This window comes from Mustelus asterias, chromosome 10 (genome assembly GCF_964213995.1).
Source record: "Mustelus asterias chromosome 10, sMusAst1.hap1.1, whole genome shotgun sequence".
Lineage (NCBI taxonomy): Eukaryota > Metazoa > Chordata > Chondrichthyes > Carcharhiniformes > Triakidae > Mustelus > Mustelus asterias.
In genome coordinates this window covers 33,228,429-33,372,607 of record NC_135810.1, presented here as the reverse complement: position 1 = coordinate 33,372,607, position 144,179 = coordinate 33,228,429, and the positions used below count along the sequence as shown (strand labels likewise).

Here is a 144,179-nt window from a genome sequence, read left to right as displayed (position 1 = left end):
CATTGGTGGTGGCGCAAACAAAATAGATATTAAAATACATTAAATATATCTCACCATAACTGTAATCCGACTTTGCTCCTTTGTAAGAAACTATTGATCATAAACTCTGATCATACCTCCCTCTCCTCCCATGGTAGAATAGTATAACAATATCTGAACATTTTATTTAGCACATTACATTCCATTATGACATTCCACCTATTTATTTTATTTGCCATTATCGTGCTGTTTTCTTCTGTTTTCAACAACCTTGTTAACCTGCAGTAGAATAAATACATACAAAAAAATGGTTCCGACATATTCAAGCACAAATCTACAACAGTGGATCCCACAGATGTAAAAAGATAAAAATTAAGAAATGGAATATTTCATTGATGTCAAGTATTATGAATAATTACAATCAATGTTCAAATTTGCTTTATTATACAATCTTCAATTTTGTCTTCCCATTGGCTTGAACAGAAAGTGATTGTTGGCATTATCTGGAAAATGTACTTGCAGCAATTCTTGAATTCAACATTGTAAGATAACTAAACTTATATTAGCAGGGAGGGTAACTTTGTCATTTCAGTAAAGAAAATAACTCTAGTCCCAACATAGAATCTAAATCAGTAACTCTTCTGAGCTAACTCCTATAATTATGTTTTCAATGCTCATTACTGAAATATTCCAAAACTGAAATATTCCAAAATTATTGAACAAAGTAGAATCATAAAATCATGCCATTCAGCCCATCAAGTCTGCACTGACTCACCATCTTACCCAGCACATTATTAGCTATTAAATATCACCAATATAAGTGTAAGAATTTTGCTGTCAAAATTTTGCGAGGTTAATGGTGCTTGCCTCTATTTCTGGGTAAACCATATGGCAACTTAAAGTTTGGAGTAGATGGAGGTTAAATGCCAAAAGTGGCTCTACTCTGCCAATAACCTCACAAAAATGGCATCTCACTCTTAGCCTTCCTTTTTTTTTAGGCACTTGCTGTATTTTCCCAGTCATTAAACTTCCCACAGGATGTTGAGTCTGTTCAGTATGAGTGCATTTTAAATCATGTGGTAAGTGTCAATGCCTGACAATCACCTCTCTGGCACTGAAAATTAATTATAAATATGGAGTCTTGTTGCTTCAGGTTCTGAGTTCTTGTGGGTGACTTTAAAAATGTAAAATTTTATGTTCTACACTTTATTCTAACTTTTATTTTTTCTGTCTTCATTCTCTCTCTCTTAATCCAATCTCTCTTTCCCTCTTTATTTTCCTTTCTGTATCTGATTTGACAAGAAATTCACTCCCTTTAATTAACCCTTCTTCTCAGTATTTCCTGTATTTATTTCCTCTTCCTAAACATGGTTAGTTGTTTTGTTCACTCAGGTGTTGTTTCCCTCACTCTGACATTACCAGCTTACAATTTCAGCAATGTTGTGGACAAGAACTTTTCAAACTGAAAGGTGCAATGGGCAAGTTTAACAAACAGCAGATACTGTTAGATGGGCAGTTACAGCAAAATTTGGCTCAAGAAAACAGTGATTAAAAATGTGTATTCACCTCATCTAGCCTAACCCTTTCACCAATCATATACAATCCACTCAACCCATTTAATCTCACAAAGGAAATTCTGTACAAATATACCCTGATCTCTAAAGGTTATAAAGCAAAACCCATTCCTCATATCTGCATAAATCAGCCTTGTCACTTTTCATAGACAACAAAGTCTCCTCTTCATTTCAGCAACATAAAAGCAAATATAGAATCATTGAAGGTTCACAGCACAGAAAGAGGCCACTTGGCCCATCAAATCTGTGCTGGCTGAGAAACAAGCCACACAGCTTAATCCCACTTTCCAGTATTTAGTCCATAGGCTTGCAGGTTTCAGCGCTTGAGGTGCAAATCCAGACATCTTTTAAATATGTTGAGGGTTTTGGCTTTACTACCCTTTCAGATAGTGAGTTCCAGATCACCACAACCCACTGGGTAAAAACATTTTTCCTCATCTCCTGACTAATCTTTCTACCAATCACTTTAAACCTATGCCTCCTCATCACTGACCTCTCTACTATAGTAAATAGGCTCTTCCCATCCACTCTATCCAGGCCCCTCACAATGTTGTACATCTCAATCAAATTCTCCAGCTTCAGCCTCCATTATTCCAAAGAGAACAACCCCAGCCTTTCCTCATAGTGGCAATTTTCCAGTTCTGGCAATATCATCATAAATCTCTTCTGTACCCTCTCCAATGCATTTACATTCTCTCTGTAATGACACAACCAGAACAGCACACTGTACTCAAGCTGAGGCCTAACTAACGTTTCATATAGTTCCAGCATAACCTCCCTGCTCTTATATTCCATGCCTCAGCTAACAAATGAAACATTCCTTATAACTTCTTAATCACCTTATCAGCCTGTCCTGTTACCTTCAGGATCTATGGACATTCACTCCAAAGTCCCTAACTTCCTCTACACCTCTCAGTATCCTCCTATTTATTATGTAATCCTCTGTCTTGTTTAACTTCCCCAAATGCAACACCTGCCACTTCTCTGGACTGAATTGTATTTGTCACTTTTCAGCCTACCTGACTAGTCCAGGCCATATGAACATGCAGTGGGGAAACTATTTCTTAAAAAAATGGGCCATCGACATCACAGTGTTGTAAATGTTACCACAATTTTAGGTGAGAAACAGTTGCACACTTTGATGAAAGGTCACAGATCTGAAACATTGTATTGAATTTTTCCAATTGCATCATGATCCCAAATTCTGCCTTAATTTCAGCTCAGGAACCCAGAAGGGAAGTGGCTATGGTAGAACATCAGTCACAGTCTTCCTCTCGGGGGCCAATTAAGAAGCCCAATCCAATAATGGATGAAGGGGGTGGGTGGACCAGGGAAACAGAAGGACCTGCAGTAATATCTGATAGTAGCTCAAAATGGAGAACCTCTTGACAGCATTGTGAAAAATTGAAATCATTCAGATGTGGGAATGTGTTGTGTGGTCAACCAATGCATTATTTTTCAACTGCGTTCCCAGTCCTGCCACCTCTATGGGACAAGTAAAAATCAGCCTGTTAAATCTGTTTATATCTCCACAGATGCTGCCAGACCTGCTGAGTATTATCAGCATTTTCTGTTTTCATTGCATGTTTCAATGTCAATATACAAAAATTGTTGTTTGATTTGTGTTTTGCCACGGTTAGATGGCACCTTGTCGTCTGTTTCACCATTAAAATTACATTGGTTGGCATGAAGTTGCTGGATTTACATGGTATTTCCAAACTAAACTCAACACAGAAAAGTAAGTCATGCCTTAAGAAAGTATTGTCTAATAACATGAAAATTGTTATTTACAATAATCAATCTTACCTTCACTGAAAATGAACTATTATAGCACAGAATCTAATTCCTTCAGGATATAATTGTAGATATTTTTAAAGAAAATCAAAAACATTTAAAACTTTCTTAACTCATCCTTTGCATCAGTATTTTCTCTCTCGCTAAATCCAATTTTTCTTTTCATCTCTTTATTTTTCTTCCACAGCTGACTTGATAGTGAATTCAGCAACTTTCATTTACACTTCCTTCTCAGCCATGCATTGTTAATTTTACAACCATTCAATCTGATTGGTTATGGACGTACACAGTTTGCACCTTATTCACTCAGCCTGTAAATGCCCTGTTTCCTTCAATGTTACGTTACCAGCTTGTACTTTCAGCAACTTGCTGCACAGTTTTCTTTCTAAAGCTAAAAGAGCATGAGCAAAGCCTAACGAAGGACAGGTACCGTTAGATGCCCCACTAGAGCAAATCCTGGACCATTATTCACATTGCAAGGTCATGAACTGTCCAATGACAAAATAAAATGTGGCTCTTTTATCGACAATAATTTCCTTTTGAAGATTATATTTGACCTTTTTCATAATTACAAGAAAAAGGTTATCTCTTTCTAAGAAATACAATGTTTAATGTTTTGATGTTCTATTCTTCAATAGAAGCTAGCACGTATAATGGAGCAATTGATCCGATGAATGTAGCAAAAATGTTAACTTTTGCAAATGCAGACTGACCTCCTATGTATTTTCAACATTTCAGATTTTCAATCATAGTATTTACTTTTTATATTGAAGTATTTGGATCATCTTGGTCTCTATTGTTCCTGATAATGTTTCAATCAGTTTCCAGTTAAATATTTAAACAGCTCATGTCTGAAGAGTTAATCAAATCAATCTCAGATGCATTTGGTAGGACAGGTCCTAATTTCCACTTGTCTTTAATTCTGCTTCTAATCTCTAGTCTTTAAACCTGTGTCATCTAGTTCTGTTTAATTCAAAGAATCTGTTTACAATTATATAACTCACATGCAGTTGTCAGGGTTGATCTATATGCACCTGTAAACAAAATCCACAAAAACATTTCTTGCATATTGGCTCAAAAGATAATGTTTCATTTTGTGTGTTATCAATCATCAGGGTCGATTTTAATCCGTTCGCTTGGCAGAAACCGTGCATGAAGACAGTTAAAAGTGAGCAGGTTATTTACCCATTTAAAATTCTACCTTTTATTGCCATTTATAATTTACTAAAGCAGGCAGAGGACTCATAAATTTATGTAAATCTGGAATGTATTGCAACAATAGAACCCTTATTGCATTTTAATGAAGCATAGGCATGAAAGCTGCCAGGGCTTTCCTGTTTTCTGCCAACAGAGCAGACTCTGTGAATGTTAGTATCAAACTTTCCTTTGAACTCCTTGAGTTCAGAAAGAAATTTACACATGCCCCTGCCCAACACTCCTTTCCTTTCCTCTCATAGGCCCTCCAATAGTCTTCCTCCCTACCAATAAACTGCTTGCAGGCAACTACCCACTTCCCAGCTAGGATGGACAGAAACTGGGTCAGCGACATTCAAGTGAGACCCAGGAATTAAAAAGACCAACGATGGACTTCTCCCATCTGGGGATTAAGTCCCATGGTGGTTTTGGGAAACCACTTCATATCTTCTGACTCTAACTTCATTAATTATGCAATGGGGGTTTTTGCACCATATTCTATGGCAGGGCAGGCCTGATAGCATGTAGTCTGCCATCGTATCTGACTCCATAATGAAACGGCACCCAACATCACTGACCCACTATTGAAGAAAGAAAATGGACCGCTTGAGAAAGAAGAAGGACCTTTGGGAAGATCTGAGGCTGGAAGATGAGCATCCTTGATGACAATGAATCTGGAAGATCACCTGCTTCCTTCCGCCCATTGCTGTGGTGTTCCAGTCCAGAGTTGTTGGCGCACAGCATTCCAAACTCTGGAGGTAGCCCCAGGCATTGTTCAGGTGAGTCCTGACATCTTCATACCACGTTGTTCCAGATGTGATTTGGGCCAGTGTGTTTTCCCTCTGGTGTCTCGGAGTATCAAACGTGAGTGAAAAATTCCAGTGAGGCCTCAATCTGAATCCCATTAGTGGGATGCAATTCATTTTCACATTGGCCCCTACCGGGTTTCCTGATCTGCCATTGTAGGCACCAGTGGAAGGTACCGTGGGAAACTCACGCCGGCGTGGAGCTGATTTTTTTGTACTACAGCCAAATTCTTCCCCTGCCTGCCATTGAACCCACGGTGGTGGCATGAGAGAATTCCATTCCACAGCTGGAAACGTAGGCCAACGGAAACTCATCGCACTCTATATAAGTTCAGTAAGTTTATAAAGTCTACCATGAGGCTACCAATGCTTTGTCAACATTAATTTGGCCAGGCTAAAATTGATGCCTAAAAATCTTTAAAAACTATTTCCTAAAATAACATTCTGGAAAGTTATTCTTATCTGCTAAGGTGAATTGTTATGATTTTGGTTATTAATTATAACATCATGAATAATTTGTGGAATTAATTATATTTTTGAAGCAGTTTTTCTCAATAACTTTAAAAGAATAGCAATGTTCCAAGATATGAGTCTTGGCTGAATGGTAACACTCTTGCCTTGGATTAGAAAGTCATGCCCCACTCTAATGGCTTCATGCAGAATCCAAGTTGCCTTTTAAGTGCAATATTGTAGAGTGGGTGGTGGCACGGTGGCACAGTGGTTAGCACTGCTGCCTCACAGCACCAGGGACTCAGGTGAGATTCCCAGCTTGGGTTACTGTCTGTGCGGAGTCTGCATGTTCTACCCATGTCTGTGTGGTTTCCTCCAGGTGCTCTGGTTTCCTTCCACAGTCCAAAAGATGTGCTGCTTATGTGCATTGGCCATGCTAAATTCTCCCTCAGTGTACCTGAACAGGCGCAGGAGTGTGGCGACTAAGGGATTTTCACAGTAACTTCATTGCAGTGTTAATGTAAGCCTACTTGTGACACTAATGAATAAACTTTAAAATGTTAGATAGAGGTGCGACCTTTCAGATAAGATATCACTTTTTGTGTTGATACAAATGATCCCATGGCAGTATTTGAAGAAGAGAGGAGTGTTGTTTTGGCCAACATTTATCCCTCAACCAACATCACCAAAACTATTATCTGGTCAATTACCTGATTGCTGTTTGTGTGATTTACTGCCACATGTCCATATATTATAACATGATTACCCTTCAAAAGTACCACATGGACTGAGAAGTGCTTTGAGATGTCTTGAGAATGTAAAAGGTACTATATAAATGCAAGTTCTTTCTTCCTTTAAGAAACATAGGAACAGGAGTAGTCATTTATTTAGTCCCTTGAACCTGTTCAGCAGTCAATTAGATCATGTTAATCTGTATTTCAATCCCACTTACTTCCTTTTATTCAATATCCCTTAATATCTTTGACTGACAGAAATCTTTTGTAATTTTTAGCCTGTGAAAATTGGTTATTCTTGTGACATTGTTAAACTGTCTTTTATTATGAACAATAGTTAACTCATGGAATGCTCGATTGATGAAATTATTTAAGTACCAGTTTGAGAAAATGCTGCAATTTTGTAAATGGTATTTGTATAGGGCTAACACTATTTTCTGCATATTACTGACAGTCTGTAGGTTAAATTATGTTTAAATTTAATAGTAAACCATAATGATATGTCCTGTAGTTTTTCCACAGATTTTGTAATAATGTATGAATATTAATAAGTATGGATGACTAAACAGTTCACAAAATATATTTTTAAAAATGAAGGTGGATTTGTATTTTGCAGAAGTTCACATTTGAGGGGCTGCCTGATTGAGGAGGTTTCATTGTTCAGCAGTCCACCAGTGTACCACTGGAATTAACTCACTTTGTTCATCAAGTGGAACAACAGGTAAGGATAAACAATAACTGCCTAGTGCCTTTGAGTCAAATCAACAGCAGAAGCCAGAGGAGCTAAACTACTAAAACACATTAATCATCCTCATCATGCTATATAGGCAAAGTTTAAGCATGCAGATTGTACGCACAAACAAAGCACACACAGTCTCCATTTAGATGCTCCACCCACAGTGAGTGAGGTCATGGCTATGTCTACTGGATCTCTGTTCAGCCTGGCAATAGTCCAGGTTGATTTTAATTAAAATAACTTGGAATCAGAATTTTTGCCTGCTAGGTAGAGATATCTCTTTACCATCCATTCTTTGACTAGAGTTGACACACTTATTCCTCTGGCTCTCATTCAATTATACATCATGACAAGAAATATCATTTAATGATTTAGTGGTTATGAAATATTCTGATTCAGGAAAAAACTGCAGCTGTTCAAAATGACTGAGTCCAGTTCAACCAACATTATGGGAGAGTCTTCAATGTTTCCCCCTTTGATGGAAATATAATCATGAACACACTCCACAACAAAAGCAGGAAAGGTTTACATTTTATTTGAAATTGCTATATTTAATTTCACAGGAAATGCTACCAGTTCATGATAATGATAAGTTTGGACTGTCGTGGCCAAAGAAACAGAAAGACTCCTTGAAAATGAAAATGAAGGAAGCAGGTAAACCATCAGATAGAACCAGGGACACTGATAATGTCACTATTTAGAAAGTACTCCCAGATAATTGACTATCATTATTCTTAGCCTAAGCTTATCATGATTTCCCATGTTTTGATGTGGTTCAGAAATGCATGTTGTTATTTAGAACTTTTGTCATTTCTTTTTAACTTTACGCTATAACAAAAGCCTGCAGAGAATTCCTCCAGTTTTTATTTCAGAGAAAGAAAAAGAGACACAGTTAAATATTTCCTTTTGTTGCAAGCAATTTCCTTTCAATGCTGATATTATCACTAAATTAGATGTATATGAAAGCTTATCACGCAATTTCCAAATGAAGTGCCAGCCTTTGAACTTTGTTCAGTTGGCACCATAACAATTCTTTTGCTACTGGACTGAACATGTGATAACCCTGATGTTGTCTTTCTTATTGGATTGAAGGACTGTCTCATTTATAGTACTGAGCTTGACATTCACAATATCGCTCCTGCAATATCTACCCCAACTGAGCACTATCCCATCCCCTCAGCGCCACCCCCACCTGCTTCTCCAAACCCTCTTATTTTACTATTTTTTAATGTATTCTTCATGGAAAGGTCAGGGTGAGAATTGCATCTAAGAATTCAAGATGGTTACAGAAGGGCAGTTGAGAATAACATTTTCTCTGAGGTACAGAAAGTACAGATGTGGAATGTGCAGAATTGTATACTGCCCAGGAATCCAAACTAGCCCACAGCTAAAAAAATCAGGTTTAGATCAGGTTAAACTTTGGAAGTTCATTGGGTTTTGTTTCAGAATGTACGGTCAACTAGTCTGAATTTTAATATGAATGCAGGGCACATTTTGTAAACTAAACATGGATTGCAAATGGTTCCAGAGGCCAGACCCATCTCCAAGTTACATGTCGCCTCTCCCTATCTAATAACAAACTTACATGAAGATATCATATTTCAACATGAAAAGTAGTATGAGTGCCGCAACAAAACATAAAGGTGATGTGTTACTGATCAATAGATATTCTGAAGATGCCAGGTTTAATCTTTAGTTTGGGTTGTGTTGAGTTAGCTGCTGGGACAGAAGTGAGGACACTGCAATTATTTTCGCTGTCCCTGGGCTAATCTGCTTCTAAATATTTCCAATTTCTATGCAGTGACCCCTGTTCAAACGTGTATGTGTGTGAACATAGGTAACGCTATGATTAAGCTATGTTGTATTACTGCCACGTTCAATAAATGGCTGACACTCACTGTAAAAGACAAGATATAAAAATGGTCACTTGAGCTGATGTTTCAAAAATAACCCTTGGAAAAGTAGGAAGAAATTTAGAAAATAACATTTTATTTTTAAAGAGAGCAACATTTATTTCCACTTGTCATTATTCTATGCCTATGAAAACAATGGACTTTATGGTTTTCTTGCCACAAACTGTACTTAATTTATATTCCTGGCTTCCGGAATAGGATCAATCTGAAAGAATAAGATTCAGCCTTTGGGTAAGTCTTTGTATTTTCTGGGCATGCTGGATAGTTAGTACAAAGTACTCCATTACTATCCAGCCAGGGGACATATTTCCACTAGTGATTCACAATGGGTTGTAACTAATACGCCAGGCTCTTAAATGTAAGGCTAATATTGCTAATATAGCAACTAGTTTGAACTAGTTGTAAGAGTGACAGACTGGAATACAAACCTTTGTTCTATAAAAGTTGGTGGTAAATTTATTGTGGTATTAGTAGCAAGCTTTACTTAGAACATTGGGGTAGACGATAAAGTAGTTATAGATACGTAAATTATTGTTAATATGGTATAATCAATATTTTTACCAGCTTTTTTTAATGGAAACTGCCTTTCAGCACAGTATGTTTACTTCTTGCAACAAAAAAAGAAAGCTTTATGTGTGGTTCCTTGAAGCTATGGACAGCTTCTCATAAATATTGTACCCATTTATCTCCCATACAGATATTAGGAAAGAGATTAATCATTTGAGATTTGACCCTGACAAATGTGGTGCAGCACAGATTCTTTTTTCAATACCTTAGACATATATCTCATTTTCGGCATTTAAAAGATTTGTGAAATGTTGCAGAACCATCAAACACATGCCTTGTGCAGGGCCCTGGATAAGCTCAAAGAAATCTGCATAACATTTTATCTGTAGCATTTTACTGTTGACATTTTCACAGCTCATAAAGATGATACCTCACACTAGAAAAAATACAAACAAGAGATCATATTATAGCCTTGAGGACATCCAGAAATCCACATTGTTACTATCTTCTACATTCCTTTTACCTTTTCATTCCATTACATCCAGCATTTAATTACACCCCAATGCTATGTTAAGTGTTTTTTAATGTTAGTTGTAACTTGGTTCTTTGTATCTCTTCCTTGTTATCATGATTCATGGTTTTTGAAAACAAAGTTCTCTGCAGAATTTATTTGGAAAAATAATTTAAATTTGAAAAAATACAGCAATATATTTACCCAAAATCAGAAGATTAGGATACAAGGGAGCATTTCAAGACAGCAGATTGATGTAGGGGAGCACAAAGTGGTATTGCTTTTTGATTGAACTAAGTAAATCCAATCAGAACTATTGGTCTGAATGACTTCTTGGACAGAATTTTCAATTTCGGGGAAGTCCTGTAGTAGGGGTGGGATGGGGGGAGTTTCCCACCGTGGTGACCAGTGAATTTGCGTGATATCGCGTGACCCTGGCCTCATTAATTATGTAATTGTGGATTTCCTGGCATTTTGCGTGGTGCAGCAGGATGCCGCCCCCCGCCCCCCACCCCCCGCACCCCCGCCCCCCCCCCCTCCCCCCCCGCACCCCCCCCCCTCCCCCCCCCACCCATCATATCTGGATGCCATATTTAAAAGACGTCCAACATAAACTTACGTATATGTGAGGGATAAAATGGCCCAAAGAGATGAGGGAGTTTCGATGCCCAAACTTTGAAATGTCTTACTGGGCGTGCTGCTTGACAAAGTGGAGGACAGGAGGCACGCCCTCTATCCACAGGATGGGAGGAGGAGGTCGAGCAGGGAGATGAGCTTGGCATGGGAGCAAGTCTCCAGGACAGTCAGTGCCCAAGGTGTGCAATGAAGGATTACCCTGCAGTGCAGCAAAAGGATGAATGATCTCATCCACTCCTCCTAGGTAAGTGAGCCTCAACTGTTCTCACTCACCTCTCTGAGAGGTACAGGGGACATGGCCCTCAATGGCAATGTGATAAGGTGATGCCTCATTGCCCCTCCTCAGTCCATCTACTCTATAGGTGAAGAGGCCACTGTGGCTCCCTGACACTTCCACACAGAGAGCTCACATGCTGTCTAAGAAGGGGATGTGGGGGGGGGGAGGGGTCAGGCAATGAGGGCACCAGCAAGCTCCACTAATGACATGTCTCTGTGAGACTGATCCTTCTATCTACATGGGCTCATCACTCTGGAGGGGTTGCCCAGAGCCCTTGTGGACAACCTGCAGTGTATCAATCACAGGGCATATAATCCTCTGTGTTTATAAAACTGGAAGCATGAGTAAGATACTTGAAAACCAATTGCTCTCAACTTCTCTCTTTGTGCAGACTAAGTTAAGCCATAACAGGAGAGAAAAGAAGAAGACAAGAGGAAGCTGGCCACATTTCAAAGACCGCACCAACTTCAAGGAGTAGGCAGCCCAGCTGGCAGTAGGGAAAAGAGATAGATCCCGCAGAGATGGAGATTTGGCTTGCGGACTCCATCCAGTACCATCCATGCATGTTATAGAAACCTAAGGGTCAAGCATTCCTCCATGTGGTAGGAAGTTCATACTGTCACTCACTCTCTCCTCCCAATTACAGGTGCCACTACAATGAGGGCAAGGACCAAGCCACAGGGAACCTTGTCCAGCTCCAACACACATCTAGAGAGGAACAAGGACATTGCTGATGTAGAAAGTACACTTGTGGAGACATCACAGCAGTCACCTGTACTCTCAACCAGCCCAGAGACACTCACCTTGGTAGTTATTAGTTCTAGTTTAGGAAGAGTCACTGCCCACAGCAGGAGGAGGCAGGGTCATAGAAATCATAGAAACCCTACAGCACAGAAAGAGGCCATTCGGCCCATCGGGTCTGCACCGACCACAATCCCGCCCAGGCCCTACCCCCAAAACCCTACATATTTACCCACTAATCCCTCTAGCCTACGCATCTCAGGACATTAAGGGAAATTTTAGCATGGCTAATCAACCTAACCCGCACATCTTTGGACTGTGGGAGGAAACCGGAGCATCCGGAGGAAACCCACGCAGACACGAGGAGAATGTGCAAACTCCACACAGACAGAGACCCAAGCCGGGAATCGAACCCAGGTCCCTGGAGCTGTGAAGCAGCAGTGCTAACCACTGTGCTATCGTGCCGCCCATTTCAGCCGAACTCACTGGCATTTGGAGGGTTACTGGGGAAATGAGGTTCGGGTCCGATGACAGGCCTCTGGAATCGGCCTCCCAAGAGCTGTTGGAGAGGCAGGAAGAGGTGGGGGAAAATCAAGCAGAGATGTCGGAGCCTTCAACAGAGTTAGGAAGACTGTACTTTTTGAAAACTATGGATGGCAATTTCGAGGTGTGGGGCATCAGTACTTGGACAGATCTGCTCCAGGCATTAAAAATGTGGAACAATTTTTGGGATCGCTTCTATCCGGACATTGGGGGACTCAAAGGAGAAGCTAGTCTAGCAAATTCTGTCAGATGTGTGCAGACCTGCACTCCATCATTGCTTACAAGAGAGAGATGAGGTACATAGTCCTCCTTCCAGGGGCTTTTTCCCCTCAACACTTCAGGCAGTTGCCTTCAGGCACCCAAAGGAAGTAGGAGCAGCAGTTAGATACCCTCAGTACTCTCTGAGGGTATCCGGCCTTTCCGAATCCTCCGTGCCTGTGAATATATCGGCCTCATCCTCAGTCATGGCAGCAGAGCAGTTGGCCCACACCAGGGCAGCCAAAGTAAGCCAGGGCCCCCCAGGGGTATCCAAAGGATGGCCACCAAGGTCATCCATAAACAACAAGACCAACTGGTCAGCAGGCTACCTCCACCCCTGCTTCAGATGTCAGGGAAGCACTGAGAAGAAATGTTAACAGAAAAAAAAAGATGTTCTTGCTGTGTATTTGGAGACATGACACTCAGAAGCCCTTTGGTACAAATGAACGTAACGTTATTTGTGGCGTGTGTTCATACTCATGTCTGTTGCTTCTCTCTGTTTTCCACTCTGCATCTCATGACATTGACCATGCACGCTAACGGGGGCAAACCTCGAGAGAATACTTCCTTGCATGCATTATTACAGCAGGGCTCTACAGTGAGGTGTTTGATACTCTTTCCAAGAGTCAATGCAGACTCAATGGGCTAATGGACCTGCTTCTGCATTGCATGGACTCTATGGTTCTATGGGACTTCCTCAATTTTTAATCTCAGTTTTTAAAAAGCACCATATGATAATTAAAAATGTCAGTTTTGAATACTCCGGAATAACACATTCCCTTACCAAGAAAAACAATTACATTTCTCAAAAAATGCAATCTTCAAATATTGAAAAAAGCTAAACTGGATATTTTTAGTATTGAGGCCTGTTCTATTGTATATAAAAACATAAAATATATATTTATTCAGACCTCTGGGAATAGATCAATGTAATGATCGGTACAAGTATGGACATGTTGATACTAGAGAGACAAGGACAAGTCACACAATTGAAGAGATGGATTCCTGATCTCAAGCAAGTGGTCAGGAGTAATTTTGAATTAAAGCAACACCACCTGAACACAAAAATATCTATAATTACTTTTTAATTTTAAAAAGATTTGAACTTAGACAGCACATTAACATGTTATTGAAATATATCCACCCGAACAGTCATTAATGACAACCAGCAGAGAGGAAACTTCAGAGTTTGCTCATGGGTAAAATGGATAAATTTGCCATCACAAATAAACCTTAACACTTTGCAGGTAAATTATTTTTTGTTACAAATCTATAGTTTTATTTCTTTTTCCCTTCCCCCATTTTCCCCTAATTTTCCACTATCCTCTCCTGAAGACAGCCGATTCTCCCATCCTGACGCGTTAATTTGTTAGCGTGTTGAGCTGGGAGAATCGTGTGTGGGCTGATTCGCGGGATTCGCGCATGCGTTCCCGATGCACGCATATCTCCCAGCGTTGGATGTCTGGCACGGTCGGGACCACGCTGGGAACCGGCGGAACCAGCAGGTAAGATGTTTTAATCTTATTTTAATGTCATTTAAATGACATTATCAGGCCCGGGATTGGATTCTCCAGGCCCGATAGCAGCTCCCACCCCACCAGTACAATTTCACTCTGGCGGCGTTTAGAGTAACTCCCCACTTTGGGGGAACTAGCGGGAGACCCCGCTGGAGGGAAGGGGGGCAATCAGGGCCCCCCACAGGGGATTGGGCAGCGGGGATGCCCCCTGGACATGGGCACTTGGGCAGTGCCAACCTGTGTCCCCTGGCACTGCCCAAGGGGCAAAGTGCCCATGCCCAGGGGATACCTGGTACTGCCCACTGGCCAAAGGGGCAATGCCTAGGGGCGGGGCCAGCTGGCACAGGGCTATGCGGCAATCGGTGGGGTGGGGGGTCACGCTGCCCCTCTGCATTGGGATCCAGTTGGGGCAGGAGGAAGGCCAGTGATAGGGGCGGGATAGAGGTGAGGTCTGCCGGGGGGGGGGGTCTGCCTCCCGTGCGGGGGTTCTGCTGGGGCGTGAAGTCTGTCTCCCGTGGGAGGGGGGTCTGCCAAGGTGGGGGATTGAGGGGGACCATCACTGCTGCGGGCGGGGGGTGGGGAGGGGCTGGAGATTGGGGCACGGTAGCAGTGGTTAACACTGTTGCTTCACAGCTCCAGGGACCTGGGTTCGATTCCCGGCTCGGGTCACTGTCTGTGTGGAGTTTGCACATTCTCCTCGTGTCTGCGTGGGGTTTCCTCTGGGTGCTGCGGTTTCTTCCCACAGTCCAAAGATGTGCGGGTTAGGTTGATTGGCCATGCTAAAATTGCCCTTAGTGTGCTGAGATGCGTAGGTTAGAAGGATTAGTGGGTAAATATGTGGGGATATGGGGGTAGGGCCTGGGTGGGATTGTGGTCGGTGCAGACTCGATGGGCCAAATGGCCTCTTTCTGTACTGTAGGGTTTCTATGATTTCTTTCTATGATTCCTGGATGGAGGGCGGGCTCGGGGCTGGCCTGGGAATGCTCGTCGGGGCAGCAATCGGGCCGTGGGTAGACGGGTGGTTGGAGGGGCAGCACTGTGAGGGTCCCGGGCTGGCCAGCGGTCGAGTTGGCCAGCAAACTGCAGGCTGACAGCTCGGGGCCACTGCTCACGCGCAGAGTCCCGGAACTGTCAGATTCCAGCGTGAATAGACCCCACTCCCCGAGCTTTTAATGATATTCACAATTGTGACCTCTGCATTGCTCAGAGTGTGGGAGATTCGAGTCTGAACTCCCACTGAAAAAACAATCATGATTTACACCAGTTTTCCCGTGAATTCAGCACTTAGAGCTTTTTTGGGAGAATCACCCACAATGATTCGTGTTGAGTAAAGTTTCCATATGTGTGTTGGCAAACAAATGGGATATTATATAAAAGCTGGAAGCTATACTCACCTGCAGCAGGAATCACTGACAGGAATCAGAAGTGAGAAAGCTTTGATAATTTCTACCTTCCTGAGCGCAGACTGTTGTTAATTGTATAGTCCTAGCCACACCCAAGGTGCACAGATAACAGGACTAACCTGGATCTCACTGCTCTGTATGGACCAGTTTCTCATTGGATAGTGCTAGTTCAGCAATCACAACCATTGCAGTTTTTTTAAGTGGTACTGATGGCAAATCTCACTCTGTAAGAAGAAAAATAAATATCAAATATATTGAACTATATGAAATAGAAACAGAAAATGCTGGAAAGAACTCAGCAGGTCTAGCAATATCCATGGAGAGAGAAAGGGGGTGATTTTGAGCTCCAGTTCTCCATCTGCGGGAATGCCGGCACACACTCAAAATCCAGAGAGACTCGGAAAGCACAATTCACACGGACGAGTTTCTGAGTTCCGATCTTCCAGCCCCCTCCCTGGCGGAGTAGCGTGAAACACGCTGTGGGACTCATTTTAATACATTAGCATATCATTAGCGAGCACTCGCTCTGGGACTTCCCCCCTCACCAGATATTCAGTGGGTGCCAGTGTGATATCACGTCAGTACCATTTACAACAGGTTCACCTAGACTGGAACCTGTTGTGTCCTCGGGGGAGAGGGACGTGGTCAGGCAGTAGCCTGGCAATGGCCCCTGGCGCTGCCAGGATGGCAGATCAGGATGATACAACACAAAGCCACCCCGACCCTGTCCTCAAAGATAGCTGCAGAGCCCCTTATTGAGTTGCACCCATGAAGGGATCTTCACATATGCGTGCCATTTTCTGGCCCCTCTGCTCGTGGGACTTTACAGTGCTGCCAAAATCGATGGGGATTTAACTGGATTGCTGCATCCACTGCAGGAAATCATGTATGACGGGGTCAGAAAGTCTCCCTGTAAATTCAGGGGATAAGGCAATTTAAGGTGGAGGGCCTGTCAGGTTAGCTCAAGCAACGCACCAAGCCCATGCCAACCTGGCAATGCCAATCTATGCATGCTGTGCATGGGAGCCTCGTGGAGTGGGGGGGGGGGGGGGGGTGGCAATTCATTCAGATATGTTTGTAGGCTGGGAGTGGACGGAGGAGTAGGAGATGCCAGCAGTGGCCTTTGGGGGTGGGGTGGGCTGTGGGGGAGAGAAGATGCCTAGAGTTAATGTCAAATCCATCTGACTCTTTTTTCAGAGTTCTGAACTCTGACTGAGCACTGATTACCAGTAAGAGTAAACCACGTTCACAATTCTACTTGTTGGATACAGAATATGCCTTTGACGGTCGGGTGTAATCTAATACGAATTCAGGGGGTGTGCCACATATCATTAATTCAATCAAACCTCAGTTGAGAATGAAAATATTATGATAGCTCGGTGTTGTTTGAACTGAAGGACAGTTAATGGAGGGAGATATACACATCAGAGTCAGCCTCATGCCATGGGAAATTACATAATAACATGCTATTCAGTTTAAAAGTACATGAACTATGAAATAAATTCTTTAAAGAATAGATGGATGGCAATAATTAATTTGGTGCTGCAATTGACTATGTACAGCTTTATTTAAGGACAATGACCCATCTCTCAGCCAATCTGCCTACCCTAAATGACTATCTGTTAGAATGCTGCTTGCTCATTATTGTCTAATTACATTGATTAAAACTCTGTTTAAAATGTCAACAATTCAAAATATAGGTTTTGTTTACAGGCGAATGAATAAGCTCTGCTGCTTGTCAGTATAGTGACTCATTATAATAGCAACTAGTCCTTCAGTCAAACTCCAGTGTGTGAACTCAAGAATCTGCCCAACTCATTCTCGTGTGCATGGTTCATGATTCAACAGGGTTGTCGAAGCTTACTGTTTTATTACAAACAATAGAAGTTAAGTGTAAAGCTTTGTCAGTCTCAGTCATTCTGGGCAATCTCAATAACTACAACTTACATTTATATAATGCCTTTAATAGTAAAATGTTCCACCATATTTCACAGGAGTGCTATCAAACAAAATTGGACCCTGAGGCACAAGTAGATATTAGGAGTGGATTTGTCCCATTCCGCCATCAGCAGGATTCATGGTGGGCAGGGACGTAAGTACGGCAGGGAGTGAAAAATCAGTTTCCCGACATTGGGAAAGCAGGTCAGGATTGACCCTCCTGATCTTATAACTGATGCACTATCAATTAGGCAAAAGACTACTTGTGGGGGGCGGCACGGTAGCACAGTGGTTAGCACTGCTGCTTCACAGCTCCAGGGTCCTGGGTTCCATTCTCGGCTCGGGTCACTGTCTGTGTGGAGTTTGCACATTCTCCTCGTGTCTGAGTGGGTTTCCTCCGGGTGCTCCGGTTTCCTCCCACAGTCCAAAGATGTGCAGGTTAGGTTGATTGGCCAGGTTAAAAAAAAAATTGCCCCTTAGAGTCCTGAGATGCGTAGGTTAGAGGGATTAGCGGGTAAAATATGTGGGGGTAGGGCCTGGGTGGGATTGTGGTCGGTGCAGACTCGATGGGCCGAATGGCCTCCTTCTGCACTGTAGGGTCTCTAGGTTCTAGGTGTGCCAATCCAACTGTAGGCTTTTATTCATTACAGAATCAGGAGCACATCCCAACAGGTAACCGACCCGGACTGAGCAAGGGGAAGGAGACAGCCACCTTTATACTAGGTGACAAGGGGAGGAGCCGAGCCGGCAGGGGATGTGCCCAGGCATAACAAACACACAACGGTGGTCCAAGTAGGACAAAGGCACAACTGAGGTCCACCACATTCACCCCTCCTTTAAAAAAAACACGGGGTGAAGCGGAAACAATATCACAAGTCCAGACGAACCGGTGGCTTGATCCGCCGTTGTGATCGTCGTAGTGCAGGTCGCAGGGTCGGCTGAGCAGGGAGCGCAGTCAGTCCAGGCTCCATGCAGTGAGCGTCGAGAGGAGTGTCAAATCTCAGGGCCTTGTAGGGTCCGGGAAAAGAAGGCCACCGGACGGCCCCTTTGGTTAAGGGTGGCGGCTAGGGCAAAGTCAGATGCATCACTTTCCACTTGGAATGGGATGGATTCATCCACAGCATGCATCGCGGCCTTCGCGATGTCCGCTTTGATGTCGTCGAAGGCCCGACAGGCCTCCTCCGCCAGGGGAAAAGAGGTCGATTTTAGGAGCGGACGGGCTTTATCCGCGTAACGGGGAACCCACTGGGCATAGTAGGAGAAGAAGCCCAGGCATCTCCTCAGTGCTTTGAGGGTAGTAGGGAGGGGAAGCTGCATAAGGGGATGCATACGGGCTGGGTCGGACCAAGGACCCCATTTTCTATCACGTACCCAAGGGTGGCGAGGCGGCGTGTCCGGAAAACACACTTCGCCTCATTATATGTCAGGGTCTGGAGAGTGGCCGTATGGAGGAATTTTTGTAGGTTGGCATCATGGTCCTGCAGGTCATGGCCGGGGATGGTGACGTTATCCAGATACGGGAAAGTGGCCCGTAGCCCGTGCTGGTCCACCATTTGCTCCATGGCCCGTTGGAAAACTGATTGGTGACACCAAATTGGTGACACCAAAGGGGACTCGGAGGAACTGGTAGAGGCGACCGTCCGCCTCAAAGGCAGTATATGGGCGATCCTCCGAGCGAATAGGGAGCTGGTGGTAAGCCGATTTTAAATCAATCGTAGAGAAAACCCTATAGTGCGCGATGCGGTTGACTATGTCCGCGATGCGGGGAAGAGGATACGCATCTAGTTGCGTATACCTGTTTATGGTCTGGCTGTAGTCAATCACCATGCGGTGTTTCTCCCCTGATTTAACTACGACCACCTGCGCCCTCCAGGAGCTGGTGCTGGCCTGGATAATCCCTTCCTTGAGCAAACGTTGTACTTCGGACCGAATGAAGGCCCGGTCTTCCGCACTATAGCGCCTACTTTTGGTGGCTATAGGCCTGCAATCCGGAGTGAGATTATCGAATAAAGGGGGGGGGAGATAATCTTGAGGGTCGAGAGACTGCAAGTGGTGCGCGGGGGGGCGCTGCAGTGACGGTGCCTTGCAGACAGAGAGCGGGGGATAAGGGCCATCATACTGCAGGGTGACGCTCCTATGATGGGTGAGGAAATCTAACCCCAGCAGTACAGCTGCGCAGAGTCGCGGCAGCACGAGGAGCCGAAAACACTCGTAGACTGTGCCCTGTACCATCAGCGTCACCAAGCAGCACCCGAGGACCTCCACTGAGTGGGAATTCGAAGCCATGGAGATAATCTGGCTCCAGGGCCGCACGGGAAGGGCATATCGACGCACTGTGCGAGGGTGTATAAAACTTTCTGTGCTCCCGCAGTCGAACAGGCAGTTTTCTGCATGGTCATTTACCTTGATCTCCATTATTGACCTTGAGAGTTGGTGAGGCTGCGACTGGTCCAGACAAATCGATGCCACCGTTGAATCCAGGAAGAATCCATCTTCGTCCGCATCTGATGACGTCACGGATAAAGCTTCCTGCTCGGCGCGTCTTGATGACCGCATCAAAGATGGTGACTCCCGCACATCCGGTGACCGCATCAAAGATGGCGACTCCCGCACTTCCGGTGACCACATTAAAGATGGCGATTCGCGCGCAGCCACCGACTGCATTAAAGATGGCTGCGCCCGCGGAACACACGTGGCGCCACGAGACTTCGGGATAGGCTTCGCCCGGCAGGCTTTAACGAAGTGGCCTAGCTTACCGCATCCGGAGCAGATCGCATCCTTCACTGGGCAGCGACGCCGAGGAGGCTTGGATAGGCTACAAAAGTAGCATTTGGGCCCCACTGGAACAGCCGTCGCGGTGGAACCGTCGATGGAACGGGATGCGGGGTAGGCCCCGAGATTGCGAGAGGCCGCTTCTAGCGATTCAGCCATCGTGGCCGTTTTCCAGAGATCCAGGCCATCCTGTTCAAGCAGGCACTGCCGGATGTAAGTAGACTCAACACCCGCAACGTAGGCGTCCCGGAAGATACTGTAGACTGCATCGCTTACCCGGGCGCGGAGCACGTGGAGCTTAGCTCCGTCGGAGTCGACAGCCGCAGCGGCGTCGATGAATGCGTCAAAGCAGTCCAGCCAATGGTCAAATTTATCAGAGACTCCGACCTCTTGAGGGTCTAATGTTAACTTGTCGGGTTTTAAAAACTGCTCCATGTCGGTCAAATGTTATGAATAAAATTGATGCACTATCAATTAGGCAAAAGACTACTTGTGTGCCAATACAACTGTAGGCTTTTATTCATAACAGAATCAGGAGCACATCCCAACAGGTACCGACCCAGGCTGAGCAAGGGGGAGGAGACAGCCACCTTTATACTAGGTGACAAGGGGAGGAGCCGAGCCGGCAGAGGATGTGCCCAGGCATAACAAACACACAACGGTGGTCCATGTAGGACAAAGGCACAACTGAGGTCCACCACAATGACTATGCAGTTAAATTCTGCTCCAGCGCCATTTTCAAGTTTACTGATGATACCACTGTAGTGGGTCTCATCTCAAACAATGATGAGGCAGAGTACAGGAAAGAGATCATGAATTTGGTGAAATGGTGCAATGACAATAATCTCTCCCTCAATGTCAGTAAAACAAAGGAGATAGTCATCGACTTAAGGAAACATAGTGGAGGACATCAGTGGGAGGGAAATTATTGGAGAGGATTCTTCGAGACAGGATTTATTCCCACTTGGAAATAAGTGGACGTATTAGTGAGAGGCAACATGGTTTTGTGAAGGGGAGGTCGTGTCTCACGAAGTTGATCGAGTTTTTTGAGGAAGTGACAAAGATGATTGATGAGGGTAGGGGGCAGTGGATGTTGTCTACATGGACTTCAGTAAGGCCTTTGACAAGGTCCTTCATGGCAGACTGGTGCAGAAGGTGAAGTCGCATGGGATCAGAGGTGAGCTGGCAAGGTGGATACAAAACTGGCTCGGTCAAAGAAGACAGAGGGTAGCAGTGGAAGGGTGCGTTTCTGAATGGAGGGCTGTGACAAATGGTGTTCCTCAGGGATCAGTGCTGCGACCTTTGCAGGTTGTAATATATATAAATGATTCGGAGGAAAATGTAACTGGATTGATTAGTAAGTTTGCAGACGACACAAAGGTTGGTGGATTTGCGGATAGCGATGAGGACCATAAGAGGATACAGCAGGATATAGATCAGTTGGAGACTTGGGCGGAGAGATGGCAGATGGAGTTTAATCCGGACAAATGTGAGGTAATGCATTTTGGAAGGTCTAATACAGATAGGAAATATACAGTAAATGGCAGAACCCTTAAGAGTATTGATTGGCAAAGGGACCTGGGTGTACAGGTACACAGGTCACTGAAAGTGGCAATGCAGGTGGAGAATGTAGTCAAGAAGGCATACGGCATACTTGCCTTCATCGGCCGGGGTATTGAGTTTAAAAATTGGCAAGTCATGTTGACGCTTTATAGAACCTTAGTGAGGCCGCACTTGGAATATAGTGTTCAATTCTGGTCGCCATACTACCAGGAGGATGTGGAGGCTTTGCAGAGGATACAGAAAAGATTTACCAGGATGTTGCCTGGTATGGAGGGCATTAACAATGAGGAGAGGTTGGAGAAACTTGGTTTGTTCTCACTGGAGCGACGGAGGTTGAGGGGTGACCTGATAGAAGTCCACAAGATTATGAGAGGCATGGACAGAGTGGATAGTCAGAAGCTTTTTCCCAGGGTGGAAAAGTCAATTACTAGGGGGCACAGGTTTAAGGTGCAAGGGGCAAGTTTTAAAAGAGATGTACGAGGCAGATGTTTTACACAGAGAGTGGTGGGTGCCTGGAACTCATTGCCGGGGGAGGTAGTGGAAACGGATAAGGTAGTGACTTCTAAGGGGTGTCTTGACAAGTACATGAATGAGATGGGAATAGAGGGATATGGTCCCTGGAAGCGTAGAGGATTTTAGTTAAGTCAGGCAGCATGGTCGGTGCAGGCTTGGAGGGCCGAAGGGCCTGTTCTTGTGCTGTAATTTTCTTTGTTCTTTGTTCTTTGACATGCCCCTATCTATATCAATGGTGTTGAAGTGGAGATGGTCAAGAACTTCAAATTTCTAGGTGTTCAGATCACCAGAATCTGTCCTGGACCCTCCACGCCAACGCTATAGTTAAGAAAGCTCAAAGGCTAAGGAAATTCAGCACATCCACTATGACTCTTACCAATTTTTACAGATGCACCATAGAAAGCATCCTACCCAGAGGTATCACAGCTTGGTATGCCCCTGCTCTGACCAAGATCTCAAGAAACTACAAAGGGTTGTGAACGTAGTCCAGTCCATCACGCAAATCAGCCTACCATCCATTGACTCCATCGACACTCCCTGCTGCCTCAGGAATGCAGCCAGTATTATCAAGGATTCCACACACCCTGGACACACACTCTTCCACCACCTTCCATTGGAGAAAAGATACAAAAGTCTGAAAACACGTACCAACAGATTCAAGAACAGTTTCTTCCTTGCTGTTGCCAGACTTTTAGAACATAGAACATAGAACATAGAAAAAATACAGCACAAACAGGCCCTTCAGCCCACAGGTTGCGCTGGTCATGTCCCTACCTACCTAGGCTTATTTATAGGCTTACCTATAACCCTCAATCCTATTAAGTCCCATGAACTCATCCAGAAGTCTCTTAAAAGACCCTATCGAATTTGCCTCCACCACCACTGACGGCAGCCGATTCCACTCACCCACCACCCTCTGAGTGAAAAACTTACCCCTGCCATCTCCTCTGTACCTACTCCCCAGCACCTTAAACCTGTGTCCTCTCGTAGCAGCCATTTCAGCCCTGGGAAAAAGCCTCCGAGAATCCACCCGATCTATACCTCTCAACATCTTGTATACCTCTATCAGGTCACCTCTCATCCTTCGTCTCTCCAAGGAGAAAAGACTGAGCTCCCTCAGCCTATTCTCATAAGGCATGCCAACCAATCCAGGCAACATCCTTGTAAATCTTCTCTGCACCCTTTCAATCATTTCCACATCCCTCCTGCAATGAGGCGACCAGAACTGAGCACAGTACTCCAAGTGGGGTCTGACGAGGGTCTTATAAAGCTGCATCATTATCTCCCGACTCCTAAACCCAATCCCTCGATTGATGAAGGCCAGCACGCCATGCGCCTTCTTAACCACCTGGGAACCCACAGAAGATCGGCGGGCCGTTGTTTAGCATGAGTTTACTTACCTTTACATGCCATTATCAGAATCCACACAGCAATCTCCGCCCACGTCTGCTTTTGAATAGAACATAGAACATAGAACATAGAACAGTACAGCACAGAACAGGCCCTTCGGCCCACGATGTTGTGCCGAGCTTTGTCTGAAACCCAGATCAAGCTATTTCCTCCCTATCATCCCGAAGTACTCCATGTGCCTATCCAATAGCTTCTTAAATGTTCCTAAAGTTTCTGACTCCACTATCCCTGCAGGCAGTCTATTCCACACCCCAACCACTCTCTGAGTAAAAAACCTACCTCGGACATCCTTCCTATATCTCCCACCATGAACCCTATAGTTATGCCCCCTAGTTACCACTCCATTCACCCGAAGAAATAGTCTTTGAACGTTCACTCTATCTATCCCCCTCATCATCTTATAAACCTCTATCAAGTCTCCTCTCAACCTCCTCCGCTCCAAAGAGAAAAGCCCAAGTTCCCTCAACCTTTCCTCATAAGACCTACCCTCCAAACCAGGCAGCATCCTGGTAAATCTCCTCTGCACTCTTTCCAGTGTCTCCACATCCTTCTTATAGTGAGGTGACCAGAACTGCACACAATATTCCAAATGTGGTCTCACCAAGGTCCTGTACAGTTGCAGCATAACCCCACGGCTCTTAAACTCAAACCCCCTGTTAATGAACGCTAACACACTATAGGCCTTCTTCACGGCTCTATCCACTTGAGTGGCAACCTTCAGAGATTTATGGACATGAACCCCAAGATCTCTCTGTTCCTCCACATTCTTCAGAACCCTACCTTTGACCCTGTAATCCACATTTAAATTTGTCCTACCAAAATGAATCACCTCGCATTTGTCAGGGTTAAACTCCATTTGCCATTTTTCAGCCCAGCTCTGCATCCTATCTATATCTCTTTGCAGCCTACAACAGCCCTCCACCTCATCTACTACTCCACCAATCTTGGCGTCATCAGCAAATTTACTGATCCACCCTTCAGCCCCCTCCTCCAAGTCATTTATAAAAATGACAAATAGCAGAGGACCAAGCACTGATCCCTGTGGCACTCCGCTGGTAACCGGTTTCCAGTCCGAAAATTTTCCATCCACCACCACCCTCTGTCTTCTGTTAGATAGCCAGTTACCTATCCAATTGGCCAAACTTCCCTCTATCCCACACATCTTTACTTTCTTCATAAGCCGACCATGGGGGTCTTTATCAAACGCCTTACTAAAATCCATGTATATGACATCAACTGCACTATCTTCATCTACATACTTAGTTACCTCTTCAAAAAATTTTATCAAATTTGTGAGGCAAGACTTGCCCTTCACAAATCCGTGCTGACTATCCCGGATTAAGCTGCATCTTTCTAAATGGTCGTAAATCCTATCCCTGAGGACCTTTTCCATCAACTTACCGACCAGCGAAGTAAGACTAACCGGCCTATAATTACCAGGGTCATTTCTATTCCCTTTCTTAAACAGAGGAACAACATGAATGGTCTTATAATATATTTAGCTGATCTTTCTCTTCACCCTACCTGTAACTGCAACACTGTATTCTGCACCCAATCCTTTTCATTTTCCCCTATGTACTCTATGGACATTATGTTTTGTCTGCATAGCATGCAAGAAACAATACTTTTCACTGCATCCCTGTACATGTGACAACAATAAATCAAATCCAATCTAATGCACCCCGGTCACCTAAAAGGATTTTAAATCTCTGCAGCACTCCATTCTGCGGCAGAGAGTTTTGTTTCCCCCTGTCAGAAGCTGTAGGTGAGGTTAGACCATTTTGAAGTCCTCTGACAGAGAGGAGATGTCAGTTTCACCTTGCGGGGAGAGAGGCGGGGAGGAGGTTCCAGTCTGCCCTGCTGTGCACTCAGCCCCAACATATGCGCACCACTTTGATTTGAAGTTGCTGTGGCTTGCCAGCAAGCAGAAATCATTGAAACCCTCTCCCTGACACGTGAAGCTTTTGATCTGTGTGCTGATATAGTGACTGGAAGCCAGCGTCCAGTGGCGTATCCCATGGATTTGTGTTGGGCCCCTATTATTTGTCATTTATATAAATGACATCGATGACTATGTGGGGGTAGGATTAGTAAGTTTGCAGATGATACAAAGATTGGCTGGCTGGTTAACAGTGAGGCAGAGTGTCTTGGGCTTCAAGAAGATATAGATGGAATGGTCAAATGAGCAGATAAGTGGCAGGTGGAATTTAACCCTGAAAAGTGTGAGGTGATACACTTTGGAAGGAGCAATTTGATGAGGAAGTACTCAATGAATGGTAGGAGACTAGGAAGTTCTGTGGAACAAAGGGACCTTGGCGTGTTTGTCCACAGATCTCTGAAGGCAGAAGGGCATGTTAGTAGGGTGATGAAAAAAGCATATGGTATTCTTGCCTTTATCAATCAAGGCATAGATTACAAAAGCAGGGAAGTCATGTTGGAGTTGTATAGAACTTTGATGAGGCCACAGCTAGAGAACAATATACAGTTCTGGCCGCCACATTATAGGGCGGATGTGATTGCACTGGAGGGGGTGCAAAGGAGATTCACCAGGATGCTGCCCGGGATGGAGCATTTAAATTATGAAGAGAAGTTGGGTAGGCTTGGGTTGTTTTCTTTGGAGCAGAAAAGTCTGAGGGGTAACCTGATTGAGGTGTACAAGATTATGAGGGACATGGACAGAGTGGATAAGGAGCAGCTGTTCCACTTAGTTGAAGGGCCAGTCACAAGGGGACATAGGTTCAAGGTGAGGGGTGTGTTGTGGGAAAATCACCACTCGGAGTCAGACTTAAAGATTCAACGCGCAGTTTTATCAGACAAAGCTTTGGAAGAAGCGCTGGGCTCTCCGCAGTGCACACAGTTACCTTCTCAACTTTACAATGGCAGTTAAGCATCTTTTATACATTTTCAAATAATAGACAAGTACGGACATTAGCCATTAGCACATCGTTATACATAGAGTAGATACATTTATGTCCCCCATCAAAGACTGATCTCATTACCAAAACTCATTGTTTTGGTTCTGCTTTATCTCAAGCTAAGGTGCCTCAAGGTCTGATCTATTTCCTGCAGAATTTAGACACTAGCAGGTTTGAACTCGCTGTGTAATGTCTGTGCCCAAGTCAGCACATCTTCATGTTTTTTCCCAGAGTCCATTTTGTGCCAGATAACCATCTTGTGTCCTTTAATTTTGAATTTACTCCAACAACTCCCCCTTTTGATCAGGATTATGATTTACTAATCCACAGACCAACAACAGCAGCATCGTGGGTCCGGCAATTGATATGCCTGACCCGTAACCAACAGGTCGTGCATTCACAGGTAGACGTCCACCTTCTCGCCCTTTCCTTCATCGTCGTTGTCCTCGGTGTCTTCAGGAGTTCCCATCAGGTGTTCTTCTCCGGTGACCACACTGGCTCCTGGCACAATCCGAGTCATCATGACTTTACAGCAGACATTAAGACATCCGACAATTAGGCAACAGACAGTTATTATTGCAACAAGAATAATCAGTCCATGCATTAAATAGGACCGTGAGAAGTTTAACAACACCAGGTTAAAGTCCAACAGGTTTATTTGGTGTGGCTTTTGCTACCAAATAAACCTGTTGGACTTTAACCTGGTGTTGTTAAACTTCTTACTGTGTTTACCCCAGTCCAACGCCGGCATCTCCACATCTTAAATAGGACCCCCAGGATCCCCCCAATAACCATTCGAGCCAGCTATTCCCCTTCTTGGGGCCTTGTCTAAAGTAATCGAGCTGCTTTCTTACGTCATTAATGACTTGGGTGATATTGTAGGATTCATCTGTAACATGCGTTATACATTTGTCTCCTATTATTGTGCACACTCCCCTCTGTTGGGCTAACTGATAGTCTACGGCATAGTGGGTCTGCTGTGCGTATAATCTTAATTCAGCCAATTCTTGGTTGACGGCCTCCAGTGCCTTTGATGTGCTGTTTCCCAGAATGGTTAATCCACAGATAATATGGTTTCTATTTTTGGCACGAATTACTCCTGCTGCTCCCCCCAGAGACAGGGTCCCAAGGAACCCGTAGCCGAGTGACGATCCCAGTGTGACCGGGACTTCCCAATCGGCACAGGATTCCTTGCTGATGGCCCGGGTCACTATCTTTCTCCGGATATGCCCCTTTTGAGGGCATGGAACAGTGAGTGGTCCTATTGTTCCTACTGCAAAAAGGATCGGGAGGGTTGGTGTTGCCGTCGTGAAGGTGCCGTTGAGGAGGAACACAAATCCCTTCTTGGCCCGGTAGCATTTAATATCCTGGTTGTTGGTCTCGAACTGTATATACCGCCAATTGCTCAGTTCATTTGACTTTCTGCCTGATCCTATTAATTGGTAAGTATCAAACGGGTATGTCCATTCGGCTGAGCTGACATGAGTCCCATTACACTGACCACAAATGAGTTGCCTCCCCTTGGTCACGTTCAGGCATCTTTGCTCGTTACAGGTACAAGTAAACTGACCTCTATTTGTCCGACAGCGCTGACGGACACACTGCGTCTGTATACAGGAAACATTCTTGGGGACCAAGGCAAATGCACATCCCCATCCCTGCCCCGAGAAGCAAAGCGGGTAGCTTGCATCATCTGAGCATACTCTTCCTCCCACTCCCTGGAGCCCCCTGCACACAGGATCTGTGGGGTTTATTAGTTCCACACATCTTCCCTGTATACCCCTTTTATATTTGCCTGTTTGTCCTTTACAGGGTGCGTCCGAGGTATCTGCTGTATATAAGTCATGGGGGGTCCACCCAGGGGTGGCCACAAATAGGACCTCTACAGATTGGGTGAGCGGGTAACACACTGTTCGATTACCGTGTAAATGTACATGAGCCTTGTAGAATAAGTTATCCTCTAGCCCTGTCAATCTTACAATCGCGACAACATAGAGTAATGCAATCATATACGCGATCTTAGACATGTTCGCAACAGGCAGGTATCAATCTTATTACTTTATGTTAACAACTTTCCAAAGGCTATATTGCCAACCCGAACGCATCAGCTAATCTTGCTTGTAGTCGTCACCTGTTTTGGGGAAAGCACTCTGGTCACTTTAATATCACTCATTCGTTTCTTTGTATAATTTCAGCTGGATCCAATGTTTCCATACACCTTTCCCCCTTATGTCCAGACGGGCACAGGTATCTCCACTAATTATGACCTCATATGGCCCATTCCATTTTGGTGCAAACCCTGGTTTTTCACGAAATGTTTTTACCAAGACGCGACTTCCCGCTGTTGGGACGTCAGGGAGCATTTCAAGCTCTCTCTGTGCGTCTCTTTCTTCCTGATTATCCTTTACTAATTTATGCATCACTTTTAGTTGGGTGCTTAGTTCCAAAACATATCGTTTAATTTTGTCTTTTAGTGGACCTACATCGGCCCCACCTGTTATGATACTTTCTGGTAATTGCATCGACCTTCCTGTCATTAGTTCATAAGGGGTTAATCCGGTTGTCCGGTTCGTGGTGGCTCTTAACCTCATTAATATAGTAGGTCATACTTCTGTCCACATTTTTCCTGACGTTTGCATGGCCTTGGCCAGGGCAGTCTTAAGAGTTCTGTTCATGCGTTCCACCATTCCAGAACTCTGCAGGTGGTAGGGACGTGGGATTTTTGTTTTATTCCCATCAGTTGGCATACTGTTTTTACCACCTTTCCGGTGAAGTGTGTCCCTTGATCTGAATCAATTTGTATGGGTATTCCCCATCTAGGGATTACCTCCTCCGCCAATATTCTAGCCACCGTGGTAGCAGTACAATTTTTAGTAGGGAACGCTTCTACCCACCTGGTGAACTGGTCTATAATAACCAGACAATAGGTTTTGCCGTGGGATTGTGGCAGTGGCCCTGTGAAATATATTTGCAGATGTTCCCAGGGCCCCTTTGGTCGCAGCTGGTGTCCCATCTTAATTTTTATGGGTTGACTGGGGTTGTATTGCGCGCATGTCACACATCAGTGACAATGTTGGCTATGTCCCTTCCCATTCCTTTCCACCACCATTCTTTTCCTATACTAGTTGCCATGGCCTCTCTTCCCGCATGTGAGAGTCCATGGTGTAGTTCCAAGAGGGTGTTTTGTGTGCACTCTGGTGCCATTACCTTGTCATTTCATCTCCAAACGTTATCAGTCCCTCTGCTCGCTCCCTGTGCTTCCCACTTCCCCTTTTCCTCTTTCGAGGTATCCTCGTGTAAGTCCCGAATATCTATTTCATCTCCTGTCTGGCCCGTTACTGCTCTTGGCAGCTCGCCAACTGCTTCCTGCTCTAACGCTAATTGCGCTGCTCTATCTGCGGCTTGGTTGCCTTTGTAATTTAACCAATCTGGGCGATCCCTTTCTGGTTCCTTCTGATCCGCTTTAATTTTTATTACTGCCGCTTCTCAGGGTTTTTTTCTGGCTTTTAGTAATGCCTCGATCCTTTGTTGGTGTTTAATAGGAGTTCCTCCCGTGGTTACAAACCCCCTTCTACCCCATGCCGTCATATAATCGTGTATTACCCTGAATGCGTACCTACTATTGGTATATGTGTTTACCGTCTTTCCTTCGGACAATTCTAGTGCCTTTGTGAGTGTCACTAGTTCCGCCACCTGCGCGGATAGACCTCCGTCAATTCTTTCTGACTTAACCGTTTCCAATTTGTCATTTACTACTGCCCACCCTGTCCGGGGTGATCCTTCCACGTATTTACGTGAGCCATGTACAAAAAGGGTCTCTTCAGCTGTTGCTGAAGGTACATCCTTTACTCTACCTTCTTCTATATCCATATCTACGTCTCCACAGTTATGTGGTTCTCCTGTATCCAAAATTCCTTCTGCTGGGTTATCTCCTGAATCCCTTACTATTATAACTGATTTGCTGGGAGGTAGGAGGACGGCTTCCCATTTAGCCCTTCTTATGTTCGAGATGGACCTTAACTTTCCTGTATTTAGCATTTCCACCAAGGTGTGTTTGGTGTGAAGGATTATATTCCCTGCCATGATTACTGGCTCGCTAACCTTTACGGCCCAGGCGGCGCAATCTAAGGCGGCTCTGCACCTTGGCAGTCCGGTGACTATCAGCCCTTCTGCTGTTGAATAGTAACCTATGGGTCTCCGTTTATCGCCATGATCTTGCGTTACTACTGCAGAGTAGAACATCACTTCATTATTACAGTGTATGTGGAAACCTTTATTGGAATCTGGTAGTCCCAGTCCGGGGGCTGATATCAGTTCTGCCTTTAATTTATTATAGGCCTCTTCTTGCTCAGGTCCCCATTCTACAGAGTTTAAAGCTGGCTTTCCCCCTTTAACTAGTCTCGTATAGGCTCTGCCCATTTTGCGAGTTCCGGGATAAAACTTCGGCTATAGTTAAACAGTCCCAGCACCTTCCTGACTCCTCTTACGGTGACTGGCCGCGGCATTTGTTGTACCGCCTTCTTTCGGTCTGTTGGCATTTCTTTAAGCCCTTGTGACATTAAGTGTCCTAGGTACAGGACTTGTGCTTTCCCGATTTGTGCCTTTCTGGGGCTCACCTTTAACCCTACAGTTTTCAGTTCATTCAACACTAGGTATAGTGCTCCCTGATGTCCTGACTTAGATTCTGAAGCTATTAATATATCATCCACGTATTGTAGAATCGTGCTACCCTCTGGTAGTTCTACCCTGTTCAGGATGTCACTCATTACTCGATGGAACATAGCGGGGCTATTGTGGAATCCCTGTGGTAGGCGAGTCCAAGTGTACTGTTTGTCTCCCACTGTAAAGGCGAATTTGTCTTGGGATTCGGGATCCAAGGGCAGGGGCCAGAATCCATTGGCTATATCTAATACGGTAAAGATTTTATGCTCCGGTGACAATCCATTCAGGATTGTCGAGGGGCTTGCAACAATGGGGTGCAATTTGGATGTGACCCTTATTATGCTCCGGTCCGGGCACCTTTATCAGGTCAGCTTTGGTTAGGCCAGTGTCTAATTTCGTTTCGGCCCATACTCTGGAGATGGAGGCACAGATGGCTCTTTGCAAACCCCTCTGTTTCTAGTCTCCAGTCTCTGGTGGTGGCTGTGGCCACCTTGATAGTCTCGAGGTGACTTGTGAGTTTGCCTATTCCGGTTTTCCGGCCGTCCCGTTTTGGCCAGATTAATTCTCCCTTCCCACAGTCAATCAAAATCTCATACTCCTTCATTAAATCATTTCCCATTATTGTACCCTCGTTATTTTTACATACATAGAATCTCAAAGAACAAAGAACAAAGAACAATACAGCACAGGAACAGGCCCTTCGGCCCTCCAAGCCCGCGCCGCTCCCCGGTCCAGGATTGAATCCTGAATCCAGGATCCCCGCCCAATTTTCCAGCCTATCTACATACCAATATCCTATCCACCGAGCTGTCCCTCACAGCTACGATGCTTTGTTCATTACAACCTATTAACTCACCCCCACCCCCCCATTCCAGACCATGTGATCTCCAGGGAGAGGCGAAAACCCAGAGTGAAAAACCCCAGGGCCAATATGGGGAAAAAAATCTGGGAAATTCCTCTCCGACCCCCTGAGGCGATCGAAACGAGTCCAGGAGATCACAATGGCCCTGATCACAAAATGCTTCCCAACCCTAGTCATTTCCACTTCCACGAACACCATATGAATTCCCTGCCCCCGAGACAGGTTCCCAACTATCCGCAGTCTCACTCTGTACTGGCACCAGCTAGATGATCATAGAATGAAGCCTTGAAACGAGAAACCAGGAACAATTAGCCCGCGCCGCTCCCTGGTCCAAACTAGACCACTCTTTTGTATCCCTCCATTCCCACTCCGTTCATATAGCTGTCTAGATAAGTCTTAAACGTTCCCAGTGTGTCCGCCTCCACCACCTTGCCCGGCAACCCATTCCAGGCCCCCACGACCCTCTGTGTAAAATATGTCCTTCTGATATCTGTGTTAAACCTCCCCCCCTTCACCTTGAACCTATGACCCCTCGTGAACGTCACCACCGACCCGGGGAAAAGCTTCCCACCGTTCACCCTATCTATGCCTTTCATAATTTTATACACCTCTATTAAGTCTCCCCTCATCCTCCGTCTTTCCAAGGAGAACAACCCCAGTTTCCCCAATCTCTCCTCATAACCAAGCCCCTCCATACCAGGCAACATCCTGGTAAACCTCCTCTGTACTCTCTCCAAAGCCTCCACGTCCTTCTGGTAGTGTGGCGACCAGAACTGGACGCAGTATTCCAAATGCGGCCGAACCAACGTTCTATACATCTGCAACATCAGACCCCAACTTTTATACTCTATAGGTATATCTCATAGGTATATACAAATTATTTATTTCTACTAACGTGGTCTCGCTCAGGTAGGCGGGTGTTTTGTTCCCTCCTATCCCTGTTAGATAAATCATCCTACTTGTAGTGGGTAAGGGAAGGTCGGTGACAGATATGGATGCTCCTGTGTCCACCAGCATCTCACATTGCCTGCCCCCTACTAGTGCAGACACATAGATCCTTCTCTCCTTCTTACCCTTATGAATGGGGGCTGCAGGCCGTCAGTCTTGCTGATCTCGGAGGTTCCTTAGTTCCTCCAATCCTGCTGTGGACATGGATCGGGGCAGGGGTCTCCATTGTTTGTCCCAACATATTGCTTCCGTGTGTCCATTTTTATTACAATGATTACAATGTCTCCCACTGTTTTCAAATCTATTTCCTTTCCTTGGGACCCAGCACTCCTTTGCAAAGTGCCCTTGTCGGCCACAATTGTGACAGGTCAGTTTGGGCTTAGTTCCGCTGCCGCTACCATAGGCGGCTACTCTTTTCTGCTTTACCCTCGTCTGAGATTTCTCCCTCCCGCCTCCAAGTACACCACTAGCCCATTCCAACAGTTCATCATAATCCTGGGACATGATCACTCCCATCTTTAGGATGGTTTGGTGAACGCTGGAGAGCCCATCCTTGAACGCCTGGATGAAAGCTCGATCCCCACGGTCTGGGTTTCCTTGCCCTGAGCATTCCTGGTATACTTGGAACAACCGTTCCCCATATTCAGAAGCTCCTTCCCCCTTTTGTTGCTTGGTCGTTGTGATTCTACTCCAATTAGTAGGAGCATTTCCTAAAGCTCTCTGGACTTCTGTTTTAAACAGGGCAAAGGGTGCCTGTTGGGCATTTATTTCTGCTGTTAGGGCTACTGCGTGTGTCCAACGTCCCCCACTGTAGTCTTGTGCTGAGGGAATGGCGGGCCCTCTGGCTACCTGCCTCCATTTATCCGCTGGACATGTGGCCCTGACCAGTTGGTGTATATCCCTTAGGTGCAGTTGGTGTCCTACCCAAACTATATCTAATTCTTCCCAAAATTTCGTATTTGCACTTCTAGGTTGTAGTTTACCCAGGGAGGCCATTATCTGTTGTCTTTCATCCGGGGTGAATGGTTTGTAATTTGCTTTTGGCTGCGCGTCCGTTCCCCCTTGGGTTACTGGTGCCAAGTTGTGTCCTAGCGCTTCCACTTCCTCTGGAGGGGCGGTTGGTCCCTGTTGTGTGGACTCATAAAGGGGCAGAGGAACAGTTTCCCCTCCCCATTGATTCTCCTCTAATACTCGATTCCTTTTCTCCAATTCCCTTACTCTGTATTCTAATTTTTTAATCTGATCCTTACCTTCGTTCCACTTTTTAGTGGAGGCAACTACTTGTCCAATTAGTCCAGCTAATTGCTGTACTAATAATACCCCTGCCTTTTTTGTTTTGTCTCTCTTTTACCCATCTACCCACTTTCTCTGTTGTTCTAAGGTCTGAGAAACATCCCAGCCATCCCTTTGCATCTTCTTAATCAGCACGTGTCTGTCTGTCATATATTTATCAATAAGACAACCCGCACTTCCCCACTTAGTTTCTCTATCTGCCATCCTGCAGACTTCTACACCCCCGGCCACGATTACTTCCTTAGCAACGTGTTTTCTCCACCATTAGGGTTTCTATTTATACTCACTACCCTGGCCACGATTACCTGCTTGGCAACGTGTTTTCTCCACCGTTAGGGTTTCTATTTATACTCACGGCCACGATTACCTCCTCGGCAACGTGTTTCCTCCACCGGAGTCTAGCTCTAGGTCAGAGTGATCAGCTCCTTTTCCGCACCGCTTTACAACGTGACAGACAAGTACACAAGCTTTCATGCAAACAGGTGGCAAACTCTGCGTTTGTTCGCCACTACAGAGTTTGATGCTAAATGACCTTTGTCACTTGTGCTTCACGATCCTAAGTGCCCTTGTGCCTCTACGCCCACTTCAGGGTCCTGACCTTCGCATGGGGATTTCCCCCCTTAACAACCGGTCTAACACTGCGCATTTGAGAGAGGCACTTCCTTGTCCTTAGTCGATCAGCACAAGTAACAATCAATACTTATTTCACCCATTTCTAACTGCATTGTTGGCTCAGTCTGACTCCCACAGATTCAATAATCTCTACTCCACTTCGCCGATCGAGGCCAACCGATCAACTCACCAGCAGTGAGATCCTGCCCGACTACGCCAATTTGTTGTGGGAAAACCACCACTCGGAGTCAGGCTTAATTCAAGACGCAGTTTTATCGGACAAAGCTTTGGGAGAAGCGCTGGGCTCTCCGCAGTGCACACAGTCACCTTCTCAACTTTACAATGGCAGTTGAGCATCTTTTATACATTTTCAAATAATAGACAAGTACGGACATTAGCCATTAGCACATCGTTATACATAGAGTAGATACATTTATGCATTTATGTCCCCCATCAAAGACTGATCTCATTACCAAAACTCATTGTTTTGGTTCTGCTTTATCTCAAGCTAAGGTGCCTCAAGGTCTGATCTATTTCCTGCAGTAATTTAGACACTAGCAGGTTTGAACTCGCTGTGTAATGTCTGTGCCCAAGTCAGCACATCTTAGTGTCTTTTCCCAGAGTTCATTTTGTGCCAGGTAACCATCTTGTATCCTTTAATTTTGAGTTTACTCCAACAGGTGGCACAGTGGCACGATGGTTAGCACTGCTGCCTCACAGCACCAGGGACCTGGGTTTGATTCCCGGCCTGGGTCACTGTCTGTGTGGGGTCTGCACGTTCCCCTTCCCGCCCCCCCCCGCGCCCCCCCCCCCGCACCCCCGTGTCTGCGTGGGTTTCCTCCAGGTGCTCCGGTTTCCTCCCACAGTCCAAAAGATGCATTGGTTAGGTGCATTGGACATGCTAAATTCTCCCTCCGTGTACCCAAATGGGCACCAGAATGTGGTGACAAGGGGATTTTCACAGCAACTTAATTGCATTGTTAATGGAATTCTACTTGTGACACTAATAAATAAACTTTAAAAACTTAAGGAGTTTTGGGGGGATGTGAGGGACAACTTTTTGACCCAGAGGATGGTGACGGTCTGGAATGCGCAGTCTGGGAGGGTAGTAGAGGTGGGTTGCCTCACATCCTTTAAAAAGTATCTGGATGAGCACTGGGCACATCATAACATGGGCTATGGGCCACATTCTGGCAGATGGGATTAAGCGGGAGTTTAGGTGTTAATAATATGTCGGTGCTGACTCGATGGGCCAAAGGGCCTCTTCAGCACTGTATGATTCTGTGATAAGATCACAGCAGTGCTTCCTAAAAGATCCAGCTGTCAGATCGAGGGATATCTATCATCCTCCAGCCGTGTGTGTTTATTTTGATTTCCCTTTGCAGTTGATTAGACCTCAAGTACCCCATTGATCCTGACTGAATGTAGACAGAGTCTAATCCTGATTGACAGCCTCTGGTTTCAATTCCTCTTTTGCCAACTTCAAAGAGGTATATCTTTCAAAATTACGTTCATGAACTTCCTCATCACCAGTTCTGACCTTGTGAGTCTTGCACGGTCTTTGCTGTAATAGCTACACTACCAAACCTAGGAAAAGTACAAGATGTTGACATAGTACTCCTGTGATTCGACTTTGTCCCGAATTGGTAGATGTAATAGGACATCAGCATTCACATGTTGTTGAGATCTTCTGTATTTAATCTCGCAATTATGCGCTGATAAGATGAAGCACCATCTCTGCAAACGATTCTCAGCGAGAGCTGGTGTTCCTTGGACGGACCACAGATTGTTAAGGCCTGTGATTTGTTAACATGGTAAAATGTCTTCCATATAGATAGAGATGAAATCTCTTGATTCCAAAAAACTAAACTTAGGGCTTCCTTTTCCAGTTGAGCATAATTTTGTTCAGCTTTTGGCAATGTTCTCAAAGCAAAAGCTATTGGTCTTTCATCTCTATTTGGCACTACATGAGAGGCAACTGCCCCCACCCCATAGGATGATGTGTCACATGCATGTTGTATTTTTGAATGAGGGACAAAATGAACTAAGACTTCCAAATTGTTAGCATATTTTTGCCTTCATTATATGCCTTTTTGCACTCTTTCGTCCAAGTGCATTGTTGGTTCACAGATAATAATGTATGGAATGGTTTAAATATTGTAGCGAGATTTAGAATAATTTTGCCATCGTAATCGATAAGTCCTAAAAAGGATCTCAGCTGCACAATATTCCATGGTCTCAATGCATCCAAAATCAGTCATTTTCTTTAGGTTGCTTTTGGAGACCAGATTTACTAATTATATGGCCTAGATAGCTTATTGGTGAGGTGAAAAATTGACATTTGTCTTTCTTCACACAAAGATTGTGCTTCTCAAGACGCTCCAGTTTTTCTTCAGTTCTGTTAATATTCTTGTTCAACTTCTCCCATGATTAAAATTTCATCCAAATAACACTGAACACCATTAAGGCAATTTCAAATTTGATCCATTGATTTTTGGAATACAACTGGTGCTGATGTTTTTTTAAACGGTCCGCATTTATACCAGACTAATCCTTTGTGAGTAACAATTGTTAGCAGTGGTTGCGATGAAGTTGCCACCTTAATTTGGAGATATGCTTGGGACAGGTCTACTTTACTGAACTTCTGGCCCCCAGACAATCCAGTGAACAGGTCCTCAATTAATGGTACAGTGTACTGGTCAACACGCAACACTGGATTTATAGTCATTTTGAAGTCACCGCAAATTCTTTTTGAACCATTTTGTTTAATGACAGGGCAATTGGAGTTGTTCAATCGTTCATCATCACTGATTCAATCACTCCATCTTTGATTAATTTTCCAAGTTCCATTTCAACTTTTGGCTTGATAGCGTTCTTGCCTTTAAGCATTTTGGGTTGCTATCCAGTTTTATCTTAAGTTGTGCCTCGATTCCGGTCATTTCCCCTAAAATATTTTCAAAAACCTTCTTGTATTTTTCTAAGAGTTTCTGTAATGTGTTCTTTCCATCAATCAATTGGTTAATTGCTTGCCAGTTTAGTTTGATTTTCTTTTATCATGGTCTTCTGAAAAGTGCAGGAAAATTTCCTTTCACAACACGGAATGCCAGTTTTTCAGATTGGCCATTTGTTTCAATTTGCACCATGATATAACCCTTCACTGGAACCACCTCTTCCATGTAAATTCTCAGGATTATATTAGGTGACTTTTGTTGATATCAATTTTCAGAAATAAGAGATACAATGGCTCCTGTATCTACATTTATTTCAATTTTGTTCCCATTCAGTTTTGGATAGACCTAAAATGTTTGTGTATCATCGATAATACACTGAGCTTTACTACTTTGATCTCTGTAGACATTGTGTCTTCCTGGGGGTCTTCATTGTCTTTGGTTATTCTAAAGGTGTTTTGTGCAGATTTGGGTGCTTTCTTGCGTTTACCCATCTTTGAGCTTTGAGAATTCTATCTGGTCCTACACACCTTTGTTATGTGACCTTTCTAGCCAGAGTTATGACATTTGTTTTCTCAATGCCAACATTCCTGTGAAGACTGTCCCACCTGGACACAGTTATGGTAAACTTGCATGTTGAGAGATTTTGTTGAGAATCGCATGTTGAGAACAAAGGGACCTTGGTGTATTTGTTCATAGATCTCTGAAGGTTGAAAGGCAGGTAAATCGGGTGGTAAAAAAGGCATGTGGCACATTCGCCTTTATCAATCGGGATATAGCAAAAGCAGAGGGGTCATGATGGAGTTGCCATGATGTGGAGATGCCGGCGTTGGATTTGGGTAGGCACAGTAAGAAGTCTCACAACACCAGGTTATAGTCCAACAGGTTTATTTGGTAGCACAAGCTTTTGGAGTGTTGCTCCTTCATCAAGTGAGTGGAGAGTTGGGTTCACAAACGGGGCATATATAGACACATTCAATTGCAAGATAATGGTTGGAATGCAAGTCTTAACAGGTAATCAAGTCTTTACAGGTACAGACAATGTGAGTGGAGAGAGGGTTAGGCACAGGTTAAAGATGTGTGAATTGTCTCAAGCCAGGACAGTTAGTAAGATTTTGCAAGCCCAGGCAAATTGTGGGGGTTACAGGTAGTGTGACATGAACCCAAGATCCCAGTTGAGGCCGTCCTCATGTGTGTGGAACTTGGCTATCAGTTTATCTCGGTGATTGTCAAGCAGTGTCCATTCGTCTGTAGCAGGAAAGGATGTCCCGAGGCATGGTACATTGGTGAGACCATGCAGACGCTATGACAAAGGATGAATGGACACCGCTCGACAATCACCAGGCAGGAGTGTTCCCTTCCTTTCAGGCAACACTCCAGCAGTCAAGGGCATTCAACCTCTAATCTTCGGATAAGCGTAATCCAAGGCGGCCTTCAAGACATACGACAACGCAGAATTGCCGAGCAGAAACTGATAGCCAAGTTCCGCACAACTGAGGACGGCCTCAACTGGGATGTTGGGTTCATGTCACACTACCTGTAACCCCCACCATTTGACTGGGTTTGCAAAATCTTACTAACTATCTGTGGCTGTGGTTAAAAAGGCGTATGGCGTATTGGCCTTCATCAATCGAGGAATTGAGTTTAGGAGTCGTGAGATAATGTTGCAGCTATATAGGACCCTGGTCAGACCCCACTTGGAGTACTGTGCTCAGTTCTGGTCGCCTCATTACTGGAAGGATGTGGAAGCCATAGAAAGGGTACAGAGGAGATTTACAAGGATGTTGCCTGAGTTGGGGGACATGCCTTATGAGGATAGGTTGAGTGAGCTCGGCCTTTTCTCCTTGGAGAGACGAAGGATGAGGGGTGACCTGATAGAGGTGTATAAGATGTTGAGAGGTATTGATCGAGTGGACAGTCAGAGGCTTTTTCCTAGGGCTGAAATAATTGCCACAAGAGGACACAGATTTAAGGTGCTGGGGAGTAGATACAGAGGAGATGTCAGGGGTAAGTTTTTCACTCAGAGGGTGGTGGGTGCGTGGAATGGGCTGCCAGCAACGGTGATGGAGGCGGATTCGATAGGGTCTTTTAAGAGACTTTTAGATAAGTACATGGAACTTAGTAAGATAGAGTGTTATAGGTAAGCTTAGTAATCGCTAAGGTGGGGCATGTTCGGCACAACTTTGTGGGCTGAAGGGCCTGTATTGTGCTGTAGTTTTTCTATGTTTCTATCCTGGCTTGAGACAATTCACACCTCTTTAACCTGTGCTTAACCCTCTTTCCACTCGCATTGTCTGTAACTGTAAAGACTTGATTACCTGTTAAGACTCACATTCCAACCATTATCTTGCAATTGAGTTTGTGTCTATATATGCCCTGTTGTGAACCCAACTCTCCATTCACATGATGAAGGAGCAGCATCCAAACCAAATAGACCTGTTGGACTTTAACCTGGTGTAGTGAGACTTCTTACTATGATGGAGTTGTATAGAACTTTGGTGAGGCCACAGCTGAAGTACTGTGTGCAGTTCTGGTCGCCACATTATATGAAGAACTTGAATGCACTGGAGGGGGTGCAGAGGATATTCACCAGGATGCTGCCTGGGATGGAACATTTAAGTTATGAAGAGAGGCTTGGGTGTTTTCGTTGGAGCAGAGAAGACTGAGGGTGACCTGAATGAGGTGTTCAAGATTATGAGGGGCATGAACAGGGTGGATAGGGAGCAGCTGTTCTCCTTAGTTGAAGGGTCAGTTACAAGGGGACACAAGTTAAAAGTAAAGGATGGGAGGTTTAGGGGGGATTTGAGGAAAAGCCTTTTTACTCAGAGGGTGATAAGCCTGGGAGGGTGGTGGAAGCGGGATGCCTCACATCCTTTCAAAAGTACCTGGATGAGTACTTGGCACGCCATAACATTCAAGGCTATGGGCCATGTGCTGGCAAGTGGGATTAGGTGGGCAGGTCAGGGCATTTCATGTGTTGGTGCAGATGCGACGGGCCGAAGGGCCTCTTCTGCACTGTGGTGACCTGTGATTCTGTGACTTTCTGTTCTCGGTATTCGTCTTGTGGATTTTGGTGCCTGATCCAATTTGGGAAACTTCTTTAGTGGCCAACTCCATGGACACTGTGATCTCAACAGCAAGTCTTAGTGTTAAAGAGCTTTTGTTGAGCAATCACCTTTGAATTGCTACATATCCCAACCCCATGTACCCTAATCCTGTAGACCCAGGTCCTGTGTGGCAGAATGAAGGGAGTGATATAAATAGGGAAGGTTACTACAAGAGTTATCCACCCCCATATGCCCCTCCCACAGTGAGAGGTAGGGATCCGGAGAAGGGTGGTCCTATGCAGCAGCTGCCACAAGGAACATGTTATAATTGTGGGAACATAAGCTACTTTGTTAGAGATTGTAAGGCACCTCGTCAGCAAGCGCTACTGCAGGAACAAGAACAGAAACCCTGACCCTTGCTGCTCGAGGGACCGGCAAGACAAGCCGGAGTAAATTTAATGGGGGAGATGACAGTCTCCAGCCCCATGTATGTTCAATTGGATACACACCCCAGAGCGTGACAGTGCCAGGTGTGCGGCGCCACGTGGGATAGTGTAGGGCGACCCCTGGTAGAAGGAGAGGTAGGAGGCTGCCCCGTCAAGTTCCTATGGGACACAGGGGGATCCAGAACTACCCTATCTCATCCCATTTGGATAATACATGGCACACCCGCAGGAAGATTGTCCTTAGCAATTTCACAGGGAATTTACAGGAGGGGGCAGAGATAGACCCTTTAGAATTTAAATTGGGAAATGTGATTTGTCACCACCCAGCAGTCTAGTGAGTCCCAGAGGCAGAATACATCCTGGGCTTGGACCTTATATGGAGGTGTAATTTGTCATTCACAAGCACAAATTTAGAGTTTCTACTGTGGGGGAGTCATGGATTAAACTCACAGGTATAACAGATGACCCGGCAGCATAGGCAGTTCTGGTGTAGCACTTGAAAACATTCGCCAGTCATAAACACAACTGCAATCACATAGCCGACGAGGTAGTGATTGATGAACCAGGCCCAAAACCACAGACACAGTACACCTTTCCGAAGCAGGCTAAGGGGAAAGTCACCAAGGTCATCAACAGCTTGCTGCAAAAGGGTGTCCTGCACCCTGTGGCATTCACTAACAATTCACCAATCTGACCAGTTAGGAAACCGGAAAGCTCTTGGTGACTTGCTATTGATTATAAAGAATTAAACAAAACCACCCCAATTACAGCACCTCCAGTAGCAACCAGCCCTGAGACCATGATGCGACAAACCCCACGAGCAAAATATTTTACTCAGCTGGACATTAGCAATGGCAATGCCAGTATAAATTTGCTTTTACATTCCAGGGTCAGCAATATTCATGGACCTGCTTGCCCCATGGTTTTTACTACTCCCCCTCTATCTTTCACCAGAGATTGACTAAAGGGCTGGAATCATTTTCCTGACCGGACTGCTTAATACAATACATAGGCAGCCTCCTCTTAGACTGACACGAATACCAAACATTTAGGGTTATTGAAGGAACTGTTAACCCTCCTCATCACCCTAGAATTAAAAGTCAACCCAAAGAAGGCACAAATCATGAGGTTGCAGGTCTCATACTTGGGAACCATGATAGCCCAGGGGAAACATGGTATAGAAAACAAGCACATTGAAACCATAGTCCATGTGCCCTTCTCCAGAAAAGTGAGCTCGCTACATTCTTTTCTGGGCTTAATGGGATATTGCTGAAACCACAGTGATAATTTTGCCACTAAGCTGTCCCCCTGCCTGACCTCCTTAAAAAGAATGCCCCATGGGAATGGACTGAGCAGCACATAGAAGCTGTGTCAGAACTGAAGCAGGCCCCAGCGAAGGTCCCCACATTTCAAGAACCTGATCCAGAACTTCCCTTTACCTTGGAAGTTCCAGCCACGGACGCCACTCTCACAGCCATGCTCCTCCAAGAGTGGCATAACAGGCTCAGACTGGTAGCTTATGCCTTCTGGCTCATTTCCCCAGAAGATCAGGGCTTTTCTGTCTGTGAGAAGCACTTGTTTGCCGTGTTCTGGGAGGTAAACCACTCTGCCTGCATCACTGGACTGGGGAACACCATGAGTGTCAGGTAGTGGCAACAAATTTTCCTAAGGGACCATTTGTGCCAAAACAAAATGGGAGAGGGCCCAAGTAAAGCTGGGGAGCAGAGAGACCTGTAAAAATGTTTGTAGGGCAGTGGGCCATGCTACAGATCTTTCAGCCATGAGAATTCCTGTCCCCTAGGTATTCAGGTCCCCATTCTATTGTGCAGAAGGCAAGCCCGTGAGTGTATAAAATTTTACTGGGCTCCAGAAGACTGGATGGTATCATGTAAACCAATTAAAGGCATATAGATCCCGGAGCAATAGCCACTAGTCCCACCAGTTTTTAGAGGGACTGGAAGAAGCACATCCCACTCCTAATCCTGTGGCTCCTGCTGATCCCAGGTCAGTCCCAGTCACTGTTCCCGATCCTGACCCTGGATCAGTCCCAGTCACTGTTCCCGATCCTGATCCCAGGTCAGTCCCAGTCACTCTCCCCGATCCTGATCCCAGGTCAGTCCCAGTCACTGTTCCCGATCCTGATCCCAACTCAGTCCCCGCCACTGGTCCCGGGCCATTCCGAGTCGCTGAACCAGGCCTTGACCCTGAGACAACCCTGAACGCTGTCCCTTCCGAGGCATTGACCTCAGAACTCAACTCAGCTGACCCCGTCCACCCCAACTGGGAGAGTAAGGCCTCAGCGTGCAGCAGCCCTGAAGCAAAAATGGCGGATAAAAGTAGTCTGCCCGAGGAAGTATCCAGTGCAGTGCTCTAGACCAGAAACCATAAAAGAGGCAGTCCCTTGGCTGAGGCATTCACTTCGGTGTTCCAGCCGAGACGTTGTAGAGGAATAAGTCCCCGGTATTCAGAGCCCTCCCATTGAGGCAGGGAGCCTCCCACAGCACACCTACAGGCACAATGAGCACGATTCAGACACTGACTCTACCCTGGTACTGAGGTCAGCACACCCTATCATCCACTATCATCTGACACTATAGTTAAGGACAGTTTAGGATTGGTATGGTTAGGAGACAGAATATGGTATAATGAGAAACGTAAAAGAAGTAATGGACTGACATGAGATACTGAGAGTGTAATTAAAACTAAAGAGGATCATAAGTAGAAACATAGAAAATGGGAGCAAGAATAGGCTATTTGGCCCTTTGAGCCTGCTCCACCATTCTTTTTGATCATGCCTGATCATCCAACTCAATAGCATGATCCCACCTTCCTCTCCATATCGTTTGATATCTTCCACCCCAAGAGCTATATCTCAATTGAACACATTGGCCTCAACTGATTTCTGTGGTTGCGAATTCTACAAGTTTACCACTCTCTGAGTGACGAGGTTTCTCCTCATCTCAGTCCTAAAAGGATTATTCCATACCCTTAGATTATGACCTCCATTGTTGGAGACCCCACCATCAGGAATATCGTTCCTGAATCTACCGTGTCTAATCCTATGAGTCCTGTGAAGAGATTGATAGGGTTTGATAGGGTTTAATTAAATACAATAGTAGAGCCTGATAAATATTGTTTTTCCTTGACGAAGTGTTCAATAAAGTTGTGTTGGACCTTCACCTGACTCGTGTCTCCTTTGTCTCACCGTGTAACATGCCTGTGTTAAAAAGGATTACTCCAAACTGTTCAAGGTTAGTCAGGGTACATTTACCCACCTTTCACTTTACAACACCTACATACATACAGACTGGTTTATATATAGCTAGATAGATGGAATTTGGCAGGGGACATCCAAAGATTAATTTGTTCCAGCAGTTTATAGCATCATTGAAAAGTCTTGATTAGATTACTGTTTGTAATCACTCCCAGGTACCCACTATTATTTACTTGGCAGTTGAAGGGTGTCATAATTGCTTTTTCAGGACACGAGTTTATATTATGAATTTATTACCAATGTGACTAAAAGTTGGGAGCAGAATTTCTAGTATTTAATCTTTTTAACTGTCACTTTGCCGACACTGAGTCTACAGAGGACAACACTACAAGAGAAGTTCAACCCTGGAGGCAGTATGATGCTGAAAGGTTAGTCATTGTTGTCAATTAAGTTAACTTGTTTTAGAAGTAAAATGATATTCCTAAAAACTACGAAGAGGAATGTGTGTTGCAATGACAATGTGTATCAATTCGGCAACCTCCCACTGCTGTTTCAAAAAGCCTAGTGCTTTTCAAACGATTCTGCTTTGCTTCTATATTATGAGCTTGAAGATGTGTCTGGATTTTCCAAACATGGCTACCTTCTAACATGGGTGTTAACACGCTACACTGAGCCAAGACAAACATAGCGTGGTTCAATGTGTCATTAAGATCCTCATGATTGTGGCTAGTTATGACTAGTTGTTATGCAAAGTGTTCCAATAAAGAATAACATTTAAACTATATCATTTAACCCTTTAAAATATGTTCACTATTGCTTTTATTTAGAGGATGGATTGCTTTGAATGTGAAATTAACATTGAATATGTTAGAAAAAGGGCACCAGCTAATTATTTTTAACTAATTAAGTCCAAAAATGTGCAGGCTAGTTCCATTGGCTATGCTAAATTGCCCCTTAGTGTACCAGGATGCGTAGGTTCGAGGGATTAGCGAGCTAAATATGGAGTGGCACAGTGGTTAACACAGCTGCCTCACAGCGCCAGGGACTTGGGTTTGATTCCTGGCTTGAGTCACTGTTTGTGCGGAGTCTGCACATTCTACCCGTGTCTGCGTGGGTTTCCTCCCGGTGCTCTGGTTTCCTCCCACAGTCTGAAAGATGTGCTGGTTAGGTGTGGTGGCCATGCTAAATTCTCCCTCAATGTACCCGAACAGGCGACTGGGGGATTTTTACAGTAACTTCATTGCAGTGTTAATGTAAGCCTACTTGTGACTAATAAATAAACTTTAACTTTACTTTTTATGTGGGGTTACAGGGATAGGGACTGGGTAGGAGTGTTGTCGGTGCAGTCTTGATGGGCCGAATAGCCTCCTTCTGCACTGTAGGGATCCTATGGTTGTAAAATATTGTAGATCGCCATTGAAAATATAGGCTCTGGGTGTGAAAGGCCTTTTCAGTTCATGGTTAGCTGGAGATACTAGTAGATGAAGATAATACATTTGCAGATACATAGCTTCACTTTGTTATTCTTTTTAAGCACATTTAAGTGCAGATATTTATATCAAATGTATACAGCCATTAATACATTCCTGAATGTTTCAGTATAAAGGTTGCTTTATTTTGAAGAATTATTTATTTAATGCAAATTGAATAATAAAGCAATTTAGAAAGACGTCCACTGAAAAAAAACATTAGCTACAGCAGGATGGACAACTTTTCTGTCTCACCAATGTACATATGATAGTAATGAATATTTCAGTTCAGGGTTGTTGACATTACTAAGCAGCTGTGAAGATGAATTAATGATTCTTCTCAGTATTTTGTGGGTGTTTTTGATTTTCCTCCTTGTTTTGTATTTTTTTTAAGTTTAAAGTTTCAAAGTTTATTTATTATTGTCACAAGTAGGTTTACATTAACACTACAATGAAGTTACTGTGAAAATCCCCGCGTTGCCACACTCTGGCGCCTGTTTGGGTACACTGAGGGAGAATTTAGCATGGCCAATGCACCTAACCAGAACGTCTTTCGGACTGTGGGAGGAAACCTCATGTCAAATAACAGGTTGCACTAATGGACCTGCTGATGATTGGGATGATTATAAGAAAACCAAAAACACATTTAAAAGTTGATCAGAGGGGCAAAAATAAACTAGGAAAAACTGAAAATAAGACTGTTAAAAATAATTATTCCAATATCACAATAGCAGGAAGGTGGTTCAGAGGAGTGAAAACCATAAAAGGTGCCAAATAGCTAAAACCTGGGAATGTGCGCAAAATAGTAAATATTTTGAACCTTCACTGCTTCCAAATATTAACAAAGAATCCTGTCCTCCCAAAAATGATAGCCCAACTAAAATCAATTATATTGTTATAAATGAGGTGGAAGTATGAGACAGGCTAATAGGGCTCAATACAAAACAAAATCTGAAGACATAGGTGACATTTATCCCAGAATGCTGGAAGAGACTAGGGAGGAGATTTGTGATTCAGTGATAATATCCATAAGCGAATCAATGGACACTGAGGAGGTGCCCATAGATTGGAAACATACTAATGTGATGCCCATAATCAAACAAGGTGACAAAACAGATGCAGGCCATTATGACCCATGAATTTTACTTCCATTCCATGCAAAAATAATGTAATTGGTTATCAGGAGTAAATGTGAGCATTATCCGTACAATTCTCATCTAGTTAATGGCAGTCAGCATGGTTTCACAAAGAGAAGAGTCTGCCTGACCAATTTCTAGCAACCTGAGTAAACTGTGGAGAGCCCATTGATGAGGGGTGTCTAAACTTTCAAAAGAATTTATAAAATACCACACATTCCACACAACATTCAATTCAAATTTGAGGGGATACAAGATAAATTCTGAGAATGGATTAAAAAAAAGATGGCTGCAGAGTAGAAAACAATAAACCAGAATTTACTGTAAAAATAATGGTGAGTGTAACAGTGCTCACCGTTATTTATGTCTAAATCAAAGAGTAACTTCAAATGAGCATAGGCGCAGTTAAACACAAAATTCCAGAATTTTCTGCCCAAATGTTCTGCTGCTCACTGTGTGAACTGCAGCTCACGATCTATAATTATCATAGAATCCCTACAGTGGAGAAGGAGGCCATTCAGCCCACTGAGTTTGCACCAATGCAACATCTCACCCACTGCACTATTCCCATAACCCCTTATATTTACCCTGCTAATCCCCCTAATCTATGCATCTTGGGACAATATAAGGCAATTTAGCATGGCCAATCCACCTAATCTGCACATCTTTGGAGTGTGGGAGGAAACTGGAACACCCTGAGGAAACCCATGCAGACACAGGGAGCACGTGCAAACTCCACACAGACACCCAAGGCTGGAATCGAAACTGGGTCCCTGGCAGCAGTGCCTGATTTGACATTGAATCTAATATTCTAACTGGAAATTACTACTTTGGACTCTGACTTTCCACAACTTGCCGTCCAAAAGGTCATGAAGATTTAACAGGCAAGTCCAACAACTGGTGAATGTTTTTTGCTCATGAATTCCAGTAACAAAGAAGAAAGAACAAAGAACAATACAGCACAGGAACAGGCCCTTCGGCCCTCCAAGCCCGCGCCGCTCACTGGTCCAAACTAGACCATTCTTTTGTATCCCTCCATTCCCACTCCATTCATGTAGCTATCTAGATAAGTCTTAAACGTTCCCAGTGTGTCCGCCTCCACCACCTTACCCGGCAGCGCATTCCAGGCCCCCACCACCCTCTGTGTGAAATACGTCCTTCTGATATCCGTGTTAAACCTCCCCCCCCTCACCTTGAACCTATTACCCCTCGTGAACGTCACCACCGACCTGGGAAAAAGCTTCCCACTGTTCACCCTATCTATGCCTTTCATAGTTTTATACACCTCTATTAGGTCACCCCTCATCCTCCGTCTTTCCAGTGAGAACAACCCCAGTTTACCCAATCTCTCCTCATAACTAAGCCCTTCCATACCAGGCAGCATCCTGGTAAACCTCCTCTGCACTCTCTCTACAGCCTCCACGTCCTTCTGGTAGTGTGGCGACCAGAACTGGGCGCAGTATTCCAAATGCGGCCGAACCAACGTTCTATACAATCGCAACATCAGACCCCAACTTTTATACTCTATGCCCCGTCTTATAAAGGCAAGCATGCCATATGCCTTCTTCACTATCTTCTCCACCTCTGCCGTCACCTTCAAGGATCTGTGGACTTGCACACCCAGGTCCCTCTGCGTATCTACACCCTTTATGGTTCTGCCATTTATCATATAGCTCCCCCTACGTTAGTTCTACCAAAATGCATCACTTCGCATTTATCTGGATTGAACTCCATCTGCCATTTCTTTGCCCAAATTTCCAGCCTATCTATATCCTTCTGTAGCCTCTGACAATGTTCCTCACTATCTGCAAGTCCAGGCATTTTCGTGTCGTCCGCAAACTAACTGATCACCCCAGTTACACCTTCTTCCAGATCGTTTATATAAATCACAAACAGCAGAGGTCCCAATATAGAGCCCTGCAGAACACCACTAGTCACAGGCATCCAGCCAGAAAAAGACCCTTCCACTACCACTCTCTGTCTTCTGTGACCAAGCCAGTTCTCCACCTATCTAGCCACCTTCCCCTTTATCCCATGAGATCCAACCTTTTGCACCAACCTACCATGAGGGACTTTGTCAAACGCTTTACTAAAGTCCATATAGACGACATCCACGGCCCTTCCCTCGTCAACCATTCTAGTCACTTCTTCAAAAAGCTCCACCAGGTTAGTGAGGCATGACCTCCCTCTCACAAAACCATGCTGACTATCGTTAATGAGTTTATTCCTTTCTAAATGCGCATACATCCTATCTCTAAGAATCCTCTCCAACAACTTCCCGACCACGGACGTCAAGCTCACCGGCCTATAATTTCCCAGGTTATCCTTCCTACCCTTCTTAAATAACGGGACCACATTAGCTATCCTCCAATCCTCTGGGACCTCACCTGTGTCCAGTGACGAGACAAAGATTTGCGTCAGAGGCCAGCGATTTCATCTCTCATCTCCCTGAGCAGCCTGGGATAGATTCCATCAGGCCCTGGGGATTTGTCAGTCTTTATCATCCCTAAAAAACCTAACACTTCTCCCTTGTAATGGAGATTTTCTCTAACGAGTCAACACTCTCCTCCGAGACACTCCCAGTCAACACATCCCTCTCCTTTGTGAATACCGACGCAAAGTATTCATTTAGGATCTCCCCTACTTCTTTGGGCTCTAAGCATAATTCCCCACTTTTGTCCCTGAGAGGTCCGATTTTTTCCCTGACAACCCTTTTGTTCCTAACGTATGAATAAAATGCCTTGGGATTCTCCTTAATCCTGTCTGCCAAGGACATTTTGTGACCCCTTTATACCCTTCTAATTCCTCGTTTGAGTTCTTTCCTACTTTCTTTGTATTCCTCCAGAGCTCCCTCCGTTTTTAGCTGCCTGGACCTAACGTACGCCACTCTTTTTTCTTTATGACCAATCGCTCAATTTCCCTGTTTATCCACGGTTCTCGAATCCTACCCTTCCTATCCTATATAACGTTTGGCCCACCAAGTGCTCAATGGATGAGTTATGTCAGAATTGGGGAAGTGGGATGCCTCTGGGTTCAGCTTGGATTGTTGCTACATGTAATTTACATAAATGACCCAGACCTTTTATCTCTGGAGCGTAGGAGGCTGAGGGGTGACCTTATAGAGGTCTATAAAATAATGAGGGGCACAGACAAGGTAGATAGTCAATATCTTTTCCCAAAGGTAGGGGAGTCTAAAACTAGAGGGCATAGGTTTAAGGTGAGAGGGGAGAGATACAAAAGTGTCCAGAGGGGCAATTTTTTCACACAGAGGGTGGTGAGTGTCTGGAACAAGCTGCCAGAGGTAGTAGTAGAGGCGGGTATAATTTTATCTTTTAAAAAGCATTTAGATAGTTACATGGGTACGATGGGTATAGAGGGATATGGGCCAAATGTGGGCAATTGGGATTAGCTTAGGGGTTTTAAACAAAAAAAGGCGGCATGGACAAGTTGGGCCGAAGGGCCTGTTTCCATGCTGTGAACCTCTATGACTCTATGACTCAGTATCTCCAGGGAAAGGAGGCAAATTTTGAGATGATACCAAATGAGGAGACCAAATGAGGAGAGACAGTGAAATCAGGGGAGGAAATGCAGAATGAATTGAACAAGATATGTTGTGGACAGAACAAATAGCAAATGAAATTCAAAACAGACTAATGCAAAGTGCTACCAATGGAAAGGAAAAACAGCTGACATTAGATAATGGGCTGCATGGTAGCACAGTGGTTAGCACTGCTGCTTCACAGCTCCAGGGACCTGGGTTCGATTCCTGGCTTAGGTCACTGTCTGTGTGGAGTTTGCACATTCTCCTCGTGTCAGCGTGGGTTTCCCCCGGGTGCTCCGGTTTCCTCCCACATTCCAAAGATGTGTGGGTTAGGTTGATTGGCCATGCTTAAATTGCCCCTTAGTGTCCTGAGATGTGTAGGTTAGAGGGATTAGTGGGTAAAATATGTCGGGATATGGGGGTAGGGCCTGGGCGGGATTGTGGTCGGTGCAGACTCGATGGGCCGAATGGCCTCTTTCTGTACTGTAGGGTTTCTATGATTCTATGATCTCCATGAGTGGTACTGAAATGGATGAAGTAAAAGGAGATATGAGAATTCTATTTGACTCAAAGCTAAACCAACCAATGGTGAGTGGCAATCAATAATGCTAATAGGATGTTGAACTATATGAACAAAATAGTAGAATTTAAGTCAGTTGAAGTAGTGATCAAACCTTATAATTCTCTGTCGGAGTGCACTTTGAAAGTTGTATCCAGTTTGGTTGCCAAGTCACAAAAGAAGCATTCAGTTGCTGGAGATTTCACAAAGAGTCACAAGACTGATCCGCGATGGCAGGATATTGGGTTATGAAGGAACCCAGGGGGCATTCAAAAAGGAAATGGAGAGGATACAAGCCCAACATGTTCCCTCTAGGGTGATAGGAAGGAGTAACAAGCCTAGAGAACTATGGATGACCAGAGATATTCAGGATACGATGAGAAGGAAAAGAAAGGCTTTTAGCTGGTACAAGGGGAGCAAATCAGTGAAGGCATTAGTGAAGTACAAAGATGCAGGGTGGAGCTTAAGAAAGCAATTAGGAAAGCAAAGAAAGGATATGAGAAAGCTTTGGCTGGTAAAAGTAGGGATAATCACAATGTATTCTATAAGTATATCAATGGGATATACAGGGAAAGAGTAGGGCCCATTAGTGACCAAGGGTGCAATCTGTGGGTGGAGCCAGAGAACACTGGTAGACTGTTGAATGAATATTTCACATCATCTTCACCCAAGATAATGAGGATGATGATATGGAATTCAGGGAGAGAGATTGCAAGGTTCTTGACCAAACTGACAGAGGGGCAGACAAGGTATTGGAGGTGTTGGTGGGGTTAAAAGTGGACAAATTTCCAAATGAATTGTGCCCTAGGTTGCTGTGGGAGGCAAGGGAGGAAATTGGAGGGGCTCTGACCCAAATCGTTAATTCTTCTCTGGCTACCAGGAAGGTGCCAGAGGACTGGAGAACAGCTAATGTGGTTCAGTTATTTAAGAAAGGTTGTAGAGATAAACAAGTAAACTACAGACCATTGAGTCTCACGTCAGTGGTAGGGAAATTATTGGAGAAAATTCTAGGAGAACTTCTATCTCCACTTGGAGAGGCAAAGTTTGATCCGGAATAGTCAACATGGCTTCGTCAGAGGTAGGTCATGCCTAAGAAGTTTGATTGGATTTTTTGAGGAGGTGGCCAGGTGTGTCGATGAAGGTAGTGTAGTTGATGTAGTTTATATGGATTTCAGCAAAGCCTCTGGCAAGGTCCCATAGGGGAGATTTATAAAGAAGGCAAATTCACATGGGATGTAGGGTAATTTGAGAAAGTGGATTCAAAATTGGCTCAGTTGTAGGACACAGAGGCTGCTTTAATGACTGGAAGCCAGTGTCCAGTGGCATACCACAGGGATCTGTGTTGGTTCCCTTGTTATTCATCATTTATATAAATGACATAGATGACTATGTAGGTGGTAGGATTAATAGGTTTGCAGATGATGCAACGATTGGCCTAGGCTGAGTGTCTTGGGCTGCAAGAAGATAGAGACAGGATGATCAAATGGGCAGGTAAGTGGCAGATGGAATTTAATGCTGAAAAGTGTGAGGCGATACACTTTGGAAAGAGTAATTTGACAAGGATGTAGTCAATGAACAGCATGACACTAGGAAGTTCTGTGGAACAAAGGTGTGTTTGTCCATAGATATCTGAAGGAGTCTTGGTTGGGTGGTAAAAAAGGCATATGGGACACTTGCCTTTATCAATCAAAACATAGATTACAGAAGCAGGGAAGTCATGTTGGATAGAACTTTGGTGAGGCCACTGTTAGAGTATTGTGTGCAATTATGGATATGATTGTAGGGGGTGCAGAGTAAAGTCACCAGGATGTTGCCTGGGATGGAACATTTAGGTTATGAAGAGAGGTTGGATAGGCTTGGATTGTTTTCTTTAGAGCAGAGAATAATGAGGGGTGACCTGATTGAGGTGTACAAGATTATGTGGGGCATGGACAGAGTGGATAAGGAGCGGCTGTTCTCCTTAATTGAAGGGTCATTCATATGTTCATGGTGAGGGGCAAGGTTAGGGGCATGTGAGGAAAATCTTTCTTACCCAGAGGGTGATGATGGTCTCGAATGCGCTGTCTGGGAGCGTGGTAGAGGCAAGTTGCCTCACATCCTTTAAAATGTACTTGGATGAGCATGTCATTGCATTGAAGGCTATGAATCAAGTGCTGGTAAATAGGATTAGGTGGGAGGTCAAGTGTTTCTCACATAGAAGGATCATAGAAGCCCTACAGTGCAGAAGGAGGCCATTCGGCCCATCGAGTCTGCACCGACCACAATCCCACCCAGGCCCTACCCCCACATATTTACCCGCTAATCCCTCTAACCTATGCATCCCAGGACTCTAAGGGGCAATTTTTAACCTGGTCAATCAACCTAACCCGCACATCTTTGGACTGTGGGAGGAAACCGGAGCAAACCCACGCAGACACGAGGAGAATGTGCAAACTCCACACAGACAGTGACCCGAGCCGGGAATCGAACCCGGGACCCTGGAGCTGTGAAGCAGCAGTGCTAACCACTGTGCTACCGTGCCGCCCACATGTCGGTGCAGACTCGATGGGCTGAAGGGCCTCTTCTGCACTGTATGACTCAATGATTCTGTGAACATATGTTTTCATGACTAGAAATAAGACATCTAAGCGATGGTCTTATAGAAAAACATGGAATTGTTAAAGTATAGGAAAATAATCTAAAATATGACTTTAAATTAAAATGTGAGAATGGAATTCGGGAGTTCATAAAAGACTGACAACAGAAAACTCTTCAGAATCACAGAATACTACAGTGCAAAAGAGGCCCTCCGGCCCATCGAGTCTGCACCGACGCATGAAATGCCCTGACTTGCCCATCTAATCTCACTTGCCAGCACTTGGCCCATAGCCCTGAATGTTATGACGTGCCAAGTCTCATCCAGGTTCTTTTTAAAGGCTGTGAAGCATCTGGCCTCCACCATCCTCCCAGGCAGTGCATTCCAGACCACCCTCTGAGTAAAAAAGTATTTCTTCAAATCCCCCCTAAATCTCCCACCCCTCACTCTTAACTTGTGTCCTCTTGTAACTGACCCTTCAACTAAGGGGAACAGCCGTTCCCTATCCACCCTGTCTATGCCCCTCATAATCTTGAATACCTCAATCAGGTTGTCCCTCTGTCTTCCCTGTTCCAATGAAAACAACCCAAGCTTATCCAACCTCTCTTCATTATTTAAATGTTCCATCCCAGGCAGCATCCTGATAAATCTCCTCTGAATCCCCTCCAGTACGTTCACATCGTTCCTATAGTGTGGTGACCAGAACTGCACACAGTACTCCAGCTGTGGCCTCACCAAAGTTCTATACAGCTCCATCATGACCTCTGTGCTTTTGTAATCTATACCCCAATTGATAAAGGCAAGTGTGCCATATGCTTTTTTCACCATCATATTAACCTCCTTTCCACCTTCAGAGATCTATGAACAAACACGCCAAGGTCCCTTTATTCTTCAGAACTGATTGAGGTGCTCAAGATTATGAGGGGCATAGATAGGGTGGATAGGGAGCAGCTGTTCCCCTTCCTAGTCATGATGTGGAGATTCCCCTTCCTAGTGTCAGACCTTTCATAGTATACTTCCTTGTCAAATTGCTCCTTCCAAAGTGCATCACCTCACACTTTTCAGGGTTAAATTTCATCTGCCACTTATCCGCCCATTTGACCTATCTTCCTGTAACCCAAGACATTCAACCTCACTGTTAACCACCGGGCCAATCTTTATGTCATCGGCAAATTTACTGATACTATCCCCCACATCGTTATCTATGTCATTTATATAAATGATGAAGAATGGGGGGCCCAACACGGATCCCTGTAGCATGCCACTGGTCACTGGCCTCCAGTCACTAAAGCAGCCATCTGTCACCACCCTCTGTCTCCTACCCCTAAGCCAATTATGAGTCCACCTTGTCAGATTACCCTGTATCTCATGTGTATTAGCCTTCTTAATAAGTGTCCCATGTGGGACGTTCTCAAAGGCTTTGCTGAAATCCATGTAAACTACATCAACTGCACTACCCTCATCTACACTTGGTTACATGCTCAAAAAATTCAATCAAATTTGTTAGGCATGACCTCTCACTGACAAAACCATGCTGCCTATACCTGATCAAACATTGCCTCTCCAAATGGAGATAGATTCTCTCCTTCAGAATCGTCTCCAGTAGTTTCCCAACCACAGACCTGAGACTCACTGATCTGTAATTCCTTGGCTTATCTCTACAATCTTTCTTAAGTTAGTGGGACCACATTAGCTGTTCTCCAGTCCTCTGGCACCTCCCCGGTGGCCAGTGAGGAATTAAAAATTTCCTCCCTTGCCTCCCACAACAGCCAGGGACACAATTCATCCGGACCTGGAGATTTGTCCACTTTTAAGCCGCCAATACCTCAAATACCTTGTCACTTCCTATGATAATTTTCTTTAAAGCCTCACAGTCTCTCTCCCCGAGTTCCATAACTACATCTTCATTCTCATGGGTGAAGACAGATGTGAAATATTCGTTTAACACCCTACCAATGCCCTGTGCCTCCACCCACAGATTTCCCCCTTGGTCCCTAATGGGCCCTACCCTTTCCCTAGTTATCCTCTTCCAATTGATACACTTATAGAATATCTTAGGATTTTCCCTCGTTTTACCAGCCAGAGCTTTCTCATATCCTCTCTTTGCTCTCCTAAGTAAGCTCCATCCTGCACTTTCTGTAGTCCACTAATGCCATATCTCACTAATGAGTGACTAAAACACCCAGATTGAATAGTGAAGGCAAAAACTTTGGTATATATTTTTTTTAATTGGATGCCAACAATGGGGGAAGAGAGCTGATAGAGGGGTGGTGGTGGTGTGCTATAGTGTCAAGTTGTTTCTATCACTGGATGAATTCAGATTAACTAACTGTCCTTCTTCTTCTGAAATGATCTGGTGACCTTGAAAGAGTAGACACAACTTAGGTCTGTCACTAATTTGTCTGCCGACTGTCGGAAAAATCAACACTGTGTTCATTCACAAAACATAACTTCAATTCCATTTTTCAGGTAATGCTAAAGAATCTTAACGCTGTAGGTATGAATGCATTATTTGATTTAAGAGTGCTTGATGCTGGCACTAAGATCACTAAATTGAAAAATATTTCCTCACTTTGAGGAATCAGGAAATTCATCAAAAACGTAAATATGTACATCTTTGAATGGAATATCTTTAATCAAATATGAAACTGTATTTGCTGGTATTGTTCCATATAAATGTAGGTGAAATTTTGGTTGTTGACTTGCTATTTGGTTTGCAGGAATGCTATTCAGAAACCAAGTTTATAATTCAGCACCCTTCACTGAAAATATTCCTGATCCTCAGGCTACACTGTACTAGAAAAATGAAAAATCAACATCAGCCTTTACAAAGCTATAAATTATACAATGCAATAAAAGGAATATATATATATATATATATATATATATATATATATATATATCTTTGTGTGTATGTGTGTGTATGGATGTACATATGAAGATGAATAAGCAGTGAACCTCGGGGAGGGTTTTTCTCAATTCAGAAAAAGATCCACTTAAGGTGAATAGGAGATTATCCATGTAGCTAATTTTCACTTCAGTGAAATAGATTCCCCTGACTTCTATTTCAAGGAATGAATGAAAACAACATTTGGGAGGGTTTGTGAGGTGAGGTGGAATTTATGGAGCTTGCAAGACTGGGAATCATGCAAATTTATGTGAGTGACTGAATTTCCTGACTGTGGGTCGAGATGTAAAGATTAAGTTCGCAGCATGTGTGCAGAATGTTGGGCCTCATACTGTCCTGTGATGGGTTCCCACTTGTAATATGTTTGCATGCCATGACTACTCATTAATATAATGTTTTAATTCATTTATGTCCGACCTTCAAGTTAAAGTTAGCGATGTACAAGAATTATGCAGGGGAGTTACAGAACAAAGAGATCTAGGGGTACATGTTCATAGCTCCTTGAAAGTGGAGTCATAGGTGGACAGAGTGGTATTCGGCATGCTTGGTTTCATTGGACAGAACATTGAATACAGGTGTTGGGACGTCTTGTTGAAGTTGTACAAGACATTGGTAAGGCCACACTTGGAATACTGTGTGCAGTTCTGGTCACCCTATTATAGAAAGGATATTACTAAACTAGAAAGAGTGTAGAAAAGATTTACTAGGATGCTACCGGGACTTGATGGTTTGAGTTATAAGGAGAGGCTGGATAGACTGGGACTTTTTTCTCTGGAGCGTAGGAGGCTGAGGGGTGACCTTATAGAGGTCTATAAAATAATGAGGGGCATAGACAAGGTAGATAGTCAAGATCTTTTCCCAAAGGTAGGGGAGTCTAAGACTAGAGGGCATAGGTTTAAGGTGAGAGGGGAGAGATACAAAAGTGTCCAGAGGGGCAATTTTTTCACACAGAGGGTGGTGAGTGTCTGGAACAAGCTGCCAGAGGTAGTAGTAGAGGCAGGTACAATTTTGTTTTTTAAAAAGCATTTAGATAGTTACATGGATAAGATGGGTATACAGGGATATGGGCCAAATGCGGGCAATTGGGATTAGCTTAGGGGTTTAAAAAAAAATGGCGGCATGGACAAGTTGGGCCGAAGGGCCTGTTTCCATGCTGTAAACCTCTATGACTCTATGACTGTATCTGGTTCATGTGCAATTGAAGATGCTGTGCAATAGTTAGCTTTGTGCATTTATATTGGAAGTCAGTGGTTTTCCTTGTTGAACCCTGCGGCACAGATCTAATTTGATTTATTATTGTCACATGTATTAACATACAGTGAAAAGTATTGTTTCTTGCGCGCTATACAGACAAAACATACCGTTCATAGAGAAGGAAAGGAGAGAGTGCAGAGGCAGTGTTACAGTCACAGCTCGGGTGTAGAGAAAGATCAACTTAATGCAAGATAAGTCCATTCAAAAGGCTGACAGCAGCAGGGAAGGAGCTGCTCTTGAGTCGGTTGGTACGTGACCTCAGACATTTGTATCTATTTCCCAACGGAAGAAGGTGAAAGAGACAATGTCCGGGGTGCATGCGGTCCTTAATTATGTTGGCTGCTTTGCTGAGGCAGCGGGAAGTGTAGACAGAATCAATGGATGGGAGGCTGGTTTGCATGATGGATTGACCTTTTGTAGTTCCTTGTGGTCTTGGGCAGAGCAGGAGCCACATCAAGCTGTGATACAACCAGAAATAATGCTTTCTATGGTGCATCTGTAAAGGTTGGTGAGAGTCATAGCTGACATGCCAAATTTCCTTAGTCTTCTGAGAAAGTAGAGGCATTGCTGGGCTTTCTTAACTATACTGTCGGCATGGGGAGACCAGGAGAGGTTGTTGGTGATATGTACACCTAAAAACTTGAAGCTCTCGATGTTTTCTACTTTGTCCCCATTGATGTAGACAGGGGCATGTTCTCCTTTATGCTTCCTGAAGTCAATGACAATCTCCTTCATTTTGTTGACATTCAGGGAGAGATTATTGTTGCTGCACCAGTTCACCAGATTCTCTATCTCATTCCTGTACTCTGTCTCGTCATTGTTTGAGATCTGACCCACTACGGTGGTGCCGTCAGCAAATTTGAAAATTGAATTGGAGGGGAATTTGGCCACACAGTAATAGGTGTATAATGAGTATAGTAGGGGGCTGAGAATACAGCCTTGTGGGGCACCGGTGTTGAGGATGATCATGGAGGAGGTGTTGTTGCCAATCCTTACTAATTGTGGTCTGTGAGTTAGGAAGTTCATGATCCAGTCACAGAGGGATGAGCCAAGGCCCAGGCCACGGAGTTGGGAGATGGGTTTCGTGGGAATAGTGGTGTTGGAGGCTGAGCTGTAGTCAATAAATAGGAGTCTGACAAAGGTGTCCTTGTTCCCTAGGTGTTCCAGGGTTGAGTTCAGGGCCAGGGAGATGGTGTCTGCTGTTGCGATGATAGGCAAACTGTAGTGGATCCAGGTAACCCGGACGGTTGGAATTGATTTGTGCCATGACTAGCCTTTCGAAGCACTTCATAATAATGGATGTCAGAGCCACCGGCCAATAGTCATTAAGGCATGCTGCATGGTTTTTCTTAGGTACCGGGATGATGGTCGTCTTCTTGAAGCAGATAGGGACCTCAGATTGTTGTAAAGAGTGGTTGAAAATATCTGCGAATACTCCCACCAGCTGATCCGCACAGGATCTGAATGCTCATCTGGGTACCCCATCCAGGCCTGTCACTTTGTGTGGGTTGACCTTTGAGAAAGTTGCTCTGACATCTGCAATGGTGACTCCAAGTACAGGTTCATCCAGGGCTTCCATGGTGGAGGGCATGCTCTCGCTGACCTCTTGCTCAAAACAGGCGTAGAATGTATTGAGGTAATCATTGAGCATTGGAGCCGGCGATTTTACATGCCTTCATCTTGTAGCCTGTTATGTCTTGCAGACCTTGCCATAGTTCGGGGGGGGGGGGGGGGGGGGGGGTGGTCAATGTGGCTCGCCTGGGACTCTAGCTTGGTCCGGTACTGTCTTTTGGCATCTTTGATGGATCTCCTTAGATCGTATCTGGCTTTCTTGTATAGGTCAGTGTTGCCCGACTTGAACGCCTCAGACCTGGACTTTAGCAAGCAGTGGATATCTTTGTTCATGCATGGTTTCCGGTTCGGGAACACACGGATTTGCTTCTTTGACACAGTGAGGGGAGCAGGAGAATGATAGTATTTATGGAGGCTTGGGACCAGCAAGGGTGGGTCAATGGTAGTTGTGGGGGTCAGTGTGGAGTGGGGACCAGGCATGGAGGAAAGGATGAGGGATGGGCTTGGCATCTGGCTGGTGTGCGTGTGTGTGTGTGTGTGTGTGGGGGGGGTGGGGGGGGGGGGAGGAAGGGCGGTTGGTTTGCAGTGGGGGGAACAATCAGTCTAGGCAAGAAAATGAGGGACATAAAGGACAGTGTCAATAGTGTCCAAATGTGGAGCCATCCCAATTGTAGCAGAGTCCTTACAGGGCTTTGTGTTCACCTGCATTTCAATTATCCTCATTTTGGTTGACCCAGGACAGTCCTTTGTAAAGCACAAAAAAGGCCAGCTGAGCCTTCAAATTCAGCCATGTCCTACAGGGTGTTGAAAACAACACTGGTCACTAACAGGAAAATTCTCTAAAGAGTGACCGCAAAAATGCAACATTGTTTCTTCCACAATAAATAAATGTTCCTTGCTTCCCTGTAACCATCAATGTATGCCAACCAAGAAGTGTGTCAATACATTTAGCTCTCTGACTAAGCTAGCCTCAACAAATGACAATGATGTGTATGTGAATACAGTGAAACCAATATAATGTGATATGTTTACAAGCAATTTACTGTTGAAAAACATCAGTACCACTTCTGTGCTCTCAATAAGTCTTATGCTAATGCCAATGGAATTGCCATGATGAAGAGCCTCCCTGTTTGTCCAAGAGATTCTTTTATAGCCCACCATATTTGCTACACTGTCAGCTGACAATGTGTTTCACCACTGACAAGCTTCTTCCACCATATGACACACATATCTCTCATGCACACTGTTAGCACTTTAAATTTTAATTAGAATCACATGGAATAGGCAAAAAACAAGAAGTGGAAGTGGCACTTGTAGCAGGAGATACAGAAACATCTGCTTTTTGAAGACTTTTAAAACAAGGTAGGTTAGTTTAAAATAGGGATCACAGTGTGCCTTATATATATCAAAGATATCACAATGTGCCTCACTTATATCCTATACAAAGTTATTGTTTGTATAAGCACATATATAATGATTTTTGAACAAATATTATAGATCTAAGCTGTATTTTTGTATTTTCTTCTGAGCTTTGGCCAACAAGCACTTTGCCCCGAGGCATAATGGGAAATAAGTTTAATTGGACAGACCGCATTCTTTTGGAACAACGAAGCATTGAGCATATACACTATTATCACAGGCCAGGCAACTACAAGCAACCAAGGTTATTGAAATGAATAGAAAGATTCAGCTTCTAGCTGCAATGAATAGACATATTTAGCCTCCACTGATAAGGGGACAGAAAACAGATAAGGAAGATGACTCCCTTTTCGTTCCCAGGACTGCAGTGTTAGGAGCGACCCTTGAACCTACCGGATTTGCGTAGGTAAGGTTTCTAGGCAATGGGAGGAAGAACTGTGGGTTTGGTTGACCAATAAATTCCTAATTCTGCTAGAAGATAGAATGCTATTGGCCAAAGTAAATAAAGTGTATTAATGTAATTAGACCATCCAGCTTGGATGACAAGTTGGGTGGGAGAATCGAATCTTCAGAAATGTGTATCTGTTGTGCTCGTGTGATGTAACATCAGAGAGAAGTTGGAATCCTCTTACTATCTCTCTCCCAATGGTGAATTAAAGAACATCTTTAATTGCATACTGTCTTTCGCAAGTCTTTGTGTTAGCTGAGATCAGCTGAATACTAGACTCCTCAGAGGGATGCCCCAAGAAAATCCCCTTAAAGCGCTGACTTCCAGTTCCACTGTCAGTAACAGCATGCCAGATTAAAATTCTGTCCCAGACTATGTTGTAGCTTTTAGTTATGGTGAATTGTGTATACATTATATAATTAGTATCATTAACATCATGAGGACTAAAGTGACTGGTTTAATCAATCAAATTGAATATTGGCTCCCTATGAAATTCTAAAAAAGGATTCGTACAAGATTAACACAGTTCCTTTAGGATTTTACACAAGAATATAAAGGGCAGTATTCCAAAGTCCTATAATTTGAAAATACAGACATTTAAAAAGCCTTGTTGAAAATATATATGTTACTGATCTAACAATACTAGTTTGCTCAGTCTATACATTGTAATTATAAAAGGATTGCATGGTGACATAGTGGTTAGCTGTGCTGCCTCACAGTGCCAGGGACCCGGGTTCAATTCCAACTTTGGGTGACTGTTTGTATTGAGTTTGCACATTCTCCCTGTGTCTGCATGGGTTTCTTCCTGGTGCTCCAGTTTCCTCCCACAGTCCAAAGATGTGCAGGTTAGGTGGATTGGCCATGCTAAATTGCCCCTTAGTGTCCAAAGATGTGTAGGTTAGGGGGATTAATGGGGTAAATATGTGGAGATATGGAAAGGTGCCTGGGTGAGATGCTCTTTCAGAGACTTCATAGGCTGAATGGCCTCCTTCTGCACTGTAGGGATTATATGATTCTATGAATTGTGGGATCTGAATTGATTCTGAGTATAGCGTCTAACTTAAGTGAAGCAATTTGTAAAGAAAAATGTTTTCTATCCTTGCAAAAATTTTCTTCCCTCTTTATTCTGAAAATGTTGATTTCTTAATGGAGTTTGGATCCACAGATGTCACTTACATTCCAGCACCTGCCTAAGTAGTCTTTTCTCTATGTGAACATTGACAGTGAATGTTTGTAGCTTATACAACTATAGATAGTGTGGGTGTGGGCAGATGGCAGTGAGGACATTACAGCCAAACCTGATCCTACCTTCAAATCTTCCAGAAGGTGACCCTCAATAGCAATCAGGAGTGGAAGCCATTTGAGCCTGTGCATTTTTTTAAGCCTGTGCACTGAGGCCTACCCCCACTCCTATGAAGATAAGATAACACAACACACATTGAGGATTAAATCTAGGAGCTTCCTTAATGTTATAGTTCAGGCACCAAGTGGATTATTAAGGGAGATATTGATAATTTAATAGTAGCAATCTATATATATATATGACAGATGTACAACAAATGTATTAACTGCTAAAAGTTTCAGTCCACTGTCTGAATGCAGAAATATATATGAAAACGCAAATGTTTAATATCATGCAAATATCAAAAAAAAGATTTTAATCAAAATAGGAAAACACAAAAGTCATGTTAGAGTCATTCTGCCCTTAAAGATAAAGGATATAATATTGTAAATTTTCTTTAGTTAACACAAACATGATGCTAAATCCACTCTCAGTATCAACGTTTTACGATTAACTTGAAAACTCTACAGAGATCAGAATATGTACGTTTCGTCACTAAAGTTTTTAACCTTACATTACCATTGCAATCATTTTCATGTTGACACTGACTTTACCTATCATCACGTTTGTGGTTTGACAAGCAATTTCAGATTTTGTAAAACAAAGTGGAACTGTTTCCGGGAAGTTATATTGAGATTGCTGCATGTCACACTAGGTTCACTGTTTGAATCCATGTGGTTGAAGTAATTTTCTGGTCGGTTTACATTTCTGATTCATAATAAAGGGCAAACTGATTTTAATTTATGTGCACTTTATGAGAAATTGCAATAACAAACGTTAAATTGTAACAGTCAGTTGAATGCAGCAAGCAACATGGAAATGGTGCAGGGAAAGATCTAAGTTACACTGTCAAGTATCCAAATGCGCCCCAATATTAAAAACTCCAAATTGCTTCCCTTTACATTGAAATTGATTCACAACACATTTATCATTGAGAGTTAAAGTCAGTGGCCAATTCAACTACCATAAAACGGGGTAATCATAGAATATAGAAACCCTACAGTGCAGAAGGAGGCCATTCAGCCCATCGAGTCTGCACCGACCACAATCCCACCCAAGCCCTATCCCCACATATTTACCCACTAATCCCTCTAACCTACACATCTCGGGGGCAATTTTTAACCTGGCCAATCAACCTAACCCGCACATCTTTGGACTGTGGGAGGAAACCGGAGCACCCGGAGGAAACCCACGCAGACACGAGGAGAATGTGCAAACTCCACACAGACAGTGACCCGAGCCGGGAATCGAACCCGGGACCCTAGAGCTGTGAAGCAGCAGTGCTAACCACTGTGCTACCGTGCCGCCCCATATAAGAGAATGTGTGTGAGGTCTCCAAATAATGTATTCTGTTTTAGCAAGATCATCAATATCCGCATTATACACAACCTGGATTGCAAGGCTGAATGCAGGAACTGGCTAACATTTTAACTACGGTTCAGAGCTCAGTTTATCTCAATTGTCTGAATGCTAATGCGAGATCTGACTTTGAAATAGCTTAAGTCTATTCATTATTACTCGTGACATATTTTAAAAGTATATTCCATGCAATTTTATTGTTTTACAATGTTAGAAGATTTGTGTATGGGAGATGTGGTCAAATGTTCAGAGAGCCGGTATCATCTATTTCTTTTAGTATGTGGCACTGGCTTCATTCTTATTCTGTTTTCGAAGTTAAGTTGTTTTATGAATTTAAGTAATAAACTGATAGAGAAACATTTGTGAGATAATTATTGGACTTTTAATGAGCATGATTTGAAATTGCTTACAGAGAAATATGTTGGTTGCATGTTATATTATTTTGTAAAGATGATCATTTAGACACAGGAAAACTTTAAGTACTGAAATTCATACAGAAGTAGGATATCAGATGCATCAGGTCAATGAAGTGAAAAATACATGCTGATAGACCTGAGGTATATCTGCAGCATTTTCTGCTTTTTGTTTGGATAGATGTAGAGGACATTGTTACAATAGAACATTTATAACATGTTCTGATAAACCTACCAAATATGGAAACATAGAAATATGCTTGGGGAAATATAGCGAAGAATCATGATCAAAACCTATATGAAGCAACATCTGCTGTTTTACCAGTTAATTCGATTACCTTTGTAATTTTCAGTCAATTTGACGGAATATGAAATAAGGACTTGCACGTGGCAAACTGTTTAAGCGACGTGTTGACGAAATGAATCCACGTGTGATACTATGAAACGCTATGCACATTTTTGGTGTTTATAGTTACACCATAAAACAGAAAATACTGCAAAGGGATAAACTGCAAGGGTTATAATGAGGGTGGGCGAAAATCCAGGTTACAGGTTTGTGGATTTATTTTTTGTGTAATCATCCAACCATCTGTCAAAACGTTTGTTTCCCGTTTAAAGAAGAATTATTCACCTTATCTGGCAACGGCCATTGTAAGGGTGCTGTTCAAGTGAAATAAGCTTTCACGAAGGAGGCGACTGTTTCTCGGCATAAAAGAGAAGCATTTATCTTGCTGTTAATGCTTAATTAATTTTGAAAATGTATATTACACTGAAATAAAAGAGAAAAGACCAAGGTAGACAATGAAGTTAAAATGTCCCTTCACAGAACGAGTTCCATTTAGTTCTTCCAATGTCATTCAAAACACAGATAACTTTTCTTACATGAATTGTTCTCATGAATGATTTATACGTGTCGTGTTATCTGAAGCTTTTTCGACGTCCCCTTGTGGATTCAGACAGACATTGGTTGCATAATTGTTAATTTTAACACCATAATAGCTTTTGATGAAGAAAAGATTAGACGATTGTGGCAGAATTAATTGAAATGTATCTTCCAATCACAAGGGTTCCATGATTACTTACCTCCTTAATAAAAAGGAGACCTACATTATATTCAATACAAAAGGATGAGAAATAGATTTTCATTACTAGCGCAGAGCTTTATGAGACTTTCATTTGATTTTTTTCAAGTGAAATTAATTGTTCTCTTCAAGTCACGTAGCTTTTTGTCTGAAATTAAAATGTGGTACTATGAATGATTATTTAATCATTTTTTCATTATCATATTTGGCCTTAGTAATAGCTGCTTTGAGGTAAAAAAAAATCCTCCAGTATACCACAGGCTGACCAGCATACCACCCATTACTAATGAAAGAATGAGCCAGTCAGACAAGAGTGATGGTGGATACATCCAGGATTGTATTTACACCGCTGCTGATAATGGTGCATTCAAATATAATGATATTCGCGCGTTTTAGAATTGTGCACTCAATGAACTAATATCAAAATGCTGATTGTATGCATCTTTCCTATTTTCAAAAGTATTCTTATTAGCATGCCCTTTTCTCTTTTCGGATATCGGTGAACTTGTACCGTATTCTGGTCAAAACATTCCCACTGTTTCACTTTTGTTTTAATATCTTAGGGTTCCAGCATTTGCAGTTTTCTTCACTTTCATTGAAAAGCATTCCCTAAATGTGTGCTGCTAAAGGCTTCCTTACTCTGTATAAGTCATATAAAAGATGCCTTCAGTGAAAGGGAATGTCTGTCTCTCGTCTCTCCACAATTACTGGTGAATAGATTCGTGAAGGAAAAACACAAAGGTGTAAATGAGAAGAAGCCCTCGGGCAGTCGAAAGAATTACAAGGATTTAACTAGTGAAACTACACCAACAGATCGACTCGATAGGCAAATTCAGCTTTTAAATGTTGCTTGAATCAATGAACTATCTGTTCTCCTGAACAGCAGTATTGTATTCAGCTCGGCTACCCTTTACCAACCGTGAACGTTTTTAAAAGACAACGAAATGGTTTTATCTTCTTTCCTATTCAGTATAAAAATGTGATAAATCAGGTTTCTGCTCTGTGTAACAATGGCTTGATTTAGATTTCCGAGTAATTCTATTCAAAGCACGAACAAAGACACCCTTTGGAGGATACCTTACACTTCACCTGGACAAAGTACGTAAGGGCAATTCAGATACAAATCGCGTTACCAATACAAGAATTAGATTTTTCAGTGGTCTCTTCTTTATTAAAACGCTGTGTTCAACAAATGAACAGGGTAGTAATCAGACCTTAAAATGTACAAGAATGTTCAGCGTCTACTATTAAATTAAAAACAAAAATACCACACTGTTTAAAACTTCATAAAGATTCGCAAAACGCATACTTTAAAAATGCTTTGTATGTTACAGAAACGCCAACATTGTATAAAATAATAATAACATGCTGGGACCACGCAACACTTGAATTACATATAACAGTAAACAACATAACAGGTATGCTGAAATCAGGTGGATCTTTAAAGCAAGAAAATAAGTTTGCGGCAATGTTATTGCTGTTTTGAAAAACAGCGGCAATGGGAAAGCAACGTGTTAGACTGTGCACCAAAGGATCCACAGATGTTAACTAACGCTTTTAACTTGAAAAATAAAATATTGCCGACGTCTGCATATTTTGTGCTGCTGAAGATCAAATTCTGTTCAGACAGATATTGGTCAAGGATTTTGAAAGACACTTCTTTAGCTAGCAATCGTCAGTGTGGGTGATGTTTTCAATCCGAGTAAAGTCAACATATTCAGCAATTGTCATGACTCGGAAGTTGCTTTGTTCCTCCAATAATACTAAATACTAATAAACAATAACATGAGTAGCACTAGATGGCAGTGTCAGAGGTCATTCCAGTGTGGCCCACACAGTACTACCATGAAGAACTTTGAACAACTGTAGTGGCTATTCTAGTAACTATAGTGCACGTGGTATTTTGTGTATTATTCTATTTACTTGCACTGTTTGTGTTTGATCGTTACATTATATTGACCGCTGAGGTCGCATATGACCTTTTTAATGTGCAAACGTTACTCGAAAGGACTAAAATACAGTCCAGTATCCGAGGGGTAAAATGCAAAAATAATTAGTCTAACTAAGCAATAAATACAACTATCAGCCAGTCGGAATAGTGACTGCTTCACACCGAAACAGTTCGGTGAAAGAAACCTATTCTTCTTTTGTTGCTCTGGAGATTGGTCACGTTCTCAGGTAAGTTTACATTAAACCCAAGAAGTCAAGTATGCGAGACCAGGACCGGCTCGTGTGAGGGAAAATTATACAAAATGAGAACTAATCATGCAACAACAAACATCGAAATATACACATTTACAATCTTTTTTCCGCTTTCTTTTCCCCAGCCTGCAGCAATGTCTTGAAGTAGTTGAGATGGGGTACAGTCCCACAGCTTCCACCTTTTGGGAAGTTGAATGGTGGAGAAACCAGATGACAAGCTGCAGGTTAAAAGTTACATTTACAAAATGTACAGTTCTTTCTTGTTGCCTGCACAGTTTATTCACCGCGTAAGCACAACTGTGGACAGAGCAATCGTGTTTTTTACAGATTTACAAATTGATTGAAAGGTCCTGTCGCAATACAATGCAGTTGAACAAAAAAAATAGCAGTTTACTTCCGCAGATATTGATGTGCAATATTCAGGAATCCGGCCACTGCGATTAATTTTACACATTTACAATATTTCCTTCGACTTTTCGTCCAATGGTAATGTGGCTGCCGCAATGAAGCAGTTCTCTCTGATTCATCCAAGTCCATAATTGGAAATTTATTTACACACACACACACACACAGATTTTAACAATCGATTAGAATTGGCGGGTTGTTGTCCTTTACAATTAATTACAGCCGTTCTCCGTCCCCCCAAAAAGTTATTGTTAGCTCAGAATTTGAGAACAATTTTCTGGGAAGCAGTTCATTGCAAGTGACGGGCAACAGAACAGACGGAAAGCTACCTCCTGTCGGATCACGAGTGTCTTTTTCATTTCTTAAAATTTTCCCTTTACAAACAACATGTGTGGTCATGTTTTCCAATCAAATGAAACTTCTTGCCTCCTGTCATAATGCAGCTGCATAAGCAGGGTAAGGTTCTAGTGTAGGTTTGCTCATTCCCGGGAGGAGGATATAGGCGAGGGGAGGCTGCAGTCCTGAAGCGGGCCAGGCGGTGCAGTTGCAGGGCAGCATATAGCCTGGGTTACCGGGTGAAGGGTGTGTGTGAGTGTGAGCCCCGCCGAAAGCAGCGGCAGCAGCAGCGGCCGCCGCAGCCGCACTCGCCCCGCTCTGGTAAGCCAGCGGAGAGGCATACTGCAAGGAAGACAGCGAGCTCGGCGAGATCTCGCTCATTTTGGAGCCCAGATGGCTCGCCTCGAAAAGTGAGTATGGGCTGGCTGTAGCATGCGGGAAAAAAAGTCTGGCTTTCTCTGTAGAGGTGAGCAAGGAATCTGGCAGGACGCTGGCGGACAGACCGGCCGATTTGATGCCGTCCTGATCGGCCAGGTAAGGCATAGGGAAAGCGAACTTGTCTTTCTTCAGTAAAGTCTTGGGCTTGCGCCTGGGTCGGTACTTGTAATCCGGGTGCTCCTTCATATGCAGCGCTCGGAGCCGTTTGGCTTCGTCGATGAAAGGTCTCTTTTCCGATTCAGTTAAAAGTTTCCACTCGGCTCCCAGCCTCTTGCTGATCTCCGAGTTGTGCATTTTGGGATTTTCCTGAGCCATTTTCCTCCTCTGCGCCCTGGACCAGACCATGAAAGCGTTCATGGGGCGCTTAACGTGATCCGCAGGCTTCGACATAGTGACAGCAAAACACCCAACTCAAATCCTCGGCAGGTGCTTCACTCACCAAACTTCCCAGTAAACTTTCTGATCACTTCTGAGCCTTTTCGTCCTTTGTCAACAGATCAAAGTCATAACAATTCCTTTTCAAATCGGAGTGGCTGGATTTGAAGGAAGGGGAGATTTCTACGCCAGGTGTGTGTCTTTCAGTGGCGTTTGCTTTAAGTAGACTGGGCGAGTTGAGTGGCGGAGCTTCCTGAGCGTCCCCGAACACTTCTTCCGCTGCCTGTTGAACCTGGCTGCCTCTAAGCGGAGGATCTAGTTAGTTAGGAATGAGGAAAGTCTGCTGATCGCAGGAGACCATGTGAACCTAACTTCAAAGCAGGTAGACTCTGAGACATGCGCAGTCTTTCGCACGCAAGCTCACATAATCACTAAGGCGTTGTTAATTAAATGTTTATCCAATTGCGAGCAGGTCAAGCACATCGCCAAGATTCTTTTAACTATGTATACATACAGAATTATTTTTAATGGCCATATTTCTTTTCTTTAAAGGCTGGCCTGACACAATCTCGGTTCTATTTGCCTTTGTTTCATTGCTTCACAATTTTTGGCTCCTAATTTAATTGTTAACTGCCTTGTTGTTCAGCAGGGTTATCAGAAGATCTGATTGCAAACTGATAAGTGCTATCGGAGGCTGTTATTTAACAAACTAGCCCCCGTCATGCAGGAATCGGAGATCAACTGTAACGATTACAGACCGCTTTTTTAAAAAAATGAATATCGGATGGATTTTAAATATTCCAGGTGCCGTTTCTGTACTAAAAGCTGGCTTATCAAGAGATCGCCACGGATAGGATTTGACAGATGCTCTTATAAATGAGAAATATTGATAGCAAAACAGTTAATGTTGAAAGGTGAGTAACTCATGATGAATGCGGAAGTAGTTTACAAAAGGGGAAAGTATTTATACTAAACGCCAAGCGTACAGACTCTTGGATTGGTGAATGTAACTGGATTTATTGGATATGACCTAAAAATCCCTTTACTGGAACATGCATTCAAAATATTAAAAAAAGTTTTAAAAAGATTTCTGTATCAACGTCCAATAATTGTCAACATTTTCTTTACAAAGTAATTTATTTGCAAAATGTTTCAACATTACACTGAAATTGTCTTGATAGAGACAATTAAGTTTTATTTGTTGTTAATGAAACTCTCAAGAATTAGATACAAGACGGACCCGCGGCACAAGCCGAATAAATCTGACTCGGTCTCGCCTGTACTTGTGCATCTGTGTATGAACCAATTGGTAGCACCAACAAGAGTTAAATTTACTTTTGGCAGAGAACAGGAATCATGGTGTCCTGTCCATCACTGGGGACGTCCTAATCCAATTAGGAACCTTAAAGGGAATTGTTACATTGGGGGAAAACGATGCTATGATGAAAAGTGTCGAGTGTACAACCAAGGAGGGGGTGTACACTATCCCAGTTAATTCCAAATAGGAGTAAGTTGTAAAATGCGTTTTCTGAAACATTTCACCCATTTCAGAGTAACTAGGCCAGTGAGGTTTACACATGTCTCCTTCTTGTTATTTCTAGCATCAACACACAAGATGCCCTTGCACCATGAAATATTATCATTTACAATTTAAAATCGCCCATGACAATTGTCCGTATACACAACAGATGTAGAGTTTCACCTAGTTGAAATTTAAAAATCGTTTTTGCTCGTGTTTACTGAGGAAGAAATGTCATGCAAATTTAAGCTCCCAAACATGCTTAAGTAATTGTAATTTAGAAACATGTACAAACAGGAACTATGTTCAGTCATTTGGCGACTGTAATAATGCAGACAACATGCAAAGTATGTCAACAACATATAAGGTGTGCTTAAATAGGTGGAGTAGCTGCAGCATTGTGTAAATAATATGTATATTTCTCAACATATGGAAAAGACAATGATATTAAAGAAATGTTTTGATATCGTTAGAGATAAGCTGTCTTATATACTTCAAAATGCTGAATTAAATCGGCTACACTTTGCAAAGGGTATGGTAAAATATAGCGGCCCATCACCTATCCACAGTGACTTCTCAATGCATCATTGTCAGGAAATGCAAATCTGAAAATAATTTACGCTGATCAATTCCATTGTTTAAATTCTCATAGTCAGTATAAATATTGTGTTGTCAATTCTCAGCGATCCAGATAGCTATCAGCTCGATGTTCACTGTTCATCCTGTAAAATAAATTTAGCAGCAAGTGTTGTTGCTGTAGGATGGTAGGTTGTTATTTTGACAGTCTATTTCTGCGACCTGCCTTTGCGATGGGCATTAAATACTTGCTCACATCTTGAGGAGATTAGGTGTTTATTTTTTTTAAATTTTACTTCGTATTCAAAGCGTCTCCGCGTAGTCTATGTATTATCTGACAATCCATCTGACAATTGTATAGATCCGCAGCACCACTCCCACAGCACATTTTAACTCTCTAATGTTGCCAAGTGCCAGGCTGTATTGTACCTTCAACCAGTTGATTTATGATAATCTCTATCTATTTTCTCACTTGTCAGTTTTATAAGTAATATATAAGTATGTGTAATTTCAGACAATACCAAAAAGGATTATCATAGAGGCCAACGGCACCAGTTGTGCATTACAGTACCTGTAACTTTTTGGATTTTGTGTTTGAGTATATGACTGTATCAAGGAGATATGAAAATATTTGAAGTCTTCAGTTAATCCATCTGTGTGTGGGACTGTTCTTTCACTTGTGGTGGTGACGGGATGGGAATTTGGCATTGGGAAGGGGAGTTGGTGTTGAGGTATCCCATGGTGTGCCTGCAGCGCACGGAGTGAGCAGGCATAGTGCCTTGGTGCGCTGCAACTTGCTTGGTTAGAGGTTGCGGTGCCTATGGGCAGAGTTGCGGGGGGCGGCATCTTACAACAATGGCACAGCGTTGGTTACGGAGTTGGGAGACGCTCACCTCTCCGCCTACACCATCACAGCATTCAGTAAACTCATTCGTAAATTGTAAGATCCTTAAGACATGTGCACTCAAATCTTTCCGCTTTAAAATTAAAATCAACTTTGAAACCGAACATTCCATGAGGATGCAAGATGCATAATGCACACGCACTCCACTATAGTGTGACCAGATCTGAGAAACGTTTGGCTGACGAGTATATTTGGTGCTTGTATTTTCGCAGTTACATAACACAAAACCCATGGCAACATCACACTTTTTATACTGGCACCAATTTCCAGTCACAACCTTATTTTCTGCACGTTGCCTCCCTCCATCAGGGGACGCACATGGCATTGACCATCTCAGAAACTCACTACGTTTTAGGAGACTGGAACTTCAATATTTTCCCCCAAAAATTAAAACGGCGCGAAATATTTTGAAAAGCAAAAGAAAGATAAGTTCTCTGTTCATTTTTGGAAGTATTGATAGAGCACTGCCATCGAAAATAAGGACACTTACTCGAATTCAAACAAGCCGACATCTCCTTATTAATGCTGGAATTACATTCTATATAACTTGATAAGTTCCATTCCCATTTTACTCTGAAAAATCTTTCATTTCGTAGTTTTGAAATCGAACTCCAAGTACATGCCTCGTGGATTATGCTTCCTACTGATTTTATATCTACATATTCGCCAAGACAACTACGTTTGATTTAAAATGCATTTCAGATAAAGATATAATGTACATAACATTTTAATTTTGCAAAATGTAGTTGAATAATTTTCATCCATCAGGAACTTCAGTCATTTCGCCCCGTTCTCTTTCTCGTATTATCGCTTGTCATGAACTGTCATGGAATGAAATGAAATGACCCTTGACCTGTTTAATATGGAATTGGGCGATCATAGCGAACTAATTTCTGTGTCCAGAGTAATTATCTCCGACATGGTTAATTAAACCTATCAATTCCTCGCCACTTTGCAGTTGTCATACACAAGCACTTCGCCGCACGGAACTTCCTCTTTCATGGTGGCTCTAAGACTCCCGAGAAAGGGGAGGGAAGAGAGGCACTCGCTTTAAGCTATCTGTGAGTGGCCACTGTATACAGTATGTGAATGTGCTAGGAACATGTGGGAGGGAAGATCATTCGCCTCAAAAATCTGCCGGGGAAAACAGCATATCCTGTAAAAGGAAGTTACCGATTTGAAATACGTATCCAACACGAACAGAAAAAAAGCCGTATTGAACCTGGAAACGAACAACAATCTTTTCACCAGGAATTCTCATAATAGCAATACAGGGCTAGAAGCCGCGAACCCTTCAATTAAGATAATACATGAACTAACAGGGTGTTGGGAAGGAAGTCGAAATGAGGACAAGTCCTAGTCACTTTCCCAAAGTTTCACAGTCCGCTTTTTTGGACTTATATTGTGACTGACACCTCCAGTGTTTAAATATACTGCAAAGGCATTAAGCGAATCTGGGAACGTTGGCGCATTGCAAAGTTTAAATGTTCCCGGAGCTATTTCCCAGCAGTTAATAAAACAGCGAGTTTGCAGCGATGTGTGTGTGACAGTAAACTAAAGGCATCAGCCTTCTCCACTAACCAGAATAACTGGAGACCGCATCCCTAAAACTAGAGCCGATTGTTATGACGGGGCTTTTTGTTGTTATTTTGCCTTAGAGAGGGGCAGAAGTAATAAACCGAGAAAACCCAATCGGGTTGGTTTAATATGAATATTGTTGCTTTTACATATGTTGGACATGGAAACAACCTGTTTTACTGAATCTGGTGAATACCAGAATAACTGTCTCATTGCCGCTGTCCCTTTTCTAAACAAAACTGCAGAGGTCAGCAAGAGTATAAAGGCCGATATTAATTCACCGTTTATTTCCCTCGTTTTCCCCTTCTTTCACTCTCTCCTTTTCTTTCTTTTCTACAGCAGACGTAAAAAACGGATCTGAAAAGAACTTTCGTTTGGCGCGTTTATCCAGTCGAGGAGGTTTTGTGGATGAACAAAACCCTGGGTTGGGAGGTTTTGTGAGAGTGTTGTTTGTTGAAGTGGAGAAAGAAAAACCGGCGGCTTTTTCCTCATTGTGTGGAAACCAATCAGTAGTATTTGGAAAACTGTTAGCATTGTGCAGTTATTCTTGTCTTTTGTGAGAGGATTCTTTTCACAAGGTTTTTTTTTCAGCCGATCCAGCTGGCCAGAATGAATAGCAGTGCAATGTGTACACGCTTTGTCCCGCTAGCCCTTCAAGTAGCCCTTATTGAATAGACTAAGTTGACACTGCATGACAGTGAAACAACATAATAAAAAATACATGAGCCACTGAATAGAAGCAGGCGCATAAATAAATAAATGGGTGACCAAAACTGGATAAACTGAATAACAAAACGGTGAAAGGAGAACAAAAAGATATTTAACACGCTAGATTAGCATTAGAATGCAATCTACAAGGCAGAACAATTGATGAATAGGTTTACCGGCCGAGAAAGAAATGGACTAAATGCCTTCTGAATAGATATGCTTTGCTGGATTGAATGGGAAAAGGTGGAGTTTGAGTTATGCAAATGAATGAGAGAGTGAGGGAAGTTTTTGAAAAGATAGAAAAGCTCCAGTTCAGGATGTTTACTAAAGCAACTCCAGCACCCGAGCTATTTTCTTACTGTCATGCGTCAAACGAATATACGTGTTGGAAGTTGAGCATTCCCGAGCCTTAGCCAATCTTCAGCATTTACTATCACGGACACAGGAAAGTTGTAACGAACTCTATTAAACTCGATGAAAAGATTGTCAGATTGATGCTGAGAAAGCGATATCAAATACCACCAGAGTTGAATTGTCTCATCACTGCCATTGAATTTGATTTAATAGTCACAAATGTAAAGTGCAAGTGTGTGAATCATACTGTGTTGATGAACGTAGACGCTTCAACACTGCCGTTGAGATGTGTAAGGGCATGTTATGTAAAGTTACTGGATATTTTTAACAGGAATACCTGCATTTATATTGCACTTTATGATGCAAATTTGCGACAAACTTGCTTCACTAAAGTTTGAAATCTGTAAAAGTATAATTCAAATCTCCACAGCAAATAAAATATTATAGCAAAGGACATAGCATAATTGTACCTGAACAATTATTGGGGTAGAGAGAGGCAGCTGGAAGGGAGAGTGAAAAAGGATTGTCCTTTTACCTGGGAGAAAAAAACTAGTGCAACAGTGACCTAATATTTCGCTTAATCATGGTGATTTTGTACAAAAGCTGCTTGAATAATTATATTTTGCTGGAATGAAATGTGATGATGTGACTTTCCTCTTTCGCAATGTTTAGTGAAGTTTGAAGAAGTCAGCAGAAAGTTTGCCAGAACCCTTTTGATGATACCTGCACAGCTCCTTTGAGGTATTATAAAAACACAATCTTGACGAAACCATTGACCTTATTCTCTCTTTAAACAGAAGCAACATATGGTGTGAATCATAAAGCACACGGGAAATAAATTGGTTACTGTTCGGAAGAAAGAAAGCTCCCGAGCTATTCTATGCTGATGAATATGTCCATATATATATATATATATATATAGACGTATTCATCAGCACCTGGAAAGTGAAACGACAACTAGGCAGCAAAATTCTTACATAGTGGCACAATCTCTTGCGCTTTCTGTTCTCCGAATGCTTTCTATCCAAATCGTTAAATTAAGACCGAGAAGACAAAAATCTCTGCCCCTCGTTAAACTATTAGGTTGACATTCTTGTTTTAGTTAATTGTGGCAATAAATCAGTTACAAGTAAAATTGGGAAAGTTAGAAATATTGTCTTCAGTCATGTGGTTAGGTTCATGGACAACTTTAAACACAGATTTGTTTAGTACAGCTGGATGACTCAACCTCCTGGCTCAAGAAATGGAGGCCAACACTTTATCGCTCGGGTAATTTGTTGCTTTAGACACCGATTTATTCTTGCAAATTGACACACTACTTCATTCTCTTAATAGATTTAAAAAGGTATCTTCTGATGCGAATGGAACTTTCCATATGCTGGAACTTTGTCAATGCTGGAATTAAGATAGTAAGAAGTCTCACAACACCAGGTTAAAGTCCAACCTGTAGAATTAAGATAATCATGGAGGCAAGAATGGTTTGTTCATTGCAATTAGGAACTGTTGGAGAATTATGGATGCAAACTATATTGCATTTTTTAACACACACCACTGAAAGATATTGATGGATATGTCAATTAAGAGAACAATGATGTTGTTAAGCAATGAGCAGCAGTAATCTATCTCTCGACATGATTACAATTTAGGGGCACCACTCTGCATCAAGCATGGTGGTCATGATGTGGAGATGCCGGCGTTGGACTGGGGTAAAGACAGTAAGAAGTTTAACAACACCAGGTTAAAGTCCAACAGGTTTATTTGGCAGCAAAAGCCACACAAGCTTTCAGAGCTCCAAGCCCCTTCTTCAGATGAGTGGGAATTCTGTTCACAAACAGGGCATATAAAGACACAGACTCAATTTACATGAATAATGGTTGGAATGCGAATACTTACAGCTAATCAAGTCTTTAAGATACAAACAACGTGAGTGGAGAGAGCATCAAGACAGGCTAAAAAGATGTGTATTGTCTCCAGACAGGATAGCCAGTGAAACTCTGCAGGTCCAGGCAGGCTGTGGGGATTACAAATAGTGTGACATGAACCCAATATCCCAGTTGAGGCCGTCCTCATGTGTGCGGAACTTGGCTATCAGTTTCTGCTCAGCGACTCTGCGCCGTCGTGTGTCGTGAAGGGCGCCTTGGAGAACGCTTACCCGAATATCAGAGGCCGAATGCCCGTAACCGCTGGTCTTGCCTGGTGATTGTCGAGCGGTGTTCATTCATCCGCTGTCGCAGCTTCTGCATGGTTTCCCCAATGTACCATGCCTCAGGACATCCTTTCCTGCAGCATATCAGGTAGACAACATTGGCCGAGTTGCAAGAGTATGTACTGTGTACCTGGTGGATGGTGTTCACAAGTGAGATGATGGCATCTGTGTCGATGACCCGGCACGTCTTGCAGAGGTTGCTGTGGCAGGGTTGTGTGGTGTCGTGGTCACTGTTCTCCTGAAGGCTGGGTAGTTTGCTGCGGACAATGGTCTGTTTGAGGTTGTGCGGTTGTTTGAAGGCAAGAAGTGGGGGTGTGGGGATGGCCTTGGCGAGATGTTCGTCTTCATCAATGACATGCTGAAGGCTCCGGAGGAGATGCCGTAGCTTCTTCGCTCCGGGGAAGTACTGGACGATGAAGGGTACTCTGTCCACCGTGTCCCGTTGAAGGCAAGAAGTGGGGGTGTGGGGATTGCCTTGGCGAGATGTTCGTTTTAATCAATGACATGTTGAAGGCTCCGGAGGAGATGCCGTAGCTTCTCCGCTTCGGGGAAGTACTGGACGATGAAGGGTACTCTGTCCACCGTGTCCCGGTGGACCTGGTCAAGCATGGTGACCAGAAATCTGTTCCATGACATGGGCATGTTGGAAGGATTGGTAGGATTGTTATCAATCTTTTCGGCCAAGTATTAAACACTCCTTCCATGGTCAACAAGTCCTGGGGTAGGACTTGAATGTGAAGCTTCTAGCACAGAGGCAAGGTAACAGAAGGGTGGACTGCTTTTAGCAGCTGATTTATACTAGAGGTGCATAATCAGAATGTATGCATCTTATATCACACCAGCATCCCAAATTAGTGAGGACTATGACCCCACCATTAGGCTTAAGAAAATGGATTAACTGACATTGGGAAAATCTTACTAGAACAGAAACAAGCCTTTCAGCCTTAAAGCCTGCTCTACAATTTTCTTAGCTATAGCAGCTCTCTGTACATTGTCTGCCTTTTCTCCATTTTCCTTTATGATGTCACTTCTCAGGTAAGTATCCATTTAACTTTTAAATAGCCCAATGCATTTATCCCTCCCAGTTCCCATTTTTCATTCAGCATCCACTCCACCCTGTACTCCATCTTAGTCCTTTGTGGTGGCACAGTACTTTGATTCAATTCACCCATCAGAAATTTTTGTCTTTGTAATGCTCGAATTGATCAGGAAGTATCTCAGAGAAAGAAGCCCTCATCAAATGGACAGCTAAATGAATATGAGTGGATTTTACTGTCCTAAGATGTGCGGGTTAGGTTGATTGGCCAGGTTAAAAATTGCCCCTTAGAGTCCTGAGATGCGTAGGTTAGTGGGATTAGCGGGTAAATATATGGGGGTAGGGCCTGGGTGGGATTGTGGTCGGTGCAGACTCGATGGGCCGAATGGCCTCCTTCTGCACTGTAGGGTTTCTATGATTTCTATGATTGGAGTCAACATGTCATTATCTTGAAGACCAAAGTTAATGCAGTAAAAAACATCATAAATAGGAACAGGACTAGGCCATATATCCTCTTGATCTCCTCATGGCTGATATTTTACCTCAACGACACCTTCTCACACTATAGCCTTAACTCTTGATTCCCTTAGTATCAAAAAGCCTGTTGGTGTCTGACTTGAACATACTCGATGATTGAGCATCCAGAGTCTCTGCAATAGAGAATTCCAAAGATTCACAACCCTTTTAAAAAACTGTTTTCCTAATATTAGTCCTAAATGCCCAACTGTTATTTTTGAGACTATAACCACCAGAGTTCAAGATTCCCAATCAGGAAAAACACCCTGTGAAGTCCCTTAAGATATTTCACTGTAACTCCTGATGTTGATCCATAAGGCACATTTTTGCATGAGTATATTTGTGCATGTGCATCCATCCTCTATGGCATTTACCCAAGCATGCAGTTTTTCAAATCAATGATGTAATTGGAGGGTGCTTGTCAGGCCACCCATCAGTGCCAGTGCTGTTTTACAGAGGCACATATCATTTTGCAGGCATGTGTGGTAATTTTACCATGAGCTATTACTCACAGGATATTCACTCAGCATGACTTTTGAAACTTTCAAGCAGCATGCTCTGCCAGAGAGTCATTGAAGATTTCAAATTTATTGCTAAACCTCGAAATTATTTCAGATGTGAGTATTTTTGAGCATTCATCCACAATGTATTTATCAGAACTTTCAGTAAAATGCAATGCTATCTGTGAGAAGTCCCATCACTCTGGGGCTAGTGTACTCATTTGCTGTGGATGTGAATCTGTGCCTTCCATTGCTATGCCTCACCTCTTTCTTTGCCAATCACCTATCTGCTGTTGTGCAATTTCCTCTGCCTCCCATCCTGTATTGCAGCCATGTTTAGTATTTGGATGTTACTTCCAAAAGCCATGCCTCACCAATGCCCATCCCCTGGCATGTCCCACTGGTTTACCAGTTTTCTCTTCCATCAATTTGATTTGTGATCAGGAATTAATTTTCCTGTGCTATTGACAATTTCTCTTCTGCTTCTCAGCTTCGATTGACCACCAAAATTTGCACCATTTTATTCCCCATAAAAAAAATTATTTCTGCACACCTCCTGGATTCTCCTGGATCCCTGAGGTGAAATTTATGAAAAGTAAGAAATGATGAATGACCATGTACTCATGTGCCTGCAATTCATTGTCACACCCACTCACACTGTCGGTGAAACACCTTCTGCCTCCCTTCATTTGATGCTTCATTTATGATCCATTTGCAGTTTTCATGAGTTGTTGATATCCATGATGGTAAATCCAATTGATACAACAAAGCAATTGCTTGCCATTTTTACATCCCTGGAGTTCTTTTGTTTTATTTGTTCATGCGATGTGAGGCTCACTGGCAAGGTCATTATTTGTTGCCCTTGAGAGAGTGGTTGTGAGCCATCTTCTTGAATTGTCACAGTGGCATAGGTACATCTGCAAAGCTCTTAAGGAGGAAGTTGACCCAGTGACAATGAAGGGACTGTGATATCATTTCAAATTCTGATGTGTGTACTTTGCAGGGGTGGGGGCTGGACTTCCAAGTGCTGGAGTTCTCATGCATCATTCAAATTGGCTGAAAACTGGCATCTGTGATGCTAGGGTCCTCGGATCATCCACTCAACACTGAGTTGAAAATGGTTGCTTCAGTCATTAAGGATGGGAAGTTTGTGCAGCCACTTCCTCTGTATGTTTAATTGTCACAATTCAAAACTGGATGTGGCATGTCTGCAGATCTGTAATCTGATCTGCTGGTTCTGGGATAGTTTAGCTCCATCTATCACAAGCTGCTTCTATAAATCAGCATGCCTGTAGACCTGGGATGTAGCTTCACCAGGTTAGCACTTATTTTTAGGTATGCCTGTTTCTGATTTTTACATGTCCTCCTGCACAGTTTATTGATCCCCTGGCTTGATTACAATGGTGAAGTGAGGGGATATGCTGGATCATGAGATTACAGACTGTGGTTGAATAAAATTCTGTTGCTGAAGATGGCCCATAGTACCACATGGATGACCAGTTTTGATCTGCTGGATCTGTTCTGAATCTATTACATTAAGCATGTGGTAGTGCCGCAGAACATATTGTCAATGTGAAGTTGGGACTTCTTCTGCACAATCACTGTGAAGTGGTGACTCCTGCCAATGCTGTCATGTACAGGTGCATCTGTGACAGGCAGATTAGTGAGGATGAGGTCAAATAGCTTTTTCTCTTCTGTTGGTTCCCTCATTACCAGTCACTTCCAAGATTTGGTGGCTATATCCTTCAGAACTCAGCTCAGCCCAAAGAAAGACTCTTTGAGAAGGATGCAATATATGTGGTTAAATAAATAAATTATGGATTGTATCAAAACGAAGGATCACTGTACAAATCTAAAAAGATCATGGTAGCTTAGAAGAACGGTCAGATTTTAAAAGCCAGCAAAGAACGACTAAAAAAAACTAAAGAGGGAGAAAGTAGAGTATCAGATAAAGGTAGCTAGTAATATAACAGCAAACACTATGGGTGTAATCTTATGAGATTTTGATGGAGTGTCACTTCCAGCATGAAAAACAGAGTGATTCCCACCGATGACATTGGCAAGATTTCTGATCGAATTTTATGCTGAATAGGAAAGATTTTTATGCACACTGGAATTACACCACACTTGTGGCTTGATCCCCCTGATTCACCTGCCCTGCCACAACTTAATCACCATAATCAGTGGGGAGTTCCACATGAATGGCTCTCCAGCACCTTTTGTTCCACATTTATTCCAGGGGATGGCAACCAGGAAGTCCGCACCTCGCTTTGTGGAGGGAGCCCTGACCAGATTGCTGAATGGTGTGCAGCAGACGTGGGATACACTCTACCCCTGCTCCAGAAGAAGGCCTTATGGCAAGGTCAGCACCCATACCTGGGATGCAGTGGCAGCCCCTGTGAGTGCCAATTCACTGCAAAAGAGAATGGATGACCGTGTCGGAAGAAGATGAACAATCTTTTTCACTCAGCGAGGGTAAGTGTACCACTTCCAGTCTGTCTGTGAACCCCCTTGTACACTCTTCACACCTCCAACTCCATCCATCACCCAGCCACCTCGGGGGTTGCCAATGCAAGGCATGAGGCTCTCCTCCCATCTCCCCCAATCATCATGCACCCCACTAGTGGCTGCTATACTTCTCAAACTCCACCTCCCACTCAAGTCCCATGCTTGCCACACCTCATCAGCATCTCCAATCCGATGACCCCCGCCTAGCTGTGTCATTGCAGGACAAACTCAACCACAACAAGTGTGAGCAGTGCAGCCAGACGGAGTCATGTCTGAGTGCAGAACCCTCACGCCTTTTGAAGAGCAAGCACTCAAGCTGGCCAGGAAGGAGGAAGAGCACGCAGATAAACATGAGAATCCTCAAGGCATGCTGTCATTTCTCAAGTTTCAAGTGAGTAATCAATGTTCCCTCCGTATCCCCGGTAATCCACTAATGCCATCTCCCTTCTCTTGCAGGCAAAACAGCAGAACAGGCCGGATCATCCTCGCACCCATTAGACCCACTGGACTCCAGCAGCTCTGAGGGAGACTTCTCAGACCCCACCGCTGAAGAAGCATCACAGTTGTCACCCACACCGGTCACAGCGCAGTTACATCTCGGTAGAACATAGAACATAGAACATAGAACATTACAGCGCAGAACAGGCCCTTCGGCCCACGATGTTGCACCGACCAGTTAAAAAAAAACTGTGACCCTCCAACCTAAACCAATTTCTTTTCGTCCATGGTAGGGTCATTAAGTAGACAGGCTTCTGGGTCACTCACTGGTGAGCACCTCACAGCTGAAGGGCCAGAGCGGGTGAAGGAAACCAGCACTTGGAGGGAGGCTGGAGCCCAGGACTCTTCTGGGCCTTGGTTGATGATGTGCCCCTGGGCCTGGTTGTCTCAGAGCTGCTGGAGTTGCAAAGGCAAAATCGTGAGCATCAGGAAGGGATGACAGACTGCAAAGCTGACTAGAGGAATCCCATTGCCTTCTGTCTGAGGAGATGGTGCCGTCGCTCCAGTGCACTGAGGCCAACACTCAGAAGTTGGCGTCTGCAGTGGAGACCTTTGCACAGGACGTGCACTCCATGGCAGGAGATGTCTGCTTCATGGCTCAGCTCATTACTTCAATGTCTGAGGGCTTCAACTGCAAGGCACAGGCCCTAGTGGAAATCCACAAGTGTCATTGCCAATGAATGGTGGGGCTTCTGGACCTCATTCCAGCTGTCCCTCTATGACCTGGAGGAGCACTGGGCTCATCAGGCACCTGAAGGAACGAGGAGAATCTGGGGTACAGCCCAGAGTGTTCCACCCAGGAGAACTGGGGGTGTCCAGCCCACCTGACTCTTTGCCCACCCCCATGACTGTGAGCAAAACACTTCCATCCCTATACACCAAGGAGGACAACACTGCAACACCCGTGCTGCCTAAAAGCAGGCCAAAATCCTTAAGGTGCAGGCCCACCAAGGTCACCTCAGGCAACAAGGCGTGGAAGTCAGCAGGCCTCCTCAACCTGAGCTGCAAATTTTGGGGAACCACCTAGATGGTGAGGAACGGTAGGAAACTTTCATAGAATCATAGAATCCATACAGTGCAGAAGGAGGCTATTTGGCCCATCAAGTCTGCACCAACTCTCTGACAGAACATCCCACCCAGATCCTATTCCCATAATTCCATGCATTTAACCCTGCTAATCCCCCTAATCTACACATCTTGGGACACTAAAGGTCACTTTAGCATGGCCAATCTGCCTAACCTGTACATCTTTGAAGTGTGGGCGAAAACCGGAGCACCTGGAGGGAACTCACGCAGGCATGGGGAGAACATGCAAGCTCCACATTGACAGATTGCTCATAAACATCACATTTACTTACATTTACAATGGTTACGGTCATGTTAGAAGATGTAACACCATTAATCAGGAAAGAAGAGAGAGAGAAAACTGGGAACTACAAGTCAGTTAGCCTGACATCAGTCTTTGGGAAAATGCTATTTTTAAGAAAGTCTTAACATGCATTTAGAACATCATGATCTGATCAGGCATGGTTTTAGGAAAGAGAAATTAAGTTTGACAAATTTATTTGAGTGTTTTTTTTGAAGATGTAACCAGTAGGGTAGATAAGGAGGAATCAATAGATGTAGTATTATTGGATTTCCAAAAGGCATTCAAATAAGGTGCCACAGAAGATAAAGGCGCATAAGTTGGGTAAGTAAGATTGTGGGGGTCACGGGTGTGGGGGTGGTATGAGGGGGTCGAGAGTAACATAATAGCATGAACACGATTGGTTAATGGAGAGAAAGCAGAGAGTATGAAAAAAATCCTGTATTCTTAAACTGGTTTTCATTGCATGGTTAAAAGGGGCCCATTTCTTAGTTGTTCTACAATTAGAGTAACCAAAGCTGTCACAAGTTAACAGTATGCACTGTATCATATTACTATTTTGTTATAATGTAACTGGTGACAACTTTATATTGGATGCAATGTGACCAATGGGAACAAGATGTAAGGGTCAGCTGACCCAGTAAACCATGGAACCAATTACAGAGTGATGTAATAATCAGCTGACCAGCTGATTCACTATAAATAAGGAACAATGTACAATTGTGGAGAGCTTGGAGTAGTCCAGGACGAGGCCCCAAGGTTGGAGTAATGATGTTTCTTTATTAAACCCTTTCTTTGAGTTATAAATTGGAGTAAGTTTTGTTGTATTTTTATTAACTACGTTTTGAAGAGTTCCTTCTGAAGAAACATTGGTAGCAGAGGAAAACCCATCGCAATTTGGTGTTTGTTTTTGAAGAAGTGCTACAACCATGGCAGAAGGTAGAAGTAAACTTTGGAAGGAGTAACAAGAATACAGAGTACTGGGCTAATGGTAAGATACTTGTTAGTGTGGATGAGCAGAGAGATTTTGGTGTCCATATGCATAGATTCCTGAAAGTTGGCACCCAGGTTGATAGGGTTGTTAAGAAGGCGTACAGTGTGTTCGCTTTTATTGGTAGAGGGATTGAGTTTCGGAGCCATGATGTCATGTTGCAGCTGTACAAAACTCTGGTGCGGCCGCACTTGGAGTATTGCGCACAGTTCTGGTCACCGCATTATAGGAAGGATGTGGAAGCGTTGGAAAGGGTGCAGAGGAGATTTACCAGGATGTTGCCTGGTATGGTGGGAAGGTCTTATGAGGAAAGGCTGAGTGATTTGAGGCTGTTTTCGTTAGAGAGAAGGTTAAGAGGTAACTTAATAGAGGCATACAAGATGATCAGAGGATTAGATAGGGTGGACAGTGAGAGCTTTTTTCCTTGGATGGTGATGGCTACCACGAGGGGACATAGCTTTAAATTGAGGGGTGGTAGATATAGGACAGATGTCAGAGGTAGGTTCTTTACTCAGAGTAGTAAGGGTGTGGAATGCCCTGCCTGCAACAGTAGTGGACTCGTCAACATTAAGGGCATTTAAAGGGTCATTGGATAAACATATGGATGATATTGGAATAGTGTAGGTTAGATGGGCTTTAGACTGGTTTCACAGGTCGGTGTAACATTGAGGGCCGAAGGGCCTGTACTGCGCTGTAATGTTCTATGTTCTTAAACCGGTGGGATTTGATTGTCCCCCTATCTTTTCGGATGCTGACCCATATCGGCAATGGAAGGCAGAGGTGGAAATGTGGACCCTTGTCACCACAATACCGAAAAAAAAGCAAGGTGTGGCGTTAACTTTGTCATTTCCAATTAGGAACAAGATAAGAAGCAAAATATTTTCCGATTGGACAGCAGATGCCCTGAATAAAGAAGAAGAGCTACAGCTCCTGCTACAATACTTCGATAAGTTTTACCAGAAAGATGTGTTCTTGGAGAATTATGAAGGATGGGTGATGTTTGACAGGATTAGGAGACAAGACACCCAGTCCATGAAAGAGTATATCCTGGATTTTAATAGGGGCCGTAACAGGCTAATGAAATTTAATTTGGATATCCCAGATGCAGTATTGGCCTTTAAGTTGTTGGACTGTGCATGTCTGTTGCATATGGATACTCTTTTTTAGTAATGACTGGAATGTAATTAAGGGGAACAGGAATACAATTAAGGGGAACAGAGCCCCTCTTTGATCAAATGGCAGCATCATTAAAAATTTTTTTTCGGGAAACAATCCTTCCATGCCACCTTGTTCAGTACAGACCGCAATGCCATAGTGCCCAGAACAAAGGAGTCAATGGTGACTTAACCATGTGCCAGACCAAATGGTACATGAAGGCCTTTAAAAAGAGACAGTAATGTTAATAACAGAGCTAGTGTCAAACGGTTATAACCGATTTGAAAATGGGGGAAGAAGACGCACATGGGATACTGATAAAAGATGTTTAAATCGAAGGAATGCTAGAGGGATTGTGAATCACTGTTTCCAATGCAATTTCCCCATACATGCCACTACAGTGTAAATTGTCCGAAAATAAGAAATCGTGTCTTTGAAACCACATGTGACACAGAATACATGGAAACCGACAGTGATGAGGATAAGGACCAGGAAGGCATTGTTTTGGTGGCAGAAAAGTTGAGTCCCATAATGAGCGTCCTGATAGACTCTTTCACTGTGCTGTTTTAAATAGTGGATGTACGTCGACAGTCTGTGGCCAAGATTGGCTAGATTGTTATTTAGGGTCTCTTGATCATAAAGGCCAAAAGAAAGTAAAAAAACATGATAGTTCCACCTGCTTTAGACTTGGCGATGTCAACACTCTATCATCCTCCAGAAGGGTGATATTTCCCTGTAAGATGGCGGGAATCAGTTTATTTATAAGTACAGATGTAATTTACAGTGATATACCTTTGTTAAGTAGGTCTGTGATGAAGAAAGCTCAGATGACCATTGGTTTGAAACAGGATAAAGCTGTGGTATTTGGGAAAACTGTGGACCTACATTTTACAAGATCTGGCCATTATTATCTTCCTTTAAGTGAACTGAAATTATCAGACCAAAGGATTCATGAGGCATTAGTGTCAGTAACAGAAAACAGCATGATGGACAAAAAGAAGATTATTCTGAAATTCCATAAGCAGTTTGGTCATCCAGCACCACAGAGACTGAGAGCACTGCTGCAGGATGCAGGTGCGCTGGACAAAGGATATAATCTCATAGAACAAACATCAACCCAGTCTGTTCATGTGGCTATCTAGATAAGTCTTAAACGATCCCAGCGTGTCCGCCTCAATCACCTTGCTTGGCAGTGCACTCCAGGCCTCCACCACCCTCTGTGTAAAGTACATCCCCCTGACATCTGTGTTGAACCTTGCCCCCCTCAACTTGAACCCGTAACCCCTTGTGTTCGTCACTTCCAACCTGGGAAAAAGCTTCCCACTGTTCACCATATCTATGCCCTTCATAATTTTATACACCTCTATTAGGTCGCCCCTCATCCTCTGTCTTTCTAGGGAGAACAACCCCAGTTTACCCAATCTCTCCTCATAGCTAAGACCCTCCATACCAGGCAACATCCTGGTAAACCTTCTCTGTCCTCTCTCCAAAGCCTCCACGTCCTTCTGGTAGTGTGGCGACCAGAACTGGATGCAGTATTCCAAATGTGGCCTAACCATCGTTCTATGCAGCTGCAACATCATATGCCAACTTTTATATTCTATGCCCTGTCCAATAAAGGCAAGCATGCCATATGCCTTCTTCACCACCCTCTCCACCTGTGCTGCCACCTTTAAGGATCTGTGGACTTGTACACCCAGGTCCCTCTGTGTGTCTATACTCCTGATAGTTCTGCCATTTATTGTATGGCTCCCCCTTACATTAGATCTAGATAAGATCACAGATAAGAAGGGCCCTAAGGCATCACATAAGACCATTGGGGGTATACTTTGAGAAAGGGAATAGGATCTACTATAAAAGAGAGGTCAAAAAAGAGTGGAAAGGGCCTTGGCAAGTGATGGGAACAGACGACAGGTAGTTATAGTACAACACGATAACCAGACAGTGCGAGCCCACTCTTCGAGAGTAGTGGGACTTGGGTATGAATTTGGAGCTTCTGAGCAAGATGCAGAAGTGCAGGAGGCACCTTGTACCTCACATGCACATACCCTGAGTTATTATGGGAATCTGATGATCAACGAGGTACCAATGAAGCAGGGGATGAAGCTGCTACTTCAAAGGTTCAGCTACCCAAAGTACGCACAGTGGTATCATACATACCCGAAGGGTCAAGAGAGTGGGGGGAAGCCACTATAATCGGGAAAGACCTCAGGAAAGTACAAACACTGGCCAAAGCTGTAGATTGGGAAAATGGGGTGGACAGATGGAAACAAAAAAAGTGAGACCTAATTCCTGAGGGTGAGACAGTAAGCATTCGTGAACCCAGGAAAAAGTCATGAATCTGTGACCAAAGGTGTGTCAACAGAGAACAGCAGTCTGAGAGTAGCAGCCCTGACACAAACAGACATGGCAGTAGAGGCCGGAGCTTAACGAGGAAGGTTAGGAATCAAATCAATGATAGGAATAGAAGAAGAAGCCCCATGATAAGGATAGCTGCAAACAAAATGGAGCTCGCGGAAGTAAGAGAGGCCAAACAAAGGGAGCTGGACAGTTGGAAGGAGTTTGGAATGTATACCGAGGTACCAGATGAAGGGCAACCTGCTTTGTCCATAGGTGGTTTTGCACAGAGAAAGTTTTGCAAGATGGAACATATAAAACTAAAGCCAGATTAGTAGCTCATGGGTATGAGGAACATTTGGATGGGAGAGACATTAGGATTGATTCACTCACAGCAGGGAAAGTGACACTGGAAATTTTTTTCACTGTTCTAGGGATTAGGGAGCTTGTCTACAGAGGCCCTATGGGTGGAGCTGAGAAACAGGAAAGGTATGACCACATTAATGGGGTTGTATTATAGACCACCCAATAGTCAGCGAGAATTGGAGGAGCAAATCAGCGGAGAGATAGCTGACATCTGCAAGAAACACAAAGTTGTGATAGTAGGGGATTTTAATTTTCCACATATAGATTGGGACTCGCATACTGTTAAAGGTTTAGATGGGGTAGAGTTTGTAAAATGTGTTCAGGAGAATTTTCTACATCAGTATATAGAGGTGCCAACTAGAGAGGATGCGATATTGGATCTCCTATTGGGAAATGAGTTAGGGCAGGTGATGGATGTGAGTGTGAGGGAACACTTTGGATCCAGTGATCATAATGCCATTCGTTTCAACTTGATCATGGATAAGGATAGATCTGGTCCTCGGGTTGAAGTTCTGAACTGGAAAAAGACCAAATTTGATGAAATGAGAAGGGATCTGGGAAGTGTGGATTGGCACAGGCTGTTCTCTGGTAAGGATGTAAATGGAAAGTGGGAGGCCTTCAAAGGAGAAATTTTGAGAGTGCAGAGTTTGTATGTTCCTGTCAGGATTAAAGGCAAAGTAAATAGGAATAAGGAACCTTGGTTCTCGAGGGAGATTGTAACACTGATTAAGAGGAAGAGAGAGTTGTATGAAATGTACAGGCAGCAAGGAACAAATCAGATGCTCGAGGAGTATAAAAAGTGCAAGAAGCTACTTAAGAGGGAAATCAGGAGGGCTAAAAGAAGACATGAGGTTGCTTTGGCAGACAGAGTGAAGGAAAATCCAAAGAGCTTCTATAGGTATGTTAGGAGCAAAAGGATAGTGAGGGATAAAATTGGTCCTCTTGAAGACCAGAGTGGTAGAGAGGTCATGGATCCTTTACAGATTAAAGGGGAGGAGGTGCTCGCTGTCTTGAGGCAAATCAGAGTGGATAAATCCCCAGGACCGGACAGGGTATTCCCACGGACCTTGAGGGAAGCTAGTGTTGAACTTGCAGGGGCCCTGGCAGACATATTTAAAATGTCAGCATTCAAGGGGGAGGTGCCGGATGATTGGAGGGTGGCTCATGTTGTTCCGTTGTTTAAAAAAGGTTCCAAAAGAAATCCGGGAAATTATAGGCCAGTACGTTTGACGCGGTGGTGGGCAAGTTATTGGAAGGTGTGATAAGGGATAGGGTCTACAAATATTTGGATAGACAGGGACTTATTAGGGAGAGTCAACATGGTTTTGTGCGTGGTAGGTCATGTTTGACCAATCTATTAGAGTTTTTCGAGGAGGTTACCAGGGAAGTGGATGAAGGGAAGGTGGTGGATGTTGTCTACCTGGATTTCAGCAAGGCCTTTGACAAGGTCCCTCATGGGAGGTTAGTTAGGAAGGTTCAGTCGCTAGGTATACATGGGGAGGTAGTAAATTGGATTAGACACTGGCTCAATGGAAGAAGCCAGAGAGTGGTTGTGGAGGATTGCTTCTCTGAGTGAAGGCCTGTGACTAGTGGTGTGCCGCAAGGATCGGTATTGGGTCCATTGTTGTTTGTCATCTATATCAATGATCTGGATGATAATGCGGTAAATTGGACCAGCAAGTTTGCTGATGATACAAAGACTGGAGGTGTAGTGGACAGTGAGGAAGCTTTTCAAAGCTTGCAGAGGGATTTGGACCAACTAGAAAAATGGGCTGAAAAATGGCAAATGGAATTTAACGCAGACAAGTGTGAGATATTGCACATTAGAAGGACAAACCAAAGTAGAACGTACAGGATAAATGGTAGGACTCTGAAGAGTGCAGTTGAACAGAGGGATCTGGGAATACAGGTACAGAATTCCCTAAAAGTGACGTCACAGGTGGATAGGGTCGTAAAGAGTGCCTTTGGTACATTGGCATTTATAAAGTATAAAAGTTGGAGTGTTATGGTAAGGTTATATAAGGCATTGGTGAGGCTGAATTTGGAGTATTGTGTACAGTTTTGGTCACCTATTTACAGGAAGGATGTAAATAAGGTTGAAAGAGTGCAGAGAAGGTTCACAAGGATGTTGCTGGGACTTGAGAAGCTGAGTTACAGAGAGAGATTGAATAGGTTGGGACTTTATTCCCTGGAGCGTAGAAGATTGAGGGGAGATTTGATAGAGGTGTATAAGATTTTGATGGGTATAGATAGAGTGAATGCAAGCAGGCTTTTTCCGCTGAGGCTACGGGAGAAAAGAACCAGAGGGCATGGGTTAAGGGTGAAAGGAGAAAAGTTTAAAGGGAATATTAGGGGGGGCTTCTTCACGCAGAGAGTGGTGGGAGTGTGGAATGTGCTGCCGGATAAAGTGGTAAACTTTTAACATCTAAGAAAAACTTGGACGGGTTCATGGATGAGAGGGGTGTGGAGGGATATGGTCCAAGTGCAGGTCAGTGGGACTAGGCAAAAAATGGTTCGGCACAGACAAGAAGGGCCAAAAGGCCTGTTTCTGAGCTGTAATTTTCTATGGTTCTATGGTTCTAGCACCTCATAATTGGATGTGTAAATCAATTGATATCAAAGCAGCATTTCTGCAGGGTGAAACATTTCAAAGAAAAGTTTTTTTGAGGCCAGCCAAAGAAGCAGGTAATACACAGGGACATTTGTGGAAATTAAATAAATGTGTATATGGGTTAAGTGATGCATCAAGGGTTTGGTATTTCTCTGTACAATCTGTATTACTGAAGACTGGCTGTGTCCAGTTAAAAGCAGATACAACAAAGTTTTAATGGAAGGCTAAAATAAAATTAACTGGAATTTTTATAATGCCTGTGGATGATTTCCTATGGGGTGGCACAGAAGAATTTGGAAAAAAGGATAATTGAGAAGCTGAAAACAGAATTTAATGTAGGGAGTCAAACAGCTGGTGCTTTTCGATATCTTGGACTTGATATTCAACAAAGTACATCTGGTGTAACGATGAGTCAACAGGGATATCTAAACAGTATTGATCCCATTCCCATCACCAGAGAGAGGTCAATGGAAAAAGAGGAATGAGCCAACAAAAAAGAAACAGAGTTGTTGAGGAGTATGATAGGACAGCTAAATTGGCTATGCACACAGACAAGACCAGATGGAGCTATAATGTCCTCGAGCTCAGTAATATGTTGAAGTGCACCACAGTCAGAGAGAACTTGCAGGCTAATAAACATTAAAACAGTTAAAATTAGAGGAGTGTGTAATTAAATTCCCAGCACTAGGAGAACCGGAAGATATGAAATTGGTTGCGTTTAGTGATACTTCACATGCTAATCAAGTGGTTCTGGATTCATAATATTCCTGGTAGGTAAGGAAGGAAAATGTTGCCCCTTGGCCTGGGAAGCAAAGAAAATTAAAGGAGTAGTCAAAAGCACATTGGTGGTTGAAATCCTAGTGTTAGTGGTAGCGTTGGATATGAGGATGTATTTGTCAGACACATTAACAGAATTATTTTTTATGGGCACATCGGGTACGAACGTTCGAATTGAGTGTTATGTGGACACTCCGTCTTTACGGGATAATGTTCACTCAACAAAAAGTGTAGCAGAAAAAATATTAAGAATTGATTTGGCCAGCATTAAGCAAATGCTGGAAAACAAACAAATTTCCAAACTTAACTGCATCAATGCAAATCTCCAGGTTTACAAAAAGGTTGCAGGTACTGGAAAGTTATTAAGAATACTGGAGGATGGTTACCTTAAATTATTTTGAAAAAATCTTTTTAAAAAAACAAAGGGAATCTGTTAGAATGTAACCGGTGACAACTTTGTGTTGGATGTAATATGACCAATGGGAACAAGATGTAAGGGTCAGCTGACCCAGTAAACCATGGAATCAATAACAGAGTGATGTAATAGTCAGCTGACCAGCTGATTCATTATAAATAAGGAACTATGTAGAATTGTAGAGAGCTTGGAGTGGCCCAGGGCGAGGCCCCAAGTTTGGAGTAATGGTGTTTCTTTATTAAACTCTTTCTTTGATTTATAAGTTGGAGTAAGTTTTATTAGCTGCATGTTGAAGAGTTCCTTCTGAAGAAACATTTATGTATTATTTCATTTGATTATATAGCTTTAATCAAAACACCAGTTGAAAAGCACTGCTCTAGAGAGTGAGTATGGTGAATTGATGCTGGAAAGCAAGGAAATTACAGAGGCAGTGAACAGACATTTTGTGACTTTCTCCACTCTAGAAGACTTTAGAAAACTCTCAAAGATTGTACACCTCGGGTGAAAGGGAAAGAGGAATTTAAAACAATCACCATCACCAGGGAAAAGCTCTGTGAAAACTCTTAGACGGAGGCCCTGATTTTACCAGCATGCCCACCCCGAGTCTCACAGAACGGTATTCTCCATTGGACTCGGGCGCCATCTTACAAGCCTCGGGTGGGGATGCTGGTAAAATTCCGGCCTTAAAGTCTGACAAGTCCCTAGGACCAGATGGTATACATCCTGGGTTCTTAAAATAATAGGCTGCAGAGATAATAGATTATAATAGATAATAGAATAGGTTATAATTGTCCAAAATTCCTGAGATTCAGGAAGGGTCCCAATAGATTGTAAAAAAGCTAATGTAACACCTTTATCCAAGAAAAGAAGGAGACAGGAACAAGAAACTCTAGGCCAGTTAGCCTAATATCTGTCATAGGGTAATTGCTAAAGTCCATTATTAAGGAGGTTAAAGCAGGATACAATGCAGCACAGGGCATACAATCTGGAAGTCATAATGTTATCAGGTAGAGTCAACGTGGCTTTGTGTGGGAAATCATGTTTAATTAATTTTGAGAAAGTAACAGGCAAGATGGATAAACAGGAATCTGTAAATATGGTGTATTTGGATTTGCAAAAGACATTTGATAAAGTGCTAAATCAAAGGTAAGAGCACATGGGGTAGGGGGCAACATATAAGAATGGATAAAGGTTGATTAGCTAGATTAGAGAGTGGGAATAAGTGGTCTTTTTTGGATTGGCAAGCTCTAATTAGTGGAATGCCCCAAGGATCAGTGCTGGGGCCTCAATCTATACCAATGATGTGGATGAAGGAACTTTATGTATGGGAACTAAATTTGCCAATGGTGCCAAGACAGGCAGGGAAGTAAGTTGTCAAGAGGAGGTAGAGATTTTCCAAAGAAATATAGATAGGTTAAGTAACTGGCCAAAAGTTTAGCTGATGGAGTATAATGTGAGAAAATGTGAATTTGTTTACTTTATCAGGAAGAATAAAAAAGTAATTGATTATTTTAATTAGAGAGAAATGGTGGAACTCAGTGGTATTGAGGAATCTGAGTATCTTGGTACATGAGTCACAAAAAGTTAGTATGCAGTCACAGCACATGTCTAGGAAGACAAACTGAATGTTGGTGTTTATTGCAAGGGGAGGGAAATATAAAAGTAGGGAAGTTATACTGCAGCTGCACAGGACCATGGTGAGACCCACCTGTGTGCTGTGTACAGCTTTTGTCGTCTTATTTGAAAAACAAATTGCATTAGGTTCATTTTCCTCATTTCTGTAATGAAGGGCTTACCTTGTGAAGATATTTTTTATTCTTTCATGTGACGTGGGCTTCGCAGGCTAGGCTAGCATTTATTCTCCACACTTAATTGCCCTTCAGAAGGTAGTGGTGAGCTGCCTTCTTGAACTGCTGCAGTCCATGTGTGTAGGCACACCCACATTGTTGTTAGGGAGGGAGCTCCAGAATTGAAACATGTTGGTCCTATACCCATTGTTTAGAGGAATGAGAGATGATCTTATTGAAAAATATAAGCTCCTGAGGGGACTTAAGTGGTTGGGCACCAGGAGGAAGTTTTCTGCTGTGGGGGAGATTAGAACTAGGAGCCACAAGTTAAGAATAAGAGGTCTCCCTTTTAAGTTGGAGATAAGGAGAATGTTTTTCTCTCAGCGCCGTTAGTCTTTTGAATTCTCTACTCCAATGGTGGGAGACAGAAGGCAGGAAACTATAGACCAGTTGAAAGCAGATATTGAATTTATTCATGGCAGAGTTAGATTTCTGATAGATAAGGGAGTCAGCGGTATTGGGGGGCAGAGAGGAAACTGAAATTGAAACCACAACCAGATCAGCCTGATCTTATTGAATGGTGGAGCAGGCTCAAAGGGCTGAATGGCCTATTTCTGCTCCTAAATCCATTGTGCCTATGTTTCACAATGGTGCAATCGAGTCACGCTTGAAGTCTCATTGAAGCCTCTCACCCAGAGTATGTTTTGTGCCTTTATTAACCTCAATACCTCTTCCAAATGGTGTTCAATATGGAGGATTCATCAGAAGAGGGAGGGTGGTAGGGTGGAGAAGGTCCACTCCTTCCAGATTGTATATCCTCTACTGCCCCGTCTGGAATGGTGATAGAAGAGTCTGGGTCATTGGCTGTAAGTTATGTTTTGGTGAGTAAGACTAGATCAGGCTGTTGTTTAGCTAATTTATGGGACAACTCTCCCAATTTTGGCATATAATCCCAGATGATTGTGGGGAGAAGTTTGCAAGGTTTACAGGATAGGGAGTGCCTTTGTTGTTTCCAGTGCTTAGTCGATGCCAGGTTATCTGTCCAGTTTTATTTTTTGAATTTTTCATTGTGGTTTATAGAACCTGAGTGGTTGACAAGGCCATTTCAGAAGGTTACCCACTGGAAACAACAAAGGCACTCCCTATTCTGTAAACCCTGCAAAATTCTCCTCACAATCATCTGGCCACTCCACTCTCATTACTACTGCAGACAGAAGGGGGTGGCACGGTAGCACAGTGGTAAGCACTGCTGCTTCACAGCTCCAGGGACCTGGGTTCGATTCCCGGCTTGGGTCACTGTCTGTGTGGAATTTGCACATTCTCCTCGTGTCTGCGTGGGTTTCCTCCGGGTGCTCCGGTTTCCTCCCACAGTCCAAAGATGTGCGGGTTAGGTTGATTGGCCATGCTAAAATTGCCCTTAGTGTCCTGGGATGCGTAGGTTAGAGGGATTAGTGGGTAAATATGTAGGGATATGGGGGTAGGGCCTGGGTGGGATTGTGGTCGGTGCAGACTCGATGGGCCGAATGGCCTCTTTCTGTGCTGTAGGGTGTCTAAGTGTCTAAAAAAAGGACAACAACATAAAATTAGATAGTACAGTTTCAGCAGACAATCATTTGAAAAGAACTGCTGGAATAATGAATCTGAACAGTTTGCACAGATGTAGCTACCCAGTGAAAACATACTGTTTACAGTTGGTGCTCAAGTAAATCTCACAGGATCCAGGGTGAGGTATCTAAATGGATACAAAATTGGCATCTTGACAGAAGCCAGAGAGTGGCTGCAGAGGGTTGTGTTTCAAACTGGAGGACTGTGACCAGCGGTGTGCCTCAGGGGTCAGTGCTGGGTCCATTGTTATTTGTCATTTATATTAATGATTTGGATGAGAATATAGGAGGCATGGTTAGTAAGTTTGCAGATAACACCAAGATTGGTGGCATAGTGGACAGTGAAGAAAGTTAACTCCGATTGCAACGGGATCTTGATCAATTGGGCCAGTGGACTGATGAATGGCAGATGGAGTTTAATTTAGATAAATGCGAGGTGATGTATTTTGGTAGATTGAACCAGGGCAGGACTTACTCAGTTAATGATAGGGCGTTGGGAAGAGTTACAGAACGAAGAGATCTAGGGGTACATGTTCATAGCTCCTTGAAAGTGGAGTCGCAGGTGGACAGAGTGGTGAAGAAGGCATTCAGCATGCTTGGTTTCATCAGTCAGACCATTGAATACAGGAGTTGGGCGTCTTGTTGAAGTTGTACAAGACATTGGTAAGGCCACACTTGGAATACTGTGTACAGTTCTGGTCACCCTATTATAAAAAGGATATTATTCAACTCGAAAGAGTGCAGAAGAGATTTACTAGGATGCTACTGGGACTTGATGGTTTGAGTTATAAGGAGAGGCTGGTTGACTGGGACTTTTTTCTCTGGAGCGTAGAAGACTGAGGGGTGATCTTATAGACGTCTATAAAATAATGAGGGGCACAGGTCAGCTAGATAGTCAATATCTTTTCCCAAAGATGGGGAATCTAAAACTAGAGGGCATAGGTTTAAGGTGAGAGGGAAGAGATACAAGAGTGTCCAGAGGGGCAATTTTTTCACAGAGGGTGGTGAGTGTCTGGAACAAGCTGCCAGAGGTAGTGGTAGAGGCGGGTACAATTTTGTCTTTTAAAAACCATTTAGATAGTTACATGGTGCGATGGGTGTAGAGGGATATGGGCCAAATGTGGGCAATTGGGATTAGCTTTGGGGTTTTAAAAAAAAGGGTGACAAGGACAAGTTGGGCCGAAGGGCCTGTTTCCATGCTGTAAACCTCTATGACTCTATGACTATGACTCTGTGCCATTCGTCAGCCTACTGGCCCAATTGATCAAGATCCCGTTGCAATTGGAGATAACATGTCCATCTGTATGCCCTAACCCTACCTCCTTCTATATCTATCCCCGGAAAAACACCTTCCTCCAACTCATCTACAACTCAATTTTCAACATCATGACTGTCTATCCTTTGCCCCTCTGCTCTTGCAGTATTTGTGCTGGGTATAACCATTACATTCTCTCACCCTCTCTGGTCTCCCAGGTAAGGCCCTCACACTGCTCCCAGGAATGCAAACTTAAATGGGTATGTTAGACAACTGATCCAATAATTCAACACCAGATTTGACTGGACCATATAAAGAAGCCTCACAACACCAGGTTAAAGTCCAACAGGTCTATTTGGAATCACGAGCTTTTAGAGCGCTGCTCCTTCATCAGATGAGTGCGTTCTGAAAGCTCGTGACACCAAATATACCTGTTGGACTTTAACCTGGCGTTGTGAGACTTCTTACTGTGCCTACCCGAGTCCAATGCCGACATCTCCACGTCATGGACCATATGATGCACTGACAGGTCCTGCTTTTACCTGCTAAAATTGGTCACTCTTCCAGGATCATCCTGGAATGCAAAGATAACCATTGCATTCTTTTCTCTACAGTAATCTTTGTAAACCCTTCTCCCCTGTCTCCTCCACCCTCACCTGAATTTGTAAGGTGTTAGCCTTGGTGGCTGATAAAGATAAAGTATCCCTCAATGTCCTTTGTCCCCTGTCTGCGTTCTTCCTCCCACATTATCTTTCCATTGGCATATGGCTGGCTGGGTTGGTTTAATTTTAACTGTCTAATTATAGCTAGAGTATCACTTGCAATAACTTCATTTCTGCTGCCACACCATGTCATCTGGTGTCCCACTAGGATCCATCCTTGGCTCCCTCATGTTTCTCACTAACATGCTGCCTCTTGACATCAGATTCTCTAGTCCCCTCATCCATTGACCTACCTCCCTTTGAATTTGCTGTATTTTGTCCTCTCATGGCCAACCTTTACAGTCACTAAGCCTGTTGACAGCTTTGACCAACTATTTGGCACCATTGCCTTCTGCATCACCCGTGACCCTGTCCTTGCAACATTTTACACTCCTTGTTCTGTCTCTTCTGACTGACATCCATGAATTTTCTGATCCCACATGCTCCCACTCACCCCTTTGTATTTGTTCTATTTCACCACTCACACCAGTGTCTTTCTTTTTGCTCAACAAAGGGCCCTCGGTATAATCCATTCTATTTTTACAATTCTGCTCTCACCTCTTCCCTCCCAAGACCATAACTGAGTTCCTCTTTCCCTCACTTTTCACCCCACCATATTCACACTTTTCACATTCCACATATTGTCCTCCGATATCTCTGCCAGAGTATTACCACCATCAAACACATCTTCTCTTCCCTTTGCAGCATTCCAAAGGGACCATTCCCTCTGTGACACACTGGACCACTTTATCATTACTCCCAATGCGCACTCCTTTTCCCATGGCATCTACTTAGTTGTAGGAGGTAACATCTGCCCCTTTACCTTCTCCCTTCCAATCCTGCAGGGCCACAAAGACTCCTTCCAGGTGGAACAGTAATTTGCATATATTTCTTCCATTGTTATATACCCTATTGGCTGCTCACAAAACAGCCTTCTCGACACTGAGGAGACCAAACTCAGCTTGGGAGATTGCCTTGCTCAATATTTTGTTTGGGCTGCAAGCATGAACAAGTATAGGTTGCTTGTCATTTCAATTTTTCACCCCAATTCCACTTTGACCTCTCATCCTCAGTCACCTCCACTGTTATGAACAGCAAGGAACAGTACCTCAATATCAGGGTCAATAATTTCACATCATAACCACTGCTCCTATTTTCACAGGCAGCAGGTTCTAGTAATGATTCTGCTTGTTATTTAATCACTCCTGCCTTCCACACCATCGCAGATCCTTCTTTTTATTCTGTTCTCCCTTTCCCTGCCTCTGTACTTCCTTAAAACATGTTACATCTCTAACTTCCCATCCTGTTCTGACAGCAGCCTAAAGTGTTAACTCTTTTTTGTCATACATGCTGCTGAGTATTTCCAGCATTTTCTGTTCATATACTAGCAAATCTCTTTGCCCACATCTAGCCTGATGGCATAAAGCTTCATGGGGTCCCAAGTTAACGTAGAGAGCTCTTCGGAATACCGACTGTATACCATCAACTCCAATGGGATGGAAACTATGACTATTAGGCTTCAGTTGTCTGTGGGGAAGTTCTTCCAATTTCTGCACAACTCGCTAAGTGTTAGTGAGGACGAGTTTGCAGAGTTATGCTAATTAACCGCTGATGCTCCAGAATTCCCTCCTGAAACCTTTCAATCACTCTATCTCATTTTCCTCCTTTACCATGCTCTTTAAAACCTTATCCATTTGGCCAATCTTTTGATCATCTGCCCTAATATCCTTTTATGTGGCTTGTTATCAAATTGTGCTTCATGTCATTCCTGTGAGTTGCCTTATAACATCAAACAGCATCTTTGTCCTTCATATTACTGTGGGGGATTATATTTGGGGCACACTGCAATATGAGCACAATTAATAATCAAACAATCCTGAAAACGTAAATGATATTTTCAGTTATCTGTGTGGGAACACTGTCAAATCATCGGAATGAATCTGACCTGGTAAATTTCCCTTCAGAAATGACCATGTTGTTTTGCAGGTTCACATGATTGATTTCCAGGGATGAGGGATTTGTTTTATTCAGAGAGATGGAGCAGTTTAGGCCTCTCTCATGGGAGTTTAGAAGAATGAGAGGAGATCTAATTGAGGTATATAAAATGCTAAAGGGGATTGATAGGGTCGAGGTAAAGTGGATGTTTTCCTTTGTTGGACATCCTAGAATGAGAGACCATAGTTTTAGGCTAAGGGATGGCAGCTTTTAAAAAAGAAGTGAGGAGGAATTACTTCAATCAAAGAATCTGTGGAATTCTCTACCTCAGCGTACAGTGGACGCCGGAACATTAAATAAATTTAAGCAGGAGATAGGTTTTTAATTAGAAGTGGGATGAAGAGTTGTGGAGAGCGGGCAAGAAAGTGGAGTTGAGGCTGAGATGAGATCAGCCATGATCTTATTGAATGGCGGAGCAGGTTCGAGGAGCTAAATTGCCTACTCCTGCTCCTAGTTCTTATGTTCTTCTGGTGTTTGTTTCCTGCAATCATCATATGGCATAAAGGTTGAGAGCACTTTGTTTCGGTTTCAGGGTCTAGATGGGTTTCTTTGGGGGTTACCTGTTCCCATGAATGCTACCATAGACCATTTTCGTAAAAACCGCTCTTGTTTATTTACAGATCTGTGTAACTCTCAGTAACTCTATATGTGATTGTATTTCTGTTTCCCATGAGATCACAGTCATGTTGCATTGCATCATAGTTACATCAGTATCAGGTGCTCTTGATGTTAAGCCTTTACATCTGCCCCCAAGTCTTTATCCAACCATATACATATTTCTACATTACCCTCCTTTCCCCTGCAAACTCTCAGACTTCACAGAGTTAGTCCAAACAAAGAACAATACAGCACAGGAACAGGCCCTTCGGCCCTCCAAGCCCGCGCCGCTCCCTGGTCCAAACTAGACTATTCTTTTGTATCCCTCCATTCCCACTCCGTTATCATAGAAACCCTACAGTGCAGAAGGAGGCCATTCGGCCCATCGAGTCTGCACCGACCACAATCCCACCCAGGCCCTACCCCCACATATTTACCTGCTAATCCCTCTACCCTACACATCTCAGGACTCTAAGGGGCAATTTTTAACCTGGCCAATCAACCTAACCCGCACATCTTTGGACTGTGGGAGGAAACCGGAGCACCTGGAGAAAACCCACGCAGACACGAGGAGAATGTGCAAACTCCACACAGACAGTGACCTGAGCCAGGAATCGAACCCAGGACTCTGGAGCTGTGAAGCAGCAGTGCTAACCACTGTGCTACCGTGCCGCCCCGTTCATATGGCTGTCTAGATAAGTTTTAAACGTTCCCAGTGTGTCCGCCTCCACCACCTTGCCTGGCAGCACATTCCAGGCTCCCACCACCCTCTGTGTAAAATATGTCCGTCTGATATCTGTGTTAAACCTCCCCCCCCCCCCCCTTCACCTTGAACCTATGACCCCTCGTGAACGTCACCACCGACCTGGGGAAAAGCTTCCCACCGTTCACCCTATCTATGCCTTTCATAATTTTATACACCTCTATTAAGTCTCCCCTCATCCTCCGTCTTTCCAGGGAGAACAACCCCAGTTTACCCAATCTCTCCTCATAACTAAGCCCCTCCATACCAGGTAACATCCTGGTAAACCTCCTCTGTACGCTCTCCAAAGCCTCCACGTCCTTCTGGTAGTGTGGCGACCAGAACTGGACGCAGTATTCCAGATGCGGCCGAACCAACGTTCTATACATCTGCAACATCAGACCCCAACTTTTATACTCTATGCCCCGTCCTATAAAGGCAAGCATGCCATATGCCTTCCTCACCACCTTCTCCACCTGTGACATCACCTTCAAGGATCTGTGGACTTGCACACCCAGGTCCCTCTGCGTATCTACACCCTTTATGGTTCTGCCATTTATCATATAGCTCCTCCCTACATTATTTCTACCAAAATGCATCACTTCGCATTTATCAGGATTGAACTCCATCTGCCATTTCTTTGCCCAAATTTCCAGCCTATCTATATCCTTCTGTAGCTTCTGACAATGCTCCTCACTATCTGCAAGTCCTGCCAATTTTGTGTCGTCCGCAAACTTACTGATCACCCCAGTTACACCTTCTTCCAGATCATTTATATAAATCACAAACAGCAGAGGTCCCAATACAGAGCCCTGCGGAACACCACTAGTCACAGGCCTCCAGCCGGAAAAAGACCCTTCCACTACCACCCTCTGTCTTCTGTGACCAAGCCAGTTCTCCACCCATCTAGCCACCTCCCCCTTTATCCCATGAGATCCAACCTTTTTCACCAGCCTACCATGAGGGACTTTGTCAAACGCTTTACTAAAGTCCATATAGACGACATCCACGGCCCTTCTCTCGTCAACCATTTTGGTCACTTCTTCAAAAAACTCCACCAGGTTAGTGAGGCATGACCTCCCTCTCACAAAACCATGCTGACTATCGTTAATGAGTTTATTCCTTTCTAAATCCCTGTGCTGCCTTGTCCAATCTCCCTGATCTGGTCCTGATTTTATTTCAAGGTTGAGAAAGAACTGCAGGATCTCATAGTTCAATTGTAAATTCTTCCATTGGACGGCTCTAGAGTTTTTACTTGTTTCTGGTTCCATCAGGATCTAAATAGTATGTCCAAGGTTCCATTGGCTTCTTTCCCAATGATATTAAGTTCTTTTGGTTCCTTCTAAAATTACCCTCATTCCTATCAATTCCAGAAGATCTTAGCTGTGCAGCTCTTTCCGTTCCAATGTCCTCTCTCTGTTGATCTCGTATTCACACTCTCTCCCTGAGCTATAGCACTTTCAGATCTGTGCTCTGTGTCTGATGTTGAAATTATGAGCTTGATTATCATGGAATCATAGAATCCCTACAGTGCAGAAGGAGACCATTCTGCCCATCGAGTCTGCACTACAACAATCGCACCCAGACCCTATTCCCGTAATCCCACATATTTACTCTGCTAATCCCCCTGACACTAGGGTAAATTTAGCATGGCCAATCAACCTAACCCGCACATCTTTGGACTGTGGGAGGAAACTGGAGCACCCGGAGGAAACCCACGCAGACAGTGGGAGGACATGCTAGCTCCATACAGACAGTGACCCAAGGTTGGAATTGAACCTGGGTCCCTGGCGCTGTGAGGCAGCAATGCTAACCACTGTGCTGCCCCACTTATGCCATAATTTACCCCACTAATCCCGCTAACCTACGCATCCTGGGACAGTAAGGGGCAATTTAGCATGACCAATGCACATAACCCGCGCATCTTTGGATGGGTTGTCCTTTTGTTTCTCCTCGCGCTTCCCAACTCTCTCATGATCATCTGAAGTAATGTGAGCTTGCAGTGCTTGATGTACAGCAGGAAGTTGTGTTATAGGCATCATCTTATCAATTGATCCGATGACAAGGAGCTGTATTTTAGTGGTAAGGTTCTGTAGTTAAGCAGGGCAGATCTGCATTCCTTTTTTAAAATCAATTTCTGGATTGTTCAAATTCTTCCTTCTGCTTCTTTGTTTGACTGAAGATATCTAAGGGAAAGAGTCACGTGCATGAAACCAAGTTCCAGCAAAGCTGTACAACGGCATGTTGACAAATTGAGGACCATTGCCTGACGCCACAATGTGGGGAGGCATTGTATCACAAAATTCTTTTCAGTGGTGTGATGACTGCCTCCAACATGATACCATGCAACTTCAATTCACTCCAAACCATTTGGCCAGTAATCAGTGATGACGATGAAAGCTTTGTTTTGAAAAATTTCTCACGTGACATGCAAAAGTGCATCAGTGTGTGAGTGAATGAGTGTGAGTGCACCCGTGTGTGAGTGAATCTGTGTATGAGTGACTGTGTGAGAGTGCACGTGTATCTGTGTGAGTGTATCCCTGTGAGTGTGTGTGTGTAAGTGTATCTGCCTATGAGTGAGTGAGTGTATCTGTGTGTGTGACTGAGTATGTGTGAGACCGTATTTGTGTGTGTGAGTGTTTCTGTGTATGTGTGAGTGAGTGTGAGAGTGTATCTATGTATGAATGAGTGTGTGAGTGCATATCTGAGTGTGACTGAGTGTGTGTGAGAGTATATCTGCGTGTGTGTTTGAGCATGTGTCTGTGTATTAGTGAGTCTGTGCGGGAGTGTGTCTGCGTGTGTGTGAGAGAGAGTGGCAGAGCTGCAGTCGCCCTCTGTCCCCGAGTGGCAGAGCTGCAGTCGCCCTCTGTCCCCGAGTGGCAGAGCTGCAGTCGCCCTCTGTCCCCGAGTGGCAGAGCTGCAGTCGCCCTCTGTCCCCGAGTGGCAGAGCTGCAGTCGCCCTCTGTCCCCGAGTGGCAGAGCTGCAGTCGCCCTCTGTCCCCGAGTGGCAGAGCTGCAGTCGCCCTCTGTCCCCGAGTGGCAGAGCTGCAGTCGCCCTCTGTCCCCGAGTGGCAGAGCTGCAGTCGCCCTCTGTCCCCGAGTGGCAGAGCTGCAGTCGCCCTCTGTCCCCGAGTGGCAGAGCTGCAGTCGCCCTCTGTCCCCGAGTGGCAGAGCTGCAGTCGCCCTCTGTCCCCGAGTGGCAGAGCTGCAGTCGCCCTCTGTCCCCGAGTGGCAGAGCTGCAGTCGCCCTCTGTCCCCGAGTGGCAGAGCTGCAGTCGCCCTCTGTCCCCGAGTGGCAGAGCTGCAGTCGCCCTCTGTCCCCGAGTGGCAGAGCTGCAGTCGCCCTCTGTCCCCGAGTGGCAGAGCTGCAGTCGCCCTCTGTCCCCGAGTGGCAGAGCTGCAGTCGCCCTCTGTCCCCGAGTGGCAGAGCTGCAGTCGCCCTCTGTCCCCGAGTGGCAGAGCTGCAGTCGCCCTCTGTCCCCGAGTGGCAGAGCTGCAGTCGCCCTCTGTCCCCGAGTGGCAGAGCTGCAGTCGCCCTCTGTCCCCGAGTGGCAGAGCTGCAGTCGCCCTCTGTCCCCGAGTGGCAGAGCTGCAGTCGCCCTCTGTCCCCGAGTGGCAGAGCTGCAGTCGCCCTCTGTCCCCGAGTGGCAGAGCTGCAGTCGCCCTCTGTCCCCGAGTGGCAGAGCTGCAGTCGCCCTCTGTCCCCGAGTGGCAGAGCTGCAGTCGCCCTCTGTCCCCGAGTGGCAGAGCTGCAGTCGCCCTCTGTCCCCGAGTGGCAGAGCTGCAGTCGCCCTCTGTCCCCGAGTGGCAGAGCTGCAGTCGCCCTCTGTCCCCGAGTGGCAGAGCTGCAGTCGCCCTCTGTCCCCGAGTGGCAGAGCTGCAGTCGCCCTCTGTCCCCGAGTGGCAGAGCTGCAGTCGCCCTCTGTCCCCGAGTGGCAGAGCTGCAGTCGCCCTCTGTCCCCGAGTGGCAGAGCTGCAGTCGCCCTCTGTCCCCGAGTGGCAGAGCTGCAGTCGCCCTCTGTCCCCGAGTGGCAGAGCTGCAGTCGCCCTCTGTCCCCGAGTGGCAGAGCTGCAGTCGCCCTCTGTCCCCGAGTGGCAGAGCTGCAGTCGCCCTCTGTCATAGAAATCATAGAAACCCTACAGTGCAGAAGGAGGCCATTCGGCCCATCGAGTCTGCACCGACCACAATCCCACCCAGGCTCTACCCCCACATATTTACCCGCTAATCCCTCTAACCTACGCATCCCAGGACTCTAAGGGGCAATTTGTAACCTGGCCAATCAACCTAACCTGCACATCTTTGGACATCCCCGAGTGGCAGAGCTGCAGTCGCCCTCTGTCCCCGAGTGGCAGAGCTGCAGTCGCCCTCTGTCCCCGAGTGGCAGAGCTGCAGTCGCCCTCTGTCCCCGAGTGGCAGAGCTGCAGTCGCCCTCTGTCCCCGAGTGGCAGAGCTGCAGTCGCCCTCTGTCCCCGAGTGGCAGAGCTGCAGTCGCCCTCTGTCCCCGAGTGGCAGAGCTGCAGTCGCCCTCTGTCCCCGAGTGGCAGAGCTGCAGTCGCCCTCTGTCCCCGAGTGGCATTGCACATCTGGCTATAGCTGCTGTTCCAATACTTGCTGAAGGGAGTACATTCTCCTGGGTTAGAGCCCCCAGTGTACCTGGGTCTGTAGATCCTCCTGGAGAGGTAACTGGGCATTTCTCTGGAGCTGTCTGATTAATCAGCCCATTCTATCTCCTCCCAACTAAATTTCTCAGTCTGGAGCACACAGAGTTAGCTTAGTCTCTCTTAGGGCTTTTCTTTGGCAGTATTGATCCATTGGAATGATATTGTTAACTTATGACATTATCTTCCCTTGAATATCCATTTCTAAAAGATTATCTACTTGAGCTGTTAGGATAATTAAAGAATAGGGCTTGTAATATTTATTAATGATCTGGATGAGGGTATAGTTGGGTGGATTAGCAAATTTGCTGATGACACCAAAGTCGGTGGTGTGGTAGACAGTGAGGAAGGGTGTCGTAGTTTGCAGGAAGACTTAGACAGGTTGCAAAGTTGGGCCGAGAGGTGGCGGATGGAGTTTAATGCGGAGAAGTGTGAGGTAATTCACTTTGGTAGGAATAACAGATGTGTTGAGTATAGGGCTAACGGGAGGACTTTGAATAGTGTGGAGGAGCAGAGGGATCTAGGTGTATGTGTGCATAGATCCCTGAAAGTTGGGAATCAAGTAGATAAGGTTGTTAAGAAGGCATATGGTGTCTTGGCGTTTATTGGTAGGGGGATTGAATTTAGGAGTCGTAGCGTTATGTTGCAACTGTACACAACTCTGGTGCGGCCGCACTTGGAGTACTGTGTGCAGTTCTGGTCCCCACATTACAGGAAGGATGTGGAGGCTTTGGAGAGGGTGCAGAGGAGGTTTACCAGGATGTTGCCTGGTATGGAGGGGAGATCCTATGAGGAGAGGCTGAGGGATTTGGGATTGTTTTCGCTGGAAAGGCGGCGGCTAAGAGGGGATCTTATTGAAACATATAAGATGATTAGAGGTTTAGATAGGGTGGATAGTGATAGCCTTTTTCCTCTGATGGAGAAATCCAGCACGAGGGGGCATGGCTTTAAATTGAGGGGGGGTAGTTATAGAACCGATGTCAGGGGTAGGTTCTTTACCCAGAGGGTGGTGAGGGATTGGAATGCCCTGCCAGCATCAGTAGTAAATGCGCCTAGTTTGGGGGCGTTTAAGAGATCCGTAGATAGGTTCATGGACGAAAAGAAATTGGTTTAGGTTGGAGGGTCACAGTTTTTTTTTTTAACTGGTCGGTGCAACATCGTGGGCCGAAGGGCCTGTTCTGCGCTGTAATGTTCTATGTTCTATGTTCTATGTTCTATGTTCTATGTATCCCGCAACCCACAACCCCCTTTCCCCTCTCACTAGGGCCTCTTGGATGGTCCTGCCAAAAACTTCCCAACTTACCTCTCCATCAGCTCCAGGACAATCTTTGCTGTGTCCTGCTATTGTTGAACCACTTACTGCTCCTTTGAATGTTCAATGGCTGAGGGACAACATACTAGAAAAGGGGCAGGCTCTCCACTGACTTTTGCACTGGCAGAGTGGGAACCCTGGCAAAATGTAAAGTCCTTCCATTGTTGTAAATGCATAGTTCACAATAATTGGAATATTAGTGAGTACAATGCATGATTTAGGTGAATTTGTAGTTCTGATGGTCTATACCTGAAATTTTAATGGTCTTTTCCCTGTACAAATGGACAGATCGGTTGTGTTTCTTGCATTTTCTGTGCTTTTTTTGAATTTACAGTATTTTCAATTTTCTTCTCTTGCCTGTTAATAACTTTAGAAGCTGTTTGCTTGGATATAGTTGTGCTGCAGATCCATATTTGTTGTAGGCATCTTAATTTGTTGGTGAAATGTCAGCAGTGGAGAATGAAACAGTTCTCCATTTTTTTGCTCAATGAGTGATCCAAGTTAGTGTAGTATTGGTTGGATGTCGTGTAAACAAGCACATGGCTCTAGCAATGCGCATTAATCTCAGAAACACCCCATTTACTGCACCGTTCCTTTCCTCACACCAACTACTTTTTTGTGATCTCTAAGTGCATGGCAATAATTATATATTTCTGGAGAGTTATGTAATCTGTATCTTTGGTCACTGGAAAATACTGCCTGAACCATACTTAATTTAGGATTTGTCTAAATAAATCTTAACACCTCAATCTCAATCCAGAATGAAAGGACATTGTACTATACCAATCCACTCCACCATCCCTCTGCTCCCTACCTTGATATCCACATGAACTACAATACATCACAAGTTAGCATTAAATTGCTGTGGGAAATCTAAAATATCACAATGTGCAGTGGCTCTACAACTGAAGGAAAGAATACTACTCATGAAGAATTGAAGAATTGAAGGAGCCTTGCTTTGCATCCAATTAATGTAAATCTGAACCATGGTACCAAAAGTGGAAAAAGGTTTTCTGTTCCTGAGTAATAATACTTGTCATCTCAATAAATGAGACAAAAATAATGAAAGAATTAAACAATCATGTTGTCTCTTAATTAATTCTGGAAGGTGTTCCGGCATTAAAGGTTGCTTAGCATTCACTTGTATGGAGCTTGCTGATAAGTGGTAAAGCTGACAGGAAAGAAGAGGAAACAACATTTAAATGCTCAACAGATAATTCAATAATTACTCTTGAAGGGAAAAAAAACATGTACAGAGAGGGGAAAGGATTGAATTAAGAAAGAAAGCAAAAAAGAGACAAAGAAAAAATTAGAAAAAAAACCCATGAAATTTTAAATTTTAAAAATTTTGTCAATTCACTACCAGTAGGACTGAGATGCTACAAGATAAGCTGTCACCTTTCTGCGACAGGGAAGCTGATTAGTATGGCAGGAAGATAAAAGAACTGTTAACACTAAGTGGCAACCTTAGCTTTCTATGGTAATACAGCAACTTTATGAAACTCATGGGGAGGTTGAGGGTGAACTGCCATTGTGTGAGGCTAAGAGTAGAGCAGTACAAATCATCCAGCATCTTGTAACCAACTGCATTTTCATTGAGTATTGTCTTTCACCAGTGAAGAACAGCAAGCCTCATTGATATTATTGTGACAGTGAAACCTAGACCAATATCTCTTAGCTCCAAGCTTACTACAATTTTTCCTCAAGACACTATTCCTCCAGTCATTTATTTTAAAATGTGAGATTTTCTGGGTTTTTTTGTTGATTGTCACCTGTCATTTGTTTAAAAACAAATCTCCATAACAATGTAATTATAAAAATCCTAAATATTAAAAAATATTGCAATGACTGAGTCAGATGTGTTAGTCTTTAATCAGTGGTCACCCTCTTGCCTCTGAATCAGAAGGTCACGGGTGGAAACCCCACTTCAGAGACCTAAACACAGAATGAAGGCTGAGATTTTGGTGCAGTGATGAAGGAGCGCTACATTGGTGGAAGTGCCATTTTTTAGATAAGTGTTAAATCAAGAACCTATGTGGTCTGTCAGGTAGATGTAAAATATCCTATAGAATTATTCAAAATGGAATGTTTCAGTTAATGTAACTGGACAATGTTCATCCTTAAACTACATTATTGGACAAGACAGGTTATATAGTCATTCATCTCACTGCTCTTTGTGGAATCCTAGTGTGCACAAATTGGCTGTAAACATTATAGCAGTGACTACACTTCAAAAGATCCTTCACTGACTGTGACATTCTCCAGGACATCCTGAGATTGTAGAAAGGTGCTATATAAATGCAAGTTGTTTGTTTCTTTGCATCTCAAAAATGACTACATATTAATTCAGCAGAACATTTTTTATTTCACTTTGTCACAGTGGGGATAATTTTGACTGGGAGATTGTGTAAGATGGGCAAAACTGATTTACACACCATTTATACATCTTGTGTGATATCACCCAAAGTCAAAATGACTCCCAATCAGTTTGGTGAGATTGTTTTTGAAGAAAACAGCATCCCATTGGATGAAATCCTGTTCTTTTGAGTTCTTATGCTTATTGTTACTTTACTGATTAACTAAAACTATAATGACCTAATGCCAATGTGTTAAATTAGCTGTCAGACGTTTCAGTCATCTATATTCCTCCATAGCTTGTATTGTCTTTATCTGTGTTTTTTTCAATGAAACCTATGATGGGATGTCAGGCATGTTGTATATCAATGTGTCCTTCTCAGATTCTTTAAACTGACAAACAGTATAAATGTCCAAATAACAGAAAGCTTATACATTACTCAAAAAAGGTGATGTTGAAATTACTTGTTCCTTTTTTTCTGATTGAAATACTTCAGACTGTGCTACATGTGAGATTGTAGAGGTTGCATTCTATCATGCAAGTGGCTCGAGTTTTTATTTAAACAAAATACACAATAAAGAATAAAACCATAAAATTCTTGAAACACTCAGCAGGTCAGGCAGCAGCTGTGAAGTGAGAAAGAGAATTCACATTTCAGGTTGACAATCTTCCACAGAATTTCCAATGAAAGGTCATTGACCAGAAACATGGCCTCATTTTCACTCTTCACAGATACTGACTGACCAGTTGATTATTTATAGCATCTAGTTTTTATTTCAGATTTCCAGCATTTACTTTTGTTAATATGAAATAAATGTCCCCTTTGAATGTCAAAAGCATGAGCTGTTCTTCCTTAATCCTCCCATCACAATGTCCTAGATACAGTTTATTCACCATTTTTTCATGTATGATTAATCTTTTGGAAATAACCAATTGGGAAATGCAGTGCACATGTAAGTATTATAATCATAGAAATACTTATGCTAATATTTAGTCACCAACTATATTGTCAATGCAGATTGCATGAGGACTGAAGTGATTCACAATGTTACCGTGTTCCTGTCTTGCACACTCTATTTAGTGCTTCTGTTTAACTCTAATGGATTATAATGTAGATTAGAATGCACGTATGAGGCACATCTCACTAGGCAAGTAAATGATAAAGTGAAATGCAATAAGGTACACCTCATATTCAATTGTTTCCTTAATAACTAATCTACTAGTTCTGAACGTTGCAAAGAATGATGGATGGTGGCCTTATCACAGAATGTCTTGTTCAAGTACTGAACCTATCTAAACTAGAAATAGCTGACACAAATAATCTAATCCAAACAGTATACTGATTCCTGTAACTACAGCACAAACTGGATGTGAAAATAAATAGTATCAGCACAGCACAAGGAATGAAGTGTATGCTAAGCTTGGAGATTTATTTGTTCTTTAAAAAGATAGCTTTAAATCTCTCAGCTTTCCAGACGATGCAGTTTATTTGTGGAGTTAAATGCTGCCCAAATTCCTGCTGATTGGGCACCTGTTAGTATTTGAAAGCTGTAGAAACCCTTTTCTCTTTTCACAGTTTTCAGTCAGCTATTCCATGATCACCAAAGCAACAAACAGAAATTTTAGACAGCAGCTTGATCTTATTCTGTTTTCTAATTCTGTCATCTTGTAACATTGTATGAAGAAGGTAATTGTGATAATATGTATATATATATATTGTATATACTGCCTCTTTAAGAGTGCGGGTCAAGTGACCCCTGGGCAATTAGCTCCTCTCAGTGTAGGATACTACTGGGCAGTCTTAGACTTGACTGTGAATGAGTGCACACCTAAAGTAAAGAGCTCCCAGTGTTTAAGTTATCAAGTCTACCTCATGATTCTTTGTGCACTCTTAGCCATAGGGGTATACATAATAGTAATAAGAACTGCAAAAAGAAATACAAGAAAAGAATGGTGTCTTCAGCTTGTGCCATTTTGCAAAGGGTGATGGAGAACATCCTTCAAGGGGTGCCCAGATTGGCAGTCTACCTGGATGATGTTTTAATCCACAATTTGGAACTCATCACCTGAGCCCCTTATAAGGCAGGCACCGGGAAGGGTCTGCAGAACTGTTGTCCTGGTTGGAACTTGTGTATGTACGCCATGGAGTAATGGTTTCATTTTGTGTTTAACAATCAATACCGTTCCTTTCCAGTCGGGCTTCCTGAGTTATTACATTCTGTATTGGTCTTTACAGTGGAGGATGAGGATGAAATACCAGAGACACAAGGAAAAATAAAACATAAATTAAGGGAAGGAACTAATTGAATTTAAAATATGTTAAAATAAACTAATGATGTAAAAGATTTCCAGGACCCAAAGGTTTACATCCCAGGATATTAAAGTAGATTAGAAATTGTAGATTGATTAGTCGTGGCCCATGTCTTCCATCTCCTCAAACCAGCTAGAATCCCAGGCTAGCCACATGGACTCCCACTGACTATGGGAAGGTCTGCAAGACATAACAAATTACAAGATGAAGGCATGTAAAATCGTCGGCATCAATGCACCCCTTCCCATCGAGTTCAATGCATTCTATGCCTGTTTTGAGCAAGAGTTCAGTGAGAGCACGCCCTCCACCCCAGAAGCCTCAGATGAACCTCTATCCGACATCATCATCGAATACGTCAGAGCAGCCTTTTTAAAAGTCAACCCACAGAAAGCGCCTGACTTGGATGGGATACGGGGGTGAGTACTCAGATCCTGTGCAGACCAGCTGGTGGAGGTATTCGCAGACATCTTTAACCCCTCTTTGCACCAATCCGAGGTCCCTATCCGCTTCAGGAAGGCGACCATCATCCCGGTACCAAAGAAAAGCCAGGCAGCAAGCCTTAATGACTATCGCCCGGTGGCTCTGGTATCCATCATTATGAAGTGCTTCAAAAGGTTAGTCATGGCACAAAACAATTCTGGCCTGCCAGATTTCCTGGATCCATTACAGTTCACTTACCACCGCAACAGGTCCACAGCAGACGCCACCTCCCTGGCCCTGCACTCAACCCTAGAACACCTAGACAACAAAGACACCTATGTCGACTCCTACTTATTGACTACAGCTCAGCCTTCAACACCATTATTCCTACAAAACCCATCTCCAAACTCAGTGGCCTGGAGCTCAGCTCCTCCCTCTGCGACTGGATCCTAGACTTCCTAACCCACAGACAGCAATCAGTAAGGATCGGCAACAACAGGAGTTGTTAGGAGTCTTTGGTGAGGCAAGGGATGAGATAGCAGAGCCTTTGGCATTGATCTTTGCGTCCTCACTGTCCACGGGCGTGGTCACAGTAAGAAGTCTCACAACACCAGGTTAAAGTCCAACAGGTTTATTTGGTAGCAAATACCATAAGCTTTCGGAGCGCTGCCCCTTCGTCAGATGGAGTGAAAATCTGTTCTCCAACAGTGCACAGAGACACAGAAATCAAGTTACAGAATGCTAATTAGAATGCAAATCTCTACAGCCAGCCAGGTCTTAAAGGTACAGATAATGTGGGTGGAGGGAACATTAAACACAGGTTAAAGTGATGTGTATTGTCTCCAGACAGAACAGCTAGTAAGATTCTGCAAGATCAGGGGGAAAGCTGTGGGGGTTACTGATAGTGTGACATAAATCCAACATCCCAGTTTAGGCCGTCCTCATGTGTGTGGAACTTGGCTATCAGTTTCTGCTCAGCGACTCTGCGCTGTCGTGTGTTGTGAAGGCCGCCTTGGAGAACGCTTACCTGAAGATCCAAGGCTGAATGCCCGTGACTGCTGAAGTGCTCCCCCACAGGAAGAGAACAGTCTTGCCTGGTGATTGTCGAGCGGTGTTCATTCATCCGTTGTCGTAGCGTCTGCATGGTTTCCCCAATGTACCATGCCTCGGGACATCCTTTCCTGCAGCGTATCAGGTAGACAACGTGATGCGCGTTATCATACACGAGGCTTGATGCTCAGGAAATAAAGGCTTTTATTTGCTGTAACAAGGCAGCTACCAATTATATACACGATCCCAGACTGAGGGGTCCCAGCCAGAGCAGGGACCTTTATACCTCGCCCAGGAGGCGGAGCCCGACTGGGATGTACCACAATACAAAGGTGTAACAACCCCACCCTAACCCCAACAGCAACAAGTAGAACAACCCATCCCTAACCCAACAGCAACATATATACATACTTGTAGTACTGGCCAGACCCTGGCTCAGTACTATCTAGTGGGAACCAACGATGGTTCACCACATTCACCCCTCCTTTGAAAACAGAGGCCGGCGGGGTACAAAAACAGAATAATTTGTCATCAGTCTATAAGTTCAGACGGTCAGGGGGACCGCACCGTCGTTGTGACCTCCTCAATACCGGCGATGACACCGGAGTAGGCACTTGCGGTGGCGTCCTCCCCAAGGCGATGTCCAGCTGTTCCTCCACAGACTCATGGGCCGGTTGACCCTGAGGTGACGGTAATCCATAGAGTTCCGACACACCCTGAAGTGGCGACCATCCTCTGGACTCAGGCAAGCTGTACACGGGAGTAAAGGGGTTAAGTAATGGTCCTGATGCTGCCCGTGCCATGTCCGGGGGGGAAACAAGAGTTATGGGGTTTGTAACAGGGGGTATGGGAGCGACAGGGGTTGCTACGTCCCCTGCTGGCGCCAGGTCTCGGATCGAGACCGTGTCCTCTCGCCCGTCAGGGTATGCCACATAGGCATACTGAGGGTTGGCGTGGAGGAGATGGACCTGTTCGACCAACGGGTCGGACTTGCGGGCCCTTGCATGTCGCCGCAGGAGGACAGGTCCTGAGTACGTCAACCAAGACGGTAATGAGGTCCCCGAGGAAGACTTCCGAGGGAATGAAAACATCCTCTCATGGGGAGTAGCATTGGTTGCCGTACACAGGAGTGAGCGAATAGAATAGAGCGCATCAGGGAGCACCTCTTGCCAACGGGAGACTGGAAGGCTTTTTGACTTCAACGCCAGTAAGACAGCCTTCCAGACTGTAGCATTCTCACGTTCCACCTGTCCGTTACCCCTAGGGTTGTAGCTCGTGGTTCTACTAGAGGCAATCCCGTATGAGAGCAGGTATTGCCTCAAGTCATCGCTCATGAACGACGAGCCCCTGTCACTGTGAATGTAGCCGGGGTACCCAAACAGGGTAAAAAGATCACGGAATGCCTTGATAACCGTGGCAGCGGATGTATCAGAGCAGGGAATAACAAAAGGGAATCTAGAGTACTCGTCAATGATGTTGAGGAAGTACACATTCCGATCTGTTGAGGGAAGGGGGCCCTTAAAATCGACACTCAGTCTCTCGAAGGGACGAGTGGCCTTGACTAAATGTGCCCGGTCAGGTCGGTAAAAGTGCGGTTTGCATTCCGCGCATACCCGACAGCTTCTTGTTATGGACCTGACGTCCTCCACCGAGTAGGGCAGATTGCGGGCTTTTATAAAGTGGTAGAGCCGAGTGACCCCAGGATGGCATAGGTCATTATGGAGAGCCTGCAAACGGTCCTCCTGTATACTGGCGCATGTTCCACGCGAGAGGGCATCCGAGGGCTCATTGAGTTTCCCTGGACGATACATGATGTCATAGTTATAGGTGGAGAGTTCAATTCTCCACCGCAAGATCTTGTCATTCTTGATCTTGCCCCTCTGCGTGTTATTAAACATGGACGCCACGGACCGCTGGTCCGTGATCAGGGTGAACCGTTTTCCCGCCAAGTAATGGCGCCAGTGCCTGACGGCCTCCACAATGGCCTGGGCCTCCTTTTCCACCGCTGAATGCTGAATTTCGGGGCCTTGGAGGGTGCGGGAAAAAAATGCGACGGGCCTGCCCGCCTGGTTAAGTGTGGCGGCCAGGGTGAAATCAGATGCATCGCTCTCCACCTGAAAGGGGATGGACTCATCAACCGCGTGCATCGTAGCTTTCGCGATGTCGGCTTTTAATTTATCAAAGGCCAATCGGGCCTCTGGCGTTAGGGGAAAAGTAGTGGACTTAATGAGCGGACGGGCTTTGTCCGCATAATTGGGAACCCACTGCGCATAATAAGAGAAGAAGCCTAAGCATCTTCTCAGTGCTTTTGCACTAGTGGGCAGGGGAAGTTCAGAAAGGGGGCGCATACGGTCTGGATCAGGGCCAATGACCCCATTTTCCACCACGTATCCTAGGATGGCTAAACGGCGCGTACGAAACACACACTTCTCCCTGTTGTAGGTCAGGTTCAGGCGAGATGCAGTGCGTAGGAAATTCAGGAGATTTGTGTCGTGGTCCTGCTGGTCATGGCCGCAGATGGTGACATTATCCAGGCACGGGAAGGTAGCCCGCAGCCCGTTCTGGTCCACCATTCGGTCCATAGCACGCTGGAAGACCGAGACCCCATTGGTGACACCAAAGGGAACCCTGAGAAAGTGATACAAGCGACCATCCGCCTCAAAAGCCGTGTATTGTCGGTCCTCTGGGCAAATGGGGAGTTGGTGGTAGGCAGACTTGAGGTCTATGGTGGAGAACACCCAGTACTGCGCAATCTGATCGACCATGTCAGATATGCGCGGGAGGGGATACGCATCCAGCTGCGTGTATCGATTAATGGTCTGACTATAGTCAATGACCATCCGGGGTTTGTTCCCGCTCTTGACCACCACGACCTGCGCTCTCCACGGACTAGCGCTGGGTTGTATGATCCTTTCTTTGAGGAGCCGCTGAACCTCAGATCGAATGAAGATCCGATTCTCAGTGCTGTAACGCCTACTCTTAGTTGCAATGGGCTTGCATCCTGGCACAAGATTCTGGAACAGGGAGGGTGTGGTGATCTTCAGCATCGAGAGGCTACAGGCGGGGCGCGTTGGGCAATTTGGAGGCTGCTGTTCTCCCACTGAAAGCGAAGGGAGTGGCCCACCGTACTGTAGGGTTACACTCCTCAAGTGGACCATGAAGTTTAGTCCGAGAAGTATTGGCGCGCAAAGGTGCGGCAACACTAGGAGCTTGAAACGCTCGTAAACTGTGCCTTGCACCGTTAAAGTTACCACGCAACTCCCTAGCACAGTGACAGACCGGGACCTTGATGCCATAGAAATTGTCTGTTTGACAGGTTGAATCCGGAGTCCACACCGCTTCACAGCGTCTGGGTGGATAAAGCTCTCAGTGCTCCCGCTGCCAAACAGACAATAAATCAAGTGGTCATTTACCTGAATGTCCATCATAGATTTGTCAAGTCTGAGGCTTGGACTGGTCCAGGATGATCGACGCCACCGTTGGTTCATGAGCGCCACTGCAGGCAGCTGAAATTGACGAGGATGACCCCTGCTGGTCGTTCGCGGTCGGTGCCGACCAACATGGCCGCTCCCATAGGTCGCATGTGGGTGATGGCACCAAACTCAGCGACCCCTGGTGGTCACACATCTCCGACTCCGTCGACCGTAATGGCGTCGTCCTGGCCTTGCACATGGACGAAACCCTCGACGATTTCGACGACGAAGAACCGGGCTCTGAGGAATCGCAGGCCGCACTGCTGTTCCTAGATTTAGATCGGCACACTTTCGAATAGTGCCCCTTCTTACCGCAGGTAGAGCACAACACAGCTTTAGCGGGACACCGTTGCCGAGTATGCTTCGCTCCCCCACAGAAGTAACACCGCGGGCCGCCCGGAGCTGCTGCCGTCGTCTGGCCCGAGTGTGAGCACGCCATTATGCAGCATTTCGAACCCGAGGGACGAGGAGGGATTGGCGACTGCTCCTGCCACGTTGTCTCCACGTGGTCTTCAGGATACAATACTAGGCTTTTGGAGGCCGTCTCCAGCATCTCCGCTAGTTCTATTGCCTGGGTAAGGTCAAGGTTACCTTTCTCCAATAATTTGAGTCGAATGTACGACGATCCGACTCCCGCCACAAACGCATCTCGGGCGAGGTCGTTCATACTCTGCTCAGCCGACACAGCTTTGCAGTTACAGCCCCTGGCTAGCTGTAGGAGCTCGTTCGCGTATTCCTCCATCGTTTCGCCAGACTGCCGTCGTCGAGTGGCTAAGAGGTAATGAGCGTGTATTTCATTGGGCGGTTTAATATAACGCTTCTTCAGAAGCTCAAGGGCCTTTGTGTAATCGGTGGCCGCACGGATCGCGAGGTAGACAGTGTTGCTTACCCTCGCATGGAGGACCCGGAGTCTGTCATCATCTGTGGTGACCGCTACGGAGGCTGCCAGGTAGTCCTTGAAACACTTCAGCCAGTGGTTGAAGGTGTTAGAGGCGCCCACCGCACGTGGATCTAGTGTAAGGCGTTCAGCCTTCAGTATCTGCTTCATACTCTCTTTTTTTTTCTTCTTCGACGAGAGTTTATTTACAGCAAATAAAATTGATGCGCGTTATCATACACGAGGCTTGATGCTCAGGAAATAAAGGCTTTTATTTGCTGTAACAAGGCAGCTACCAATTATATACACGATCCCAGACTGAGGGGTCCCAGCCAGAGCAGGGACCTTTATACCTCGCCCAGGAGGCGGAGCCCGACTGGGATGTACCACAACACTACAATACAAAGGTGTAACAACCCCAACCTAACCCCAACAGCAACAAGTAGAACAACCCATCCCTAACCCAACAGCAACATATATACATACTTGTAGTACTGGCCAGACCCTGGCTCAGTACTATCTAGTGGGAACAAACGATGGTTCACCACACAACGTTGGCCGAGTTGCAAGAGTATGTACCGTGTACCTGGTAGATGGTGTTCTATAGAACATAGAACAGTACAGCGCAGAACAGGCCCTTCGGCCCACGATGTTGTGCCGAGCTTTATCTGAAACCAAGATCAAGCTATCCCACTCCCTATCATCCTGGTGTGCTCCATGTGCCTATCCAATAACCGCTTAAATGTTTCTAAAGTGTCTGACTCCACTATCACTGCAGGCAGTCCATTCCACACCGCAACCACTCTCTGCGTAAAGAACCTACCTCTGATATCCGTCCTGTATCTCCCACCACGAACCCTATAGTTATGCCCCCTTGTAATAGCTCCATCCACCCGAGGAAATAGTCTTTGAACGTTCACTCTATCTATCCCCTTCATCATTTTATACACCTCTATTAAGTCTCCCCTCAGCCTCCTCCGCTCCAGAGAGAACAGCCCTAGCTCCCTCAACCTTTCCTCATATGACCTACCCTCCAAACCAGGCAGCATCCTGGTAAATCTCCTCTGCACTCCTTCCAGCGCTTCCACATCCTTCCTATAGTGAGGTGACCAGAACTGCACACAATATTCCAAATGTGGTCTCACCAAGGTCCTGTACAGTTGCAGCATAACCCCACGGCTCTTAAACTCCAACCCCCTGTTAATAAAAGCTAACACACTATAGGCCTTCTTCACAGCTCTATCCACTTGACTGGCAACCTTTAGAGATCTGTGGATATGGACCCCAAGATCTCTCTGTTCCTCCACAGTCTTCAGAACCCTACCTTTGACCCTGTAATCCACATTTAAATTTGTCCTACCAAAATGAATCACCTCACATTTATCAGGGTTAAACTCCATTTGCCATTTTTCAGCCCAGCTTTGCATCCTATCTATGTCTCTTTGCAGCCTACAACAGCCCTCCACCTCATCCACTACTCCACCAATCTTGGTGTCATCAGCAAATTTACTGATCCACCCTTCAGCCCCCTCCTCTAAGTCATTAATAAAAATCACAAAGAGCAGAGGACCAAGCACTGATCCCTGCGGCACACCGCTAGCAACCTGCCTCCAATCCGAAAATTTTCCATCGACCACCACCCTCTGTCTTCAGTCAGACAGCCAGTTACCTATCCAATCGGCCAACTTTCCCTCTATCCCACACCTCCTCACTTTCATCATAAGCCGACCATGGGGGACCTTATCAAACGCCTTACTAAAATCCATGTATATGACATCAACTGCCCTACCTTCATCAACACACTTAGTTACCTCCTCAAAAAATTCTATCAAATTTGTGAGGCACGACTTGCCCTTCACGAATCCGTGCTGACTATCTCGGATTAATCCGCATCTTTCTAAATGGTCGTAAATCCCATCCCTAAGGACCCTTTCCATCAATTTACCAACCACCGAAGTAAGACGAACCGGTCTATAATTACCAGGGTCATTTCTATTCCCTTTCTTAAACAGAGGAACAACATTCGCCATTCTCCAGTCCTCTGGCACCATCCCCGTGGACAGCGAGGACCCAAAGATCAAAGCCAAAGGCTCTGCAATCTCATCCCTTGCCTCCCACAGAATCCTAGGATACATTTCATCAGGCCCAGGGGACTTATCGACCTTCAGTTTATTCAAAACTGCCAAGACATCCTCCCTCCGAACATCTATTTCCTCCAGCCTATTAGCCTGTAACACCTTCTCTTCCTCAAAAACATGGCCCCTCTCCTTGGTGAACACTGAAGAAAAGTATTCATTCATCACCTCGCCTATCTCTACTGACTCCATACACAAGTTCCCACTACTGTCCTTGACCGGCCCTAACCTCACCCTGGTCATTCTTTTATTCCTCACATAAGAGTAAAAAGCCTTGGGGTTTTCCTTGATCCGACCCGCCAAGGACTTCTCATGTCCCCTCCTAGCTCTCCTAAGCCCCTTTTTCAGCTCATTCCTTGCTAACTTGTAACCCTCAATCGAGCCATCTGAACCTTGTTTCCTCATCCCTACATAAGCTTCCCTCTTCCTTTTCACAAGACATTCCACCTCTTTTGTGAACCATGGTTCCCTCACTCGGCCATTTCCTCCCTGCCTGACAGGAACATACCTATCAAGGATATCCAGTATTTGTTCCTTGAAAAAATTCCACTTTTCATTAGTTCCTTTCTCTGACAGTTTCTGTTCCCAACTTATGCCCCCTAATTCTTGCCTAATCGCATCATAATTACCCCTCCCCCAATTGTAAACCTTGCCCTGCCGTACGGCCCTATCCCTCTCCATTGCAATAACAAAAGACACCGAATTGTGGTCACTATCTCCAAATTGCTCTTCCACAACCAAATCTAACACTTGGCCCGGTTCATTTCCCAGTACCAAATCCAATGTGGCCTCACCTCTAGTCGGCCCATCCACATATTGTGTCAGGAAACCCTCCCGCACACACTGCACAAAAACTGCCCCATCCAAACTATTTGACCTACAAAGGTTCCAATCAATATTTGGAAAGTTAAAGTCCCCCATGACAACTACCCTGTGACCCCCACACATATCCATAATCTGCTTAGCAATTTCTTCCTCCACATCTCTATTACTATTTGGGGGCCTATAGTAAACTCCTAGCAACGTGACCGCTCCTTTCCTATTTCTAACTTCAGCCCATATTACCTCAGTGTGCAGATCCCCCACAAAGTGCCTTTCCGCAGCCGTTAAACTATCCTTGATTAACAATGCCACTCCTCCACCTCTTTTACCAGCTTCCCTACACTTAGTGAAACATCTATACCCCGGAACGTCCAACAACCATTCCTGTCCTTGTTCTACCCACGTCTCCGTAATGGCCACAACATCGTAGTCCCAAGTACCAATCCACGCCCCAAGTTCATCTACCTTGTTCCGGATGCTCCTTGCATTGAAGTAGACACACTTCAACCCACCTTCCTGTCTACCAGTACCCACCCTTGACCCTGATACCTTCCCCAATACCTCACCACCCTCACTGACTTCTGGACTACAACTCCCTTTCCCACTCCCCTGACAAATTAGTTTAAACCCCCCTGAAGAGCCGTAACAAATTTCCCTCCGAGGATATTGGTGCCCCTCTGGTTCAGGTGCACCCCATCCTGTTTGTACAGGTCCCACCTTCCCCAGAACGTGTTCCAATTATCCACGTATCTGAAACCCTCCCTCCTACACCATCCCTGCAACCACATATTTAACTGTACTCTCTCCCTGTTCCTCAACTCGCTATCACGTGGTACCGGCAACGTACCAGAGATGACCACATGTTTCGTCTTGGCTCTCAGCTTCCAGCCCAGCTCCAGAAATTCCTGCTTTAAATCCCCGTCCCTTCTCTTACCCATGTCATTGGTACCAATGTGCACCACGACTTGTGACTGTTTCCCCTCCCCCTTCAGAATCTGGAAAACACGGTCTGAGACATCACGGACCTTGGCATCCGGTAGGCAACATACCATCCGTGAGTCTCTTTTGCTGCCACAGAACCTCCTATCTATCCCTCTAACTAACGAGTCCCCAATAACTATCGCCCTCCCGCTCTCCCCCTTTCCCTCCCGAGCCACAGAGACGGACACAGTGCTGGAGATCCTCTCACTGCGGCTCCCCACTGGTATGTCATCCCCCTCAACCGTATCCAAAGCGGAATACTTGTTGCTAAGGGGAACGACCACCGGGGATCCCTGCACGGACTGCTTCCTCCCAGCCCCTCTCACCGTCACCCATCTGTTTTCAATCCTCGGAGTAACTGTATTCCTAAAGCTTGTGTCTATGGCCATCTCTGCGTCCCTGATGATCCTAAGTTCATCCAACTCCAGCTCCAGTTCCCTAACACGGTTTTGGAGGAGCTGCAGATGGGTGCACTTCCCACAGGTGTAATCAGCAGGGACACTGTCGTCGTCCCTCACCTCAAACATAGTGCAAGAGGAACATTGCACTGCCTGCACACCCATCCCCTCGAGATACCTTGCCAGTACCAGGTAGAAAGTGCAAAAATGAATTCAACTCACCCCTACTCGCCCTTTCAGCCTAAGCCCTGTGAGCCAAAGTCTTATAGCTCACACTCTGCTTCCCACACACTCCACTGCCCGCTCCCGACGCTGCCCGCTGTATACTGCAGCCTACCTTTTATACTTCACGCGCTTAAAAAACCCTTCCCAGACTCCTTTGCTGCCCACTTCTAGTTTTCACTTTAAACTTGAAAAACTGCAGCACTGCTGCTTTCAATCACCCCTCTCAGCTTGCTCCAGTGGATCAATGAGCACGTGAGATGATGGCATCTGTGTCGATGATCCGGCACGTCTTGCAGAGGTTGCTGTGGCAGGGTTGTGTGGTGTCATGGTCACTGTTCTCCTGAAAGCTGGGTAGTTTGCTGCGCACAATGGTCTGTTTGAGGTTGTGCGGTTGTTTGAAGGCAAGAAGTGGGGGTGTGGGGATGGCCTTGGCGAGATGTTCGTCTTCATCAATGACATGTTGAAGGCTCCGGAGGAGATGCCGTAGCTTCTCCGCTCCGGGGAAGTACTGGACGACAAAGGGTACTCTGTCCACCGTGTCCGTCTTCTGAGGAGGTCGGTGCAGTTTTTCGCTGTGGCGCATCGGAACTGTTGATCGATGAGTCGAGCGCCATATCCTGTTCTTATGAGGGCATCTTTCAGCGTCTGGAGGTGTCTGTTGTGATCCTCCTCATCTGAGCAGATCCTGTGTATTCGGAGGGCTTGTCTGTCGGGGATGGCTTCTTTTACGTGTTTAGGGTGGAAGCTGGAGAAGTGGAGCATCATGAGGTTATCCGTGGGCTTGCGGTACAGTGAGGTGCTGAGGTGACCGTCCTTAATGGAGATGCGTGTGTCCAAGAATGCAACCGATTCCAGAGAGTAGTCCATGGTGAGTCTGATGGTGGGATGGAACTTGTTGATGTCATCATATAGTTGTTTCAGTGATTGCTCACCATGACTCCAAAGGAAGAAAATGTTATCGATGTATCTCGTGTATAGCATCGGTTGAAGGTCCTGTGTGGTGAAGAAGTCTTGTTCGAACCTGTGCATGAAGATGTTGGCATATTGAGGTGCGAATTTTGTCCCCATGGCTGTTCCGTGTGTCTGGATGAAGAACTGGTTGTTGAGGTTGAAGATATTGTGGTCCAGGATGAAGCGGATGAGTTGTAAAATTGCATCTGGAAACTGGCAGTTGACGGCATTGAGTACTGAGGCCGTTGCAGCAATGCCATCCTCGTGGGGGATGCTGGTGTAGAGTGCCGAGACATCCACTGTGACGAGGAGTGCTCCTGGTTCAACGGCTCCATGTGTGTTGAGTTTCTGTAGTAAGTCCGTAGTGCCGCGACAAAAGCTGGGGGTTCTTTGTACAATGGGTTTCAAGATGCCCTCGACATAGCCGGAGAGGTTCTCGCACAGGGTTCCATTTCCTGAAACGATGGGACGGCCGGGTGTGTTTGCCTTGTGTATTTTTGGGAGGCAGTAGAGATCCAGAGAACTGGAGAGTGGCGAATGTGGTTCCTCTGTTTAAGAAAGGGAATAGAAATAACCCTGGTAATTATAGGCCGGTTAGTCTTACTTCGGTGATCGGTAAGTTGATGGAAAAGGTCCTCAGGGATAGGATTTACGACCATTTAGAAAGATGCAGCTTAATCCAGGATAGTCAGCACGGATTTGTGAAGGGCAAGTCTTGCCTCACAAATTTGATAGAATTTTTTGAGGAGGTAACTAAGTATGTAGATGAAGGTAGTGCAGTTGATGTCATATACATGGATTTTAGTAAGGCGTTTGATAAAGTCCCCCATGGTCGGCTTATGAAGAAAGTAAGGATGTGTGGGATAGAGGGAAGTTTGGCCGATTGGATAGGTAACTGGCTATCTAACAGAAGACAGAGGGTGGCGGTGGATGGAAAATTTTCAGACTGGAAACCGGTTACCAGCGGAGTGCCACAGCGATCAGTGCTTGGTCCTCTGCTATTTGTCATTTTTATAAATGACTTGGAGGAGGGGGCTGAAGGGTGGATCAGTAAATTTGCTGATGACACCAAGATTGGTGGAGTAGTGGATGAGGTGGAGGGCTGTTGTAGGCTGCAAAGAGATATAGATAGGATGCAGAGCTGGGCTGAAAAATGGCAAATGGAGTTTAACCCTGACAAATGAGAGGTGATTCATTTTGGTAGGACAAATTTAAATGTGGATTACAGGGTCAAAGGTAGGGTTCTGAAGAATGTGGAGGAACAGAGAGATCTTGGGGTTCATATCCATAGATCTCTGAAAGTTGCCACTCAAGTGGATAGAGCTGTGAAGAAGGCCTATAGTGTGTTGGCGTTCATTAACAGGGGGTTTGAGTTTAAGAGCCGTGGGGTTATGCTGCAACTGTGCAGGACCTTGGTGAGACCACATTTGGAATATTGTGTGCAGTTCTGGTCACCTCACTATAAGAAGGATGTGGAGACACTGGAAAGAGTGCAAAGGAGATTTACCAGGATGCTGCCTGGTTTGGAGGGTAGGTCTTATGAGGAAAGATTGAGGGAACTTGGGCTTTTCTCTTTGGAGCGGAGGAGGTTGAGAGGAGACTTGAGAGGTTTATAAAGATGATGAGGGGGATAGATAGAGTGAACGTTCAAAGACTATTTCCTCGGGTGAATAGAGTGGTAACTAGGGGGCATAACTATAGGGTTCATGGTGGGAGATATAGGAAGGATGTCCGAGGTAGGTTTTTTACTCCGAGAGTGGTTGGGGTGTGGAATGGACTGCCTGCAGTGATAGTGGAGTCAGAAACTTTAGGAACATTTAAAAAGCTACTGGATAGGCACATGGAGTACTTTGGGATGATAGGGAGGAAAGAGGAAATAGCTTGATCTGGGTTTCAGACAAAGCTCGGCACAACATCGTGGGCCGAAGGGCCTGTTCTGTGCTGTACTGTTCTATGTTCTATGTTCTAACACCACCTCCACGATCATCCTCAACACCAGTGCCCCACAAGGCTGTGTCTTCAACCCCTTGCTATACTCCTTATACACCTATGACTGTGTGGTCAAATCCCCCTCCAACTTGATTTTCAAGTTTGCTGATGACACCACCGTAGTGGGTCGGATCTCAAACAATGATGAGATGGAGTACAGGAAAGAGATAAAGAATCTGATGAACTGGTGCAATGACAATAATCTCTCCCTCAATGTCAACAGAATGTAGGAGATAGTCACTGACTTCAGGAAGCATGCCCCTGTCTACATCAACAGGCAATGAAGTGGAAAGGGTCGAGAGCTTTAGGTTTCTAGGTATCCAGATCACCAACAACCTGTCCTGGTCCTTCCATGCCAACACTATAGTTAGAAAGAACACCAATGACTCTACATCTCAGGAGGATAAGGAAATTTGGCATGTCCGCTATGACTCTCTCCAACTTTTACAGATGCACCATTGAAAGCATTCTTTCTGGCTGTATCACAGCTTGGTATGGCTCCTACTCTATCCAAAACTGCAAAAAACTATGAGGATTGTGAATGAAGCCCAGTCTATCACGCAAACCAGCCTCCCATCCATTGACTCTGTCTATACTTCCCGCTGCCTCGGAAAAGCAGCCAGCATAATCAAGGACCCCATGCACCTTGGACATACTCTATTCCACCTTCTTCCATTGGGAAAAAGATACAAAAGTTTGAGAGCACGTACCAATCAACTCAAGAATAGCTTCTTTCCTGCTGCCATCAGACTTTTGAATGGACCTACCTCGCACTAAGTTGATCTTTCTCTACACCCTAGCTATGAATGCAACACTACATTCTGCACTCCTTTCCTTCTCTATGGGCGGTATACTTTGTCTGTATAGTGTGCAAGAAAAAATACTTTTCACTGTATACTAATACATGTGACAAAAATAAATCAAATCAAATAAGTTACCCTTATCGCTCTCTATTTGGCTCTACTCTTTCCTATGCTAAATCTAACTGAATTATGATCATCAAAATGCTCATCCACCGATACCCCTTCCATCTACCTGCTTTCAAAGAACAAAGTACAATACAGCACAGGAACAGGCCCTTCGGCCCTCCAAGCCCGCGCCGCTCCCTGGTCCAAACTAGACCATTCTTTTGTATCCCTCCATTCCCACTCCGTTCATATGGCTGTCTAGATAAGTCTTAAAAGTTCCCAGTGTGTCCGCCTTCACCACCTTGCCTGGCAGCGCATTCCAGGCCCCCACACCCTCTGTGTAAAATATGTCCGTCTGATATCTGTGTTAAACCTCCCCCCCCTTCACCTTGAACCTATGACCCCTCGTGAACGTCACCGCCGACCTGGGGAAAAGCTTCCCACCGTTCACCCTATCTATGCCTTTCATAATTTTATACACCTCTATTAAGTCTCCCCTCATCCTCCGTCTTTCCAGGGAGAACAACCCCAGTTTACCCAATCTCTCCTCATAACTAAGCCCCTCCATACCAGGTAACATCCTGGTAAACCTCCTCTGTACTCTCTCCAAAGCCTCCACGTCCTTCTGGTAGTGTGGCGACCAGAACTGGACGCAGTATTCCAGATGCGGCCGAACCAACATTCTATACATCTGCAACATCAGACCCCAACTTTTATACTCTATGCCCCGTCCTATAAAGGCAAGCATGCCATATGCCTTCTTCACCACCTTCTCCACCTGTGACGTCACTTTCAAGGATCTGTGGACTTGCACACCCAGGTCCCTCTGCGTATCTACACCCTTTATGGTTCTGCCATTTATCATATAGCTCCTCCCTACATTATTTCTACCAAAATTCGTTTATGAAAACCAAACCTAGGAATGCCCCTTTTCAAGTTGGTCTTGCGACATTCTGCAAAAAAGTGTAGAATGCATTTTAGGAATTCTGCTCCCTGAATATTTTTATACTGATTTTATTCCATCAGTATTAGGGTGAAATCCCCACTATTATTGCTCAATTATTTTCCACTCCACAACTTCAGTGGAACTAAGTAAATGCAGATTACATATATAACTCCAGTAAAATTGCGTCCAATCAGCATTTCAGTACTAAAAATTGTAGATGGTGATTTTAGACACATTAAAATCATGATGATCATCAATTAGCTGAAAATTATATACTAAATACACACTTTCAAATAGGTATGTCTTATTAGCACAGCACCTATTTTAGTGTTTTCTTTAGCCTTTGCCAATTTGTTTTATCAGCATTGTTTGTCGAGAGTAAATATTGACAGGACATCAGGGAGGACTCAACTTCTTCAGAATGTTCCCAACAGAGCTTTTACATTCATCTCAAAGCACAGACTGGGCCTCAGTTTAATCGCTTACTTCAATTTAGATTTTCTGCGTAAATCTCGAGTGAAATTTTCTCATTCAAATCTGGAAGTGCTAGCACTGAAGGTATGATGATACTGGCCTTGCTAGTGATGCCCACATCACAGGAATTACTTTTTAAAACTCATGGAGTTGCACTTCATATTTATTTAGAATGCCAATTTGACTTTTGAGTTTTATTACCACTTTTTAAAATCTATGAATTTAAAATGATACAAAAGTGGCATTACAGATTCATTTGAAATCTTTTTAAAACATCCATGAATTAGTATTGTTTAAGCCCTGAAATTGCAGTCTTGCTTGATAAGAGCAGAGATTAGAGTTCAGTATGTCTGATTTGCAGCATTCTTACCCTTTCTTCTATTGATTTTATTGCCTAGCTTCAGGCCACTTTGTTCTGTATCCAATTCTCCAATTTATGGTTCATGCAAAGGTCCATTGAACTTGGGTGGGATTTTCTGGTTTTGGGGTAGGGGCGGCTGGAAAACTCTGCCCAAAAGTGTACATTTGTTTGTTTTGTCTGCAAAGGACAGGGCCCTTTGTGTGAATATGTGCGGTTTCTAACTTTGGTAAGTGAGCCATATTGCGAGCCCGATTGACGAAAAGCATTGATTACTTGTCTCTTTTTTCAGCAATATACATATTTAAACACTGGTGTAATGCATAATGCCACCATCTGTGTATGTGCGGCAACAACAAACTATATTCACAGTGCTGCCCAATACTTATCCTTCAATTAACATCACTAAAAACAGATTATCTGGTCATTATCACATTGCTGTTTGTGGAACTTGCTGCATGCAAATCAGGTGCCTATATTATATTTGCAATTACATTTCTAAAGTAGTTTATTGGCTCTGAGGATTGAATTTGTGAAAGTACTAATCGCTACCCATTTAAAAAATTTATATAGGAGCATCTGGTTTTAAGATAAACCTGCATGCCACGATACAATTTGAGGCAATCTGAGCAGCCAATGGGTTACTAGCTAATTATAATAGTGACATTGAATTATGTTATAACATTAAGATATCAAGGAAAAGTTCAGGCTGAGGCATTTGCAAACGTATTCAGCCAGAAGTGCTGCATGGATTAACTATATTGGCCTCCTCCTGAGGTCCTTGCCATTACAGATTCAGTCAATTTGATTTATTCCATGCAATATCAAGAAATCATTGAGCACTTTAGATGCAGCAAAGGTTATGGACCCTGACAACATCCCTCCTGCAGTGTGGAAAACATTATATGAAGTGGGAAATTGCCCAGATACGTCCTGTCCTCAGAAATCCACACAATTACAGTTGTATCTGTTATCAGCAAAGTGATGGAAGATGTCATCAAGAGTGCTATAAAGTGGTACTTACTTACCAATAACCGGTGCACTGATGCTCAATTTGAGTTCTGGCAGGAGCACTCATCTCCAGACCTCAAACATGGTCAAACATGGATAAAAAAGATGAATTCCAGAGGTGAGTAAGGGTGACTGCCTTTGACATTAAGGCAGCAATTGGAAGAGCGTGGCACCAAGCAGATCTGGTAAAATTGTAATCAATGGAATTCAAAGATTATACTCTCCATTTGCAAGAATAAAGCCTAGCACATAAATGAAGATGATTTAGGTTTTAGGAGGCCAATTCTCTCAGCCCAGGGATATTGCTGCAGGAGTTCCTCAGGGTAATGTCCTTGGTCACACTATCTTCAGCTGCTTCATCAATGACCTTTCTTAAAACATAAGAATTGGAGATGTTCACTGACGATTGCAAAATGTTCAGTACCATTTGCCATTCCTGAGAAACTGAAACAATCTCTGCCCATGTAACATAAGTGCCAGGCAATGACCATCTCTGACAAGAAAGAATCAAACTATCTCCCCTTGACATTTCATAGCATTACCATCACTGAATCCCCCACTATCAACAACCTGGGTTTCACCATTGACCAGAAGCTTAACTGGACAAGAAACATAAATACTGTGGCTACAAGAGCATGATGTGGAGATGCTGGCGTTGGACTGGGGTAACTCAGCACTCACCTGATGAAGGAACAGCGGTCCGAAAGCTTGTGGCTTGTGCTACCAAATAAACTGTTGGACTTTAACCTGGTGTTGTGAGACTTCTTACTGTGCTACAAGAGCAGGACAGAGTCTACGTATTTGCATTGGGTAACTCACCTCCTGACTCCCAAAAGCCTGTCCATCACCCACAAGGCACAAGTCACGAGTGTGATGGAATACTCTCCACCTGCCTGGATGAATGCAGCTCCAACAACACTCAAGCAGTTCAACACCATCCAGGACAAAGCAGCCCATTTTATCAGCACCCACCAATTGCCTGAAACATTCACTCCCTTGACCATTGGTGGACAGTGGATGCAGTGTGTACCATCTACAAGATGAACTGCAACAACTCAACAAGGCTTCTTTGACAGTCCCTTCCAAAAACCACTGTGCACATTTCCCTCCAAGCCTGACTTCATAGAATCCCTACAGTGCAGAAGGATGCAATTTGGCCCATTGCGTCTGCACCAACTGTCTGACAGAGCATTTTAACCAGGCCCTATCCCTCTAACCCCACATATTTATCCCGCTAACCCTCCTAACAAGCAGCATGGTGGCACAGTGGTTAGCACTGCTGCCTCACAGCACCAGGGACCCGGGTTCGATTCCAGGCTTGGGTCACTGTCTGTGCGGAGTTTGCATGTTCTCCCTGTGTCTGCGTGGGTTTCCTCCGGTTTCCTCCCACAGTCCAAAGATGTGCAGGTTAGGTGAATTGGCCATGCTAAATTGTCCCTCAATGTATCCGAACAGATGCCGGAGTGTGGCAACTAGAGGATTTTCACAGTAACTTCATTGCAGTGTTAATGTAAGTCTACCTGTGACTAATAAATAAACTTTACTTCGCACATCTTGGGACACTAAGGGACAATTTAACATGGCCAATCTAACTAACCTTCATGTCTTTGGACTGTGGGAGGAAACCGGAGCACCTGGAAGAAACCCTCACAGATACGGGGAGAACGTGCAAACTCCACACAGACAGGCCAGAATTGAACCCGGGTCCCTGGCACTGTGGGGCAGCAGTGCTAACTGCTCTGCTGCACCTTCTGATTTACTGTTTTTGGATTCTCAAGACCTGTCATCTGCAAAGCCATCGCAGCCCCAGAATGAGGAAGAAAGCCACCGTATGGCACTGCTGAAGAAGCTCTGTGCAGCCTTGGAAATATATCACTGTTGCTGTGTCAAAATTCTGGAGCTCCCCATCTAACAGCGCTGTGAATGTATTTACACCACAGTGACTGTAGTGGTTCAAGAAAGCAGCTCAACACCCCATTATCATGGCAATTAGGGATGGGCAATAGATTCTCTCATTCATGAATGAATTAAAGAAAAACAATATATGCGTTAGATTCTGAAATCTGGACACCTATGCCATGAGATTATGAAATGTACAGACCTTGGATTGAATTTTCCCAGCCCACTGGAGAAGGGCTGGGAGGTGGGAGGGCTGGAAATATTGCAAAGGGGCCATTGGGAGGGGAGCCTGATGCCTTCCCGCTTCCATGGCATATTGCCAGCAGTGTGAACCTTAACACCATGGCAGTGCAAAGGGGCAAATTAAGAGCCACACCTGACCTGCAGACAGTTTGTCCAAATCAGGGCACCCAGGGGGCTGGATTAGACTCCTGGCTTGGGTCACTGCCTGTGAGGAGTTTGCACATTCTATCCGTGTCTGGGTGGGTTTCCTCCAGGTGCTCCGGTTTCCTTCCACATTCCAAAGATGTGTGGTTTAGGTGGATTGGCCATGCTAAATTGCCCCTTAGTGTCAGGGGGACTAGTTACAGTAAATGCATGGGGTTAAGGGGATAGGGACTGGGTGGGCCGAATGGCCTTCTGCACTGTAGGATTCTATGATATCAATGCTATCAGGGAGGTCTGCCACTGCCATGTAAGGAGACCACTACATAAACCCTGCTGGCCTTCCAGCAGTTTCCTGGGAAGGGGGTGTGGGTGGGTCTCCTTAATGGGTGCTTCGTGGGAGCAATGGCATTATCACACCAAGGCATTGTCACTGTACCATAGAATCATAGAAGAATCATAGAAACCCTACAGTGCAGAAGGAGGCCATTCGGCCCATCGAGTCTGCACCGACCACACTCCCACCCAGGCCCTACCCCCACACATTTACCCGCCAATCCCTCCAACCTACGCATCCCAGGATTCTAAGGGGCAATTTTTAACCTGGCCAATCAACCTAACCCGCACATCTTTGGACCAATTCCCCAACCATGGCCTGCCTACCTGCTTTAATGTTTTCCCAAGCACCTCAGCACTGTGGCACTTGGAGCTGCAATTTCAACACTGGACACCAATTGTAGGGTATGGGTTGCTGAGGCTGCTTATATTTTAAATGTGAGATTGGCCTGAAATAAAGTTTTGTGAATTCAAAGTCCTGAGGTCTTGTGGGAAAATCACAAATTTTGGAAGGAGAGGAAACATTCCTTTCTTTACTTAAAAAAACTAGCTAATGTATACTGAGAAATTTTACAGATTGCCCATACTTAAAATGAAGAGATGAGATAGGCAACTCCTTTCATTGGTTCTGGGAAGAAATATCCAATTCAAGCTTAAACTTTCAAAGTTGCCAAAGCCTTGAAATGAAAACTTTGATAGAATAAAAACATCAAAATCGAAAGTGAATTCATTGTAAAAAAAAAACACAACTTTTTGATGTTTTCATTCCTCAAAAATCTTAATTTGATCATTAGAAATGTAAGAGATTGAGGAAAAATGCATATTTTTGTTCATGAGAAGTATTTTCAGTGAATTATTTGGTTTTAAAAAAATTTTCAGATCCTTCTGTCTGACCACTGAAGATTGTGACCAGTCCTTAATTGTTTCTCAAAATGGTTTTCACCAATTCCCTTGGTTTTGATTTGCACATGCCTTACTCCTTCAGTTCTGACTGGTTGCTGTTTACCAGTGTTCCAGTTTAGTGAAAATGTGACTGCAGATGATTTGCCCACAATTTCCCTGAGTTATACACATTGTTAGCATGACTGCCTCCCTGGACTGCAGACCCACACATCTGATTTTGCTTTCAGTAGCTGTTGATTTTCCTGCTATTTCTGTCTCTTACATCTTTCTTCTCACCACAAAATGCCAGGAAATACTACACAGTCTGATGGCCAGCCAATTAGTACGCAATTAATCAATGGATTGACTATAGAATTCTTGAATGAAATTTGCAACATTTTTCATGTCTGCCTTTTATCATCTTGTGAAGTCAGGTATACTATACTGGTCTGTTATTATCTTTGTGAAATAACATTTTATTGAGTATGGTGAATGTTAATTAAATAGAAATTTATCTCAAGTTTCTCAAGTTCTGCTCTTGTTAGGTTCAATGACCAGCAAATGCATTTTTGAACTAAGTGGTCTTTTACAAAGGATAAACTGGTAGGAACAGTATATTTGGGTTTATTCAATATTTGCACAGCTCCTAATGCAACTTGCAGTGCATCAGTCAAGATATCTGAAGTTTATTATTGTTGCATGTGAACAATTACTTCTGTGAAATGAAATAATCATTGATCCTGATGACAGTAATTAACAATACTTTCAAATGCATCAGGAAGCATCTACTCGCACTAAGAGCTGGAAATGAGTTGCCAGAAGAATAATTCCAGGATTCATATCAAAAACTGTAAGGTGCTTGTATCTTGCATTCTGGAGGAATTAGATCAAATTGCAATTACGACTGACAACACTTCAAACTATTTCATTGACAAACACATTGAGTCACATACCCTGAAATACACTATATAATGCAAGTTCATTTTCCCTTTCTTTTTATCGTTTCTTTATTTTTCCCTCCTTTTCTTTTCACTTTATCTTATGAAAATAACCATGAATGTGAATCTGATTTATTAATAAACAGTAATTCTGTTATCCAAAGGTGATAATCGAACAAAGGAAATTATAGGTAACATGATGTGAAGGCAACAGAGCTAAAATCATGCAAATTTCTACATTTACAACATATAGTGCTATAATGCATAGTACTGTAATGCAAAAGTGACTATATTTCTCAAGTCAAATTGGCAATCTAAAGCAAGAGATGTGAAACCCTTTCCTGTACTTCATTTATGTTGCTTTAAGTTGGAGGTGAATTGTAAATTCAACAGTTGTAAAGTCACATTTTAAAAATGGTAAAGTTTAAAAAAATCATTCATGTGATCTGGGTTTCACTAGAAATGTCTGCCCTTGTGCCTGCTAAAGCTCAGTGGTAGCACTCCCAACTCTGAGTGACGAGGTTGTGCATTCAGGTTCCACTCCAGAGATTTAAATGGATAATTTAGGCTGACCTGCAGTGTGTTGACTGAGGGAGTGTTGTGCAGATGAATTCTTTCAGATGAGGCTGCCATTTCAGGTGACCATAAAAGATCCCTCGGAATCACAAAATAAAGAGGGGTGTTCCCTGGTATCCTGACCAATATATATATCCCTTAATCAATGTCACCAAATCTGGTCATTTTCTCTTGTTGTTAGAACTTTACACGCAAAATTGGCTGCCACATTTCTTACATCACCAATTCACTTCAAATTGGCTGTGAAATATTTTTTGGGACATTTTGCTATTGTAAACAGCAATATATTAATACAAATACTTCAATCTTTACTGTGAAGAGAATTGAAATGCATAGTGGTAACAGCATGATCATTGGAGCTTCCTAGGTAAATGACTGCTTCTGCTGATATTAATTCAGCTGCCTCACACTGTTGAACTGAAACTCCACATCATGACTACCATCGACACCGCAAACTGCCGGCTCCAAGTGGAGAGGATCTGCAAGAAGATCGCGCATATCGACACAGACATCAAGTTTCTACAAAGATGCAAGAAAGCAGACAAGATACCGAAAGGACTACAGATCACGAATCCACTCAGGTCAATCTATAACACAGACTACGCTGAGAGACTTTGCCGTCGCACCTCTCTCACACTCCTCAACCACCTCATACACCAGCTCTACACCAGCAAACGCCGCAACTGAAACTCAACCATTGAGCAATATTATTAACTATGAACAAAGATAAATGAAAAGCTGGATCAGTTAATCATAATTACTTTAAAACATTGAATTAACAATTGGCAGCTAAAATTCATTTAAAGGCCTGCACTAATTCAATCAAATATGTACTATGACCCATTTAAAAATGTCCTTCAAATGTGAAAAATGCCCCGATTATCTAATATGCCATAATAAGCCATTCAGACCTCAGTTTCATTCTCAGTGCTGAGTTAGCTGAGCACAGCCAGGCCAGCAGATGGAGTGATAATATTGGTTTCCATGATCCTGGGCTATTAAGGAATTGTGCTTCTGTTAGCTCTCATTGGATGTTCGTGGAGATTAGGCTGGACTGCAATGCCCCAATATTCAAATAGCCCATTCCACTTATTCTCCACATCACACATAAATACTAGGCCACAACTTCCTAGTTTCCTAGCATCGGATTTAGGGGTACCCCAATGATGTGCTGGGGAATCCCGCGTGGATGTTCCCGGGGGTAAGGGTTTATCCAGCAATTGTCCAGAAGCACCAACTTTCTTAGGCAATTGGGCTGGGAACCAATCCAACAAAGGGACTTAATAGGATGGAGGGTTATAGTTTGGCCTAAAAGGTAGGGATATGTTCGGCACAACTTGTGGGGCCGAAGGGCCTGTTTTGTGCTGTAGTTTTTCTATGTTTCTAAAATGATTTAGCTCACCAACCTCAGATGGTTCTGCCAATTTTACTTATAGTTAATCTGAAAGAGTTAGAAAGGAAAAAAAAACACTTCTAATTTCAGAGTGACTATTTTAAATACCCAGACTGAATCCCAATGGGAAACTCCATACACCCCGATACCCCTGGGGAACCCCCGACCCACCCCAACTAAACAGCCCACTGCCTGCCCCCCTCCCAGTATTTCCCCCCTCTCAACCCAACCCAACAATGCCTCCCCCAATCGCAGCCGACACACCTGACCTGAATGACCCCACCGACTCATTTGAACCCTTCCAACACCAGTGACACCCCCCGAACCGAGTGAGTCCTGGCCCCAAGTGACAGCCCCAACCCAAGTGGTCCGCCCTGATCCTAGTGATCCCCATGACCTGACTACCCCGACCCAAGTGACCCCTCCGACACGAGTGTCCCCAAGACCTGAGTGTCCCCCATCCTAAGTGCTCCCCCGACCCGAGTGCCTGGCCCTGACTCAAGTGTCCCCCTCCCGACCTGAGTGACTGCCCCCGACCTGAGGGACTGCCCCCGACCTGAATGACCCACCAACCCAAGTGTCCCCGTCTCAAGTTCTCCTCCATTGGCCTGAGTGCCCCCCACCCAAGTGACCACCCCCAATCCGAGTGACCCCCCCAACCAGAATAACACACTCTCGACCAGAATGACCCCCGACTCAAGTTACCCCATGACCTGAATGACCCATCGTGATCCAAGTGACACCCTAGGACCCCAGTGATCTCTTTGCCCTAAGTGACAGCCCCCGCAACCCTGTACTCGAACCCTCTCACTATGAAGGCCAAGATACCATTTATTTTCTTCACCACTTGCTGCACCTGTATGCTTACTTTCAGTGACTGGTGTAAAAGGACACCCAGGTCTCCTTGCACATTCCCCACTCTCAAGAATTCCCTGTTTTCTCTCTACCTCCCTTTCTAAATTGTGGGGTTACACTAGCTACCCTCCAATCTGTAGGAACTGTTCCTGAGTCTGTAGAATCTTGGAAGATGACCACTAGTCCACGGCCACTTCTTTAAGTATATCGGGCAGGATTTTCCGCACCCCTCCGTGGTATTTTCCGGCAGCAGAGATGGCTCACCATTGGCCACTGGCGGGGTTTTCAGTCCTGCCATCATCTATTGTGTCCCAAGCTGCTGTGGGAGGCAAGGGAGGAAATTGCAGGGGCTCTGACCAAATTTTTAATTCCTACTGGCCACCAGCAAGGTCATAATGTGGAGATGCCAGCGTTGGACTGAGGTAAGCACAGTAAGAAGTCTCACAACACCAGGTTAAAGTCCAACAGGTTTATTTGGTAGCACAAGCCACAAGCTTTCGGAGCGCTGCTCCTTTGAAGGAGCAACGCTCCGAAAGCTTGTGGCTTGTGCTACCAAATAAACCTGTTGGATTTTAACCTGGTGTTGTGAGACTTCTTACCAGGGAGGTGCCAGAGGACTTGAGAACAGCTAATGTGGTCGCACTAGCCAGGGGACGACAGAACAGTGAGTCTCACGTCTGTGGTTGGGAAACTACTGGAGAAGATTCTGAAGGAGAGAATCTATCACCATTTGGAGGGGCAATGTTTGATCAGGGATAGGCAGCATGGTTTTGTCAAAGGGAGGTCATGCCTAACAAATCGGATTGAATCTTTTGCGCATGTAACCAAGTGTGTGGGTGAGGGTAGTGTGGTTGATGTAGTTTACATGGATTTCAGCAAAGCCTTTGACAAAGTCCCACATGGGAGACTTATTAAGAAGGCAAATGCACTTGGGATACAGGGTGATCTGATGAGGTGGATTCATAATTGGCTTAGCGGTAGGAGACAGAGGGTGATAACAGATGGCTGCTTTAGTGACTGGAGGCCAGTGGCATCCCACAGGGATCCGTGCTGGTCCCCTTATTGTTCGTCATCTATATAAATTACATTGATGACTATGTGGGGGGTAGGATCAGTAAGTTTGCCAATGACACAAAGATTGGCTGGCTGGTTAACATTGAGGTTAAGTGTCTTGGGTTACAGGAAGATCTAGATGAGATGGTCAAATGGCGGATAAGTGGCAGATGGAATTTAATCCTGAAAAGTGTGAGGTGATACATTTTGGAGGAGTAATTTAACAAGGAAGTATACTATGAAAGATCTGACACTAGGAAGTTCCGAAGAACAAAGGGACCTTGGCGTGTTTGTCCATAGATCTCTGAAGGCAGAAAGGCAGGTAAATAGGGTGGTGAAAAAGGCATTGGCACACTTGCCTTTATAAATCGGGATATAGATTACAAAAGCAAAGAGGTCATGACGGAGTTGTACAGAACTTTGGTGAGGCCACAGCTGGAGTACTGTAACTGTGTGCAGTTCTGGTTTCCACATTATAGGAAGGACATGAATGCACTGGAAGAGGCTCAGAGGGGATTCACCAGGATGTTGTCTGGGATGGAACATCTAAGTTATAAAGAGAGGTTGGATAGGCTAGAGTTGTTTTCTCTGGAGCAGGGAAGACTGAGGGGCAACCTGATTGAGGTGTTCATGATTATGAGGGGCATGGACAGGGTGGATAGAGAGCAGCTTAGGTGAAGGGTCAGTTACAAGAGGACACAAGTTGAAAGTGAGGGGTGGGAGGTTTAGGGTGGATTTGAGGAAAAACCTTTTTACGCAGAGGGTGCTGAATGCACTGCCTGGGAGGGTGGTGGAGGCGGGATGCCTCACATCCTTTAAAAAGTACCTGGATGAGTACTTGGCATGCCATAACATTCAAGGCCAAGTGCTGGAAAGTGGGATTAGGTGGGCAGGTCAGGGCCTTTCATGCGTCAGTGCAGACTTGATGGGCCGAAGGACCTCTTCTGCACTGTCGTATTCTGTGATAAGAACATAAGAAATAGTGTCAGGAGTAGGTCATTTGTCCCTTCAAACATGTTGATCATTCAATAAGATCATGTTTGATCTTTTACCTTAGTTTCACCTTCCTGCATTATCCCCAGATCCATTGGTTCACTTAGCATCCAAAAGGCTACAAGTTTCTAAATTCCTTTTCTGAGGAAGGATGTCCTTTTTTGAGGTAGGATGTTCTTGCTCTCGAGGGAGTGCAGCGAAGGTTAACCAGGCTGATTCCAGGGATGGCGGGACTGATGTATGAGGAGAGATTGACTAGGTTAGCATTGTTTTCACTGGAGTTCAGACAAATGAGGGGGGAATCTCAGAGACTTATAAAATTCTAACAGGACTAGACAGGGTAGATGCAGGAAGGATGTTCCCGTGGTGGGGGAATCCAGAACAAGAGGTCACAATCTGAGAATTCGGGATAGATCATTTAGGATGGAGATGAGGAGACATTTCTTCTCCAAAAAGTGGTGAGCCTGTGGAATTCATTACCACAGGATGTAGTTGATGACAAAACATTGAATGTATTCAAGAGGCAGCTCGATATAGAACTTGGGGCGAATGGGATCAAAGGATATGGGGAGAAAGCAGGATTAGGCTATTGAGTTGGATGATTAGCCATGATCGTTATGAATGGTGGAGCAGGCTCAAAGGGCCAAATGGCCTCCTCTTGCTCCTAACTTCTATGTCTCTATGAATAAACTCAGCAACTGAGCACCCAGCGCTCACGAGGATAGAGAATTTCAAAGGTTTGCAATCATTTGAGTGCAGTACGCTTTCCTCACCTGCAACCTAACTGAACGGCACCCTATTCTGAGAGTGTAACCCATAGTTCTAGATTAGCCAAACATCCTCCCAGCATCTGCCCTCAGAATCACAGAATTGGTATGACACAGAAGGAGGCCATTTGGGCCATTGCGTCTCCACCGGCTCTCCACTTCCTTGCCTTTTCCTGCAGTACAATCCCTTTGTAATAAAGGCTAATTTCTATTTGCTTTTCTAATTGCTGGCTGTACTTCCATGTTAACTGTCTGTGATTAGAGTAAAGGGACACTCATATCCAGCTAAACACCAATATTTATGGAATCTTTGAACCATAGAATGGTTACAGTACAGAAATAGACCATTTGGTCTATTGTGACTGTGTTGGCTCTCTGTAAGAGCAACTCAGTAACTGCCTCACCCTTTTCCAGCAGCCATACAAATATTTTCTTTCAGGTGCTTATCCAATTTCCTGTTGAAAGCCATGATTGACGCCACCTCCACCACACCCTCAGGCAGTGCATTCCAGATCCTAACCACTCACTACATTAATACGTCGGTGCTGTGGCTTAGTTGGTTAAAGCGCCTGTCTAGTAAACAGGCGATCCTATGTTTGAAACTCAGTGGTGTCTTGATCTTGTCCCTTTTGAGTGGTATGGTGGCAGAGTGTTTAGCACTGCTGCTTCACAGCTCCAGACACCCGGTTTCAATACTGGCCTTGAATGATTGTCTGTGTGGAATTTGCCGTTCTCCCCATGTCTGCGTGGGTTTCCTCCGGGTGTTCTGGTTTCCTCCCACAGTCCAAAGGTGTGCAGATTAGGTGGATTTGCCATGCTAAAGTTGCCCCTTAGTCACCAAAGATGGTATAGGTTAGATGGATTAGCCATGGTAAATGAATGGGGTTGCGGCAATTCGGTCGGGGAGAAGGCCTGGGTAAGATATCCTGTAACAGAGTCGGTGCAAACACAATGGGCCAAATGACCTCACAGAAAAATGGATTCTATGATATAAAATTTTCCTGTGCCATTGTTGGTTCTCTTTCCAATTACCTTAAATTAGTGCCTCGCATTCTCAATCCTTCTGTCAATGGAAACAGTTTCACTCCATATGCTCTGTCCAGACCCCTCATGATTTTGAACTTCTCTATCAAATCTCCTCTCAACCATCTCTTCTTCAGACATGGGCAGCACGGTAGCACAGTGGTTAGCACTGCTGCTTCACAGCTCCAAGGACCTGGGTTCGATTCCCAGCTTGGGTCACTGTCTGTGTGGAGTTTGCACATTCTCCTCGTGTCTGCGTGGGTTTCCTCCGGGTGCTCCGGTTTCCTCCCACAGTCCAAAGATATGCGGGTTAGGTTGATTGGCCATGCTAAAATTGCCCTTACTGTCCTGAGATGCATAGGTTAGAGGGATTAGTGGGTAAAATAAGTAGGGATATGGTGGTAGGGCCTGGGTGGGATTGTGGTCGGTGCAGACTCGATGGGCCGAATGGCCTCTTTCTGTACTGTAGGGTTTCTATGATTTCTATGATTTAAGAAGAACAACCCCAGCTTCTCCAATTTACCCATCCACTTGATATTTGTCACCATTTTCTCATGTTTTCTGCCATCTGCAAATATTAAAAATGTGCCAAATCTAAGTCATTTCTCAATTTCAAGGAAAGCAGTATTCCTAGTACCGACATATGGGAAACCCCATTGTATACAACTTCCTCAAGTCTGAAAAATAACTGCCACCATTCTGTTTTCTGCCATTCAATCAACTCTTTATTCATGCTGCCAATGTTAATTGTATTCGTTGGGTTTCAACTTTTCTGCCTTGACCACTTTTTCTAATGCTGTTTGGAAGTCCATATACACAGCATAAATTCTATTCTAGATCGGTTGGAGACTTGGGTGGAGAGATGGCAGATGGAGTTTAATCCGGCCAAATGTGAGGTAATGCATTTTGGAAGGTCTAATACGGATAGGAATTATACAGTAAATGGCAGAACCCTGAAGAGTATTGATAGGCAGAGGGATCTGGGTGTACAGGTACACAGGTCACTGAAAATGGCAATGCAGGTGGAGAAGGTAGTCAAGGAGACAAATGCCTTCATCAGCCGGGGCACGGAGTTTAAAAATTGGCAAGTCATGTTGCAACTTTATAGAACCTTAGTTAGGGCCACACTTGGAATAGAGAGTTCAATTCTGGTCGCCACACTACCAGAAGGATGTGGAGGCTTTGGAGAGGGTACAGAAAAGATTTACCAAGATGATGCCTGGTATGGAGGGCATTAGCTATGAGGAGAGGTTGGAGAAAGTTGGTTTGTTCTCACTGGAACGACGGAGGTTGAGGGATGACCTGATAGAAGTCTACAAGTTTATGAGGGGCATGGACAGAGTGGATAGTCAGAAGCTTTTTCCCAGGGTGGAAGAGTCAATTACTAGCGGGCACAGGTTTAAGGTGCAAGGGGCAATGTTTAAAGGAGACGTACAAGGCAAGTTTTTTACACAGATGGTGGGTGCCTAGAACTCGCTGCCGGGGGAAGTAGTAAAAGCAGATAGGATAGTGACTTTTAAGGGGCGTCTTGACAAATACATGAATAGGATGGGTAGGGAGGGATATGGTCCCCGGAAGGGTAGGGGGTTTTAGTTCAATCAGGCAGCATGGTCGGTGCAGGCTTGGAGGGCCTAAGGGCCTGTTCCTGTGCTGTAATTTTCTTTGTTCTTTAGTTTTGTTTTGGGGCAGCGATTGGTGGCAGCAACAGTGTATCAGGGCGGCGATTGGCCAGGAGCAGGGGCGGGGTATCAGAGCAGCAATTGGCCAGGGGCGGAGGGGGTGGTCTTGGGTGGCGATCGGCCATGGAGACCAACGATCGGCCAGCGATTGGGGGGAGGCAGCGATGTCCAGGAGTGTGGGAGTCTAGGGGGGGGGCGGGCAATATCCGGTAGGGGTGGGGTGGTGACAGGTCTCTCAGAACATTAAGTGATCAAGGCAAAGGCACAATAGCACCCACCACAGTCAGCAGCCGGTTTCCCGGCATGAATAGACTCTGCCCACTCCCCCTACTGGCGTTAATCAAGCTTTGCCTCTTTTTTTGCACTAAGTGGCAAAAGATCGTGTCTGAGAGCTCGCTCAAAAAATGGGCGTGATTCTCTCCCATTTTCACGCGTTTGGCACTTAGAATGTTTTCGGTAAGATCGCCCCTGACATATCAGTCTCTTGGTTTCATCCTCTTTTGACATCTCACTTCCATATCAGATAGCTTGGCTTCAAGAATTACTCTAGGTTTTCTTGATGGAGATGCCAGTGTTGGATTGGGGTGGGCACAGTAAGTAGCCTCACAACACCAGTTTAAAGTCCAACAGGTTTATTTAGTATCACGAGCTTTCAGAGCGCTGCACCTTCATCAGGTGAGTGGAGAGTTGGGTTCACAAACAAGTCATATATAGACATTGACTCAATTGCAAGATAATGGTTGGAATGTGAGTCTTTACAGGTAATCAAGTCTTTACAGGTACAGACAATGCGAGTGGAGAGAGGGATAATGACAGGTTAAAGAGGTGTGAATTGTCTCAAGCCAGGACAGTTAGTAAGGAGGCCAGGTCATTGAGTGTCTTTAAGACAGAGATAGATAGGTTCTTGGTTAATAGGGGGATCAGGGGTTATGGGGAAATGGCAGGAGAATGGGGATGAGAAAAAAAAAATCAGCCATGATTGAATGGCGGAGCAGACTCGATGGGCCGAGTGGCCTAATTGTGCTCCTTTGTCATATGATCTTATGATTTTGCAAGCCCAGGCCAAATGGTGGGGGTTACATGTAGTGTGACATGAACCCAAGATCCCGGTTGAGGCCATTCTCATGTGTGCAGAACTTGGCTATCAGTTTCTGCTCAGCGATTCTGCGTTGTTGTGCGAAGGCAACCTGGTAACACCATCCACTAGGTACACGGTACATATTCATGCAACTCGGCCAATGTTCTCTGCCTGATACACTGCAGGAAAGGATGTCCCGAGGCATGCTACATCGGCGAGACTGTGCAGATTCTATGACAACGGATGAACGGACACTGCTCGACAATCACCAGGCAGGAGTGCTCCCTTCCTGTCGGGGAACACTTCAAGGGCATTCAGCCTCCGATCTCCAAGAAGGCCTTCGAGACACACGACAATGCAGAATTGACGAGCAGAAACTGATAACCAAGTTCTGCACGCATGAGGACGTCCTCAACCGGGAACTTGGATTCATGTCACACTACGTGTAACCCCCACCAATTGATCTGGGCTTGCAAAATCTTACTAACTGTCCTGGCTTGAGACAATTCACACCTCTTTAACCTGTCATTATCCCTCTCTCCACTTGCATTGTCTGTACCTGTAAAGACTTGCAATTGAGTCTGAGTCTATATATGCCCTGTTTGTGAACCCAACTCTCTAGTCACCTGATGAAGGAGCAACACTCCGAAAGCTCGTGATACCAAATAAACCATTGGACTTTAACCTGGTGTTGTGAGACTACTTACTCTAGATGGTCTAAGAGACACCTGTAAATTTTTCATGCTTTTAATGTTACAAATGATTGAATTTTTGAAAAAAATAACTGGTGAGAACATGCAGCAACCTTTCTCTAGAATTCTGCCAGATGGCCTCTTCCAAAAGTAATAGATATTTCTGGATTGTCTTCTTCCACACACACAGACAAAGGAGCACTTATAAACCTCAGTTAATAAAAGATCATTTTCAATATATTGATCTAACTGAAATAATATGAAAAGATGTTATTGAGAGATTTTGTAGTTAGAGGCAACATTGATCTCTTCTTCAGTCACATAGGAAACACTACACAGCACAGAAGTGTGACCAGGAACTCAAATGTAGATGTATGCAGAGTAGAAAATTTGTCCAATTTTGGAATTTGATAATATAATTCAAGGCGGCTAACTCAAGGATGACAAAATCATTGACTGGATTGTGATGCTGTTAATTTGGAGATAGTAATTTACATATTGGCCACTCAATCTTTTTTTTACACTTATCATTGACTTTTCAGTTAAATACTAATTACATGATTTTGTATTTTGTAACTGATAACATCCTGATCGCAACAGTGAAATATAATTTTGATTTCTTGCTCCAGTGGCATTACCACAAACTGGTGTTTAAAGAAAGAAATCTGAATTAGTGCCTGTTATCACCTCAGGACATCCCGAAGTCCTTCACAGTCAATTAAGAATGTGAAGTGTAGTTACTGTTGTAATGTTGAAAATTAATTTCAAATGAACCATTTAGAAACTATAGGACTGTGGAAAATATTAATACGTGCAGTGCTTTT

The 144,179-nt window shown here is 44.3% G+C and overlaps 1 protein-coding gene across 1 annotated transcript; it reads right to left on the bottom strand.

Moving 5' to 3' along the window:
* Positions 1-68,832: 68,832 nt before the first annotated feature.
* LOC144500009 (transcription factor Sox-21-B-like) lies at positions 68,833-69,564 on the bottom strand. Its single transcript, XM_078222750.1, has one exon. It carries the CDS (start codon positions 69,562-69,564, stop codon positions 68,833-68,835), a length of 732 nt encoding a protein of 243 aa, XP_078078876.1.
* Between the last annotated feature and the right edge of the window lie 74,615 nt (positions 69,565-144,179).

What these genes read in the sequence shown, in the direction of transcription:
- LOC144500009 (XM_078222750.1), bottom strand. Translation starts at nt 69,564, where the DNA reads ATGTCGAAGCCTGCGGATCACGTTAAGCGCCCCATGAACGCTTTCATG.